Source organism: Balaenoptera borealis (genome assembly GCF_965194805.1).
Source record: "Balaenoptera borealis genome assembly, chromosome: 12".
Taxonomy (NCBI): domain Eukaryota; kingdom Metazoa; phylum Chordata; class Mammalia; order Artiodactyla; family Balaenopteridae; genus Balaenoptera; species Balaenoptera borealis.
This window is the reverse complement of record NC_138869.1, coordinates 84,661,124-84,805,302: the sequence shown is the minus strand read 5'-3', so window position 1 is coordinate 84,805,302 and position 144,179 is coordinate 84,661,124. Positions and strand designations below refer to the sequence as shown.

The following is a 144,179-nucleotide window of genomic DNA, read 5'->3' as shown; positions in this document are numbered from 1 at the left end:
ATAGATAAAAGAAACAGAAAAGATAAAAAATGGCATCATTATTATTAGTGTCTCTTATTATCAGAGAAGCTGTGGATTGTATGTTTTAGGTGGGCAGTGGGGGGGAACTTTCAAGTACTAAATATTTACTAAATATTAAATAACACCTAAAGGAAATTAGAAGAGGGCAATAAATATTTTAAAAATTCATCTTAGAGAGTACAGATTTTATATGTTCCATAGCCACCCAGCACTCATTTGCAGGCGGTCTTATAGTTCTATACTCCATCCCAAAAGAACTGGCATGACTCACAGGGTTTTCATGTTGGTCCCTGACGTTCTATTTGGGGGCCTGTCAATGGTGGCAAGTGCCTTCTTGGTGGCCCCCACCAGGGATCCCTCTTTTAGACATCTGACCTTTCCAAGGAAGAGAGAATCTGCTGCTCCTTCCTAAGGCCCTCTGTCTTGCTTTCGGTTTCAGGTCTGAAAAGCACACCACAACCAGGTAACTGATGCCAGAAGTGACATCAGCCTTCAGGTGAGAGAAGGGGAGTGATTGGCAGCGGCATCTGTCACCCCACTGATCACCAGGGTGATCCTGCTGATCTAGCTGATAAGATGCTATCATCTGGGATGGGGAGGGTGGGAGGGAGGGAGATGCAAGAGGGAAGAGATATGGGAACATATTGTATGTGTATAACTGATTCACTTTGTTATAAAGCAGAAGCTAACACACCATTGTAAGGCAATTATACTTCAATAAAGATGTTAAAAAAAAAAAAAAAAAGATGCTATCATCTTTCTCATGGCTGCTCACGAATCCTTCCAAAGCTGTGCACGAACCTAGATGCAAGGGCTTAACAGGGTAACCGTGTCTTAGCTGGAATCACAGATAACCCTGGTAGAGCAGTAATCTCATATCGTATGTTTCCCAAACTTGCTTGATAATAAGAATCACTTGGGACATTTGTTAAAAATCCAGCTCACCAGGCCCCTTCCCTGGAGATTCTGTTTTAGTAGGTCACAAAGGGTGAGCAGCGTGCCCAGGTCACGTGACTGGTTAAGTGGCAGGGGCAGGATGCCATGATTCCACTCTTACACACAATTACTAACTATCTACATTTGGGCAAGTCACTTAATAAAAATAATTGCCATTTACAGAAAGCTTCATAGCTTATGAAACAATTTCACACCGTTATTACTTAATTCTTACAACCCTATAAAATTGATAAAATTACTCTCATTTTATAGAGGCTCAGAATAGTCAAGTGATTGGCTGAGGCAGGGGGTCACACATTCAAATGCCTCTAGAGACCAGGCAGTTTCATCCGTTTTCTCAATCATTGATTCTTTCTTCATCCCTCTAGCAAGGAAGCATTCACTCGTTCATCCATTTAAAAAGTATTTACTGAGTACTGATGACCGGTGACACAGGGGTGAACTGTTTAAAATCCCTGCCCTCATGATGCTTGCATTTTAGGAAGGAAAACAAATAGTAAGCACATAAAGAACAAATAAATAAGATCATTTTAGATTATAGTAAGTGCTATGAAAGCAATAAAACAGGCCTTTTGAGCAGGGGCGGGGGCAGGGGCGGGGGCAGGGGCGGGGGCAGGGGCGGGGGCAGGGGCGGGGCAGGGGCGGGGGCAGGGGCGGGGGCAGGGGCGGGGCAGGGGCGGGGGCAGGGGCGGGTTGCCTAGGGTTTTCCAGTTCAGTCGCCATTAGCCTGCATGTGTCTATGGAGCATTTGAAATACGGCTCATCCACACTGAGATGAGTCATAAGTGGAAAATAGACACTGGATTTTGAAGACTTAGTACCAAAAAAAGAATGTAAAATATCCCAATCGTAATTTTTATATTGATTATATGTTGAAAGGATATTTTAGACATGTCGGATGAAATAAAACAGATTATTAAAATCAAATCAACTTCACCTGTGTCTTTTGACTTGTTTTTAATATGGCAAGAGAAAACTTAGAATTCCATTTGTGACTCCCGTCGTAGGTCTTTTGAATGGTGCTAATCTAGATTAACCAAGAGAAGCCTCTCAGAAGAAGTGATTATTTTTTTGGTTTTTTGGGTTTTTTTGTTTTTTGTTTTTTAAAGCTTCTTTCTTTCTTTATTCATATATTTTTGGCTGTGTTGGGTCTTCGTTTCTGCGCGAGGGCTTTCTCTAGTTGCGGCGAGCGGGGGCCACTCTTCATCGCGGTGTGCGGGCCTCTCACTGTCGTGGCCTCTCTTGTTGCGGAGCACAAGCTCCAGACGCGTAGGCTCAGTAGTTGTGGCTCACGGGCCCAGTTGCTCCGTGGCATGTGGGATCTTCCCAGACCAGGGCTCGAACCCATATTCCCTGCATTGGCAGGCAGATTCTCAACCACTGCGCCACCAGGGAAGCCCTTTGGGGTTTTCTTAAATAAATTTATTTATTTTATTTATTTATTTTTGGCTGTGTTGGGTCTCCATTTTTGCACGCGGGCTTTCTCTAGTTGCTACGAGCGGGGGCTACTCTTTGTTGCATTGCGCAGGCTTCTCACTGCAGTAGCTTCTCTTATTGCAGAGCACGGGCTCTAAGTGCTCGCGCTTCAGTAGTTGTGGCATGCGGGCTCGGTAGTTGTGGCTCATGGGCTCTAGAGCACAGGCTCAGTAGTTGTGGTGCATGGGCTTAGTTGCTCCGTGGCATGTGGGATCTTCCCAGACCAGGGCTTGAACCCATGTCCCCTGCATTGGCAGGTGGATTCTTAACCACTGCACCTCCAGGGAAGCCCAAGAAGTGATGTTTGAGCTGGGAGTTCCGTGACTAGGAGGCATCTGTGAGATCTGAGAGAGGAGTCTCCACAGGGGAAACTGGCAAAGTCCAGATGTGAATCTCTAACAACAGGGCGTGATGGAGTGTAGACAGAAGGAGAGAGTGTGTCCACCACAACCCTTCAAAGTGTGAGACACTGTGAAGGACACAAAGGGAGTGGCTGAGTTGTTTTCTACCTGGGTCAGCCTGGTCTAGGTCACACCGTTCCTCACCCTTAAGAGGAGGGAATGCCAGATCAGCCAGACCAACTCAGTCCACTTGCTGAGGAACCAGGCTGCAGCTAGCCACCAAGTCTCCCTCAACCCCATCACGCAGCTAGAAAAGACTTGGGTGATTTTCTTTTGATTCCAGGTCCCACATTCTTTCCACTTAGCCTGTTTTGGGCAATAGATCCTTTTGAGAATCTGATGAAACCATGGGCCACGTCTCCCACCATGACCACTACCACTGCATTGTGCCCACATTAATATTACATATAATATAAGGGGTCAGAGGTCCTCCCCTGAAGCCCACCCATGAACACAGATTAAGAAGCTCTGCAGGGCTTCCCTGGTGGCGCAGTGGCTAAGAATCCGCCTGCCAATGCAGGGGACATGGGTTCGAGCCCTGGTCCGGGAAGATCCCACATGCCGCGGAGCAACTACACCCATACGCCACAACTACTGAGCCTGCGCTCTAGAGCCCGCGTGTCACAACTACTGAGCCCATGTGCCACAACTACTGAAGCCCGCGTGCCACAACTACTGAAGCCCACGTGCCTAGAGCCCGAGCTCCGCAACAAGAGAAGCCACCGCAATGAGAAGCCCGCGCACCACAACGAAGAGTAGCCCCCGCTCGCTGCAAGTAGAGAAAGCCCGCGCGCAGCAACGAAGACCCAATGCAGCCAAACATAAATAAATAAAAACAAATAAAAAAAAAAAAAAAAAAAAAGAAGCTCTGCAGTATAGATAGTCAACTCCCTTCTCTACACCAAAACTGTAACATGGAGATGATAACATCAGCTTCCTTAGGTCATTGAAACACTGGGAGGATCAGACAAGGTGATGTTAGTGGAATTGCCGCCCAATGTAGGACATTACTACTACCTTCAGCCAGGAAGGATTTAAGGGCCTCTAACGGCAGTGCTGATGACTTGAAGGAATTTTTTTTTAACTAAAGACCTAAAAAAAAGAGAGAGAGAGAGATACCAAGAAACGGAAGAGCACAAATATTATAATTTTCAAGTGACATAAGAAATCTTTGGAAATCTATTCTAGACCAGTGGTTCTCAATACTGCCTGCCCATTAGAATTGCTTAGAAAATGTTTAAAAAATTCTGATGAAGTAGCACAACCCCTAAAGAAGGGAATAAGTAATATCTAGAAAATGTACACATGGCTTTTGACCCAGCAATTCCATGTCCAGGACTCTGTCTCAAAGATAAGAGGGTAAATTTCCAAAAGGAGTTTAGCACAAGGCTATTCGTCACTGCACTATTTCCAATAGCAAAAGCCTGGAAACAACCCAAATATCCAGAGATGAAAGGATTAGGTACCCAGGACTGATCCCCATCAGGCTAGTCTCCCAGAAAAGGAGTGGGCCTCCTGTGAGGCTCCCTGGAAGCTGCTGTGGCCCTGTGATCAATTCTGGTTGAGTTAGATCCTTGCATCCCCCTCATCCTGATGATGCCAGGGCTGAGGCTGGGACTGGAACTTCCTCAATCCTGAGCACTCACAGGGAAAATCCTGCCACCAGCATGCCATCTCCAAGAGCTGTCACTGCACAGCTTGGACCCCAGTCCCAGATCACACTGTGCTCTGAGGGCTGGTGATTCTCCCAACCTGAAAATTCGTCTGGCAGGATCAGACCAGAAACAGGGTGATGCCACACAGTATTGCTATGGGCCCATCCTGATGACAGGGGAGGGGCCTGTGCTTCCTCCATCTTTTAGCTTAAATGTCCCACAGCACAAGGAAGAGAGAGTCTGGGGCTCAGCTCCACCTGGGATGGATAAGGGGAGACCAATCCTGTGTCCATGAGCTTTCCCTAGAGAATACTGTGCTGATGGGCCTGATATACACGCTACTTGGCCATTTGTCCATTTTTACATTCAACTGGTGCAGTGAGCAGGGCACCTGGCCAGGCAGTCACCATAACTTTCTGGAAGATAATCAACAGATCAGGGATCAAAGTCCCACTGGAAGGTAGGATGGATCCTCTTGGGGTAGCATGGCCAGCTATGGGGATGGTTAATCACTAATTGCTCATGGGAATCCCATGAAGACCTCAGCATGGAGACACAGGGAGTAAGCCTCCTGAAATAGAATTCTTTTGTTGTTGTTAATGACCTGGCAGGAGAGTTTCCCAGGAAAGGGTGGCTCCATTGAAAGAAGGCTAAACCAGCACTCTTGATGCTAGTTCAGCCTCCCTGTGATCACTGAAGAATATACACTGTCGGCCTGACCATTTAGTACTCACAATGGAGGGGTGTTAGAGCAAGGCACAGACCACCCTAACGACTGGAACAAGGAGGATCCCCAAATTATACTTGATACCGAGCAGAGCCTTGTGGGGCTCCTGGGCATAAAGCCTTTCTGTGTCCCCCATTTCTTTGATTACAGGAAATAGCCTTCATTCAGCCTCCTTGACCTTCCCTGAGTTCCAATGGGCAGATTCAAGCAGTTGTTAATTGAGGAAGGGAGGGGATGAGAGACCAGGGAGAAACAGTCAAGACAAACAGTAGTGCAGCCTTGGGGCAAAGTCCTGGTTACCCATCAACTGATACACACAACAATATCTTTGAGTTGTTCTGCAGATATTGAAACCCCCTCCAGGTGGGAGAAGGTAACAAGTAAGGACGGTATGCTGCCCACAAGCATGTAGACCCCAGACCAGTTGGAAACTGAAGGTTGAGGATGCTGACTCCTACTTACCTCACCACCAACCCATCAGAAGAATGTGCACGAGCTGATCACGCCCTCGAACCATTACTATAAAGCTTCTCGCTATCCTCTCCAAGTTGGGACACATAGTTTTTCGAGGCAGGATCCCGCTGTGTCCCCCTTTGCCTGGCAAAGTAATAAAGCTACCCCTTTCTAATTCACCCAAAACTCTGTCTCCGAGGTTCAATTCGGTACCGGTGTACAGAGAAGCTGAGCTTTCGGCATCATACTCCCTCTCTCTTAGAATAAAATAGTAAACTGGGCAAGCTGAAACAAAATAATCTAACTTTGTACTTTGCCTAGGTCCATTATTTCATTGACAGTTGCAAGGTAGTGAAAGTCTAATTCTTTTATTCCTTTTTCATTTATTAGAATCTTTCCATAAAGAACTTTATTTACTCCTTGTGAAATGGAGCAGGACCCTGTGGGGCCCTCACGGGCTTCATTCAGCCTCCTTGACATTCCCTGAGTTCCAAAGGGCAGATTGAAACCTTTGCTAATCAGGGAAGGGAAGGAATGCAGAAACAAGAGAGGAGCAGCCAAGAAACTACAGTGCAGGCTTGGGTCGGCATCCTGGTTCCTCCCAAGGAATATACATAACAATACCTTTGAGTTTTTCTGCAGGAACTAAAGCCCCCACCCAAGTGGAGGATGGTAACTTCAGGCTGAGCGCAAGATTCCCGGAGCACCGCCCTTCGGAGCACCGCCCTTCTACCTCAGCACAGCCAATCAGAAGAAAGTCACACACCCTGTAGCCTTCACCCCAAATTTTGCCTTTAAAAACTCTTCTCCAAAAACCACGGGGGAATTTGGGGTTTGAGGGCACAAGCCACTCATTTTCCTTGCTTGGTCCTGCAATAAACCTTTCTCTGTCCCAAACTCTGACATTTCGGTTTGTTTGGCCTCACTGTGTGTCGGGCACGTGAACTTGTGTTCAGTAACACTTGTATATCTTGAGTTATACACAGGAAAGGCAAGAAAATTCCAGGCTTATTCCATATATTTCCTGCTCCAAACCTGGCCCATGCATTTCCCCAAGGAGTTTTTGGTACCTTTTAGTGAGAAATGATGTTTAGAGACTATAATATGGACTTAAGTGTGCCCATTGTTCCTGAGATGGTTTTTTAATAGGCATTTTCCATGAACAGAGTTAAGAAATTTGTATTTTTTTAAAAGAGAAAATATAATTTCATTCTGACCATCCAATCAAATTTAGGGTTAAAGGGGTTTTATTTACCTATCTTGATTTTATGTTTATATCTCTTTTTCTTCTGCTGAAATCTTAGTTCTTTATGATATTAGCATCATCATCAATCTGCTCTATCTTATCTATCCATCAGGATATATCCACTGATCACAAAGAAAGAGGCAACCAGACTTGGTGCCTTCTGATGTGATATAATAGGAAACACATCATCACCTAAGAAATATCCTTGCTAAATATTCCAACCTTAATATGAAGTAGATTTAATTATTGGTTTTCATGAAATACGGGAAACAAGGGAAAAGGAAAGGCCATATAGATGCAGTCAGCAAAACACAAAAGGCGGGAGACTCTCCAGGACAAATGACCAGATTTCTTTAAAAATAAGCTACAAAGAAGAGAAAAAAGAGTGAGGAGGAAACTATAGATTAAAATAAATGTAAGAGGTATATTAACCAAATCCTAATTCAAACAAACTGACTATAAAAGTTGTTTGTTAATGAGACAACTGGGAATTTGATAACTGACTGGATATTTGATGACATTAAGGAACTTTATTTATTGTTTTAGGCATGATAAAGATATTGTGTTTTACAAATAATTTTAGAGATATATATCAAAATAATCAAGGATGAGTTGATATACTTTGGGGCATTTTCTGTAAAACAATCCAATAGTGAGGAGAAGTGGGCCCAAAACAATAAAATCAGAAATGAAAGAGGAGATGTTTCAACTGACACCACAGAAATACAAAGGATCATAACAGATTACTATAAATAATTATACACCAATAAAATGGACAACCTAGAATAAATGAACAAATTCCTAGAAATAGTACAATCTCCAAAGACTGAATCAGGAAGAAATAGAAAATATGAATGGACTGTATACCAATAATGAACTTGAATTAGTAATTAAAAAAAAAAAAACAAAAAAAAACTCCCAACAAACAATAGTCCAGGACCAGATGGCTTCACAGGTGAATTCTACCAAACATTTAAAGAAGTGTTAACACCTATCCTTCTCAAACTATTCCAAAAAATTGAAGAGGAATAGTACCTCTGAATTCATTCTATGAGGTCAGCCTCACTCTGATACCAAATCAGATAAAGACGAAAGAAAGAAAGAAAGGAAGGAAGGAAGAAAGGAAGAAAGAAAGAAAAGGAAGAAAGAAAACTGCAGGCCAATATCACTGATAAATATGTATGCAAAAATCCTCAACAGAATATTAGCAAACCAAATTCAACAGTACATTAAAAATATCATACATAAAATTCAACATCCACTTATGATACAAACTCTCAACAAAGTGGGTTGAGAGGGAACATACTTCAACATAATAAAGGCCATATGACAAGCCTACAGCTAACATAGTACTCAACAGTGAAAAGCTGAAAGCATTTCCTCTAAGATGAGGAACAAGACAAGGATGCCCACTCTTGCCACTTTTATTCAACATAGTATTGGAAGTCCTAGCCACAACAATCAAACAAGAAAAAGAAATAAAAGGAATCCAAATTGGAAAGGAAGAAGTAAAACTGTCACTGTTTGCAGATGACATGATACCACATATAGAAAATCCTAAAGATGCCACCAAAAAACTGTTAGAACTAATAAATGAATTCAGTAAAGTTGTATGATACAAAATAATCTCAGAAATCTATTGCACTAACAATGAAATACTGAGAAGAGACATTAACATAATCCCATTTACAGTTACTTTAAAAAGAATAAAATACCTAAAAATAAATCTAACCAAGCAGTTAAAAGACCTGTACTTCATACCTATAAGACATTGATGAAAGAAAATGAAGACCACACACACAAATGGAAAGATACACTGTGCTCATGGATTAGAATTAATTTTGTTTAAATGACCATACTACCCAAGGCAATCTACAGATTCAGTGTAATCCCTATCAAAATACCAATGGCATTTTTCACAGAACTAGAACAAATAATTTTAAAATTTATATGGAAACACAAAAGACCCCAAATAGCCAAAACAAACTTGAGAAAGAACAGAGCTGGAGGAATACTGCTCCCTGACTTCAGACTGTATTACAAAGTTACAGTAATCAAAACAGTATGGTACTGGCACAGAAACAGACACATAGATCAATAGAACAGAATAGAGAGGCCAGAAATAAACCCACACTTATATCGTTAATTAATCTATAACAATATACAATGGGAAAAAAGACAGCCTCTTCAATAAATGGTGTTGGGAAAACTGGACAGCTACATGCAAAAGAATCCAATTGGACTACTTTCTCACACCATATATAAAAATTAAACTCAAAGTGGATTAAAAACTTAAATACAAGACCTGAAACCATAAAACTTCTGGAAGAAAACTTAGGCAGTACGCATTTCATATTGATCTTAGCAATATTTTTTGGATCTGTCTCAGGCATGGGGAAAAAAAGCAAAAATAAACAAATGGGACTACATCAAAGTAAAAAGCTTTTGCAGAGTAAAGGAAACTATCAAAAAAAATGAAAAGGCAGCCTACTGAATGAGAGAAGATATTCGCAAACTATATATCTGATAAGGGGTTAATATCCAAAATATACAGAGAACTCACAACTCAACATCAAAAAACAAACAACCCCATTAAAAAATAGGCAGAGGACTTGAATAGACATTTTTCCAAAGAAGACATACAGATGATCAACGGGCACATGAAAAGACGCTCAATATCACCAATCATCAGTGAAATGCAAATAAAAACCCACAATGAGATATCCCTTCACATCTGTCAGAATGGCCATTATCAAAAAAAACAACAAATAACAAGTTGTTAACAACTATATGATCCAACAATTCCACTTCTGGGTATTTATCCAAAGAAATCAAAAACATTAATTCAGAATGATATATGCACCCCTATGTTCATTGCAGCACTATTTACAATAACCAAGATATGGAAACAACCTAAGTGTCCATCAATAGATGAATGCATAAGAAAGACATGGTATACACACACACACACACACACACACACACACACACACACAATGGAATATTACTCTGCCATAAAAAAAGAATTAAATCTTGCCATTTGTGGCAACATGGATGAAACTGGAGAGTGCTATGCTAACTGAAATAAGTCAGACAGAGAAGGAGAAATACTGTATGATTTCACTTATATATAGAATCTAAAAAACAAAACAAGCAAATGAAACAAAACAAACAGACTCATAGAGAACAAACAGGTAGTTGTCAGAGGGAGGGGCATTGGGGGATGAGTGAAATAGTTGAGGAAGATTAAGAGATACAAACTTCCAGTTACAAAATAAATACAGTAAGTCATGGGAATGTAATGTACTGCATAGGGAATATAGTCAATAATATTGTAATAACTTCATATGGTGACAGATGGTAAGTAGACTTATCATGGTGATCATTTTGTAATGTATAAAAATATCAAGTCACTGTGTTGCACACCTAAACTAATATAATATTGTAAGTCAATTACACTTCAATAAAAAAAAGTAAATTAAATAAATTAAATTAAATAATAAAATTAATTTTTATAAAATAAAATTTCAGAACGTCCTAAAAAACAAACAGAAATGAAAACACATGTCCACCAAAGCCTTGTACAAGAATGGTCATAGCAGCTTTATTCACAACAGCCAAAAACTGGAAACAGCACATGTGTCCATCAGTGGACTAAACAAACTGGTATATTCATACAAAGGAATACTGTTCAGTAAAAAAAGTGACAAACTACTGACACATACAACAACTTGAATGAATCTCAGAAACTTTATATTGAGTGAAAAAGTCAGACCCAAGAGTATATACTGTGTAATTCCCCATATGTGATGCTCTGTAGCAGAAAAAAAAATTATGATGAAATCAGAACAGCGGTTACTTCTAGAAGTGGTGGGGATTGACTGGGAAAGGGTGTGAAGGAACATTCTGGTTGATGGAAATACAGTATACCTATATCTCAAGTGTCTTGATAGAGTATGTGAGTTATAAGGGTACATGCCTCTGTTAAAACTGGTTCAACTATACACTTAGATCTGTGTATTTCACTGCATGTGAATTACATCTAAACTAAAAAACAACTTATTTCCTGCAAACAACTGCATTGTGCATCTCTAGCCCTTTTATCCACTTTCGATAAAGAGCACATTAAGATTTGGAATCTGTTCCCACACATGTTCGCCTCATCTCTTAGCCTTGTGAACTGTGATGGAGGGAGTTATCATGAATATCATACAGGAAAATAGGGGTCACTATGTCACTAGTCATCAACTGCAACAGACCAGAATACCAAGTAAAATAAGTCACATTACCAGTTTCAAATAGAAACAGGCACAAAATAAAAAGGGAACATTTTACATTTACAAAAGGTACATAATAAAGGGTAATATTTAACCATTTTCAAGTGATAATGCTAGGTATTTGAAAGAGTCACATTCCTTTATTTCCAAGAGAGCAATGTGTTAAATAACAAGGCAATCTGCATTGCTATTTCTATGCTTCATTAGGAAGTAGTTAATAATGTCCAAGATATTTAAACTAAAATCCAACTCATAATATTAGTTTTTGTTTATCCTAATAGACCAGATATAGATGAAGTAAATAGTTCTTTGTTTGGACTTTAGGAGCACATTATATGGACAATATATCTAGTTTTTGGTGGTTGGAATTCAGCAGTCTTCTCAGTGGGCAGTGTATAAAATGATCCCTTACCTCATTGCCCTGTAATGTTCTTCTCCTTGTCTCAAAACCTTCCATTGAGATCAGAGTGGACATTTTCCCACCTGTTCTTGATTTTTCTTGACCTACAGGCATACCTCATAGATATTGCAGGTTTAGTTCCAGACCACAGCAATAAAGCAATTATCTCAATAACATGAGTTGCACGAATTTTTCTGGTTTCCCAGTGCATTTAAAACTTATGTTTACACTATACTGTATTCTAGTAAGTGTGAAATAGCATTGTGTCCAAAAAAACAAATGGACATACCTTAATTTTAAAATATTGCTAAAAATGCTAACCATCATCTGAGCCTTCACAAGTCGTGGTAGTAACATCAAAGATCACTGATCACAGATCACCACAACAAATATAATAATAATGAAAAATTTTGAAATATTGTGAGAATTACCAAAATGCAACACAGAGACACAAAGTGAGCAAATGCCATTGGAAAAATGGCTCCAATAGACTTGCTTGACACAGGGTTGCCACAAACCTTCAATTTGTAAAAAACACAAAGCCAGTACACCTGTACTGACAAAGGGTCTCTCCTTGACCACACTCCAGCCCGGCTCCTCTGAGCCTCTTCTCCACTAGGCCCCAACCCTGCCCTATAAAGACTGGAACAAACATCAACATAGTTTCTAACAGCTGAAGGCCGAATCCCTAGGAAGACCCATTCCCCCTTAAAAGGCCTGCCTGAGAAAACTCAAGGCTGTCAAAAGAATTTGCTGTGTGTTTCAGCCCCTGTCTCCCAGTTGCTATTGGAGGGTAGTGATGCTGAAAACTTGACCTCTGTGCACTGGTGAGTCGAATCTCGGAGACAGCGTTTTGGGTGAAGTAGGAAAGAATAGCTTTATTGCTTTGCCAGGCAAAGGGGGCCACAGAGGGCTTGTGCCCTTCACAAACTGTGTCCCAACCTGGGGGAAATTTGATGAGGAGTTTTATAGCAATGGTTCAAGGGCAGGATTGCTGATAAGGATCAGGGTGTGTGCAGGGCCTGCATTCCTTTAATCTGGCCTCAGGTGATCTCCTGATGAGCTTCTGTGGTTCCTTTAATCTGGCCTCAGAGGGTCTCCTGATATTCTCTGAAGAATGCTTCATCAAGTAGCTAACATCTTCCATTTGTTGGGAGTTTTAGTTCTGCAGAAGAGCTCAATGATACTGTTATGTGTATGCCTTGAGGCGGAACTAAGATCCTGCCCCAAGACTGCACTCTTGTTTCTTGGTTCCTTCCCTCCTTGTCTCTGCATCCCCTCCCTTCCCTGATTAGCCACTGTTTGAACCTGCCCTTTGGAGCTCAGAGAAGTTCATGGGGGCTAAAGCCTATTCCCTACAAACAAGAAACGGGGGACAGAGACAGGATTCTGTGCCCGGGAGCCCCACAGGGTCCTGCTTGGTTTCACTAGGAGCCAGTTAGCAAACCCAGATGGGTTTCACGTGGACCAACCCTTTTTTCCCCTCGTATTTTTATAAGTTTTCACCTCCCTGATTCTACGGAGCCCCCAGTCACCCTCTCCTGTATCCTCTCATTCTCTCTTTAAAATGCCCAGTCACCTCTGTTTAAGTCAAAGTTGAGTTCAGTTGACACTAGACCCTTTTCCCTATTGCAATAGTAGATTCCTAACTAAAATCTGCCCTGACCACTTTAGCTAGTGTCCAGCTTTGTCTATTAGCTGTCACCAAAAATGGGTTGAGCAGAGAAGAGCCTACAAGGGGCTAGCAATCAAATAACAGACAGGGCCCACATACAATAAATACAAACACAGCTACTAGAGTGACAAAAAAGGAGGTCAGAGATTTGCAGCAGAATGATAGTATTTGATCAATGAAGTCTTTTGGAAAGGAGAAATTTTGAGAAAGCAATGAAAGGGTATTTACAGTTTAGAAAAGAGCCAAAGGTCACATCCACCTGAAGTAGTCTTGTTAGGGTTGGAAATCAACGGTGGGTGTGGACATTGTTTGAGGGACAAGTGTAGTGAGAGTGGAGGGGTGAGGATCACAAAGGAACAAGGGAGCATCGGGGGTAATCTAGATGGTTAGAGAGTCTGTAACCCAGGGAAACACCTGCTTTGGGTTGTCACAGAGCATATCACAGTGGTCGCCATCTTTAGCTGCAATGGCCTCTTCTCCGACTTGGCCGAAGAAAGGCTCTCTCCAGCACAACAGGGTGACTGTGTGCAAACCAGAAAAGGCTTTTCTGCCTCAGGCAGAGGCTCTTACACGGAGTGAGGGGAAGGGAGGAGTTTTAAAACACTGAATTAGCATAACGGGGCTCATCCACGTGCAGCCTCTGTGCTGAGACCCTTTGAACACAAAGGACCTGAGTCACTTTGAGGATTGGGGTGGAGGTAGAGATTCACTTTGTTTTCTTTTAGCTTTCAGGGGGTTTTGTTATCTTTGTTTTGGATTTGGGGTTTTGTTGTTGTTGTTGTTGTTGTTTGCTCCTCTCCTAATTTGTCTGGCTAAGGCCACAGCCTGAAAACCTTGAGTTTCTCCCAGACGTGATAGCACAGTCTGCACTTATCTATAAACACTCCTCCAAGCACTTTCATAAGTCCCTGAGTCCTTCCAATCAATTTACTTCTGAAGTATCTCTAACCGCATTAAGAGGGTTACTTCATTTCTAGAGATTTCCTAATTCAAATCTCCAACAACTCTCACTGTAACCACCAACTGCAGAAGTTTCTTCATTGTTTCTAGCTGTCCTCTCCACCTCAATCCAATATGTCATGGACCTTTTGTCAGAATCACCTAAGACAGATCTGATCTTACCACATCCTCACTGAAAAACCCTCAGGGTCTCCCCATCTCTTAACTGATAAAGTCCAAACCCTCAGCACAGAGGCACAGTCTGTCCCAGGATCTTCTTCTGCCTCCTTCCCTCCCTGGCCAGAATCCCTCTCCGGGCTTTGAGATGTCAGAGAGTTGCCATTTTTCAATGGTGCCCAGCATTTTCGTTTCTCCATGCCTTTGTTTGTATGGTTCCCTCTGCTCTAATGCCTTCATCCTTATACCCCCATGTCTGACCAGCACTCTTTATATACCTTCAACTCCAGCTTAACTGTCCCTTCCTCTGGGAACCACGGCAACTTTTTCAGGCAAAATGAATCCTTCCCTCCAGTCTGCTCCCCAAACCCATCCCCCTACTGTAAATTCTCATTGCTTTGGTCTTTACTGAACACTGTAAAAATATCATTTGCTTAAATAGTCTTTTATGAGATTATCAAATCCTCAAAGGTAGAAATTAAGTTACACACATAATTTGACACATAATGATGTTCTGCCTCAAACTGTTTCCCTTTTTCTCATGTCTTCTCCTTCCATCTTAGATTGTAAACTTCTTGAGGAGTTAAATCCTTCTGTTCCTCCTTCACTTTTCCAACCCTTACTCTTGTGATGAACCTAATTTATCCTTTTATCTGTAAAAGCATGGATTAGGTCACCTGGTGGGTCCTGTATCTTGATGTAACATTTGGTAATTCTGAGAGCAAACAGGAGGAACCCAAGAAATACATCATACTGATTACACAAGGGCTGCTTAGGTGGTATTTATACTTAGGCATTGAATAGTAATTACCTTTTTTAAGTAGGAAAGAGGCATAGAATCAATGAAGATCCTCCTCCTGCATGCTCCTGGTTATTGATGACTTACTACGTGCCCGACACTAATCTAGACACCAGGGATACAGCAGAAAACGAAACAAAACCACACAAAGGCCTTGCCGTCTGTGGAGCTTGAAATCCAGGTGGGGAGACAGAAAACAAAGACGTTCATGGTACCGTCAAGTGGCAACGATTCTATGAACAAAAATACCACACTCCCACTGTTAACAATAACAAAGATGATATAAAGCTGGTGAGGAGCTACAGAGTGGTGAAAGGCAGTGATATTTAGGAATAACAATCAGAGAAGCCTCTCAAAGGGGCTGCTAACATGTGCAGGAAACACTGCTGTGGGTCCCCAAGACTATCCTCACCGCTGTCTTAGGAGGAAGACACTACAGTATGGTTACAGCCCAGAGCTTTGCCAAGAATGGGGCAGACGGGATTGTTTACCAGATAAAGGGAAAACACTTAAGAAGGTCAGTGGAGAAACACATAAATGAGTAAACAAATTATGGTATAGTCATCATCTGTTCCAAAATAGAATCTCTTATTTTATCTATCATCATAAATGGTGGTTTGAAGATGTTTTTTAAACCTGGAGAATCTCTGACTCAATAAAATATGAGCAACAAACTACACATAGGTATGATCTTATCTGAATTAAAGTTATAATTATGTACGTGTGTGCACAGAAAGTATACTAGAAGGAACATCACAAAATAGTAATAGTGTCTCTAGCTGGTAGAATTACAGGTGGATTTTATTTTCCTCCTTATACTTTTTAATGTTTTTAACAGTTTCTACCTCAAGCATGTCTCACTTACACTTTTTCACTTTACTTTTTTTTTTTACTTGTGCTAAGACGCTTGAGATATAACATTTTAACAAATAAGTGTACAACGCAATATTGTTAACTATAGGCACAATGTTTCATTTTACTTTTAATTTTCATTTTTAAAATGATATGTGTGCATTAAAAATACTTCAAATAAACCAAAAAAAATTAAAATAGCAGAGATGTGCAGAAGGTAAAAAGTAAACATCTCCCCTGCCCTTACCCACTGGTTTCTCTCCTCAGAGCTTTCACACTAACAGTATCTTTCAACAGGCTTTTCCGTAGCCTTAGAAAATATTTTATGCAGGTCCAAACATATACATATATTCTTTTCCCCCCACAACTGGAATTATAATATATATACCATTATATAAGCTATTCTTTTGTTATTGATTTAAAAAGACTTAAATACATTCCTATGTCAGAACATAAAGAGATGCCTCATTCTTTTTTCAACCACTGGGTAGAATTCTTTTTTTTGGTGTTCTATATTTTACCTAAATGGATTGTTGCCAATGTTTTGCTATTGCAGATAGAGCTGCAAACAGCAACTGCCTGCGGTTCAAGGGTGTCTCCAGCCAGCAGGGTTATCTGATGTTCGGGGCATCCGAAGAGAGACCAGCTCCGGAGCGGCACGCTGACCTGGCTTCGCGGAGGCTGAAGTGTCTTCTGCACTCATCTCTAGGTTAAGAGATTATTTCTCAGAGCCCTTCAGCTCTAGAGTCATTTCTGAGATGGGCTGGAGTGTCTGCTGCCATCAGGAGCAACACACACACACACACACACACACACACACACACACACACACACACACACATAACACCCCTGGCAGTACTCTCTCCTGGTTTGCCCTGGGCACAGGCACTGTCTTCTCTGAGTGCCCTGATTGCCTCCTTTCTTCCCATCTTTAGGCTGAAACCACCCACCAGGTTGGCCTTCACTTTCAGACTCGAAGACCCACACTCTGGGGTTTGGGGTCTGGCTTTTCGGGCAGCCATTGAGGAGCCAGATCACCCAACGCAGATGCATGGGGAGTCCTGATGGGGTGAACCTTAAGCAGTAAGAAAAGAGAGATGAGCAGACGGGGAAAAAAGACTCCCCCAACTTTGTCTCTTCTGCAGACAACTAGGAGGCCCAGTTCTTCCCTCAGCTCCTCCTGAGACGTCCTGCCTGAACTGCCCACCCAGCCAGCCACCAGCTGAGTCCCTTTGTACTTTGTTGGGAAACAGCAGCCAGTGAGGAACCACTGTGTTGCTTCACAATTTTCCTGGCCTTGCTTTCTCTTTATTCCTCAGCCACAAGTCCTGGGACCTGCCAAATAAAGTGTCAGCACTTTATTTTTGCCTCAGGCTGCTTTCTAGAGGACCTGGGCTAAGATATACATTAAAAGGAAAAACAAGCCTTTTTTTTTTTTTTTTTTAAATAAAACCTATAAGGTGGTTTTAGGAAGAATTCTCAGAAATAGATAAGGTCCCGTGTGTGTGTGTGTGTGTGTGTGTGTGCGCACATGTGTGCCCATGCACACACATATGAGTGTAAGACAAACTTTAATACCTCTTTTTCATTAAAAAGTAATAAATTCTGGTCATCACTGTTTAAGCAATAAAAGAATCAAGGCTGCAAAAAAAAAATCCTTGTACAAACATACATATCTTTTCTTATGCAGACATATGTGTTATTATATACATATTTAATTTGGTGCATGTTGTGAATTACCCAGAGGATAAATTTCTAAAAGTGAAAATATTGGGTCAAGAGATATATGCATTTTTTTATTGTGATAGGTGTTATTAAATTGCTCTTTTAAATTTTTACATAATTAGGGCTTCCCTGGTGGCACAGTGGTTAAGAATCCGCCTGCCAATGCAGGGGACACGGGTTCGAACCTTGCTCTGGGAAGATCCCACATGCCTCAGAGCAACTAAGCCTATGCACCACAACTACTGAGCCTGCACTCTAGAGCCCGCGAGCCACAACTACTGAGCCCACGCACTGCAACTACGGAAGCCCGCGCGCCTAGAGCCTGTGCGCCGCAACAAGAGAAGCCACCACAATAAGAAGCCCACACACCGCAAGGAAGAGTAGCCCCCGCTCGCCACAACTAGAGAAAGCCTGCGTGCAGCAACAAAGACCCAACGCAGCCAAAAATAAATGATAATAAATAAAATAAATATTTTTTAAAATGTTAAAAAAGAAAAATTTTCACATAATTAGCTCTTCACCATAGTGGATTACTCTTTCCCCAAATCCCTTGCCTATATTGAGTCTTATCAAAATTTTAATCAATTGGGTGGTTCGAACAATTCCTACTGGCATTTTTATTAGGTTTCTATTACTGTGTAGATTAATTTAGGATTGACGCTGTGATAATTGCTATCTAAGAGCAGAGTATGTACATTTTTAATATCTTCAGTAGAATTGTAAGGTTGTCTTCATATAGGATAGGTATTTTTTGTTATGGTAGTTAGTTCTGTTAGACTACAAGGGATCATTCCTTCCATTACACTTTCTAAATATTTTCTATTTTTACATATTAATTTGGAAACCAGCTACTATTCTGAATGTTCCTATTGCTTCTAGAAATGTTTCAGTTGATTCTCTTGGAATAAAGCTATATTATCTACTAATAATGATAATTTTGCCTCCTCTATTCCAAAACAGAACCTTATTTTATCAGTCATTAATTAATCAATTCAACAAATAATGGAGTTTCTATTGTATGCCCAGTGCTGGGCTAGGCTATGAATCTAAAATGTTTGGATACTATTTTCAGAACTGTGTTCACTATAGGGTGCAATAATACGCTTTCTGGTCTTTTTCATTTAATTTTCATAGAATAAGTAGTGTTTTTGTGCTTCACTATTAACTGTGAAATGGTATTTGCTTTGAAATATACACATTTTTATCAAGTGGAGGATATATTAATGTATACCTATTCTATTATGAGAATTTTTATTAAAAACACATGTTGAATTTTGTCAAGTGCCTTTTTAGCATTTATTAGAATGATCACAATACGTTTCTTAACCAACTAGTATGGCTGATTATATAATATTAATCCCATTTTACAACTATTTTTGCATTTCTTCTCTGTTGAAATGTGCTGCTAGATTCTACTTACCAATATTTCAAGTCCCGTTGTAATTTTAATGTAGTAATTTATTCTAAGTGCTAATATTTTGTGCAGGATCTTAGCATAAGCGAGATCTGTCTGTAGTTTTTAAAATGATTTAAATGATAAGAAAAGCATGCCCTCCCTGCGAGTAAAAAACACATCAGTTTCGTATTCTTGTGTCTGCAGAATCCCGATTTGAGAAGGAAACAAGAACAACAGCAGGAGAAGGCTCACACCCTCTACCTGAAGTCTTGGCTTGGTGTTGCTCTATGAGATTATCCATGAACCTGAATGCAGTAAAATAGCCTCACCTTTGATTTGCCAAGATGTAAGGGCTAATCACCAAGAAGTAATGCACACAGCATAAAGCTTGACAGCTTATGTTTGTAGTCAACCAGACCTGGGTTCAAGTCCTGGCTTTGTCATTTCAGGCTCTGTGACCTTGGAAAAGCCCTTAACGTTTCTTGTTCTACAAAATGGGAACTATCACTCCAGCCACTTTATAGGGCTGTGATGAAGATGAAATACGGTAAAGCACATTACAGTGGTTAACACAGCACTCGGTGTGTTGATATACTTGATTAATTTAGCTATTAATATCGCTTAATAAATGGTTATTGCTATTCTTCTACATAATCATCTAAAGTAAGTTTAAAGAGTTCTGAAATCCACATGCTATAGGTGCCCTTACACCGAAACACTTATCCCCTCATCCTCTGACCCACCTTGGTTAACCGTATCTCAAGGAGCAGGTCACAAATTCAGTACTAAGGCATTCTGACTCAGAAAGTTTCCAAATTTATAGAATATTGTCCTTTGCTATGCTCTACGATAACATCTTTCTCTGTCAGAAATTGAAGCGCTTTCGAGACAACACTACACAGAAAAACAAGGTGATTAAATCAAGAAATGTTTGAAACACACACACAGCTTTTCTGCCTAAATTAACTATGAGAGTACGTCATGCCTACAACTGGCAATTGAGTTGACATGGGGTATGGATTTGGCGACGGTCGTAGCTGACATCATAGTCAGTTTCAGCTAATCAGGCTGTTCTTCAAGGGACTAAAACAAAAATGGAGTCCTTTCTGAATTTTCAGATACTTGTCTTTAATCACTGACCCACCTTGCTTAGTGAATTCCACAGATGTCAGTAAAGCTTAGAAATGTTATTTCTCTCTTCCTAGCTGACCCTGAAAAGAACCTATCAGAGTGGCCACTTACATATGGTTTTCTAGAAACACAATTGAAGTTCTAGGTCTGGGCTCCACTGAAGTGGCCACAAGCAAGGTTTCAAAAAAGAAAGGAGGTGGAGGAGATGGTGGGTGATTCGCACTCTTAATTTCCTACTCCCTGAATGCACTAGTCTCTACCTGTAGCTGCAGCCAATCTTGAACCCTAGAGACCATCAGGTTTATATAAATATAGCTGCAGCAACTGGGGATTCTGAGCATCTGACCAAATGATGATAAATTCTCTGAAAATAATTTTTAAGGCCTGCATAGACCATTGCATTGGGTATGTTTAATGGGATGGCCCCAGGTCAATCCAAGTCTTTTATGAAACAGCTCCTGGCACGACTTAAGACTGCTCATTTCTATCCTGTCTTGCATTAGAATAATCAAATTATACACTAAGCTATTGAAATGAATGCATATGCACTAGGATACTCTAAACAGAATTGGTAAAGTGGCAAAATTCTCCCTCCTTATATTCATCTGCTGTGCTAAGAATGTGGCCAAAGGTCCTATGCTGACCAGACACAAGGGTTCTTTATCAAGTAAATGTGTAACAGAGGGAAACAAAGACAGCTCCAAAGTACAAAGGATTTCTTGTTTGAACATAAAAAACACAAAATTTTCTAAGCAAAATTACAGTGAAAAATTAAGTATGCTATATATATGTATATATATATATATATATATATATACATATATACACTAAACTATATTTGTATAAATGGTGTTTTTATAAACAAAAGACAAAAGACAGGAAGGCAATAAAATTAAACATTAATAGTGAATTGTGATATGATGGGTAGTTTGGGTTATTTTCCAAACTTTAGCATTCTACAATTCAAGTTTTCTACAAGGAATCTGTATTACTTTTATAAACAGAAACATATACAAAAAGAAAGTAGGAATTTTTTTAAACTCAGATTTGTAATGCAAACAGCTGGAACCAGCATATATTTAAAAGGAAACTCTTATACACTGTTGGTGGGAATGTAAATTGGTGCAGCCACTACGGAAGACGGTATGGAGCCTCCTCAAAAAATCAAAAATAGAACTACCATATGATCCAGCAATCCCACTTCTGGGTATTTATCCAAAGAATACAAAAACACTAATTTGAAAAGATACATGCACCCTTATATTCATAGCAGCATTATTTACAATAGCTAAGATAGGGAAAGAACCTAAGTGTCATCGACAGATGAATGGATAAAGAAGCTGTGGTATATATGTATCATGGAATACTACTCAGACATTAAAAAGATGAAATCTTGCCATTTGCACACAACATGGATGAAACCACAGGGCGTTATGCTAAGTGAAATAAGTCAGACAGAGAAAGACAAATACTGTATGATTTCACCCATATGTGGAATATAAACAAACAAACAAAAAACAAAATAAATGAACAAAGCAAACAAACACAAACACGTAGATACAGGAATAGAGTAGCGGTTACAAGATGGGAAGGGGTACAGTGGGGAGGAGGGCCAAGTGGGTAAAGTTGACCAGTGGTAATGGTGACAGATGGAAACTAAATTTTTGGTGGTAAGCACGCCAGAGGGTACACAGAAGTGGAAATACAATGGTGTACACATGAAACTTATGTAATGTTATAAACCAATGTTACTGCAATAAAAAAAATTAAAAATAAATAAAATTTAAAAATAAAAGCAGACTTAAAATTAACACTCCCTGCTGAGCAGATCTGACCCTGATCCTAGGCCATCTCTGCATCCTGTCTGGGTTGGGGCCGAGGCTTTGGCTGAGAGATGCTGGGAAGTCTGCTGCAGCTGGTGGTTCCAGCCACCCTCCTAGTCCTGGGACAAAAAACAGGAGAATACAGGTGTTCCTGTTTGGTGGTCAGAGAACATTCAAGTTGAAAGCGATGACATGTCAGCTCTATTGAAAGGACACAGAGTCACACCTCCTGAGCTGTCTCATTCTGCAACTAATGATGATGTGCCATTAGAAGCCAGCCTCACAATTATTAAATAAAGCAGAGATGCCGAAAACAAAACAAAGTTTATCACCTACAACAAAGAAAGAGAGCTGATAGAATCATGGACCATACTCTTAACTCTTCTGATACTAGAGATATGAAAACATACTGCCCAGCTGGAAGACAGGAAGCAGCCTGTTACTATGCAAAGAAAAGGGGAAACTGCAAAAAAAGGATGAGGAGAGAAGAAGGCACATGGATGAAAACTTATATTCGTGGTCAGAAAGCGCAGGAGCTGGTGTAATACTTGACATTCAGGGAAGCGTTTGCCTCCTCTGAGGCAATGGTTGGATATTCTAAGGAAATAGGAAAAACGCATTTTTTCATATTTGTAACTGTGCCAACGAAGGAAGGAATATTTGCATGTGGAAGGAGATGGATACTGACCAGCCTGCAGCATAGCCTGGCTCTCACGTACTGCTTACCAGAGAACTTACCACTGACAGTTGGGAAGAAAAGGCATATTCGTTTTTATCAATAAACTCAGAAAAATAGTACTGAAAAATCCAGGAGTTGCAAAAGAGGTTTGTCCAAGTGCTCATAGTGTCCACTGTAGTACTTAAAGAAGCTGCCCTCCACAGCCAAGTTGCCTGGGAACTGACCACCCCAGAGAAAGCCTACTGACTTGGTATTTCAGCCAAATCATCCGGGAGCAGAAACAAGAGCTCACCAAAGTGTGCACATCTCCATTCTATAAGTATAGTCTACAGTATGTCAAAATATTCCAAATTGTCTTTGCCAATCTCTTTTTCTTAGCTGTCTTTCGCATGAGTTTTCACCCACACAGCTCATGCCATTCCCTTGGAAGGAATTCACTAAGATTTTCGTTGTATATTCATTACACTTGGGTGCACACTGAGTCAACATTTATTAGATGTCTCTGCATTTGATGATTTCAATAGATATTTTTAGCATTTAAGAAACAAATGTCTTTTTTTTTTATAAATTTATTTCTTTTTGGCTGTGCTTGGTCTCCGCTGCTGCGCGTGGGCTTTCTCTAGTTGCGGCGAGCGGGGGCTACTCTTCGTTGCGGTGCGTGGGCTTCTCATTGCAGTGGCTTCTCTTGTTGCAGGGCACAGGCTCTAGGTGGGCGGGCTCCAGTAGTTGTGGCACGCGGGCTCCAGTAGTTGTGGCACACGGGCTCAGTAGTTGTGGCGCACGGGCTTAGTTGCTCCACGGCATGTGGGATCTTCCCGGACCAGGGCTCAAACCGGTGTCCCCTGCAGATTCTTAACCACTGCGCCACCAGGGAAGTCCCAACAAATGTCTTTTAATTAAAAACTTATTTTCCTAGTCTATCCTATTCTAGCCATTAGAGCTTGCCCCTAAAGGATTCTAGTCTTTTCCTTCTTCAGGTTTTGATGGCTTCTGTACCCCTCTTATGAAATATTGTATTTTACCTTTTATTATTGTTTGTAGTTATTTCCTTCATCTGGGAGAAAGCCATTTAAGGCAAGATTTGTCTTATTCATCTTTGTATGATCTCTAACACTTAAGCTGGTAGGAACTCTGGAAATATGTGTTGAGCTGAATTAAATATAATTACTTGGCATAAATGATAGGAGTTGTACTGTCCTAGATAATTGGTACAAAATATCCAAAATTGCATTCATTATATCACTCAAATTCATCACTCAAAAGCCTGCTTATTGCCCTGAATTTCAGATAATGAATGTCACCAACCATGTCCCAGATGCCTGTCACCTCATGAATTCTCTCCTTCTGCAGTCTCTCCCCTCTCTTCTCTGTCTGACTATAGGTCCATTATTTCATAACAGTCTCTGTGTAAGCCGCTCCTGATTTGTCTTATTCCCATTTGGCAAATCCTTCTCACCACTGCCAAGGTAACCTTCCTAACCCAGGTAAAATCTTATTTTTCTTCCTCAAAAACCTCAAAACACTCTCAGGTACCCAAAACCTAAATGGCTTCTCCCGACGTCCTCTACTCTGATCTCAAGCCAGGCCTAAATTTCCAGCTTTCAGTTCCACAAGGCCCACACTCTGGCCACATGGGTCAGTGACCTGCTCCCAAAATTTTACACACTTTCTTCACTCTCCCTAAAATTTCCCTAAATTTATTTCCCTAAAATTTCAAAAATTCTTCTGAAGCTCAGATTTATGCAGACTCAAGTTTAACAGAAACAGGTAAAAGGGAGGTACCTGAAACTTCTTTAGCTATTAGAGGTCACGCATTTCTTTTGCAATAAGAGGACAGAAGAACTGAAGCTATAGGCAGAGACACTCAACATCATCCCTGCAACATATACCATATGGGTGTCAAACCCCTGGAAAGCAAAAGGGTGATGATACATTTTGACTCTGGAAGGGCAGGGCTTTTTGTCTGTTTTGTTCCCTGATCTCCCAAGAGCCTCAGGCAGTGCCTACCACATAGTAGAAACTAAATAAATACCTGTTGAATGAGGAAATATATCAGGAGGCATATTCAGTATGGAAGAAATTGAGGACAAAGAGGCATTTCGTGTGTGCCCAGTCTGTACCTGGCAGTGCACGGACACTGGGGATGGAAATGGGCAAAGGAAGCCAGGCCCTGCCCATGAAGAGCTCGTAGCCCAGAGAAGGCGACCAGCACGGGGGGACTATTCGGAATAACTCAGGTGGGGAGTTTTAATGTTAGACTGTGGTCTCCCCAACCATCAGAGAAGAAAGTTGACTAAACCCTCTCCAGTCCCTGAGCCCTTCTTGTCTGAAACATGCCGTTGACATTTCCCACATGAAAGTTCCAAGAGGCGCAGGGCTGTGCCCTCTCACCTTTGTATTCCTTGCAGTAGCCAGTACCATTCCTTGCAACTAATTGTTGCTTATTATCTTTTTTTTTTAATTGAACTGATTGCAATTGTCTAATTTTAAAAACAGAAATAAAATTAGAGATAAAGAAGAAAACCTCTCTGCACATTATAGTAAAAATATATAAATTGGGAGATCGGGATTGACATATACACACTACTATATATAAAATAGATAACTAATAAGGACCTACTGTATAGCACAGGGAACTCTATTAATACTGTGTAATGGCCTATGTGGGAAAAGAATCTAAAAAAGAGTGGATATATGTATATGTATAACTGATTCACTTTGCTGAACATCTGAAACTAACACAACATTGTAAATCAACTATACTCCAATAAAAATTTTTAAAAAAAATCATCACACACACACAAAAAAGAATAGGATGTCACCAATAAATAGATCCCAGCGTATGAGGTGAGGCAGCACAGAACAGAAAAGGCAGAAAACCTTGCACATTCAGAAAATGACTAGCTTCTTTGGGGAAATTGCTTAGCAACTTTGTCTTGACCTCCTCAAAAATAATGAGAATAATCAACCTACTTCACAGGGTTGAGAGAAACTAATCAGATAATGGATGCGAACTTGCTCTCTAAGTATGAAAATGTTCACGAACATTAGTTAATACTGTTACCACTGATCAGTTCCCCGTGTGTGGCTGCAGCTCCCTCGCACCTCTGCTGCCTTCTTCCCTAACCTAGTTAGTCAACCAGGTAGAGTATGGAAGAATTTTATCTTATATCCACTAACCTCCTTAGATTTAAACTATTGGCTGTCTCACGTTTAGAATTCAACAGGTAGCTAAAATTGGGTTTACTGCTGTTGGAAATGTTTATTGATTAATTAATGTGGGGAAAGAATATAAGAAAGTCAGGAGAGAGAAAAAAAAAGTATGCATACTTTTGGTTCAATATGATATACCAAAAATAAGAGAATTATTCAAAGAAGGAAAAATATATGTTCACAAAGATATTTATTGCAACATTAATTTACAACAGTGGAAAAGAATGACTTTCCTCTCCAGCTGTAGCAGAGCTCTAAAGGCCCTGCTGTCCTCTAACCTCAGGATGACTGCTTTTGGTAAAGCAAACTGTATAATGAGGTTCTTGAGCTCACCCCCCAGTGCAGTTGACCCTCAAACAACACAGGTTTGAACTGCACGGGTCCGCTTATATGCAGATTTTTTTCAATAGTAAATACTATAGTACTACCGATCCGAGGTTGGTTGAATCCGAGGATGAAGAGGAAGCTCGGATACAGAGGGCCCACTGTAAAGTTACACTTGGATTTTGGACTACGGGGCATCAGTGCCCCTAACACGCCCGTTGTTCAAGGGTCAACTGTACCTTGAATTCAGTAGGTTTGGTTCAATGCCTAGAAATTTGCACTGAGCACCAATGGTGTAGGCAATGGCTGTGGTACCGTCATTTAATGGACATTTTATAAAAGATAATGTAGCAATAGAAGAACATTATAATTAACTAGGAGGTTAAGGAAAAGCAGAATCAGGGACTTCTCTGGTGGTCCAGTGGGTAAGACTCCACGCTCCCAATGCAGGGGACCCGGGTTCGATTCTTGGTCAGGGAACTAGATCCCGCAAGCATGATGCAACTAAGAGTCCGTGTGCTGCAACTAAGAGTCTGTGTGCCGCAACTAAGCCCCGGCGCAGCCTAAATAAATAAATATTAAAAAAAGAAAAAGCAGGGCTTCCCTGGTGGCACAGTGGTTGAGAATCTGCCTGCCAATGCAGGGGACACGGGTTCGAGCCCTGGTCTCGGAAGATCCCACATGCCGCGGAGCAACTGGGCCCGTAAGCCACAACTACTGAGCCTGCGCGTCTGGAGCCTGTGCTCCGCAACAAGAGAGGCCACGATAGTGAGAGGCCCGCGCACCGCGATGAAGAGTGGCCCCCGCTCGCTGCAACTAGAGAGAGCCCTCGCACAGAAATGAAGACCCAACACAGCCAAAAATAAATTAATTAATTAATTTTAAAAAAATGTATTTGCAAGGCAACTAAAAATAAAACACTTTAAAAAAAAAAAAAAGAAAAAGCAGAACCCAAATTGCACAACTGTGTAAAAGTTGTACGTTCAAGTTGACGAGGTACAAGATCAATTTCAAGGAACAATTTGATTTGTTAATCTAGAATACTGAGAGTGAATTATTGTCTTCCTTTTATTTTGAGGGCTGTTGCTTAGCTGATTTTAAAATCTGTACTCGTTAAAACCAATATGTGGATTTGGGAATTTATGAACACTTTAGAAAACAGAAACAGCCAAAAACGATGGCTTCTGCCTTTCCCATTAACGTTCTAATGAATGTTAGTATGTAAATACTTACATGACTTTAGGAAGATAGCTTAGACTTGTCAACAAACAAAGGCACAAGAAACACACAGAACCATAACCATTAACCTCTCATAAAAATCAACAACTACAGTAACTTCTACCACAAATTTAGAACCCAGAAATGTCCACACCAGGACGATTTAGTGTGCATACACTATAATCACACTACATATAATACCACTGGGGTTTTCTCAGAACCATCCAAAAGATTAAAGAACCTTGACATTTATATGACATAGTTATTGCTAGAATAAAAGGTTTAGATTATCTCTTAATCCCTTAGCATCTGTAGCTGAAATGCATTCTCTGGCATTACAGATAAGAAGAAATGAGTCAAGAAACTTGCTAAATTATAAAATAGTGATTTTTCATAGTCTCCTGTTTGGAGCCATATCTGTATAGTTAATCTCAGACAATCGAAGCATTTAATAGATCAGTACTTCTTCCCCATGCCTCTTCGTTTCCCTGGGAACCTGTGTTATGCTCACATTTCCCATTGAAGTGGGAATTGATGGATGCTAGAATCATTACCAAGTTAAGTTAAACCAATTGTTACTTAAGAGATTAAGGCCAAAGCAGATCCTCCTCTATTTTCAGATAACTACCTCGAATTCTTACTTGGTCAAGAGCAAACATAGCCATGGAATGTCTTAAATATAGTGGAGGACAGAAATAGAGCTTTCTTTTCAGAACTGACAAAAAGGAATAATTCACACTAGAAACTCAATTACTTATGATATCTAAAAACATAATGCAAAGTCCTAGCCATGATCTGGCCATTACAATAGGAGTTAAGGGTAAAGTCCCATCAAAGACACTATTTTCACTGGGGTTAGGATATGGGAGTTTGGATGGTATTAAAAATATACTCCTTCACCCCATACCAGCAACAATGCTGGAGACAGTTGGTCCAGGGACTGACTTTTGATAACTATTGGAATGGTCAGACCAGGATATAATCTTAGGTCTCACAGAGATCTTTAAAAAGAACTAAACTACACTAATCAAAAAACAGCAATAAACATAAATAGAAAGACAGGTTAAACACTTAGTTGGTACAAACTTTTTAGCAGTTCTATTATGCTTCTGATTTCATTTGGGCAGAGAATGACCCTGTATTGTTTTATAGAGTACTGAATTCATATTCTAGGTGTATAGATTTTTTTCCCCAGTGAGCTTGGGTTTTCCCCCCTGATATTCCCAGGGTCAGAGTCAGCTTCAGCCCAACCCAGGTGAAATTTTACTTCTGGAGATGCCTACCAGGCTGGACCTGGTGTCCAGCCTCAGTGATGGCCATTCTTAATCTGGGGTAAGCCCAAAGAGCTGGGCTGTTTCCTAAACTGTCTGGAAGGCTGTAAGGATGTGTTGGGGCCAGGCTCAAATCCCTGAGAATCCACAAGATCAGCCCTGCATCAGTTCTGGATCTTGTATCTCCCACTGGCTTCTCTGAGTGTCAGAAAACGTGGAACAGTTGAATTTGTCTCCGACCACTGTCTTGCCACCTTCTCCCATACCTTTTGTCCTTGGGCCCAGTGCACATTCTATGTTTGGGTCAGTACTTGCCTATCTTCTGGGTGGTTGAAAACCTCACAAATAGGACAATGTTGGACACATGAAGACAACCATTCTCCAAGAACAACATTCTTCAACTGGTGACAGTGCAACTTTGGAAGAGCGGGTTTCTATACTTGAGGTATCAGGGAGTCATAACAAATGAACCTTCTCACAGTTTTATATAAAAGATCAAATATGTGGCACTGGTAGAAATAGCCCCAAAGCTCGAGCTTCTCTGCAGAAGCCAGAGCAGATGGAAAGCATCACCCTGACTGCAATAAAAAAATCTCATACTTGTGATTAACTTTACCTGCGCCTCACCTGTGCCTCTCACCCCACCTGCGCCTCTCAGATTAGAAAGCTCTTCACACACAGTACTCATGTGATCCCACAGCAATTAAGGAACATCATGCTGGGCTTACTGCCAACTTATCCCATTACAGTAGAGATACCACTATCTCTAGAAGGTTCTCACTTCAGCCACAAAGAAAGCCCTTCCCAGATTAAATCCTACTGTGCATCCCTCCCCGCCCCAGGCTTTCCCTCATATGCCTTTTTATACAGAGCGTATTCCACCAAATCCTAAATTCTTGGGTTCATCATTATCTGCTACCCTCTTACCCTCCTTGTAAAGCAGAATTCCTGGTGCCACGGACATTAGTGAAACCTTCATCTCAGAAATTTACTCATCCACCCCCAGGGTTCCCAATTGTTTAACCCAGTGCCATCCAATAGAACATAATGAGAAAGCCACTTATGCAATTTTAAATTTTCTAGTAGCCGCATTTTTTTTTAATTCCATTTATCTTTTGGCTGCGCTGGGTCTTCATTGCTGTGCGCAGGCTTTCTCTAGTTGCTGCGAGCGGGGGCTACTCTTTGTTGCGGTGCGCGGGCTTCTTGTCGTGGTGGCTCCTCTTTGCTGTGGAGCACGGGCTCTAGGCATACGGGCCCAGTAGTTGTGGCACGCGGGCTCAGTAGTTGTGGCTCACGGGCTTAGTTGCTCCGCAGCATGTGGGATCTTCTGAGACCAGGGATCAAACCCATGTCCCCTGCATTGGCAGGCGGATTCTTAACCACTGCGCCACCAGGGAAGTCCTGGTAGCCACATTTTTTAAAAGTAAAAAGGAATAAGTGAAATCAATTTTTAAAAATGTATTGTGGTAAAAACTCACCATTTTAACCATTTTTAACTGTACAATTCAGTGGCATTAAAGTTCTTGCACAATGCTGTGCAACCATCAGCCCTATCCATTTCCAGAACTTTTGCATCATCCCAAACAGAAATTCTGTATTAATTAAACACTAACTCCCCATCCCCACTTGCCCTAGCATTCCGGTAATCTCTATTACACTTTCTGTCTCTATAAATTTGACTATTCATATAAGTGGAATCGTATACTATTTGTCCTTTTGTGGCTGGCTTGTTTCACTTAGCATAATGTTTTCAAGGTTCATCTCTGTAGTAGCGTGTGTCAGAATTTCATTCCTCTTTAAGGCTGAATAATATTTCATTATATATATCGCGTTTTGGTTATTGATTCCTCTCTTGATGGAAATTTGGGTGTGACCATCTTTGGGCTATTATGAATAATGCTGCTATGAACACTGGTATACAAGTATCTGTCTGAGTCCCCATTTTCAGTTCTTTGGGCATATCCCAGAATTAGTGAAACTAATTCTAAAAATATATTTTACTTAACCTAATATATCAAAAATATTACAATTTCAACATGTAATCAGTAGGAAAAAATGAGATACTTTACATTATTATTTTTTTTTTAATATTTATTTGGTTGCACCAGGTCTTATTTATTTATTTTTATATTTATTTTTGGCTGTGTTGGGTCTTCGTTTCTGTGCGAGGGCTTTCTCTAGTTGCGGCAAGCGGGGGCCACTCTTCATCGTGGTGCGCGGGCCTCTCACTATCGCGGCCTCTCTTGTTGCGGAGCACAGGCTCCAGACGCGCACGCTCAGTAGTTGTGGCTCACGGGCCCAGCTGCTCCGCGGCATGTGGGATCTTCCCAGACCAGGGCTCGAACCCGTGTCCCCTGCATTAGCAGGCAGATTCCCAACCACTGCGCCACCAGGGAAGCCCTACATTATTTTTATATTATTTTTTTGTATGGGGTTTTCAAAGTCCAGTGTATTTCTTCTCAATTCACATGATAAATTTTCAACAAAAAATTGATCTTTTAGATTTCATAAAATATATATTTGAAAAAGTAGATTCATATACCCACATTGTTCTAAATATACTTTAGAACATGTAAATTAATTAAAATTAAATAGAATTTAAAATTCAGTTCCTTAGTCACATTTCAAGTGCTAAATACCCACGTGTGGCCAGTGGCTCCCATACTGAAGAGTGCAGGTCTAACCGAGTAGAAACGCCTCTTTTTGGTACTATACAATCCACTCCATCCTACCTTACTCAGCCTGCCTCCCACTATTTCCCAACAACTGATCCTGATCATTAACTCGAGAAATATTTATTGAGCACTGACAACGTGCTAACCACTGGATATAATGGGAAACAAATCTATGTCTGCATGGAGCCCAAAACCAGGTGGGGCCAGCAGACATTAAAAACAAGTAATTGCATAAATACATACATATATATATATATATATATATATATATATATATATATATATATACACACACACACACACACACACACATATTTATAGTTATAAACCTTATGGAAAAATAGGGTGTGATGACAGGACAAGCAGATGTCAAACAGAATCACATGAATAACAATACCTTAAAATTTTTGATAGGGCTTCCTTGGTGGCGCAGTGGTTGAGAATCTGCCTGTCAATGCAGGGGACACGGGTTCGAGCCCTGGTCTGGGAAGATCCCACATGCTGCGGAGCAACTAGGCCCGTGAGCCGCAACTACTGAGCCTGCGCGTCTGGAGCCTGCGCTCCGCAACAAGAGAGGCCACGACAGTGAGAGGCCCGCGCATCGCGATGAAGAGTGGCCCCCGCTTGCCGCAACTAGAGAAAGCCCTCGCACAGAAACAAAGACCCAACACAGCCAAAAATAAATAATAAATGAATAATAAATTAATTTTAAAAAAACAGTACAAATAATTTTAAAAAAAATTTTTGATAAGTACCTGGAGAAAAAACAGATCTGATGGGAGTTATAATCGTGGGCTTTATGTAGAAGAGAAGCTTCTCAGAGGAAGCAACTTGAAGCTGAGAAGGAAGGAGAGATGAGCTGGGGAACGGGGTATAGAAGAGGGGTAGGGTAGTAAAGTGACAGGCAGAGGGTCAGCATGTGTGAAAGGCCTGGGGTGAGAAAAATTTCATCTCTGAGAAACAGAGATGAGTAGAATGGTGCAAGTGTAGACAGCAGGGCACCAAATGGGTACATAAGCAGGACTCAGTGTAGACAGTGGGGAGGATGGGCAGGTAAGCAGGACCCAGCTTATGCAGGTTTTTATATCATAGTAAGGATTTGGGATTTTGTACCAAACGCAACGGGAAAGCTATTAAAGAACATTTAAGAATGCTGGGCTGGCATTTCTTTTAAAGGCCACTTTGATGAAGAAAAGTCCTGACTCTGCAGCTTGGCTCTTAAAAGGGCCCTTCTTTCCTTCTTCAGCCTTTTGACCTATGCTGCTTGGTCAAAGCTGAACCATAATTCTTACCTTGTATTTATCTACTGTCATTGTATATCTTCCTTTACTGTTATTCATACACTCAGGTCACTAATGCACCTCACCCTAACTGTAATCTTTTCCAGCAGGTGGAAAAGCTTCTCACCCATCTTTGTGTGTCCACAGCCTGGAGTATGGAGCAGACAGACCCAGTCAATCTGTTAAATTGGATTGAGGTCAAAGTCTAATCATAGTTTGCTACTTTCTTCCTCCAAAAAGCATTCTGTGACCTAATTAACTCTTTGATCCAACTTTTCTGTACTCTGCTTGCCACAAAGAATGAAGTCCCTGAACAAGACCTGGGCAGCCCTCCAGCATCCCGGCAGGCAACACTTAATTACAAAAAGGGGTTTTGTTTCAGGTCAGGCTAGGGTTACAAAAGACATCAGCCCATATGTGACCTAGCATTTCAGAGCTTCAAGGAACTCTCCTTCTACCCTTCAAAGTTCTGGCACGAAAACTATGTACTTGACAGAGTTCTCAAGAAATACAAACCCATCTCCAAGAAGTGCTTGCACACTGGGCTAGATGCACCGTCCTTAGCTAAGGGTGCCAAAAGCATTAGATTCCTTTCTACCTTCCGTTTATTGTGGATTCCATGATCTGGGGGTAAGAAGTGTGGAAAGGGCCCAAACTCTGCGATACACAAACTGTGATCTTGGCCAGATTAATCTCTGAACCTGTTTTGACATCTAAAACAGGTGGTAATACCTATTACTACAGACTGGTTAGGGGGACTAGGTGAGAAGTGAAAATATCTAGTAGCAGTTTGTGGTCAAACTGTTTTCTGTGCCTTAAGGTTTTGGGAGGGGGCAGAAGGGAGGGGGAGGAAGAAGGGAGTGACCTTTGCCACCAGCAGAAAAGCCACTAGGTTTCCTCTTAATCCTTCCTGATGAATAAGACATTATGGTAGATAGCTCAGAAGAAAAAACAAAAGTCCATTTATGAAACACAGTAGGACAGATATTTTCAATATCACACAATTTTTGAAGATACAAAGAGTAAATATAATTTTATCTCTATAGAAGCAGCCTTTTGTTTTATCCCCACCCTCGGCAGCCTGGACAAGCATTAACAAAGTCTACCACTGCGGGCTAATTCCCGGATTATAAAAGATGACTGTGAGAGATGAGTAAGGACTTCAGGCTTCTCTCCACAGGCCTTCCCTATCACCGCACTTGGGCTGAGCTGTCCAGAGCCACATTTTCTTGCTGCTTCATCTTCCCCTTTTCTCCTGCCCCACCCAGTTCCACCCAGGGGCGCGGCTCGGGACTGGGAGCTTCCTACGTGCCAATCTGGATGCTCTGGGCTCTAGGTCCGAGGGGTGTGGAACCACTGCAGTCAAGACCACTTTCCATTCTTCCCGACCACCCTCAGATCCCAGGACTCCTCCGTCCGGCCCGCACAGCTCTCCGCCCCCTCGCCCGGCGTCTCCCCACCCTCACCCAAGTGCCCGCCGGGTCAGCGCGAGGCCGAGGCAGGTCATTGCCCGGGACTGACCCAGGCCGGGCCCGAGCCCGGGGCCGGGAAAGGATGAGCGTGTGCCCGGCGCGGCCCCGCCCCATCGCCAGATGCGGAGCTATGGGTGCGCGGTGATTGGCGGGCACGGCCGCTGGATGAATGGGGTGACCGCGGCGGGGGAGCGGGGCGGGGCCGCGGAGGGTGGCCGGGCGCGGGGCCGGGGTGGCACCGCCCTGCGCCGCAGGCGGTTAACGGTCCCCACGCCCTGAGAGTGGAGGAGGGGTCCGGGGGGCGGGCTGTGGTCCCAGGGCCCGGCGTGGCTGTAGGGCCCGGAAGTGATGGGGGCCCCGGAGGTGTTACGGTCCAGACTTGGGCGCGGGAGGTTGGACTGGGGGAGGAAAAGCCGCGCCCACCCCTCCGGCCGGCGCAAAGGGCGTCCCCGCCCCCTGAGGATCCCTCCTGGGCTCTCGGAGCCTGGTGGTGCAAAGATGGCCCGGAGCTCTTCGGAGGAAGAGCTATGACAGGAATCCATGTCCGGACACGCAGCTTTTTTCCATCCCTCGACCAGCACCCTTTTTTGACTTCGCATTTTACATTGGGTCATCCAGCAAATATCTATTGAGCGCATACTTTATGCCTGGCACACCCCAGTGAACAAGGCGGACTTGTTTCTGCCATCACGAAGTCTAAAGCCTAATTGGGAAGGTAGGGATAAAAATAGTAAGCAAAACAGTCGCAGATTGTGTGAAGTGCTGTGAATTGAGCGTAAACTAGTGGCTGAGGGAAAGGAGGTGAGGAACTGATTTTAGCCGGGGTAATAGGAGAGACCTATCTGTAAAGGTGACTTTTAAGTTGAGACCTGGAAAAGGGGAGGTGGGCAGTTTTAAGTGGAGGGTATAGCCTTTGCAAAGGCCCTGCTTCCTCAAAACTCTTTTCTCATCCTCTCCAATACCTGAATTCCTGTGGCACCTTTTTTTGCACTTCTTAAGGTACATCACTTTTTTACCAAGTATTGCAGTTTTATTATCTCAATTCCTGGCACACACCAGGTCCCCAAAGAAGATTCAGTAAATATCAACTTAGCATCAACTGACTTGCAGATACCCTGCTAGGTGCCCAGGTTAATTTAAGAAGTGAATAGACTATTCATGAATGTTTCCTGAATATTAATTTTGTCTTTTTTGTGCTTGTCTTATACACTCACTGTAGCACCCTTTATCCCTAGTCTTTGGGAATTTTTCTTGATTTATTTAACCAGAACGCAACTTCCCAGGCTTTCTCACTTTCAGAGCTTAGTGACTTCTTTTTTTTAATTAAGTTATTTATTTTTGGCTACGTTGGGTCTTCGTTGCTGTGCGCAGGGTTTTTCTCTAGTTGCGGCTAGCGGGGGCTACTCTTCATTGCGGTGCACGGGCTTCTCATTGCGGTGGCTTCCCTTGTTGTGGAGCACAGGCTCTAGAGCGCAGGCTCAGTAGTTGTGGCGCACGGGCTTAGGTGCTCCGCGGCGTGTGGGATCTTCCTGGACCAGGGCTCAAACCCGTGTCTCCTGCATTGACAGGAAGATTCTTAACCACTGCGCCACCAGGGAAGACCCTTTTTCTTATATAAATTTATTTTATTTTTTGGCTGCATTGGGCCTTCGCTGCTGTGCGCGGGCTTTTCTCTGGTTGCAGAGAGTGGGGGCCACTCTTCCTTGCAGTGCGCGGGCTTCTCATTGCGGTGGCTTCTCTTGTTGTGGAGCACAGGCTCTAGGCGCACAGGCTTCAGTAGTTGTGGCTCGCGGGCTCTAGAGCACAGGCTCAGTATTCGTGGCGCACAGGCTTAGTTGCTCCGCGGCATGTGGGATCTTCCTGGACCAGGGCTCAAAGCCGTGTCCCCTGCATTGGCAGGCGGATTCTTAACCACTGCGCCACCAGGGAAGTCCCCCACAACATTTTTAACTCAAAGCTTCTGTAGGTGAGGAATCGGGGCCTCACTTACTTAGGTGGGTTCTCTGCTCCAGGGTTTCTCACGGACTACAGTCAAGATGCCCACTGGGCCTGTAGTCATTTCAAGGCTGCACTGGGTAAGGATCCACTTTGTTGGCAGGATTCTGTTCCTTGTAGGCTGTCATACTGAGGACCTCAGTTCCTAGCAGTCTATTGGCTAGAGGCCACCCTTAGTTTCTTGTTATGTGAGCACCTCCAACATGGCACCTTGCTTCATCAAAGCATGCAAGTCAAGAAGCTATATGGAGAGAGCCAATAAGATAGAAGTCACTTCTTTTCTACCTAATCTTGTAAATGTCATTCCATCATTTTTGCCATGTTCTTTCTATCTATTAGGAGCAAGTTACTAGGTCTAATCCATGGACATGAATATCAGGTGCCAGAGATCATTGGTGGCACTTTCAGAAGCTGCCTACTGCATTATTAAATAACATTAAACTGTTGAAATAAACTTGGGGCTCCAAAAGTCTTTCATGCATATCCTGAAACAGCCTACTATGTTTTATTTGCTGTCTTTATCATGAAGAAAGTAAATGGTCTTTGAAAATCTGATTCAATAAACATTCATTGAATGCCTACTATGTATCTGGTATAGCATAATGCTAGAGGAACAAAGATAAATGACACATCTTCCAGCCTTGAGTTGTGGAAGAGAAGTAAAAGCAAATAATTACAATATTAATATCATAAGTGATAAAACAAAGGCCTGTACAGAGTGCTCTGGTTACAGGGAGAATAGGAAAGAAACATTCTGTTCTAGGTTACATTCAGAAAGTAAAAAGGGTGGGAGGAGGTGGAGAGAAAAATGAAAAGACAACATATAGATTAAGACTATGTAGAAGTTAATCTTCCTGATTAGCAAAATGCACAAGTAATAACATATTATTGTACTTTTAACTTGCTAGACTTTAAACAATTTTATGTGTATAGGGTATCTGACAGATTTTGTTTTTTGTTTATTTTGTTTTTCTGGCCGCACGTGCAGCATGTGGGATCCTAGTTCCTCGACCAGGGATCGAACCCATGTCCCCTGCAGTGGAAGCGTGGGGTATCTGACAGCTTTTTAAGTTGTATACCTGCGTCCATTCTGTTGAAATACATCTGATGGAGGGCAGTGCATCATTTAATCATTCAGATTAGAAGACAATACTATAAAGCTATTAAACCTGAAAGAGAATTGACTGAGTGAACCTGACATTAGGGAATATATGAATTTCAAAAAAAAAAAATGTGCTTCACCATCAGATGCCAAGCAATAGTTTGCAGAAATAATAGAACTGCAACATACACTTGTAGATTTCATTTGAGACTAAGATGCCACATTTACTCTCAGCAAAAAGGGAATTTGAGATTGTGAAAAGAAATGGCACCACCAGTTTTCGACATGTAAGAACATGTCTAATATTGCAGGTGTACAGGGCTTCCCTGGTGGCTCAGTGGTTAAGAATCCGCCTGCCAATGCAAGGGACACGGGTTCGAGCCCTAGTCTGGGAAGATCCCACATGCCGTGGAGCAACTAAGCCCGTGCACCACAACTACTGAGCCTGCGCTCTAGAGCCCGTGAGCCACAAGTACTGAAGCCCATGCACCTCGAGCCCGTGCTCCGCAACAAGAGAAGCCACCACAATGAGAGGCCTGCGCACCGCAACAAGAGAAGCCACCGCTCGTCTCGACTGGAGAAAGCCCGCGCACAGCAACGAAGACCCAACACAGCCAAACATAAATAAAATAAAATAAATTGCAGGTGTACAAAAGCAAGGCGTTTTATGACACGTTATGCATATAACTAATACATCACATAACCTAGAACAATTAAACCAATTATGGCTAATGTTTGGAAAACTTGTTTCATAAATAACAGAATTGGGGCAAAGCATATTCTGTACTGTATCACCAACTCCAAACTCATCTAGAGCACTTATAGAACACACTGCTCAGCCAGGACACAGTCCACACAAGCATGTTCTTAACAACAGAACCACGTCACTACTCTTTGCCCGTTGCACATAGTTTTTAGCCAGAAGTTTGGTTATCATCTGCTTTTGTCTACTTCCTAGAATTCTTTAGCTCCTTTGTATGTTATAGAATGAAAATATCAATTGAGAAATTTCTCTTTCGATAACCAGCAAAGTAAAGGACATATTGAAAAGCTCTCCTGATTTAAGATCTTACCTTTGACATAGCTCAGCCTGTAAAGATGTTGAGGACTGAGACCTGAATTCAATCTTAATTTTTCACTAACTGGCTTTGCAGCCTTGCGATGTCACTTAACCCTTCTGTGGCTCAATTTTCTCATCTCATTATGGTGCTGAAAGGATAAAAGGAGAGTGTATTGGGAAAGGCTTTAGAAATTTATAAGTAGTAAAAAGAAAAAGAACTGGTGCCAAATTTGACTTATCATCTAAATAAATATCATAACAGTCTCTATTTCAAGAGAAAGTGCTTGATATTCAAGATAACTGATGCGGGACTTCCCTGGTGGCGCAGTGGTTAAGAATCCGCCTGCCAGTTCAGGGGACATGGGCTCGAGCCCTGGTCCGGGAAGATCCCACATGCCACGGAGCAACCAAGTCCGTGCACCACAACTACTGAGCCTGCGCTCTAGAGCCCACAAGCCACAACTACTGAGCCCGCGTGCCACAACTACTGAAGGCTGCGTGCCTAGAGCCCGTGCTCCACAACAAGAGAAGCCACTGCAATGAGAAGCCCGAGAACCACAACGAAGAGTAGCCCCCACTCAACTAGAGAAAGCCCGCACGCAGCAACAAAGACCCAATGCAGCCAAAAACAAATTAATTAATTTTTAAAAAAGGTAAGTGATGCATTTATAGAAGAGTAAGACATCCCGAATTCATACCAATTTAAGACAATGGTATGTCTTTTTCATCGTAACCATAGTTATAGTCTTTCTTCTTTTATAGCACTTTAAAAAGGTTAAGTATTCTCTTGGGGTGTGTTACCTTTTCAGATTTTTTAAATTTATTTATTTATTTATTTATTTTTGGCTGTGTTGGGTCTTCGTTTCTGTGCGAGGGCTTTCTCTGGTTGCGGCAAGCGGGGGCCACTCTTCATCGTGGTGCGCGGGCCTCTCACCATCGCGGCCTCTCTTGCTGCAGAGCACAGGCTCCAGACGCGCAGGCTCAGTAGTTGTGGCTCACGGGCCCAGTTGCTCCGCGGCATGTGGGATCTTCCCAGACCAGAGCTCGAACCCGTGTCCCCTGCATTGGCAGGCGGATTCTCAACCACTGCACCACCAGGGAAGCCCCAACTTTTCAGATTTTAACATTTCAGAAAGGTGGCAGGAAAAACTTACTATCATTAATGGGGAACAGAAAGATATTACCCATCGATAGTAATTTTTTAAATTTTTGTAGTTGTTATTTTCTTTCTCTTAGACTTAATTTTTGGCCAAGGGGTTCCTAGTAAAAGCATATCTTACTGATCTGCATTTCAATTTTCCATTCATTTGTTCATTAATTTATCCATTGAATAAGTACTGACTGAGCTCCTACCAGGTACCAGACAATGTTCCAGGTGCTGGGGTTTCAAGTAGTGGTGAACAGAACAGTCTGTGCCCTCAGTGAGTTAACAGGGGGATGAGAATAAACAAATATTAAAAGTGAGCCTACAGGGACTTCCCTGGTGGTACAGTGGTTAAGACTCCATGCTCCCAAAGCAGGGGGCCTGGGTTTGATCCCTGGTCGGGGAACTAGATCCCACATGCCTGCCGCAACTAAGAGCTCTCATGCCCCAACTAAAGATCCCGCACGCGGCAACAAAGATCCCACGTGCCGCAACTAAGACCCAGAACAGCCAAATAAATAAATAAAAATTTTTAAAGTGAACCTATAGTATGTCTGACAGTGATAAGTGCTAAGGAGAAAAATAAAGCAGAGTAAAAGGGAGGCAAGGAGGGAGATGTTACAAATTTAGATAGTGATCAAGGAGAGCTCTCCAAAAGATAACATTTATAGAGATCAGAGTGAAACAAGGGTATAAGCCTTGGAGATTTCTGGGTTAGATTATTCTAGGCATAGGGGAGAGTAAGTGCAAAGGCCCTGAGGCAATTCTAGTGCTTAGTGTGCTCAAGGAATAAGGAGGAGGCCGTTGCAGGTGGAAGACAGAGTAGCTTTAGAAGGTCCAAGAAATGACAAAGGTCTTATAAGTTGTTTTAAGGGTTTTGACTTTTACTGAGTTAAGAGTTTGATAGATTGTTTTAAGCGACTTAATCTGAAGTTGGTTTTAAGAGGATTGCTCAGGCTGCTGGGTTGTGAATAGACCATAGGAGGAAAACACAGAAGTAGAGGTCAAGTTGGAGGCTATTGCAAAATTCTGGGAAACAGCTGATAATGACTTAAACCGGTGGCTGTCATAAGGAGGGTAAAAAGTAAACAGATTCTGGATATGTTCTGAAGATGGACTAGGCAGGATTTTGCTGATGCATGGAGATAGGATGTGAAAGAAAGAGGAGTTAAACATAACTCTAAGGTGTTTGTCTTGAGAACACCACAGAGGGAGCAGGTCTGGGGAAAAATCAAGAGTTCACTTTTTATTATTCTCAGTTTGAGATGCCTTGTAGACAGACACCCAAGAGGAGGAGTCACTAATAGGCTGTTAAGTATATAAGTCTGGAATTCAGGGGAAAGGTTTGGGCTGGAGAAATACATTTGGGAGTCAGCAGATTGTAGATGGAATCCAAAGCCATAAAAGGGGGATGATAATACACCTAGGAAGTAATATAGATAGAGGGAAGTGAGGACACAGATGCCTTTCATTGCCCAGTTGCTCCCAGATAGAGTACTAAAGACTATGAAAGGAAGTGGAGAAGAAAAGACCAGAGAATCCAGAAACAGTTCAAATTGTTCACTCATTCAGCAGATATTTATGAGCATCCGCTATTTGTCGGAGGTTCTGCTAGCCATTGGGAAAACAACATGGTAGACAGGAATGGGCAGTGCCTTCCAGTAGCGCACATCCATCAGGATGAACACTCAAGGACAGGAATAGAGATAAACCTGGTTACATGTTGACCAGCAACAAGGAAGAGTAGCAGCAAAGTAACAATGGAAGCATGGAACAAACCCCAAGGTCTGAGGAGGAAAGGAAACTGCCCTTTAATCTCTATCTCTCTCCAGCAAAGACAAGCCAGGCCAATGGGAGCCCCTGGCAACAAGATAACGGAAAACACAAATTAGAAAAGAAGAAAAAAGTAAGATCACGGGGAGGAAAAACAAAAGGCAGAGACTGAATAGTGTTACCCTTAGCATAAACTAGCTTATACTTGGTTTATATTTTAATCAACATTCAAATGTCCAGAGGCAAACATAGGCTTGTATTTTATCTCAAAAGAGAGTTTCATTGGGTTGTGCAAATACCTCCTAAGCACATGTAGTATTTCACCTTTAAATCAAACAACAGTCATTAGAACAGCATTCTAATGAAACTTTCAGTCATATTTCTTAATTCAACTTCAGATGCTACAACAATAGAACAAATCTCCCAATATTTCTCAATACTGAAGCAACCTTCTGATACACTTGGAAGTGTATGGTTGGAGGAGATCTGGGATCACAGAAGGGAAAATGCTGCCAGAATTTTAAAAATAAAGAAAGAAAAGCAGGAGGAAGAAGAGGAGAAGGAATAAAATAGTTAACTATTACACGAAGATAATTCAACAATCACTTCTCAGGGGACTACCATGGATGCTATAGGGCAGGGGTCCCCAACCCCCGGGCCACAGACTGGTACCGGTCTGTGGCCTGTTAGGAACTGGGCCACACAGAAGGAGGTTAGTGGTGGGTGAGTGAGAGAAGCTTCATCTGTATTTACAGCCGCTCCCCATCGCTCACATTACCGCCTGAGCTCCATCTCCTGTCAGATCAGCAGTGGCGTTAGATTGTCATAGGAGTGCAAATCCTACTGTGAACTGCACATGTGAGGGATCTAGGTTGTGCGCTCCTTATGAGAATCTAATGCCTGATGATCTGAGGTGGAGCTGAGGCGGTGATGCCAGCACTGGGGAGTGGCTGCAAATACAGATTATAATTAGCAGAGAGGTTTGACTGCACAGAGACCATAATAAATCAATTGCTTGCAGACTCATAGCAAAACCCTATCAGTGAGTGGCAAGTGAAAACCAGCTCAGGGCTCCCACTGATTCTGCATCATGGTGAGTTGTATAATTATTTCATTATATATTACAATGTAATAATAATAGAAATAAAGTGCACAATAGATGTAACGTGCTTGAATCATCCCAAAACCATCCCCACCCCACCCCCTACCCCAGTCTGTGGAAAAACTGTCTTCCATGAAACCGGTCCCTGGTGCCAAAAAGGTTGGGGACCGCTGCTATAGGGAAGCAAGCAAGAGTTACAGGGCTTTGTACTGCACCTACTTGGGTTCATTTTTGACAGGCTGGTTATAAGGATTGGGATGGCTCCAGCACAGGGTCTAGAACCCAACTGGTCAGGAATTTGATTCTGACACTCAGTAACACACTTTCCTTGAAACTTGGCATGGAGTCCTAGGCATTCTTTTGATCTATTTTGAAAAAAATACCCACAGTTAAGTTGAAGAGTCATTTCTTGCAACTTTATCCATGAATGCGATGGTGTTGCCATCTGGAGTAACTCATACTGAAGTCATGGTAGTCAGTTTACACTGCAGGGTTAAGATGAGTTGTCCGGGGGGGCAGAAATTTCTCCCTAAATTATACATGTATTGGGAACCCTAAGTCTCTGGATGGGTAAAGAATGAGAACATGACCTTACTAACTTAGGTTTGAGAGGAGTCAATAGTCTTGGGACATAACCATCTGACAGAGGGTTGGAGTTCTGGAGCAGAAAATGGAAGCACTAGTGTGATGATGGTGAGGGGGAGTAAGAGCTCACACACTTATTCAAAGCATATTTATTAAGCTCTTAGTATATACCAGGGGCTGTAGTAAGATCTGGTGATAAATAATGAGCAAAATTCAACATGGTTCCCTCTCCAATGGAGTTTACAATCTAACACAGGGCTCTTTAAAGTGGAGGTACAAGCACCCCATGGTTTTGAACAAGATGGGACAGTCAGGAAACTACAATGCAGAGTGAAAAATGCTCTAACGGAAACCAAGATACACAGACAATAACTAAGGCCTATCTGTCAAGGGCCTATGAAAAGGCATCCTTTGGGGGCTAGGAATAAAATAATAGAAATTTGTGTTTACTTTTCTCTTAAAATACAAAAAAATTATTTAATATTTAATGTATGACTTGACAGTTATATAAGTCCATAATTAAAAATAAATACAGATATTTTGGTAGTATGGCCGAAAACATTTTATTGATAGGTGAACACAACAAAAACAATTGTGTGTGGTGTAAAACTGGAGATTTTTGGAATATCAAGTTAAATTTGAAACTTTTAAAACCTGGAAAGATAGAACTTGTTAGGGTGATGAAGAGCTGAACCAGCTCTGGCCTTGAACTGCAGGCAGAAGAGTGAAGAATAAAGGAGATACATTTGCCCAACTCTTCTATGCCTCTGGCATATGCTTTTCACATGCCCCTTGACAGAAAGTTCTTCATTAATCTGCTTATCTTGGTTTCCATCGTAGCGTTTACCATTCTGCATGGTAGTTGTTTCCTGACTATATCATTTCACAGGGGGAGGGGATCCTTGCAGTTTTTTATTTCTAACACCTAGCATAGTATCTGTCAAACTGAAGTCAGTGTTTGTGGAGTTGAATGGCAATCGACTGTTAAAAATCTTGTTATTTGTTTATGTTTACATTATCTCATTTGTATATAGTTTGCACACCTGTATTCTTAAGGCAATGGGCAATGGCCAAGGGCCTGGAACGGCTGGCACATGATAAACATTGTAAATAGCTAAAAGAATAAACTTGGGCTTCCCTGGTGGCCCAGTGGTTAAGAACCCGCCTGCCAATGCAGGGGACACGGGTTCGAGCCCTGGTCCGGGAAGATCCCACATGCCACGCAGCAACTAAGCCCGTGTGCCACAACTACTGAGCCTGCGCTCTAGAGCCTGCGAGCCACAACTACTGAAGCCCGCGTGCCTAGAGCCTGTGCTCCGCAACAAGAGAAGCCACCACAATGAGAAGCCCACACATCGCAAAGAAGAGTAGCCCCTGCTCACCGCAACTAGAGAAAGCCCGCGCACAGCAACCGACCCAATGCAACCAAAAATAAATAATAAAATAAAATAAAAGAATAAACTTGCCTACATTAAACAGTTGACTATATTGGGTCCATGGGCATGGGGTAATAGAAATACAGCCAGAGGGCACTGGGAGAAAGGCTTAATTACTGGGGCTTGATATGGGGAAAGCATAGGATACTAGGATGATGAAGGCCTTAAGTTATCCAAATATCAATGAAAAACAGCAAGGATCTTCCACTTGTGCCCTGAGCACAAAGCACTTTGTCTTACGTGCTTAAACCTGTCTAGCTGAAAAGATGTCACTTACTCCACCACATTTTCTCCTTCTACAAAAAGTCTTGAGAAGAAAGGGAGTTGGTAGTGATCACTAAGGGAAAATCAGAATCCCTAAGAAAAATCACGGTAAATCTACCCACCGGGAGTTAAGCTATAGCATCAGTTTTGAGCGCTTTTTTGTTGTTGCCTTATCTTGTTCGCTCCGGTGATCTCCGCAGGCATTTAACCCTTTCATCCAAAACCAAGAGGAACTGGCTCCCTTCCAGAACCCGCGAGGAGACGGCACCAGAGTGGGCTTCTGCTGTCCAAACGCGGACACAACCTCACCACGCCCGGCACTAAGAGAATCAGAGTTCAGGGCATCGGGAACTTCACTGGTGCTATTGCGCAGGCTCTGCGTTCCACGCAGGCTTATTAGGAAGAAAGGGGATAAAATTGCCCAGAGACACGTGAACCGGAGGGGACCAACCCAGACCACGGTTCCCCACTGCGTCGGATTCTGGAATTTACAATCACGAAAGTTCTATTGTCTCGCGATTGGCTCCGGGGCCGCATGACATCATAGCGCTTGATTCGGCCTCCCGGCGGCGATTGGCTGGCCGCGCCATTGTGACGTCACGGTCAGCCCACGTTCAGATTGTAGATACCCGGTGCCTTCCTCTTCCCATCCCGGCGGCTGCTGCTGGCCCGTCACTCCCTCCCGCCTCTTCCTGGCTCGGCTGGCCCCGGGCGCTGCCGTCGCCGCCGCCTCGCCGCTTCTCGGAGCCGCAGCCACCCTCGGCCTAAGGGGTAAGCGGGCGGCTCCAGGAAACTTCGCCCGGCCGCCGCTCGGCCATGACACCCGCGCCGGCGCGCGGCTGGGACCGAGGGTTGCGACCCACCATTGGGTCCTGAGCCCGGTGCGCACGAGCGACTGCCGGCGCGGCCCGCGCTGCGCCCGCGTGGCGGAGGAGTTCGGCAGCTCCGGGGGCGCCGGCCCGCTCCCGGCCGCGATGGCGGGCGGGGGGAGAGCTGTGCGGACGTCTCGGGAGTTTCCACGCGATGCTGTCTCACCTGTTCGGCGGTGGAAGCCGCCGGCGGGCAGTGTGCACGCTGATGGGCGCGGCGGGAACGCACCCGGCGCTCCGACGGGAAGCAGGGCGGGTGGGCTGTTGCGCTCGGATCTGACCGCCCGGGCGGGATGAACGCGCGGCCAGAGGTCCGGGGAAGAGCCCCGAGAGCGATCGCGCTTCCTCAGGGGAGAACAAAACCCGAGGGAGCTGGGAGAGCTGCCACGGGGTCGCGACGCGGGTCGGTGCGCGGCGCCTCCGGTCTTTCCTTTTCTCTCTTACCCTCCCGCCTGTGCCCCTCGGAGTGGGAGCCCGCTAGCCTGGGAACGCTTCGGTTTTTATTAAAACCAGATAACTGTAGCCCGCGGATCCTCGGGGAGGCCGGCGGGGGAGGGGACTGGAGAGCCACCTGGGCGACCCTAGCGGGAGTCCGAGCGCGGGGGTGGCTGGGGAAGCCCTGGGGTCGCGTCTGCTGCGAGTGGCAAAGAAAAGGCTCTTTTACAGTTTACACGCAGTAAGACTCGGCCCCCACCCCACCCCCGCGTCCGCACGCCCGCCTCGGTGTGGAGGGAGTCGTGCCTGGAGCAAGGCTTGTTCTTTTAAACTGTGTCGTGCAACCGTTCCGTGCCCTTGCACTTTTAGGTTGATGGTTTCCCCTGCTCACGATTGTAGTTCAGCTCAGCTCCTGGCTTCTTGATTGCAAATTGGATAATGCATTTGGCCCACTTTGGGATGAGGGGTGAGGAGTCCCGTATGGAAGAATCCAGTGCATGACTTGTGAGCTGGGCTGCGGAACCTAGGCATGCGGCGGGAGAATAGTGGGGAGCGAGCAGCCTTAATTCTTTAATAGCGGGCCCCGTGGCAGGAAGTGCTTTCTTTATAGGGTAGTACGGAAGAGCTAACGTTGCTTGTTAGGTTTTGTAACTTGTTCGCCTAACCACTCCATAGATAACCTGTTGGTGTGCACTTGTTTTGCTTGCACCACCTCTCAGCCAACAGCGTTCGGTGCATAATCTCAGACAGGGACACAGCGGGTTTGGCTGTGGACGAACACTTTAACTTTCCATCTGCGGTTAGGGGACAAGCGGATCACTTTTTTAGTTCGTTCGGAAGCTGCGTGGGATTCTCCAAGGAAAGCTCCGTACTTGAAAGAGAAATGTCACTCATGTCCCTTTTAGATTCTTACCCCAGATTATAACTTCTCATTGCCAGGAATTTTTTCTGTACAGTTCCTCTTTTTTGTATTTCTTTTCTGTTTCTAACAGAAGACAAAAGGGAGAGTGTTATTGATGGTTACAGATGGTTAATTTTACAGAATACAGAACAGAACTGGGCTGAAAAGTGAAAGTAGAAAGTGTATTAAGATTTGATGGCCAGATTTTTTTCAAGAAAAGTACATCATAACTTCAGACACTGTCCTCACCCTCTTGACTCAATTTCCTCGTCTGTCCACAGGTTTCACGTTGCAGAATTGTTAGGGATTCCAAGAGATGACACAGTTGAAAGTGCCCAGCATGGGGCTTGTCAAATAGTGGTTTGATAAATGTTTCTTCTTCACTTATTTTTCTTCTTGGGGAAGGGGAAGTGAGGTTTAGGGGATGTGGCCAAGGATAAAGCTGGAGAATCTCAAGTAACTGGGAAAATATTTAAAACTAGGTTTTCACAGACAGTAATTCCATTATTCCTGCAAAGTCACTTTTGAAAATGAGGTGAGTTATCTCCTTCCCTGGGATCGACTGAGCTTCCTTTTTCTTTTTTGTGCGGGAGGGATGTCAGAATTCTTAATTTTTGGATGTTTGCAAGAATCTTTTTTCCACTGCCTCCTCTTTTCCTCTTAGCATAACTGTTGATTGCCCTCCTGTTTGTAGGAGTGAGTATCGGTACTTGGGTGTCTTATTTCCAACTTGAATTATACAAATCAAGGCAAAACTGTTTACCTTCCTTTAGGGTGACTTTGATGCCTAAGTAGATAGTAGAGAGTGTGAGTGATGGTTTTACTTCTTTCTTACTCGGGGCCACATCCTTCCCCTAAGAAAATTTGTAATTATGTTTAATACCTTCTTTGTGCCTACCAACTCTTCTGTTACTGATGGGATAATCTTTCCGTTAGTTACCCAAAATAGGTCTGTCTTTGCATGCATTCAGTTTCAGGTATTACAGATGTGAGCACCTTCCTATTAATAGTTGCTTTCCGTACGTAATTCTTTTTTTTTTTCTAATTCCTTTTTTTTTTTGTAATTTTATTTATTTATTTATTTGTTTGTTTATTTATTTATTTATTTATTTATTTATGGCTGTGTTGGGTCTTCGTTTCTGTGCGAGGGCTTTCTCTAGCTGCGGCGAGCGGGGGCCACTCCTTATCGCGGTGCGCGGGCCTCTCACTGTTGCGGCCTCTCCTGTTGCGGAGCACAGGCTCCAGACGCGCAGGCTCAGTAGTTGTGGCTCACGGGCCTAGTTGCTCCGCGGCATGTGGGATCTTCCCAGACCAGGGCTCGAACCCATGTCCCCTGCATTGGCAGGCAGATTCTCAACCACTGCGCCACCAGGGAAGCCCCCGGTACGTAATTCTTACAGCCTCCCTGTGAGAAGTGCTATCCCCTACCTCTTTTATAAAGAATTGAGAACTAAGGCCTAGAGATGCCAAGTGACTTGTGCAAATCACATAGCTCTGTCTCCTGTAACATACCTGCTCCTTCCTCTGTCCTTGCTGCTGGGAGGATTTGGTCAGTGGGCTCTGCCCTTTATTTAACTCTGTTACTCTGTAACTTAAAAATCTAACCTCATGATTAAAGGTCCATCTTCGAGCCATCCAAGATTAACAATTTGCCATTTTGAAATCTGTGTCAAGTCTATTCCTTCCTTTTAGCCCACATTTGATTTACTCTTTTTATTAATTTATTGACTTGTCAGTTACTGAGTGTGTACTGTGTGTGTGTGTGTCTTGGGGGAAGAGGTTGTATACAAAGCTGAACGACAGTTTCTGACTCCAAAGGGCTTCCTGAATGAGTTTACACTTTAATCCTTTTATACCCATACTTAATCTGTACCTTGGACTAGAAGGGTATCAGAAGCAGATTTCCAGGGGGCTTGTCTCACTGTTTCTGGGACAGCTTTGTGGCAGAACTCACCATGTTAGATGTATCAGTGCCTAGCACTGATAGGCCTGTTTTTCGTGCAAGAGACAGAAAGCCCAATGCAGATGGGCTTAAATGACCATCTGACCTGAAAAGTCCCATAGGCAGAACTTTTGCTCTGTTTCTCTGAAGTCTCCTCAGATGTTGGTTATGTCCATAGGCTGATCTTGCAAGATGACTGCCAGCTAGTCTGGACCCCTTGTTACCATATTCTCAAGTGGGAACTTCCCTTCCCACCACCTTCCAAAGAGGGTCCTTGGCCTTGAGGTGATTGATTTTGGCCATGGTTACTTGAAGTAATAACTAGAACAATGAAATCTGATAACCTGGGGCCCATCCCAAACTGAGGAAGTGGATTTAAATCTCATCTCACCTACCTGGCCGCTAACTACACTTTCAGGAAGGGCCTCTGTGGACATGGGGGTGTGTCGGCTATAAGGGCCTCCAAGGATGTCAGGCCCCATCAAAGAGATGATTGGATTAAATGAAAGAGAACTGAATCAATATTTGAATTTCACTTCACCTGTCATAGAGGAATCTTACGGGCGCACAGAGGTCAGAGGATGGGCATTCTAGGAGAGGGAGTTTGGAGAGCAAACAAGTGAATCATTGGGCATTAAAGCAAGTAGCCCAGTTGCCTGAAGCTAATAGGGCAGAAGTAGAAAGAAAGGTTAGGAAGGCAAGTTGTTGATAATAATAAGGGCTAACATTTATTAAACTTATTACGTATCAAACTATGCATTGAGCTCTTTTATGTGGATTTATCTCAAGTACTATTAATTGGTACTGTGAGCTTTCCCACTTTACAGATGAGGAAATGGAGACTCAGAAGTTTTAGACTTGCCCAAGATCACAAAGCATTCCGGCCTGGGTGGTCTTGACCCACTAGCCTGCTGTCTTTCCTGAGACGTTGGGTAACAGGACCGCTGAAGCTTTTGAACCAGAAGGAGTGCGTTGTGAATCCTGTGTTCCAAGAGTATGAGTGTGGTCTGAGTGCGTGGCGGGGATTGGCGAGGACGGACACCGGGGCTGTGTGGGGGTGGGCTGGGAGGCTGTTGGAGGCCAGGGCAGTGGTGAGGCCTCACCTGGAGCCACAGCCATGAGCACAGACTGAAGCGAGCTAATCACATGAGGATGTTTCTAGGACAGGATCTACGCAACTTGGAGACCAGCTGGATTGAGGGCCAGCAAGAGGAAGGGCGCTCTCAGGCCTGGGAGTTAGAAGAAATGCGGTGTCGTGGGGGAAGAGGGAGGAGGCTTTGTCCTCAGGTGGAAACATCTTAAGGGCCCACGTTCCATCCGGACAGGCCCTTTCTCCCCCTCTCGGGTCCCCGGTCCTGTTTGCAGCCGGTGTTTGTCCGCCACTTTACAGGTGTGTGTTTCCACCACATTTCATCCATTTTCAGGCAGTTTTTCACATTTTAACATATCTGGGTAGAGATGCAGCTTACAGTCAGTGGCATGGTAAAATCACACAAGCCCTCTTTCGCATTTTAATATTACTGAAATCAGGATGCTTCCCAGCTTTTAATGAAGTATTGTTGGTGAGAAAAGCAAAGTCTCAGTATTGCTGAAGCTCATGGAGCCAATTGCTGGCAGAGCCAGGAGTGAGAACCAAGGCCTCTGGGCTCCTCTCACCCACTGAGTTACCTCAGCTCATGTAAGAGATATTAAAATAAACATTGCCTCCTAATACAGGATTATGGTAAAGCACACGCATACTTCTTTGTTATTAAAACGGAAGTAATCTGAGAGGTTTGGAAGGCACAGTGGTTCAGGTAGAGTGCCTCATCCTTGTATAGAGCCCGGCTGCCCTGGTTCCCTATCCTAAACTTGCCATCAACCTTAAGAAAATCAACTCTGGGCATTGGTCCCTTTCTTTAAAAGTAAACAATTACACCAAGGTGATTTTCAAGTCTATCTCAGAACGAAAATTTTTTATTTTCACTTTTGCCGAGAGCAAATCCTTTGTTTCTGTTTGACTAGGGATAGAGAATGAAAGTTGAAATCATTTAGGTCTCAGTAAGGTAGATGTCAGAATCAGTGATGGAAATTAACAGTTTTCTCCTTAAGAGGTTAAACGTAACCGCTGGAGATGTTCCGGCCTAGCAAAGTGAGTTGTTCAGGAGGGTAGACTGGCCTCATTTTGAGTCTTTGTCATAGAATACCTCCTCCCATCCGATCCCGATTTCAACCCATAAATGTTATCATTACCAAGCTCTTTGATTCCCACTGGCACGTTTCCTCTATGGGAACACTTTTATTTGACTTGAATGCATTTGCTTTTAGAATTGTGTGGCCCCTGGATTGAAAATATTCATACTTGGTGAGTTTTTAGGAATACTGAATCCGTATCCTTCCTATTTAAGCACAGTTGTGTGCGATGTCTCAGTATTCCTTGTATCTTAAGTTAGACTTTGGCACCTTTTGTTTGATGTATGTTTTCTTGCTGACTGGGATTTAGGAAATAATTTTTCACTTAAGATTTTTAGTGCTGGGACTCTCATGCTTTCTGCAGTTAGAATAACCATTTTCTTGAAACACCTGCAGTTTCGAACGACAATCCTGACACTAGGTTCACGCCCTCCTGCTAGCACACGCCCTCTGCACTTTTCTTTCCCCATTGTCAACAGTTTTACTGTGTCAGAGCTAATCTCTGATAAGTGCATACTAAACAGACCTAATTAAAGCCACACTGGAGAATTGGCCACTCCGGTCCTTATTTTATCTGAGTTGTTCTGAACCCCAGAGTACCTGTTCCTTCTGTCTTGGGATAGCACACACTCCTACAGAGTAATTGTTGTGAATTTCTCCTTCCCCAAAGAATAGTTTCTTATGACACCGAACTCAATAATTATTCATTTGCTTCCCTGGGAAGTTTGGCCGTGCGCTGTACGTCCCTTGAGGGTAGCGTTCAGGGTACCTCTGCTTCAGGTTTTGGCAGAAGAAATACATTACCTTAATATCTACAGGAGTTGTTGACACCTCTGTCTGCCCTGTTTGTGAGCTGATATGTACCTCTGTGAAAATTTGAGTTTACTTCTTACAGAACTTCTGAATGTTTAGCTCTTCTGTGGATCTGAGGTGCATTTATTAAGAGTATCTACTGTGCTTTTTTTAAAGTTAGCAAAGCTATAGGAAGGGGATTGGAGAAGAGGCCTTTCAGGTTAGCAGCTGCACAGGAAAGGGATCCAGCTCTGCCCCACAAGGCTGGGCAGGCTCCGGCAGGCCAGTCACTCCACCTCTGAGACTTCGGTGTAGAACTTGCAGGTGATAATACCTGTGCCTCCTTTGGAGGGTGTCCAGACTATCGGTATTATACATAAACGTTAAGTAGGGGACTGACTTAATTTGATGAGCGTAGTTAAAAAATAATCCCTCTATTAGAGGATAGGATGTTCACTGAAGCATTGTTTACTCAGCTGACTCAATCTTCTGTTATCATGCTCTTCAGAAGAATAAATGATACTGCAGTTGGGCAATGTTTTCAACTTATGAAGAGAATGAGGCTGTTTTGTGGGTGCTAAATACACTACATGCCAGGTGCTTTTCTAAGGTGCTCTACATCTGTCAATTCATTTTGGCCTCACCAAATCCCCCCATGAGGTAGGTACCCCAGTTTTACAGATGAGAAACTAAGGCACAGAAAGGTTAAGTGACTTGTTCAAGGCCCCCAAGCTAGCAGGTGACAGAGGCCGGGTTCAAACCCAGACTGGTTGAGGGCATCCAGCGTCGGTTTCCTTGTCTGACCCCAGCGCCGCCACCTGGGTTTGATCTACAAGGTGTATAAGACCTGAGGGGTGTGGGTTGGGAGGGAAGGGCACCCACATCCCCCAGGGAGCCTCCATCTGCGGATTGTCTGGTCTCCCTTGAGTAGAGGTGTACATCCTGTGTGTTTTGAGAACATCTGGGTCATTCTGACACAGGCCTGGTTAAAGGCTGCTTGTTCGGGCTGTTCAGAATAACACCTTCCCCAGCCCTTCAGTTCTCTTGGGATTCTTACTCTTTTAGGACTTCCTCATTTTCTTTCTGGGTGTGGGTCACTAGGTCTGACAACATTATGATGGCTGTTAAGTACCATAATTCCTAAAATACGAGGATCACAAAATTCACAGAACAGTTTATATATTAACATGGAATGTAACCAGGTGATAAAATAACTGTTGGCTTTAGACACTCTGTAGAGGAGATGATAGATTGATTGCTGGGTTGTGTTTGCTTTTAAAAATGCCACATCGTACCAGGCTTTTTTCTTTCGGAAACACATTTTAACTCTGCCTGTTCCTCCCATTCCCACCGCCCCCCCACACACACACCTGAACAACAGTTATAAAATATGGAGGTTTAGATTGAGTTTTTAAAAAGAAATGTGTTTTCGTGTCACACCCTTATTTATGTTACACAGGTTTGAATTAATATCTAAGACATTTTCTCTCGAGGGGGGTGCATAACTTATCTTTGTTAATTATGTTTCTCCACCCTCTTTTAATTTCAACCAAAGCTGTAACGCTGCCTTTGTATATTTTGTATGAAGTAGCTTGGAGAACATGACAATTTATTTTGAATATTCAAGTAATCACGTCAGTTAATCAAGTGATCACATCAGGCTGCAATCAGATTTAGAATTATAAGTAGCTGCCCATAGCACAAAATGTTGCTTAAAAGCCTCTTAAATGTTTGTCTCCCAGCTATTTGCAATTGCATTCTGATTTGTGTGTTAGAAATGGGGTTGAAGTAGAGTTCGGCCTGTTTAAGCTGGGTCTTTAAGGGACCGGTTAGAGGCTTGCAGAGGATCTCATATCTAGATCTGTGCGGCCTTCCATTGTCTGCAAGTCTGTTTCAGCCAAGAAGGCAGTTGTCCTGTGAAACAGGTCGGAACTTCTCCAAATACCCCCTTAAAGACAGTGTTTCAGGACTTCGTGAACCCAGGAGAATGCTGTATGTACTGGGCTTGTTATGACAGATCCTTTTTGTTTTCTTTGCAAGGCGCGGTAGGTTTGGAAGAGGCTCAGCGACCCAGAGGAAGGTGGCTGCGAGTGCAGAGTGAGGTGGGTGCTCTACATTGAGCCCTGGTACAGAGCTCCATGCTTGAGTTCACCGTCTTTCAGGAAATGGGACTGGCATATTTTAAAGTGCTTCCCGAAATTCAAGATGTACGTGAATAGTTGCAAAGGACTGTTGGAAAACCAATCTCAGTGGGTGATTTAACCCATGGATTCAAGTATTCACCCACCCACCCAACCCATTGTCCATCTCAGACATTTTTTTTTTTCCTAAATTTTATTTAAGAATTCATATAAAATACTCCAGATAACTGAGTTTCAGTCCTCATCTTCCTCCTCTTATTCATCTTGATTAATCTAGAACTAACGTTAACTCATAACTTTCTTTGCTGTTAGCAACTACGCATAACCGATCATGTAGATAATTATTCTTCAAATATTTTTTGGTGAGATATTTCAAATACTTTTTGGAAAAAGGCACCTCGGAAGTTACAGTGATTTTGCTTTTGCTTCTTTCGGTTGTTATAACACCTCCTTTGAGGTTCTCAGCTTTTCCATGCACTTTCATTCTTTCCTGAAGGAACTGCTCAAAATTGGCAGCATCCATGATTCCATCTTCTACAGGACGGGTACAGTCAGGAGTAAACTTCTGGACCTGCTTTTTTTTACCCCCCTTCGCCACAAGCTTTTTCCACACTTGCACTTTATTTATTTATTTATTTTTAAATTTATTTATTTATCTTTGGCTGCGTTGGGTCTTCGTTGCTGCACGCGGGCTTTCTCTAGTTGTGGCGAGCGGGGGCCACTCTTTGTTGCGGTGGCTTCTCTTGTTGCGGAGCACAGGCTCTAGGCGCGCGGGCTTCAGTAGTTGTGGCATGTGGGTTCAGTAGTTGTGGTGCACGGGCTTAGTTGCTCTGCGGCATGTGGGACCTCCCGGACCAGAGCTCGAACCCGTGTCCCCTGCACTGGCAGGTGGATTCTTAACCACTGCGCCACCAGGGAAACCCCAACGCTTGCACTTTGAAAAGCCTTTCAGAATCTGAAAAGACCTTTCCAAGAACACATCCTCCCTCCCTTCATGTCTCAAAGAACTTCACCTAAAACTTGTATTAATTGGGTCAATTTTTCAAACATTTAGCTTTCGACAAAAGTCACTCTTTTTTTTTTCTTTCCCTAACGTGTCTTCCTAGTAACAACGAAAAGGGCTGCTTTAAAAATCTAGCCCCAGAAATATACAATCAGCAGGTAAAAGACCTGCCAGCAATGGGCTCTATACCTCCCACCATGGTTTTAAACCAAAAGCGTACAAACGCCTAGAAGCCTTAAAAGCCCACCCAGGCAGAAAGATGCAGGTGAGCCGAAAATGTTAACAAGGGCATCCCAACAAAGGAGGAGGGTAGGAAAACTTTCTCCCAGTGACCTGGGAGGAGAACGATCTGCAGCCAGAGTGACATGAGGGCACCGCACGGCCCAGGCCCAGCCTGGGTGAGAGCGAATGGAACTGGGCCCTCCCCCGACACCCAAAAGGGTCTGTAGAGCTGCACCCTGAAGATCTAACTTCCTCCACAGTGGCTAAAGGGTCCTCTAACCCGGGCCTCCCTCTGAAAACAGGCCGACCAGGTCCAACTTCCATGGACCTTCCCACTGGTCCCCGGGGGTGGCGGGTCCCCACTTTGCCCGCCCTCCGCCCAGGTAACCAGGCCCAGGCCTTGGCTGCCTCACGCCGGCCGGGCTCCAAGGGCCGCTGACCGACCCAGGCTGCAGTCGCTGCCCCCCGCTGGCCGCAGGCAGGGCCCCGAGCGCCAGCCACGGCCTCCGAGAGTCCCGGGTCTCCCCGTCACGTGGGGGCCCCGGCGGCCGCCCCAGCCCGGCCCCGGCAGGATGCTGCAGAGCGCCATGTGCTGCAAGCTGCCAGCCATGCAGGGGCCGGGCGGGCGAGGCCCTCGTGCCTCCCCCAGAGCCGTGCTCCCCCCTCACGCGGAGTCATACTCCCCACCCCAGACTTTTATTTCTAATCCACTGCTTTCTTTTGAGCTCCAGGTTCAGAACTTCTCATCAGCTGATTCACCTGGTTGCCCTCCAAACCTGTCTCCTGTTGGCCAGCATGGCCAGGAGCACCGCCATCACCTGTTTGCCCAGGCCGGCAGGCTGGCGGCACTGCCTGGGTCCTTCTCCTGTCAGCTGCGTCCTTCCCCCGCTCCCTCCAGCCGTCAGTCACCAGGTGTCCATTCGGGCTCTGCTCTGTCCGCTGCCCCCCAGCCTTCACAGCCCGCCAACCCTTCCTGGGTGCCTGGTTTCCCCCTGCTCCTTCCTGCCTCCCTGTGTTCTGCTCCCAGCTGTGCTGCCACAGAGGTCTTCTGACAGGTTAATGGGGTCATGCGCTCCACCCTAAAACCTTCGTTTACTCCCTGTTAGGGCCATCCTTGATCCAGCGTCGTTTCCTGCCTGCGCTCTTCACTCTGCACACACCACAGACTCACATCTCCCCAGATGTGCCTTGTAGGCTGTACTTGGATGCTTCCTCAATTGCTCCCCACCGACAGAAACACAAAAGTAAAGCAAACTAAATAACAGAAAAGTCCTGTTCTTTGTAAGTCAAACTCATACAGCCTAGAACCTTTGATGCTTTTGACTCAGTTAGATGTTCCCACCCCTTCCGGCTTGTGTAACCTTAGTTATACGTAACTAACTAACCTCTGTGTGCCTCAGTCTCCTCATTCGTCAAGTGAGGATGACTAGTGCTTTCCTTCTCTCTCTGCTCAGTGTCTGGCGTGCTCCCTACGTATCCCTGGTACCTGTGTACTGTCTGGCATGTAGTAGGTATCTGGCAATGATTTGCACGAATGTCTCTAAATATGTACCTTTCAAGTATGATCAGTTCTGTAATCTGTGCTTATGGCTGTGTGAAGGTGAGTATGCCTCAATAGCCAGAGAAGCCTGAGATTTCGTAACACTGCACAGGTGAGGGGCCCACCTGGGGAAGCGGGCTCTGGGGCACTGGCTTCCCTGTTTAGGGTTGCTGTTCCCCCAACCAGGCTGAGGGAGTAGAGCAAATTGCTAGACATCCCACCTGCCCAGGAGCAGAGGATGTTCTTTTAATGTCTGTGTTAAAGGACCTTGCTTATTTGCGTATTACCTTGTAGAGCTTTCAGGTGGAATAAGCCAGTGATAGAATACACTGGTGACCCTGTGCCCGAGGAGGGAAGAGAATGAACTCTGGTGTCTAGGCTTCTGAACTATTCCCTGACCAAATAATGGTAGACACTGACACTTTTTTTTTTTTTAATTGGAGTATAGTTGCTTTACACTGCTGTGTCAGTTTCTGCTGTACAGCAAAGTGAATCAGCCATATGTATACATATATTCCCTCTTTTTTGGAGTTCCTTTCCATTTAGGTCACCACAGAGCGAGTAGAGTTCCCTGTGCTATACAAGAGGTCCTCATTAGTTATCTATTTTACACATAGTAGTGCAGACACTCTTTTTTTAACTTTATTTTGGTTGGCCGCAGCAGTGAGCCAAGGTTAAGGTAGCCCGTGTAGCTTGGACTGAGCCTGTCTGCATCAGTAGCCACGTGGTCATCAATTCATTGACCATCTACACTTATTCACCGTTGAGGAGTTCTGTGTGCTGCCCTCTGCTCGGGTGCATGGATCCCACAGAGACACATGACAATACACCTACTGACAAATAGATTATAATCCAGTAGAAGAGGTGAGGTATGTACTTGATGCAACAGATAATTACTGGTGCTGTGGATATGACTGTGTGTGTTGCAGTTAAATTTGAATGCGGGTGACAGAGATTACAAAATAACAATGGTTCCAATAATGGCATCTCAAAACAAGGTATTGTATTTCCCATAAAGGGCTGGAGAAAGAGGTACAGGTATGACCCAACTGTAGGCTCCTAGCTCACTGTGTGTAAGGCTTAGAGGCAGCAGAATGGAGGAAGAGACAGAGGTAGAAAGGACAGAGGATTCATTCGTGCTTTCTCTTAGGGAAGTTACAAGAAACTGCCCCTAGACAATTTTGCTGTGTCTGCTTGGCCAGAACTTTAAACATGCAGCCACATGAAGCTGCAAGACAGACCGGGAAATCTCATCTTGATTCTGGGTGGTTGTGAGCAGCTAAAAGTCCTGCTGCTCTATCCAGAATTTGGGTGACCACCCCCAGTCTGTACCTAGGGTGGTGGATGAGGTTGACGGTGCTGCCCGTGTGGAAGTTGCAGTCTGGAGGATACTGATGGGGAACAGATACTAGTACCACGGTGATGAGAACGGAGAGCGTAGTGTGGGGTGCTATGGGCGCAGACAGGAAGGACCCGTAAATCAGACCAGGAGGGCTGGGGAAGGGTGCCTGGAGAACGAGCAGACATCTGCCTGGTGGAAAGAGGAAGTAGGCATTCAGGCAAAGGCTCTGAGGTGAGGAAGCAGGTAGCACATGAGGAACTGATAGTGAGGAAAATCGAAGGAGGAAGCAGGGGTCTGGGGCCACACTGAGGGGTTTGGACATTTTCCTAAGAGCCTTTAACTGGTTTTGAGGTGAGTAACCTAGAAAGATGCTTTTTGGGGGGCGGGGAGCAACGCAAGACTGGAGGCAGGGACCCTCTATCGGGAGGGAGTGCACTAATCCAGTTGATGTGATGGTGACCTTGATTGGACAGTGACTTTGGGGGTTGAGAGAAATGGATACAAACCCCCCCAGTTCGTAGAACTGGGAATGGATTTAGAATAATTTGGGCTGCTTTTCACTTGACAGATGATGAAAGCAAGGCTGTCAAGTGGCATGCCCGGGCCGCACAGCCGGCTCAGAGCAGCACCGGGTCATCCCTCTGCCTGAACCCTTTGTGTCACTGCTGAATGGCCAACTGGCGCAACAGGGCTTTGTGGGCATTCAGAGAAGGCAGAGGGAGGGCAGGTGGCGTGTGAGCTGGAGCGTGGTGTGCATGTGGCTGTGGAGCAGAAGCCGGTGTGTTGCTTGCTCCCAGCTGTGCAGGTGGAGGACAGCGCTAGGGTGCTTCAGGGAAGTAGTGTGAGATAATCCTGCAGGAGTGTTTCGAAATCATGGAAGGCTTTAATAGAAGATTAAGTGGTTTAGGCTCAATTCGCAGTGGGAGCCAATTAACATTTGGTATCAAAGGACTAACACAAGCTTGACAGCAAAGTCTGTGTTTATCGTTTGCCCCTCCCAGTGCCTTGTATCAGGTGCTTATGGTCAGCAGAATAAGGGCCCCCAGAGATGTCCGTGTCCTAATCCCCAGCACCTGTGAATATATGGGGTTACAGGCAAAGGAGCATTAAGGTTGCAGACGGAATTGAGGTAGCTAATCAGCTGACTGAAGTAGGGAGGGTCCTAGGTTATCCAGGTGGGCTCAGTGTAACCTCCAGGGTCCTTAAGTGTGGAACAGGGAGGCGGGAGAGAACTAGAAGGGTGGGGTGTGAGGAGACTTGGCCCAGTGTTGCTGGCCTTGAGATGGAGGAGGGGACTGTGAATGGAGTGGTACAGGCAGTCCCTAGAAGCTGGAAAAGGCGAGGAAAAGGATTCTCCCGTAGAGCCTCCAAAAAGGAACGCAGCCCTGCCCACACCTTGGTTTTAGTCCGTTGAGACCCGTTTTGGACTTCTGACCCCTAAGATGCATTTGTGTTGTTTCAAGCCACTAAGTTTGTGGTCCTTGGTTACCTGATAGAGCGGTCAGTTCTTGTTTGCTGAGTGAATGAGTTGTGCTTGAAGAGATCAATGTGACAGATTCATGCATTAGATGGACTGGATGAGGGGAGGTTCTGGAGGCCAGGGAGTTCATAGAAGATGGTTCTGGCAAAGGGGCGATGAGGATGAGGCAGGCCGCGGCGGGGGAGTGGGTGACTGGAATCTCAGGGCCTGTTGACAGGCCTGAAGCCCTGGTTGGCCTGGGATCCACTCTGGGGGGAAGTGTGCTTTCAGGGCTGGGTTCCTGGGAAGGTGATTGGGCAGGAAATCACCTGGAGGGAGTCAGGAGGAAGGGTGGCTTAGCTTGTTGGGTTTAAGGTTCAGAAGCACCACATGTATGTAGGTGGCGAGAGCAGATGGAAACTGGCCCTTGAGCGTGGAGTTGGGGATACAGGATTGGGTGTCACTGGTCATGATTTATGTGTACCCTTTCTTTAAATTTTTCTGGTGAAGAGACTCAGCAGCCCTTTTGAAGAATCCAGTATGTCACATTCCTTAAAATTAAGAAGTTTTTTGCCTAAATATTTTTGCGGCCATTTGAATTCTGTGAATCTTTCTTCCCCCCATTTATTTATTTATTTTTTTATTTATGACTGCATTGGGTCTTTGTTGCTGTGTGCGGGCTTTCCCTAGTTGCTGTGAGCGGGAGATACTCTCCATTGTGGGTTTCTCGTTGCGGTGGCTTCTCTTGTTGCGGAGCACGGGCTCCAGAGCGCAGGCTCAGTAGTTTTGGTGCACGGGCTTAGTTACTCTGCAGCATGTGGTATCTTCCCGGACCAGGGCTCTAACCCGTGTCCCCTGCATTGGCAGGAGGATTCTTAACCACTGCACCACCAGGGAAGTCCTATTCTGTGAAGCTTTAGAAATTTTTTTAGTAAATAAAAATGAGTTAATACTAAATAATTGTTTTAAAAAACTGAAAATAACATCATCCATGACCCCTTCCTTGCATATTTCACCCCGTGCTGCAGGTCGTCTTCCCAGAAGCCTCTCTGGCTCCGGTTGGTCTATCACCCAGCTGGTCACTCAGGGTCACACGCTTACCTACCCACCCCCAACCTGCCCCCGGGTCCTGACCCTATCAGATCTCACCCACTGAGCTGGGGAGGATAGAGCCCTAAACAAAACTTGGCTTGTGTTGGAAAAAGGGAAATGGATGGTACTTGCTAGAACATTTCCACATCTGTTTTTTAAAAATATCAATTTGCCACTGAACTATATATGGATACTTATTTTAGACTTGGTTACGCAAAGTCCTGAAAGTTCTTGGTTTCTGAATTCCTTTGTTCTTCATAATGAACTTGGTTGTAATGATTGAAGTTATAACCGATTTCCTGAGAAATGGGAGAGAGACCATTTCCGAGGAGCTGTGTAGAGTGTATTGACATTAGAGGTGTTTTCCTGTGGCACCACGTTGCCTTCCTACCTGTCTATTGCTGCCGTCTTAGCACTCTGATCGCTGTCCTTCTACTTGGTGGCAGTGTACCAAGTAATATAAGTCTAGAAGTTTTCAGTGAAGGTTGTACTGAATATAAGTAAAAAAAAAAATAAAGCCTGTGAAGATGAGTTATGACTGATAATGTCCATAAACCACACATGAAAATCAGTTTAATTTCAATGAGTTACTTACATTTCATTCTCCAGAAAAAATAAGATTAACACGAGATCTCATTCGTTCTAAGTTAACCAACTCAACTTTCTGTTCTCCCTTCCCTTTGCTCTTTGATTTGATTAAATAAGATTTGTGGATGCTACCTGGTGAGTTGTCTTTCACGTCAGTTGGTATCCCTGTAAGACAAAGGCCCCACAGTATCCGAGAACCAAGTGCAGCAGGGTTAAGCCGTGTTGAGCAGGAGGTGGGGGAGGAGGTGTTGGTCCAGACCCCGGTGCCCATTATTGACATTTCAACTGTGCTGTCCCCAGGAAACAGTCATGATTTTTTTCTTTCTTGAAATCAAGTTGTTTCCCCTGATGAGGCAGTCTGCTTGGCGTACAGGCATTTCTCTGTAATGTTTTCCAAACTAAGAAAGCAAACAGAGAAAACATTTTGTAGAGAGAAACCTGCAGATAGCTGCACTGTGGCCGTGACCTAAGGTGAACACCCTGAGCTCTTGTTTGAAAGCACTGGGTTTCTTCACAACCGATGGGAGGACATAATGCACCTTTATAGCAAGTGAGTGTTAAGCTTCACACAGGATTTGTTCTCCCATTGACACTGCTCTCTGTCAGAGGAATAAATGATGGGGGGTCATGCTTGGAGCTCTGAAATGTCACTCTCAGATTCTTATTTTGGAGAAGGGAGTGTCCTGTAATTTTCTCCCTCTTATTCGTATTCGTTCTGTCTGTCTCTGCTGACCTGCTTTTCTTCCTCCAGTGGGGACTCTGCTTTCCTGTTGGTAATTATATTCCTGTGTGATGTCAGGGACATACCTGCCACTGACACCCCATTTAGAGGGAGAAGGAGGTGAGCCCCTGAGCGGGAAGATGTGCTCCCCTGAGCAGGCTGCACTTTTAAGTTTGGGGAAACCTCCTGCCTGACACTCTCTTGGACTCAGTAGCAACATGAGTCAGAGAACGGAGGACCCAGTGACAATTGAACAACTGAGGCGATAGGCAAATGGAAAGTGTGGTGTTTTAAAAGATCTTTTGTAGTGGCCGGAAAATGAATTTTTGACTGATTCTGAGCTCTCTCTCTCTCTCTCACATGTATGTGTGTGTGTATGTATATATATATGTACATAAGCACTTCAGCATCTGTGTACTGGCTGGTGAGTTAATAACATTCTAGCTGCAGTACTACCTAATGTGACTTAGCCACAGGATACTTAGGTCTTATTACTTATGACTTAAAATTTTAGGTTTTGGTGAATAAGAGTTTCCACGAGGAGTATCTTCATTTGAAAGGGAAGTTAGTATCATGCTAAAGAAACGTTCAGAGTTTTTAGCCCACATACTAATGTGAAAATCAGCTCATCCTGCTGTATATAATTTGAGTTACTGGGAAACCGGTAAGAATGTAATTATTTCACAGAGTGCTTTAAATTAAAATATATTTATTGTACGTTTTATTCATTATTGCTAGCTGGCTCTTTTTTTAAAGATTGATTGATTGATTGATTGCTATGTTGGGTCTTCGTTTCTGTGCTAGGGCTTTCTCTAGTTGCGGCAAGCGGGGGCCACTCTTCATCGTGGTGCGCGGGCCTCTCACCATCGTGGCCTCTCCTGTTGCGGAGCACAGGCTCCAGACGCGCAGGCTCAGCAGTTGTGGCACACGGGCCTAGTTGCTCCACGGCATGTGGGATCTTCCCAGACCAGGGCTCGAACCCACGTCCCCTGCATTAGCAGGCAGATTCTCAACCACTGCGCCACCAGGGAAGCCCTAGCTGGCTCTTTTTGAGGTATATTTGGGAATTTTGCCTTTAAGTTGAGAAGCTAAATTTATGTCTTTTAAGAGATAAAACCTTACAGAGGGGAAAAAATTCTGTATGCAATTTTTTTTTTTCACGGTTAAAGATTTGATGAAAGTTCATAATAGTACAATTGACAAGGAAATTTAGTTATTTCTGAGATATACATTTTAAAGTAATAACTAGAATTATGACTTATAACATTATACCAGAACATATAAGATTTTTAGAAATTTCACGTAATGTCTGAAACATTTATATTAACATATTTCCATACAGATAACCCAATGAAAGTTTAGTATTAGTTGTTTTGTTTGTTTGTTTTTTTATACTGCAGGTTCTTATAATCATCAATTTTATACACATCAGTGTATACATGTCAATCCCAATCGCCCAATTCAGCACAACACCATCCCCACCCCACCGCAGTTTTCCCCCCTTAGTATCCATATGTCTGTTCTCTACATCTGTGTCTCAACTTCTGCCCTGCAAACCGGCTCATCTGTACCATTTTTCTAGGTTCCACATACATGCGTTAATATACGATATTTGTTTTTCTCTTTCTGACTTACTTCACTCTGTATGACAGTCTCTAGATCCATCCACGTCTCAACAAATGACTCAATTTCGTTCCTTTTTATGGCTGAGTAATATTCCATTGTATATATGTACCACAACTTCTTTATCCATTCGTCTGTCGATGGGCATTTAGGTTGCTTCCATGTCCTGGCTATTGTAAATAGTGCTGCAATGAACATTGGGGTGCATGTGTCTTTTTGAATTATGGTTTTCTCTGGGTATACGCCCAGTAGTGGGATTGTATGCAATTTTTAATACAGCAACTCTCAGACTTTTTGGTCTTAGGACCTGCACTTGTAAAAATTACTGAGAACCTCAGAGCTTTTGTTTATGTGGGTTATATCTATTGGTATTTATTCATTAGAAATTGATTTTAAATTATTTTTAAATAATTTTAAATAGTAATACATTTAAAAATGATAATTAGCCCATTACATGATAACATTATCTATATTTTTATGAAAAATATTTTTTTCCAAACAAAAAGAAATTAGTTAAACCAGACAACATTTGACTGTGTTTGCCCATCACTTTGGTATCTGGCTTAATGAAAGACAGCTGGCTCCTCTTCTCTGCTTCTGCATTCAATCTTTTGAGATATCACACATCATGTAGCCTCTGGGTCACTTAACAGTGAAGAGAGAGATGAGATTGAAAAAGTAATCTCTTAGTAACATTACAAAAATAGTTTTGATCTTATACAACCCCTGAAAAGGACCCAAGGACCCTCAGGTGTCTGGCCTGCACTTTGAGAACCCCTGTTCTAACTATAGCCTATTGTATTTTAAAATAAGGACCAACCTTCTGCTTGGCTATGAAAACATCCTTCACGGGGGTGCGAGGGGGTGTCTTATTTCATCAGCTATTGCCTCCTGAGTCCTTCTGCCTGAGTAAATTTCTTGATTTATGTCACAGGAGGATCTCTGAATGTCACCTTTGTACGTGAACTTCATCAGGTGGACTGGTTTTGGTCATTTTATCAAATAAATGTATCTGTAGGTCTGTAGGTACTATACTTCGGTAGGATAATATTTAAAAGTAAATTTATGTCCTCTGAATATGCTGGTTGCTTGCATAGATGCTGTACTGGAGAACTATAGTGTTCAGGGGTTTTTTGTTGGTTTTTTTTTAAATTAATTTATTTTATTTTATTTATTTTGGGCTGTGTTGAGTCTTTGTTGCTGCACATGGGCTTTCTCTAGTTGCGGCGAGCGGGGGCTACCCTTCGTTGCAGTGTGCGGGCTTCTCACTGCAGTGGCTTCTCCTGTTGCGGAGCACAGGCTCTAGGCGCGCGGGCTTCAGTAGTTGTGGCTCGCGGGCTTAGTTGCTCTGCGGCATGTGGGATCTTCCCGGACCAGGGCTCGAACCCTCGTCCCCTGCATTGGCAGGTGGATTCTTAACCACTGTGCCACCAGGGAAGCCCTAGTGGTCAGTTTTTAAAATAAAAATCCAGAGCAGAAAGGAGTTAATCAAGAGTAAGGTCTCAGTGTGGCATAAATACCTTTTTTAAAATTTTTATTTATTTATTTATTTATTTATTTACTTATGTATGTATGAATGCATGCATGCCACGTGGCGCGTCATGTGGGGATCTTAGTTCCCGGACCAGGGATCAAACCTGCGCCCCCCTGCAGTAGAACACGGAGTCTTAAGCACTGGACCACCAGGGAAATCCCGTAAATACCTTTTTAGATGTTCAAGATGTTCATTTCTTTTTTTTCCCCCCGCCCATTCTCTTTGCCATCTATACATTATTGTATTTGGGCCTTCAGATTGGCTGTCTTTTGGAATAGTTTTTAAAATAGCTAATTTCCTTTTTGTTCATGCCTGTTTGATAGATACTACTTAACTTCCTTTTTTTTAGTTACTGCTGATTTTGGACAGTGCTTTTGCTTTAATAAAAATTTGCTGCATCGCGTCCCCACATCTCCACCTTGTTCTCTTTAACCATTTAACCTTTATATTCTTGTGTTACAAAAAGGTTCTTCTGGCATTTTTCATATGTCTGATCATGTAGAGTTCTGCTCTGGGGACTCATCAACCCGGCATCTGCCTCCCCTTTCCTTTACTCTAGGGACTTCTTTCAGGATTCTTATAACCTCAGGTTCTGTGATGTCTGAATGAGGTGCCAGTGCACATTGAGCTGCTCGCTTCCAGATGCTGAGGTGTTTCTCTGGGATATATTTTGCGCTGTCCAGTATAGTTGTCACCAGTCACAGAGCACTTGCAGTGTGGCTAATGCAAGTGAGGAACTGAGTTTTTTCATTTACTTTTAATTAATTTACATTTAAATAGCCATGTGTGGCTCAGGTCTCTCTAGACTGTGCAACTCCCAGGGTGTCTGACAGCTTCCTTTTACTGACTCATGCCCTGCTCAGTCTTGACCTCAGTGTCTCTTGCAGGTTCGTCCATTCATTTTTATAAGTTTTGTGTATATTTTATCTGTCAATTTTAGAAGTAGCACATAGGTTTCAGCATCTGTAGACTGCCTTACTGCCGGAAACAGAACTAGAGGGAATACTGGAGCTAAAAAAGTGAAGGCTGTTTGATGTTGGCTGCTTTTTATGAGATCTTGAGGTGGTTCTAGGTGAGATTCAAGGGTAAATAGGGTTAAGGGGAAAGATTTTAAGTTGGGGAGACTTGAACAGATTTGTCAGCTGATAAAAGGATCCTACAGAGAGAGGAAATTGAAGGTAAAGGGGGAAGTGGAGTTGAATAGTCAATTCTTGAAGGAGGCAGGAAAGTAGGAGATGCTAAGCCTCCCTTTATGAATTGGGAGGGGAAAGAGTAGGTTGTTTTTTGGGGTTTTTTTTTAAGTATTTGAATTTTTTTTTTTTCAAGCAAAAGTCTGCGAAATCAACCTTTTTTTTTTTTTTTTTTTGTGGCCGTGCAGCATGCGGGATCTTAGTTCCCCGACCAGGGATCAAACCCGTGCCCGCTGCAGTAGAAGCGTGGACCCTTAGGGAAGTCCCTGAAATTAACCATTTTGAAGTGGACAGTTCAGTGGCATGTAGTTCACCCACACTGTGGTGCTCCAGCCACCTGTGTCTAATCTTGAAACATTTTCATCCCCCACAGGAGACCCTCTGCCCATCAGCCATTCTCTGCCCGCCCTTTCCCTGCAGCCTCTGGGCAACACTAATCTTTCTATCTTTATGGATTTGTTAATTCTGCATATTTCATATAAACAGAATCATACACTGTCGCCTTTTGTGTCTGGCTTCTTGGCATAATGTTTGGAGTTTCATCCACTTGTAGCATGTAACAAGTGCCTTGACATTTGAAGGCGAGGGAGTTTCAGGGAATTCATATTGACAGCCTGAATCTCAGCAAAACGAGTCAGTTCGGCCAGTTGGATTTATCGAGGATTAAGGCTCCACAGGGGCAGATGTGGTGTCAAGAGTATTTGTGGGGTGACCGACTGAGGTCCAGGCTGAGGGGAAACACACCCCAGGAGCCAGCGCTGGGGGCGGATGGGCATCGAAGTTCTAGATCAGGTGATGGTAATCACCACAGCGAATTGGCTGCCAGTGGGGGCAGGCGGGGGAGGACCCTCTTTTAAGAGGGGGAGGAGTGTCCTTTTTCCGAGTGGGGTAAATTTGGGGCCCTGAGTTAGAGCCTATCTGCAGCGGAGGGAGCCTCTTCTGCGCGCAGATCAGGGGCACCGTGCCGCCTGCTGCGTGAACCGACCGACCGCGCATCCGAGGCAGGTGAGGTGGAAGCCGTGTCCTCCTGCCCCGCTGGGTGGTGAGGCAGCCCTGCTGCTCTGGGGACTCCCTCAGAAGCGGGGGGCAGCGTGGGGTGGGGAGTGGGAAGCAGCCCCAGCCTTTCTTGCTGCTTCCTTTGATGAAGGTCATAAAGGGAGTCAGCCCGCCTGGTTGGTGCCGGGAGCAGTGATGGAGGCAGCGGCGTTGCTGGTGAGGCTGCCTGGGGCCCCAGCTGTTTTCACCGACTGCCCATGGAATGAAGGTCAGAGGACTTTCAAGGTCTTCCCTATCTCATCCCCAGCCTGCTCTCCAGCCTCTTGACCCTGCAGCACTCATCCCCCAGATATGCAGTGGGCACCCCCGTGTGCCCAGCACCGAGCTGATGGTCCCTGTGAAGCAGATACACACAGCCCTTGTCCTCGAGCACTTAGGTCCTCAGTGTTCGTTCATATCTGGGCTGTGATTTAGAGTGTAAACAGAGGGACCTCACCAAACCTGGGGCTTTGGGGAAGAGGAGTCAGGGAATGTTTGTCTGAGTGAAGGACCTTTATGCAGAGGTGAGGTCAGAGGGACCTTTATGCAGGAGGCTGAGGGAGCTTTCCCTGAATAGGACGTGCCTGCAGAAAGGAGAAGGTGGAGGGAGGTGGGTGTGGTCGGGGCAGTGGGCACGAGGGGAGGGCAGTCTTCGGCTGGAAGCAGCTGTGAGCCAGTGATGGAGGGGCTGTAAGCAAATGAGGGATTGTAGGTCGTATCCAAAGAACAAGGGACACCGTTGTTGAAAGGCTTCGGGCAGGAGTGGGCCTGTAACTTTTGGTGGCCCTGGTGCAGTGTGTGGAGGTGGATGGGAGGGGACAGGGCTGGGTGCCCGGGGCTCGCCAGCTGGGAGTCCACGTGGAAGAACACGGCCTGGGGTGGCGGTGCGGATGGGAGAGGTGGAGGTATGTAAGGTACAGGGGAGAGCATCAGCATGCTTAGAGATGATGTTGTTGCCCAGGTGCGCTGCCCCCTGCCTGCCGTATCCTTCCACGCCTCCACGCCTCCTTGCCTCCTTTCATGGTGTGCTTCGGCTTGAAACACCCATCAGCATTCTGCCTCCTAGGCCTTCCGCCTTGTAAAAACCCTTAATAACCTGGCCCCATGCCACTTGTGTGAAGTCTGCCCTGATCCACTGCCCGGAATCAATTCATTTAACATTTATGGAGCATTCACATGTTTTAATGTGTTTTGAATCATTGCCGACACTTTTCTGGTGAAGGCGGAATCATATCATGTGCCAGTCAATCATGTGACCGCTCCATTCTTCCCGAAGTGTGGCGGCCCCCTTCCCCCTCTGCTCCTTGGATGATGTCCTTCATTTGGAATACCCTTCCCAAATCCCTTGGCCTACCCATACCTACTGCTCTTTTAAGGGTTGGTCCAAGCCCCGCTCCCCTGGGGAGTCTCTCCCTCCTCCCCACAGTGCTCCCCGCTTTGGTGCTTCTTCTCTTCTACTGGGTGCTCTTGTGGTATTAACTTTCTGTGTGTATGTGCTTCCAGATAAGTTAGGCAGTTGTGGACTGTTTCCCGCCCACTCTATCAAGAAGAGTGCTTGTACATAGTTGGCACACATACGTATCCATAGCGGGCTCATAACCACCCTAAATTCCTGTAAGTGATAGATAAGATATGGGTACTGAAATAGATAAGATGTGACACTTGGCTGTAAGTATCATATGCTGGTTTATGACACAGTAATGGGTATCTTAACCTAGAGTTTGTTTTGGATTGAAGAGTAATACCCACATGATTCTCCTCTGCTGTAGCTTTCCATACATTGTTTTGTTCTTGGACAGGACATCCAACCCCGAGGAGGTTGGTTGGTGGTAAATGGAGTGTGAAGCAAATGGCATTTTGGAGGATGAGCTTGAGCACTGACCTTCCTGATGGAACTTAACCCCAGGATGGGATCCTCACCTTGGAACTGGGCCTAGGGGTGGGGCAGAGTCAGGAGACCCAGCGACCTTTGGCACAGTGCCTTTCTACCTTTTTCACTCTGTGTGGGAATGGGGTTATCAGCGTCCAAAAAAAGTCCTTGGCCTCAGGTTAATCTGTACTCCCAGCTGTTGGGTGGGGGGAGGTGCTTATTTATGCAATATACCCACAGGCCCTCTCTGGTGTTTGTACTCTCTGAAAGTTCTATGTCAAACCTCAAGCTAAGGCTTCTCCTTCTTGATACTCTTTGGAGATGGAGGCATTCTGATTTTATGATAGCCCATTCCTCAGCTTTCGGTCTTGGTTTAAGACTAGATCGTTATCCCAAACTCATTGCCATGGGTCTCTTTATTTTTTAAATCTTTTAACTGTATATCCAGGTTCTAAAAAAAAATTGTGTATTTTTAATTACATCAGTTGATGTAATATCTAGAGATAGAGATAGATCCATACTGATTTAATTATATGCTGCATATCCATATTTTAAAGGGATTTGGGAACTCATTTCATTACTCATCTTGGCCAGTGCTGCACGTGGTGGACACATTTCTCGTTCCGTATCATGTTATCCTCCAGGGCACTTAAACCAGAAGTTTCCACTTGAGATTTTTTTCAGCTTATAGCCTCACTGAAATTACATTATCACCATTATTTGCTTTTCTGTCATTTCTAAGCAGGCTTGCTACCTGAGATTTAATATGACCTCATGGATGCTGTGAGCAGGCCACCAACCTTCTTTCTGACTCATTTGAATGGGGAAGAAAAACCAAATCAAGTGTATGTCCCATAAACATTGTAACCAGTAGTAACCATGGGTCCAGTGACATTCTGATTTTGTACACCATTGTCTTGGTGTTAGGATGCCTTGGGCATAAATCGTTCCTTACAAAACCTTAGATTGTTACTTAGAACCCAGTAGTGTGTTACAGATATCTGTAGGTGGCCAGTTGGATGTACTTTAGTTTTTCCTAGCAGAGTTAAACTTAGTCAGATTTTAGCATGAGAGGCAGCTAAGAGCTTTGTTTGAATCCCCTGAACCAAGTACAGGCTCTGTCATCGTGTGCAGTACCTTCTAGTATGCGAGCCTCCATTTCCTTCTCTGTAAAGTAGGGAAAAGACCCTTTACAAGGTTACTGAGAAGATTGAATCCAGTGGTGCACGTGAGGGTGCCTGGAGTGACGCTTAGCACACACTGAGCGTTCAGTGTTAGTTACTATTCAGATAATCATCATTGTGTTCTCTATTTTTAATGATCTTACCACCCTGAAGCCAGGGATTCTCTAAAGGAAGAATATTATGATTTCATAACGAAGTCTTCTTAACTCATTCATGAGGCGTTACAGTCTGTAATGATCTGAGATTTGTTTGATGCTGGGATAAATTGGGCCAGAGTTAATGCCATTTCATCCTATTAGACCTTGTATAGCTTATCTCATTGCCTGCCTGACATTTTGCTGATCAGAATTTCCTTTCCCCCGATGGTGGACCACTTGTCGTTATGAGGATTTTTATGATCCAAATAGCAGTTGGTTTATTCTAAATTGAAGCTTTGGGTTCAACCTTTTTTGTTCTGGATGCAGGTGACTGAGCTGAAAAGTGCAGGCGAGAGGACACCTTGGGGTTTCTCATTTGTATCCTGTGAAATGCATATGAACTTTCTCTGTGAACAAGTCAAAATATTTTTCTAACTGCTCACTCAGTGCCTCCACATGGGATTGGAAAAATCAGGCTGTTTTATGATGCTTTATTGATAGTAATACTAATGACATAAACTGGATTTGGCTGACTTGGCTACTGAGGGGCAAACAATGCCCTGTCTTCTGCAAAATGTTACGTACACAGTTAAAAACCACCTGGAAGCATCATCTTAATTCAAGTTCTTAAATACAGAAAACATTTGGCTTTTTAAAAGCTAGTTTTATGAGCCTCTGTTACTAGAAGCGGATTTACTGTTGCTTTGCGGGACTCCTTTGTGGTTGGGTTTGTAGAGTCCACTTTTTAAAAACAGTCCATGTCCCTAGACAAAATAGATACTTAACAAATGCTTGGACTGTGCTTTTTAAATGCATGCTGTCCTCAAGGATCACTATTGTGTATGTAAGACGAATGCTTCTCTTAGAGGTTTAAAAATTGGTAACTAGACTGAGTTCCTGGGTTTGAGGGGGGATCTTTGTGGAATGCAGACAATTCCATTTACTAATAACCTGAGAGAAAGAAAAACTCTTAACATAAGTGACCAATTAAATTCCAGCTTATATTCACAAATCAATTCTTTTTTTTAAAATTATTTATTTATTATTTATTTATTATTTTTATTTTTGGCTGTGTTGGGTCTTCGTTTCTGTGCGAGGGCTTTCTCTAGTTGTGGCAAGCGGGGGCCGCTCTTCATCGCGGCGCGCGGGCCTCTCACTATCGCGGCCTCTCTTGTTGCGGAGCACAGGCTCCAGACGCTCAGGCTCAGTAGTTGTGGCTCACGGGCCCAGTTGCTCCGCGGCATGTGGGATCCTCCCAGACCAGGGCTCGAACCCGTGTCCCCTGCATTGGCAGGCAGACTCCCAACCACTGCGCCACCAGGGAAGCCCCCACAAATCAATTCTTAAGTAGAAGATACACAGAATTTATTATTCATTTTTCTTTTATGACCATTAGCCAGAAATGACTCTTTATACATATATTCAATGTTTATTCAGCTGTTGGGCTTTCTGTATGATTTATATTTCTAATATACACATAGAGCATTTTGTATTAGACTAAAAAATAAAATCTCTTTTTCCTTCATGACATTACCCAATCCTGGCCAGGGTGCAGTTTATATAGGCTGTTCACATAGTCCCTGCTGGTAGGAATGTTAGTAGGTGAAAATGTTTTGGAAAGAAATTTTGCAATATATGTTATATGAAGGCCCTTAGACATGATTGGCCAATTTCTGGGAATCTCATTCAAGGAAGTAATTTAATATACAGCTAAAGTTTTACGTGCAGAGATGGCCATCACAATATTATTTAAGAGTAGTAAAAACTTGGACGTCCCTGGTGGTGCAGTGGTTAACAATCCGCCTGCCAGTGCAGGGGACACGGGTTCAAGCCCTGGTTCTGGAAGATCCCACGTGCCGCGGAGCAACTAAGCCCGTGTGCCACAACTACTGAACCTGCACTCTAGAACCTGCAAGCCACAACTACTGAGCCCACGTGCTGCAACTACTGAAGCCCACATGCCTAGAGCCCATCCTCCGCAACAAGAGAAGCCACCACAGTGAGAAGCCCACACACCGCAACAGAGTAGCCCCCGCTTGCCGCAACTAGAGAAAGCCCGCGCACAGCAACAAAGCCCCAGTGTGGCCAAAAAATAAATAAATTTATTAAAAAGAATAGTAAAAACTTGGAAACAGACTAAATGACTAATAATGGGGGAATAATTAAAGCATTTGTATAAATATTGCTCCAAAACTCAGATTAGGTTCATGAAGATAGTAATTGCTGCAGTGTTGAAATGCAAGATTATACAAGTATATGCTTTTTTAAAGCATACAGAATAGTGGAATATATTTATATTTTATTTATATATTTATTATATAATACTAGGATAGCTCTGTGCTAAATGCTGTACACGAACCATTTCATCTGAGTACATAGGTATTATTTTTACTCCCATTTGAAGGGAATATTTCAGGTGAGGCAACTGAGGCTTTCAGAGGTTAACTTGCCCAGGATCACTCTGCTTGTAAATGGCAGAAGGAGGGACATGGATTCTACCACACTCTCAGAGGCTTTTTGTTTTTACCTTAAAATGAAACCAAAAAAAAAAAAAAACCTCTTCTATTTTTTCAAGTTCCTGCAATAAACATCCCTTTTTTATTTTTAGTGTAACATAGGAACTAGAGTGCAGTGGTTAAAAGAGCAGGCTGTGGAGTCACTCTGCCTGCTATTGGCATGACCTTGGATAAAGGACTTAGCTGCTCTCTGCCTCAGTGTGCTCACCTGTGAAAAGGGGATGTGGGAAAGGGCTGGTGTGAGGGGTCAAGTGAGATCATCCTTGTAAATTTATAGCAGAAAGACTGGCACGTAGTAAGGACTGAGTGTCAGTTGCTCTTGCTGTCATCATGATGCTCTTCAAAGAAAAGGACTTGAAAATAAGAAAAATCATTTGAAATGGTGGCCTGCGCTGTCCTAAGTGGTTTTCAGATTCTCGCAGAGAGATGTTGTGATGGGAGAGTGACTTTGGAAAGCTTTTTTGTGGCAGTCATTAGCAGACCATTTAGTGAAGGGAAATAGCAATTTGCTAAATAATTCAACCCCCTGAAGTGTGTAATTCATGTTGGAGTGTAGCTGGCTTAGTGTTTTCTTAGGACAAGAAGAGCATAAATCCCTAAACAAATGCGTGGCTTAGGTCCTAGCTTAAGCTTGAACTTCTTATACTTAACATTACTCACTCAGTGCACAGTTCATCTTGCAGATTTTTCCCTATAAGAGAACACATCACTACAGTGAATGTTCACTGATTTGCACTCCAGTAATTCACAACACATGGCCTGCCTGTTGACTCAGCAGGCACGATGCGTCTGTCATGAACAGAATCGGTGGCCGGGCGGTACATTTCTAGATGGTCAGAACCTTCCCTATTCCCTTCTTCCCTCCTACTTGTCCCTGTGCTCCCTGACTCATAGGATAGCACTGCGTGCAGGGTGAAGAGTCAGAACCAGAATTGGGGCTTCCTCCTCTCCCTCCCCTCGCCTTCCCGCCATCCCTCCTGTGGCCCCTGGTTCCCTGCCCTGCCGTGGCCTCATGGTGTCCTCCATCTCCTGTGTGGACTATTGTGGCCAATAGTCAAGTCTTCTGACTTGACCTTGATATCACTCTCTTTCCAGCCTCCCGCCCACCCTCACTCTCACCCCCCGCCCCCAGTTTAAAATCAACCAGTAGAGCCCTTAGCTGCTTCTCCAACATGGGTTTTCACTTTTCTCTCCCCTCCCCTTTGTCCCATCTCCCACTGGCAAGTCTTACACGTGACTGTGACCCACCGGTCCCTGCGTAGAATCAGTACGTGCTTTGTCAAGGCATCTCCCTCAGCTTGCTAGCTATCATTTCCCCCTAGTGGGACTGACTTCTCCGGAGGCAGGTGTGTGTCCTGTGGCTCTATGTCCCAGTGCGTCCCACGGTGCGGTGACTGTGTGCTCCAGGATCATAAAAGCAGCTGCCGCGAATTGAAGTGCCCCTGCATTGCCCCAGCGTTTCATATCATCTCATAACAACCCCATGGGGTGTACGCATCATTACACACGTGTTTAAAGTCCAGGGAACCGGGGTCTGTACAGCTTACCAAAGATCATATTACAGTGTTAAGTGTCAGAGCCCAGAGGGTAGTAACTCACATTATACATATTACATGAAATTATTTTCGTGTAGAAATAGTGAGAATCTATACTCATAGGCACCACTTCATTATGAGTTAAGTAGTTTAGGGCCCATCTGGAGATCTGTCAACTACTTATAGCTAGGGTTCTTAATTTGGGGATTGAGGGTCCCTAGGATTTTGGGGAGCCTGTCAGTTTTATCCAAATTCTCTGTCATCTGGGGATAGAGGGTCACCTTCACATTTTCTTTTTTTTTTTTTTAACCTTTGCTTTAATCATATTTTTACAATTGGGGTGGGATCCCCAAAAGGTCCAGAACTGCTAATTTCACATTATTTCTATGGAAATAGAATACAGAAAATAGAATTTTCCAGAGGCCAGATGACTAGTTTACAAAGTAACATCTGGAACACAACCCTTTTGTAAAGTAGAGATAATATGTTTTGATAACTTGAGGGAGTAAATGAATGAAAATGATTCACCTTAGAGACTAGGTTTTCTAAAAGTAGCAATTACGGTCATTCCCTTTCCCTCTCAAAACCACCCCTCTGTTATACACTGAACGTTTGTGTGCCCTCACCCCCCATTTCATATGCTGAAGCCTTAACTCTCTGTGTGATGATGTTTGGAGGTGAGGCCTTCGGGAAGGGTTAGATGAACCTTGACCTTGGTCTTGCCAGCCCGCAGAACTGTGAGAAATAAATGTCTGTTGTTTAAACCACCTGTCTATAGTATTCTGTTACAGCAGCCCAAGCTGACCAAGACACTCTTCCTTTCCTTCTCCAACCTGAGGGCATATATTAAATTGTTCATGTATATGAAGAAAATTATTGTGGAAAACCATAATACATTTTAAACATGTCACTGCTTCTGTAGTCCCGTTAGTTTTCTTCAAGTTAAGTGTGTTTATTTGGTTCTGTCTAGGAAAATGTGATAGCTTTTCCAAATCAAAGTAGGATATTATATATCCTTTTATATCTATCCCCCCCAATTAAATGTTCTTGTCTTGGAACATTTGTGGGGTTTTTTTTGGGGGTGGGGGGTTATTTATTTTTATCGGAGTATAATTGCTTTACAGTGTTGTTAGTTTCTGTTGTATAGCAAAGTGAATCAGCTATCTGTATACATATATCCCCTCTTTTTAGGATTTCCTTCCCATTTAGGTCACCACAGAGCATTAAGTAGAGTTCCCTGTGCTGTACAGTAGGTTCTCATTGGTTATCTATTTTATACGTAGTTTCGGAACATGTGTGTTTTTAAATGAGCTAAGAATGTGGATTCTAGCTGGATGATAGTTAGATTTCTTAGTTTAGGGGGAAGGACCACGTTCCCTATCTCTACCACCTACCGTGATGCCTTAAACACATTTGATGCTCACGAAAGGCATGTTGTTAAACAGTATATGCCGTTTTATATGCCTCAATTCTTTTCCTAAAATTTTCACCTGATTGACTTCTTCAGGAAAGATACCTTACAAGTTCTTTTTTTTTTTTCACACACACACACACACACACACACACACACACACACACACACACACACTGTATTTTATTTTTACAAGAGATAAATAGACTGACACCAAGCATTGTAAATGGATGACCAGAACAAAAGCAACAATGATTGCAATTACCAAACACGAAACACACTCATACTGTGTCATAATATTGACATTTAGTCCAGTAATCCTCCACTGTAACAGCTCCTTTACTTTGCAGTGCCTTACAAGTTCTATACATAAATATTTTTGCCCCTCCTAACTGTGTCCTTAATTTTTATTTTCAGATCTGTTAGTGTCGCTCCCTCGGTGTTCCAGCTGTAGGTGGGTACCTAATTTTCATGCTAATTTGATCACTGGCTTGCCTTTCTTCATTTTGTTACGGCAAAATGGCTTTTATGACAGCTTGGAGTTGGATATTGGTACTTGGGGAGAATTGAAATGAAAGGAAAATCTTGTTATTAGCCAGTCAGAATATTCATTTACATTAATGTGACTTGCTAAACTACTTGGAGTTCCACTAAAATGTAATCACTTTAGGGCCTAATTCTCAGTTATTTCACCTTTAATGGCTGTCAAGGGGGTTTTAAACACAGTGGCATGGTTGTTGAAAGTAGCACTAGGTGAAAAGGAGAAAAGCTTTGCTAGGAAGAGATCTAATCTTACTGGAGAATTTTGAGAGAGGGTTACAGAAGTCCCCACAGCCCTTGCTAGACAGTGTCTGTGCTCTGGGCAGCTGTGGGCATGGAAGGCTCCTTCCTGTCCTGAGGGCAGCAAGGCCCCCTGCAGGGCACAACTTGCGCCCACACTGCACACACCCAGGAAACCGGAATCACAGAATGGTAGGACTCCTCCACTTTATAAAAGTGCTTCTTCGCCACTTTCTGTTTTTCATTGGATTGATAAGAAAATGACCCAAAAGATGGAAGAAAGCAGTTTTTATTTTTCATAATGAAGTAAGCTTTTCTTCATATTTTTCATTTATCAAAAAACATCTAGAGGGCTTCCCTGGTGGCGCAGTGGTTGAGAATCTGCCTGCCAATGCAGGGGACATGGGTTCGAGCCCTGGTCTGGGAAGATCCCACATGCCGCGGAGCAACTAGGCCCGTGAGCCACAACTACTGAGCCTGCGCGTCTGGAGCCTATGCTCCGCAACAAGAGAGACCGCGATAGTGAGAGGCCCGCACACCGTGATGAAGAGTGGCCCCCGCTTGCCACAACTAGAGAAAGCCCTCGCACAGAAACGAAGACCCAACACAGCCATAAATAAATAAATAAATAAATAGAAATTTAAAAAACATCTAGAATCTGACAACTCAAAACTATTGATGATACCTAAAGTTTTCTATGTTCTGTGTAAAATAGAAAGCGGCACGGAAATAACGGATGGCAGGAACTTCTTATTTAAACCAGAGAGGCGTAATAGATTTACAGATTTATCCCAATTATCTATGCCTGCTCATCCATGGTTCTGTAAAATGGGATTGGGCGTTCATAGTTCAGCCCCTGGAACACTTCAAGATCACAGAATGCCCCCGAATCATCAAAGCTTTGATTTTATTCGGGAAGATTTTATTTGATACGTTTAATGATTTTCTTACTCTCTGAAAACTGGCCTATGTGAGAGGTATGGTCCCTTGAAGTCAATCAGAACATAAGGCTGGTCAAACAGTATTCCTGTCGCCTGAGTAGTCTGGGTAAATAAGCGTTTACTGGGAAGCTAAATCAGACAGCTCTGAAAATTAAAGTAGTGAAAACTCTAGCATTTAGGTGAAGGGTTAAGCTTTCATGAATGAGGTGATAGTTCACACTATTCCTTTCCAGCAGAACTCATTAACAGATGCCAAAAAGTCACAACTGTGTGTCAGTGGGAGGTGCAAGGGGGGCGTGAGGGGGTTGAATTTTTTAAAAAGTCAAATGCTTAGTCTTGTTTATTGGTTTGTTTTCCACTTTTGTGGATTTTTTTTTTTTAATGTAACTTGTTATTTTGAGGTAATTTCAGGTTCATAACTGAGAAATAACACAGAGATCCCAGATCCCAAGTACCCTTTACCCAGTTCCCCCTCCCTGGTAACATGGTGCAGAACTGTAGTTTGGTACCACAATGGGGTTGCTGACATTGTTACAGAAAAGATACAGGACGTTTCCATCAGCACATGTTGCCCTTTTATAGCCACATCTGCTTCCCTCCTGCCTTCACTCCATCTCTGACCCCTGGTAACTGCTCATCTCTTCTCCTTCTCTATAATTTTGTCATTTCAAAAGTGTTATATAAAGGGATTGGCTTTTTTCCACTAAGTCTAGAGATTCATCCAGGTTGTTACATGTATCAGAAGTGTGTTGCTTTTGTTGCGAGAAGTATTCCATGGTGTGGATGTACCACTATTTGTTTAATAATTCACCTGTTGAGGAGTATCTTGGTTGTTTCCAGTTTGGGGCTATAATAGATAAAGGTGCTGTGAATACTCACGTATAGGTTTTTGTGTGCATGTCAATCTTTTCTCTGGAATAAGTGCCCAGTAACTTTATTTTAATGATGGCATACTGTTTGTATGCCTGTACCATAATTTATGTAGCAAGTTACTTTTAAATGGGTATTTTTCTGCTGCTTATATCACTGATGACAATCTTATAATTAAATCTTAATGCACATCTGCTTTTATTTCCTTAGTATAAGGATTTCTACAAGTGAGCTTGAGCGTGCAGAATTTTAAAGCTTTTTGTTTTTAAGTATCTCTCATTTTTTAATGTTTATTTTTAATTTAGGTGCATCTGATTCCAGAGCATTTTCATTACCTCAAAAACCCCATACACGTCAGCAATTACTTCCCATCCTCCCCTTCCCCAGCCCCTGGCAACCACTAATGTACTTTGTGTCTGTATGGATTTGCCTATTTTGGACATTTCCTATAAAATAGAATCGTGTAATATGTGACCTTTTGTGTCTGACTTCTTTAACGTAGCATAATGTTTCCAAGGTTCATCTATGTTGTAACATGTATCAGTACTTCATTCCTTTTTATGGCTGGAAAACATTCCATTGTGTGGATGTACTACCTTTTATTTATTCATCAGTTGGTGGACATTTGGGTTTGTACCCCCCCCCCATTTTTTTGGCTAATATAAATAATGCTGCTGTGAATACTTGTGTACAGGTTTTTATTTCTTCTGGGCATATACCTAGGAATAGAATTGCTGGGTCATATGATAGCTCTGCGTTTCACTTTTTTAGGACCTACCAAACGATTTTCCACAGCAGATGTACCATTTGACAATCCCAAATGATGTATGAGTGTTCCAATTTCTCCATATCCTCACCAACAATTGTGTCTGTCTTTATGATGATAGCATTCCTAGTGGGTGTCATATGGATCTTTCTAAAAGAGAAAGGGCCAGAGCTGTTGGGGTAACACTACCTTGCTGATAGGTGGCCACTTGACCTACCAGCTACGGAAAGCTCATCCCGGAAGTGACACACCATCCCTTTTGCTGTGTTCTATTGGCCCTATACACAGCCCTGGTCCAATGCAGGAAAGGATCCCTGGGGACCACCTTAGAGGCTGCCTTCCACAGATGCCAAGTTCACATGAAGACACCTCTGTCCCCTAATCCAGGGAATGAAGCTGATAGGAAGTGGCTCAGTGTAGGACTGATAATAACGGGGCCTGAGCCAGAGCCCACCTCTTGGCCAGTGTCGGGATGCTTCCTTTTGTCCACCTTGCCTCCTTCCAAGCAGTACGTCCAGTTGGCTGTGGGCAGGTATGTGCTGTGAGTTCTGGCGTTGGCAGCCACTTGGTGGCACCTCACACGTCCCCAGCTCAGTGTGACCAAGCCCATGGTTACTAAATCCCTCTTGTGTCCCGAGAACAGCTGCTGGGGGTGACAGGGAGCAGGATAGACCCTCCCTCGCTGCGCTTCACAGGCCTGGCCTCCATTGACACCTGTCAGACTGGGAAATGCTGACAGAGGGTAAGGGGTCCCGCCTCCTGCCGGGGGCGGGGGGCGGGGAGGGGGGGTGGTATTCTTTATAACAACATTCCAGAGTGGACGAAGGGCTTACACTACTTCATGCCTGCTGGCTGTATGTTATATGTGCTGTGTAACACTGTGTTTAGAAGGTAGGAGAACTGATCTCTGACTTAATGAGGTTTATTTCAGCTTAAGAGATGATTCCCCCATCCCCCGCCCCAGCTGGTGGAGTTACAGCAAACAGGGAATTGTAACCTAATTTGTAGGAATGAAAAACATTTTCTCCTTGACCCCTGTCCTAGTCTAGACTCTGTCATTGTAATACAATACATGGATATTGTCTGCAACAGATTTCATTAGTCCCAAAGCCCAGTTTATATACACAGCAGTAGTTCCCCAAGAAGGCTGGCAGCTCATCAAAATTACCTGAGGAACTTTTCAAAAAAAAAAAAAAAACAAATTTCTCAGCCTCTTGACTACTGAATCAGTTTCTAGGGGTGGGTCCCAGAAATCTGTTTTTTAAAGCTTCTAGGTGATTGTGAGATGCGGACAGATTGGAAAACCCATTGATGTGAAACTGAAAGATGTGAAGGCATTCATTCATTCAGACTTTCAGCCAGTAGTCGGCAATCTGTCAGGCACAGATCCAGGCTCTGAAGGCACAGATGGGAACATCAGAGGTTCTGCCCTGAAGAGCTTGAAGCTTAATGGGGATTATGAACAAATGAGCAGATAATTGCAGTATAACTGACAATCACAACACTTTAAACATAAGCCTGTAATTTTATCACTGATTGAGATAGTGGAAGTGATGATGGGCATATGAAAATGAGGCCAAGGAGGACTGCCACCCTTTTCCCGCTGACTTCCCAAATAGGTCTTAATATGGAGATTTCTAAGGTCTCTTACCAAGCATCATGAGTGAATACAACTGGTTGTTTTGGGTTTTTGTGTTTTTTCATTTTGTTTGTTTTTGGCTGCGTTGGGTCTTTGTTGCTGCGCAGGGCTTTCTCTAGTTGCAGCAGGTGGGGGCTACTCTTCATTGTGGTGCACGGGCTTCTCATCACGGTGGCTTCCCTTGTTGCAGAGTGCGGGCTCTAGGCACATGGGCTTCAGTAGTTGCAGCACACGGGCTCAGTAGTTGTGGCACGCAGGCCCTCAAGCAAGCATGCTTCAGTAGTTGCAGCGTGTGGGCTCAGTAGTTGCGGTGTGCGGGCTCTAGGGCACGCGGGCTCAGTTGCTCCACGGCATGTGGGATCTTCCCGGGCCAGGGATCGAACCCGTGTCCCCTGCATTGGCAGGCGGATTCTTAACCACTGTGCCACCAGGGAAGTCCCTACAACTGATCTTTTAAAATTTTAATTGAAATATAGTTGATTTACAATATTGTATTAGTTTCAGGTGTACAGCAAAGTGATTCAGTTATATATTTTCAGATTATTTGCCATTATAGGTTATTATAAGATATTGAGTATTGTTTCCTGTACTATATAGTAAATCCTTGTTGCTTATCTATTTTACATATAGTAATTTGTATCCGTTAATCCCATAGTACTCCTAATTTATCCCTCCTCTGTCCCCCTTTCCCCTCTGGTGACCATAAGTTTGTTTTCTACGTGAGTCTGTTTCTGTTTTGTATATAAATTAATTGGTGGTATTTTTTAGATTCCACATATAAGCGATATCATATGATATTTGTCTTTCTCTGTCGGACTTACTTCACTCAGTATGGTAATCTCTGGATCCATCCATGTTGCTGCAAATGGCAATATTTCATTCTTTTTTTATGGCTGAGTAATATCCCACTGTGAATACAACTGGTTTTGTTTTTTAACTTGATAGTGTTATTTAAAATTAATTCTGCATTTATTCTCATGGATAAAGCCGTGTGAACTCAAAACCACTAATACATATTGTCACCATCCTCTTTACAATGATCTTATGAAGATGCCCCTTGAAAGGCCATACCGGGTTTTTTTTGTTTTTTATTTATTTATTTATTTATTTATTTTTGGCTGTGTTGGGTCTTCGTTTCTGTGCGAGGGCTTTCTCTAATTGCGGCAAGCGGGGGCCACTCCTCATCGCGGTGTGCGGGCCTCTCACTATCGCGGCCTCTCTTGTTGTGGAGCACAGGCTCCAGACGCGCAGGCTCAGTAATTGTGGCTCACGGGCCTAGTTGCTCCGCGGCATGTGGGATTTTCCCAGACCAGGGCTCGAACCCGTGTCCCCTGCATTGGCAGGCAGATTCTCAACCACTGCGCCACCAGGGAAGCCCCCATACCGGCTATTTTAAGAGCAGTAGGTTGTGGGGTGGGAGACTTGGCTTCAAACTTCGGCTCCACCCAAAGTCTGTGACCTTTGGCATCTCAGCCCCCTCTGCAGCTGTAGTAAATGAATGAACTCATTGGGCATCTACCATGTGCTAGTTGCTAGGAGTACAAAAGGCATGTCAGATACAGACTGACTTCTGCTCTGTGCTGATGGTATGAACACTGATCTTCTCTTCCACTCAGAAGTCAGTGACCAGTGTCCCCTTAACATTCCAGAGAATTTATCTAGAGACTCTTAAAAGTCTCCTGGATTTGCACATATTATGTCATCCCATCCAAAGTAGAGAATGAATGCCAGAGCTGTGAGGTGTGGATGTGGGATGGTTTCATTGCCCGTGGACTTTGCAGGGGACACCAGTCTATGGCTTAGCAAAAACTCTCATGAACATTGAATGTGAAATTGGTCAGTGCCAGAGGTCTTTGTAATGATGATAATAACACAGATAACGTTTGCATCTGTTGTGTGCATGCATGATTGTAAATATTTTACATATATTATTAACTCATTTAATCCCATGGAGAAGGCACTGTCAATGGCCCTTCTTTTACAGGTGAGGAAATTAAGTAACTGGCCCAAGATCACACAGCTAGTAAGTGGTGGAGCAGGGACCGGAACCCTGGCTATCGGGCTCCTGACCGGTGCTCCCCACAGGGTCTTTGCACACTGCTAACCACTTTGTTTCAGGAGGGCAGAGTGATGTCTGTCTCTGTCACTGTCGTTTTCCTAACGAGCAGTACTGTATACTGCTTGGCACATAGTAGGCGCTTGTTAAATATTCAGCTGCCTTTCCGATGACTGGTGGCATGAAGGGCAGTCACTCTCAGCATCACCAGGAGCGCAGAAGTAAAACCAGTCATGGGAAGGCCTGATCCCGGCCCTCGGATCTTTCACCTTGTCTCACCGCAGCCTCGTGTGCATTGATGAGTTACTGTCAGCAAAGCTCTTTGTGGGAGCAGAGCTCTCCACCCATCCGCAGCAGTCTGGCCTTCATCCACCGGCAAGGGGCTTTCTGTGTCTATATTCGCTTCGTCTTCTTCCAAATGACAGTGTGCTTCAGCCGAAGCCAAATGTCACTGGTTTTATTCTTCTGATTTCAAATGAGAATTGAGTCATCCAAGAGTAATTTTCTACAGTGAACCCCTCTCCAGATGCTTGTGGGGTAAGTGGGTTGGTGTGTGAGGTCTTTACTGGGGAAGAACTTTGATGATATGTTCTGTTCCTTAGCTCTGAATAAGAATTCCCCTAGAAGCTACTAGAGGCCAAGGGAGAGTCACTTGACACCTAACCTGGGACTTGGAGAAAAGGTGAAGACAGAATGAACAGAGAGGAAGGACCACAGATGATTCATTTACGAACAGAGTGGGTGTGACCCTCCACTGCTTTAGAAGAATAGAATGTCCTTCTCCGGCAATGGTTAGAATAGTGCTTTTCAGTTAACTGGTTGCAGCCAAGGAGTTGGAGGTGACGTGGGCTTCCCTTTCAACCTGTCTCATCTAACTTTTGTATAAGGGAGAACTTGAGTGTGGCAGCATTTACAGTCCCCTCCCCCGCCCCAGTTGTCCATTACACCAGAACGAGGGGCTCAGCCTTAAACCGCAGCGCTGACCTGTAGCAGGACTTGGTGGTGCCCCAGCTTTGCAGTGACTGGCCTGAAGCCCAGCTAGAGCTGTGTCCTCTCCCACGTGCTTGCTGTGCGGTAGGAGAAAATGACTCCATCAGAGTATTAACGAGAGTTGGATGTGCCCTTAGAATGAGGATAAGAGAGTATGAGAAGCCTATGGGGGAATGAGAGTAAGCATAGGTTCCTGGATTGTCGAAATGAGGGGACCACTGTTGATGTGGCAGATAATTTCTCCCGAGCCAAGATTTAATCCGGAGTTATCTTCTTTTTAAGTGCCAGCACTCTAAAGGGATTCTCTTGTCAACTTGATTTCATATCTGGAAGCTTGTTAGTGCTTAGATGTTTTTCCCCTTAGGGTCTTTATGACAGTTGTATATTTTAACATTTCTGAGCAGATGCGGTTATTTTCCTCCGCTCATTCCCAAGCTGATTTTCTCCAACCAAGAAAAACCTTTTTAAATGCAAGAAACGGTGTTGTGACTACCAAATTAAAGCACCATTTAATGTTTTGTGTTATTGGCAGCAACTTGGAATGTTCCCATGTCTGCTTAACAGGAGTTGACTGTTAAGGGGATGAATGGGTTGGAGAATAGAAAGTGGAGGGAGATTTCCTCCTGACCCCTGGGAGCTGGAAGCTCAGTTTAGCTGACTCATTTTTAGATGAACTGCGACAATTCTCAATGAATAAATAAATAAAACAGGACACGATGAGGAAGCTAACAGTAGTTAAATGTCTGCAGTAAACACATTTTTAAACCAAAAGCAATGTGACTTGACTGATTTCACAGGAAAGGGGGCTTTCAAAGCAAGCTGACTGCTCCCTGCCACCATTGCCTTGGCAGCAAGAAAAACCAGGGCTTGACCCTGAAAATAAATCGTCACTGCTAAGCTTTAGAGTCAGCAAACAGCCTGGTTGTGGGTTTAGGTAATTAACTTCCTTTACTATGATAATTTTTTAAAATCTTGCTATCCTTTAAAACAAATTTGCCTTAAGATCCCAGCACTTTTCACGTGCTTGGTAGCTTTCTCACTTTCTCCTGCTCCAGGTATAAATGGCCAATATTCTCAACATTTGCATTCTTACCAAGACCAGTAACTTCATCTTGAGAATCGCGGTGGGAGCAGCTCTCCTTAACCCCAGCGACCTTCCCTGTGGCCACCCCACCACCCCATTTGCTCACAGTTTGTTGTCTCTCTTGTGGGCCACGTGGAAAGGGGGGGGGGGCACTGGTTTGCCGTAAAGCTTGTTGTGTCTTATTTCAAACCTCCAGCAAATTCTGTGTGATACTAGATCACAGTGAAAACGAATGCTTGTTCAGCCTCACGCAGATGACTCACCTGGGCCTGCTCCTGCGGAGAGCTAACTCATGGACAGATGGATCTTCCACAGGAGCCCGGCTCTCTTTGGGGGATTCAGGTTTTGCCCTTTTGTGCCCTGTTTTCATCAGGTATTTCCGGGTTTGTGTATTCTGAGCTGTGGTAGTTTGAACGTTTCTCTTGAATTTAGGCCTGAGGCTCACCTCAACCCTAAAATATGTAGTGCACGTGCCAGGAACTTGCCACGGGTCACAGAACTAATCCTTGATTTAGATGAAGGTGTACTGAATGCTCTCTCATCCTCTTTTAATACAGGGTAATTGCTGGCCCTAGTTAATCATTTCTTTTCTTAGTGAGATACTTAGCATGAGGCGCAATTGTAATACAGCTGCATGGTTACCAAAAACACTCCAGAATTTGATAGTGGGAAGTGGCTTTCAACTAAGAGTGTCTTCTGGGAAATGTGCGTACAAGAGTTCTTTAAAATCTATTCTAATTTACCTGCCCATGTTTTCTGCCCTTATCCTGTTTTCACTGTTGTCATTTTCTGTGTGTGGCCCTTGAACTCGTGAAGAGCTTTTGGATGCTGTTGTGGTTGGAATTTTCCTTAATGTATCTGATTACTCCCTGTCGTGACCTGTCATTCTGGGAGGCCCCGCAGGTTGGGCAAGTGCCAGAGACTCCTGGTTAAAGAGGGTGGGGAGGGGATGCTTGGCTTGGTGTCAGCGTGATCTGGCCCCTGGGAGGTGCTGACTCTCCTTTTTCCTGTCTGAGTGTGGGGAACCAGTCACATCAAAGAATGGCTTATTCTTTTGCTGCGCTCAGGACCAGAGCTCCTCTTGCATGGGCCCAGCGCCTGGGCTTGGTCCCTGCTAGTACAATTGTCCAGAGCAGCTGTGTGCCTGCGTGGCCCAGCTCGCCCAAGCTGCCAGTAGGTTGGCTGGTTGTTAAGAAGTGACGTTCCCAGCCCACGTGCAGCTTGGAAGATGGGGATCTGCCGCAGTCAGGCAGGCCGCAGACCTGGCCGTGCGGTTGGACACCTTGTGTAAAGTGGGTCATGCCATTCCCGTGATCCCAGATCGCCAGGCAGAGTGTAAAGGGCTTTGCAGGGCCCCGTGCCTCTCCTGTTCCTTTAGAAAAGTACAAAAGAGCACAGCTCAGCCCACAGGCTGCTCAGCAAGTGCGCAGTTCGCCCAGCAGGGCGGGCCGGCCCGGTGGGAGGAGTTCACTTGCTGGGACCTTTTGTCCTGTTCCTGCCAGGCGGGCCAGCCCAGGAGCTGCGAAGGGGACGCGGGGATGGGTGTGAGTGCAGCTAAGGTGCCGCCTCCCCTGCCAGCCGGTGGCCACGAGCTCCCCGCACCGTGGGGTTGATTTCTGTGAACCCCAGTGGGCGGGGAGGGGAGGACAGAGGGGCGATGGCCCCAGGCCACTGCCCCCAGCTGGCCCTCAAACAGGAGTGCCCTTTCTCTCTGCTCTGTGGTCACCTTATCCGAGTGACGACCGCATTTTCCAAAGTAAATTTTTGCTCCATGATCCTATCCCCTTTACCCTGCTTTATTTTTTCTTGCTGACAGTCACATTACGTAACGTATTTTACGTGTGTGTTCCTGCCCAGCCTGGAATTTTGTTCCCTGCTGCACCCGTCAGGGCCGTCCTGCCTCTGCGCCTGGCACGGGGCAGGCGCTTGGTAAGCGTGTGGTGTGAATGAGAAATGAATCCATGGTATTAAGGGATCTGGACGTGTGGCCGGCTGGACAGGGACGCGGCACTGTGCTGCGATGATGAAAGCAAACCTTTGCTGGAGAAGCCTCCTGGTGACCGGTGTGAAAACAGCCCCTTCTGAGAAGGTCACTGGACGTGTCCAGTTGTGGGCATGGCCGGGGGAGAGGATGGGGAAAGCCATGAACGTGGCCACGTCCAGCCCACAACCAGGCCTCCGATTCCCCGGCCAAGGGCTCTGCTGGTTAGGGCCTCATGTTCCCCCTTTTCAACATAGACATTTCAGGAATTATGAGCAACTCTCTCTGAAAATTACTACTGTTGTGATTGTTTGGCTAGCTCTTTGACGTGTTCCTGAGTTTGATGGTGAAAAGTTCTGCAAGCCTGAGAGAATTCTCAAGCTGAGAAGAAATGTGGTCTAAGAACAGCTGGGCCGTTACTGACAGAAGCGTGTGGAGATGTTCCGTCTTAGAATGAGCCTCTGTGCTGCCGCCTCCTGCAGGGCTCAGGACGGGTTCAGATTCGGATTGTTCAGGACAGACGGCCTGTAACAGGCGTCTTCAGTATCACCACATACTAGATCCCATAGTCTCTTCTGGGGGCCTGCTGCTGGGTTCAGAGTGATTGGACTGAAATTTTACCTTGTGTTTAGCCAGGCGGCTTTTCTGTTGCCATGACGTCAGCGTTGTCATCTTTGTAACGATGGGTCATTTATACCCATTCCTGGGCCTCATTTTTTCCCTAAGTCCATGGATGTTCTCCCCCCACCTCCACCCCACAGGTCTGTTTCCTGTCATTTTTGAGCACTCCTTTACTTCTGTTTCCAGCTTTTCTACATCCTCCCTACATAGAAACCAAAACTGGTTACAGGCTCCTGTGAAAGGGCTCTTAGTTAAAAATGAGAATGATGTTCTTACTGTTTTCGTCAGGTGTGCTCCTGATGTTAGATCCCAGAATGCTGTTACTTGCTAGGACTTTTACAGCTTGTTGTTAATGCGTATATGCATCATTTCCAACATCTGCTTGTTGGCAGACTCGGTTGGTTTTGGTGTTCAGCACGTGCCTTCTCCCCCATCGTGAAAGTCTAATCTGTTCTAGGCCTCCAGGCGAGCTCTTTGTGTTTTTCCCTATTCGACAATCCTTTGTACACGGCAGGTTTAGTACGTTCATTTCAGCCTCATCTTTCATGCTCAGATAATGCTTCACGCTGACAGGTGCCTCTCTCCTGAGATGTTGTCAACTATCCCACCTTCCATCGCTGCCCCCTGGGGGTGTTAGGACTTGCATCGGACGTTGTGAGCTCACTGGTGGGAGTTTAGTGGGCAGGGCACACGGGCGCTGGCGGTATCCACTGTGGAGTGGACCCTGCGGCAGACACACAGCAGGAAGCCTTTATGGGAGGGCTTGCTGCGTGCCAAGCGCTGCTCTAAGGACCTTAGGGGTATTAGTGTATTAGATCATTTGCTCTTCTTAACAGCCTGAGGGGCAATTATTATTTCCCACGTGTTACAGGTAGGAGGCTAAATAACTTGTCCAAGGCCATATTACTATTAAGTGGAAAAAATGGGTTTCAAACCCAAATTGTCTGATAAGGAGCCCAACGTGGAACCTCTTAATCACCTGCCAGCCTGTCATGCTTTTCTGCCTGGTTGTGTAACTGTTGAATGACAAAGGTGGCATATCAAATGGTTGGCACTTGGGTGTGTGGGAGCTGGTGGCTTCCTGGCCGAGGGAGTCCGCGCCCTGCGAGTCTCCCCCCAGGGCAGGACAGATGCTGGAACGGAACCCTGGTCGCTGCTGCTTTCAAGGTGTCATGGATGGCAAATGATTAACTGCCTAGTTGATGAAACCAATTCTGCCTTTGCCCTTGGAAGCAAAAATATTTGTGGTTATTTCTATGAGAGTAAAAGACTCTGACAAGTACAGGTTTCTGGTAACTGACTGTACTGCTGAACTGAATGAATAAGCAGAACTGAATTTTCAGAACTCTAATGAAAAACTGATGAACTCATAAAAGTGAGTTTCTATGAGAGTAATGACTCTCATTATGAGAGTAATGACCAAGACAGTTAAACGTCTGCCTCCTAACTTTGAAAATCTAGTCAATACACAGATGAAAAGATGCTTCGCTACCCTGTAAATGTAAATCTTAAATGGGGGGAAGATAGGGAGTTATAAAGTCTTAAAGATGGAGGTAGGTCTGTAACCAGTGATAGGAGATCATCTCCAAGATGTTGTCAGTGAAACAAATCGGCGGTATTTTTCCAAGCCTTTTTTTTTTTTTTTTTTTTTTGCAGTTACCACAGTAAGAATATATTTCACATCACAGCTGAGTACATCATACTCATAAGTATGGTACAGTAACACTGAAGATTCACGACAGTATTCATTCTCACTAAGGGCAAAGCACTCTGATTATTATGATCAGTTTATTATTTCTAATGCGAAGTTGACTTGATCATCTATTAATGGGTTGTGACCAGCAATTGTAAAAACTCCCATTTGGCATGACTTCTTTTGTGCTCAAAAGAGAGAAATCTCTGGAAGTATACCAGTAGGCTCCTTCTAACAGTGGGGTGGAGGGATTGTGTTGGAGCAAAGTGATGAGATTTTTCTTACCTCCTCTTTTCATTTTAAATGTTTGAATTTTTTTTTACTATGGACGTGAGTACGTTAAGACAGTAATTAATAAAAGTACCCAGCAGGGGAACTGTCTTCTCCCTGTGGCGGTCCTGTTTGCCCCAGTGGGCTCTTCCCTGTCTGCCTCCTTTCTATCCAGCTCCATCCTTCTCCCCACTGAGATTTCAGCTTCACAGAGAGAGTTTTTACAGAGCTGAGAAAAGAAGCACAGAAAACTGGCGCTTCATTTATAAAGTGAATTCACGGGATTGTGTCTTTTCTTTTGATTTTCAAATTAGAACTTAGCCCATAGGTTACTTTTGTGAGTTTAAAAAGAAATTGTTTGAACATGAGGAACTTAACCTTGTCCAGAGCATGTTCCCTGAAAAGAATTTGTTCTTGTTGTTTTATGAAAAAATACAAAAAGCATTTTGAGTAGAGATTTAATCAATGTCTCTTTTTCTTAATAGGTTTTAAAATGGAACACTTTGATGCATCACTTAGTACCTATTTCCAGGCATTGCTCGGCCCCCGAGGTAAGGTGGTTTTGGGTTTTGCTCCCCCCTCCTTTCCCCCCGCTCCTTGTTACAGGCACATGTAAATATTGCACAAAGACATTCTAGAAAACATGAGCATTTTCCAATGATTAGACTAACGCTTTGTCCTGGATACCAGGGGCTTGGAGTCCTCTGAGGTCCCCTGGCTGCTGGGGCGGAGACACAGGTGCTGTGACCCTCTGCTGACTTTGGCTGGAGCTCAGGTTTGCTGTCAAGCTTGCAGCCTGAGAATGCCACAGATTTCACCACTGCTGGTGGCATGGTTTCCTCAGTTCTTGTTAGTCTCCAGCTGAAACTGACTTCCAAAATGCACTGCTGCAATAGGAGTTTAAAACTCTTCCCCTTTTACAATTCTCAGGGCTTTTTAATGTCCTTTTGTGTTGTGTCACGTCAATGGCTAGATATATACACCTGAGCTCTTTTGCTCATCTTTCATTACCTTTTAGGAAGTAGGTCAGCTCCATATTACACCTTCTTCTAATGTCATCTATAATGTCTTAGTTGTAAAGAAGGAACTTTGGGAGTTCCCAGGAAGATTCTTAGGAAAAGTGCAAGAGGCTTTTAAACAGATGAAAAGATTCTCAGTTTCACTTGTGTCTTTTAAAATACAAAAGAAAACAATAAAAGGAACTTCATCTGTTAGTAAGGCAGAGATGAAATAAGGCTGATACCATCTGTGGTAATAGTGAGGATGTGGAGAAAGAGTCTAACTTGGGGTAACCTCTCTGGAGGGCAGTTATGTTTTCTGTTGAAATTAAAATGCTCGTGTCCTTTGACTCAGCAAAGATACATATAAGGAAGGTGCTTAACAGCATCGCTTGTCAAAACTGGAAATAATCTAGAAGCCCATCCGTAGGGGACAAGTTAAATTAGTGTGCAGCCCTTGGAAAAGAACAAGCCAGATCTATCTCTCTGTGCTGGTGTTGGGACGATGCCTTCTTTGAGTGTTGCTGGATCAAAAATCCAATTTTAAATGGCTGAAACAATAATAAAAATTATTAGCTTACATTATGTGATCTGAGTTACTTCAGGGGCTCCGTGATGATACCCAAGAACCCCATTCTTGTCATTTCCTACCTTGCATCCTCGGTATGTCAGCAGCTCTGTCCTCAGGATAGGTTTCCCCACCTTTCGTGGTTGCAAGGTGGCTTCTACAGCTCTAGGCTGCACCTCCAGAGGAAGAGGGAGAAGTCTGATCATTTGCACGGTTTTAAGAACAAGTAAATTCTTCCCCAGAGCTCTTCACAAACTGTCATGTCCTCAAGAGTTCAGTGGCCACAGTTGCTCCACATGCTTATGTCTGAGCCAGTCCCCAGGGAGTGGGTTAGGTCTCCACAGTTGACTAGATCCCTAAGGATTTACCGCCTGGGGTTGGGGCCAGCCACCCAGGAAGTACTTGGATACTTGGTCATATAGAAGAATGAAGATCTGTGATAAAATTTAAAAAGCACAGTGCAAAACAGCTTTAAGTAAAAGGAAATGGGAGGTTTTTGTGGGCGCATTTATTGTGTTTGTGATTATGTACACATCAACGTTTGTAACAGTCTGATGTTAGTTGCTACAGAGGAACTTGTTTTCTCAGAATTGACGGCTTCCAGCCCAGAGCTGAGAACAGAAGGGGTTAGGAATCATCTTGTTAAGCTCACTGGGGCGGCCGCTCCCCTGAAGGGCTTCTGGGAAGCACAGTTCGGCAGAAGTGGCCACCACCTTAGCATCACTAGTGGGGAGAGGGTGGAGGGCGTCTCCCTCTAAAGCCAAGAGAAGAAACATGGGGAATTTAGGGTGTCGGCAAGAAAGGAGACTGACAGTGGCTTCCCAAGTGGATGTATGCTCCACTTAACCTATGCTTGTCCTACAAGGTCAAGAGAGAGAGTATTGGAGAGAGTAGCAAGATGGTCCAGCCAGGAGCTCAAAGAAGGGGCTGAGACACTGTCCCCACTTAGCTGCTGCTACGTAGAAGATACGGAGGTGAAACCAGCATGTGCCTCTGAGCTCCACAGTGGGGGGGCCGTGGAGGGTATGTAGAGTGAAGGGCTACAGGTTTGGGGGTTCACCGTAGCAGGATGCAGAGGGGGGGGCTGCAGAGATGGCTTCCTGGGAGTCAGCCAGAGGATGGAGTTGAGTCTTGCAGGGAACATATAACACCCAAGGGATCCGGCTGCCAGGGAGTTTGCTCCCAGCCACGGGAGGGCTGTCAGGTTGCCGCCGGCAGCGACTTGGAGTGAATTTTCCGTTTCCTCCTCCTTCCTGCCTAGGAGAGGGGAGGGGAGCCAGGGAGATCCCTCCTGTGCCAGTAATTTCCTTGAATCAGTATAGGTCTTCTCTCTCGAGCTTCTGTTCTTCACTTACCTGGTCATTGCTGCTTCACCCTCACTTCTTAAAATATCATCCCCGCTGCTGTTGCCCACGGCACTCGTGGCAGACGCTGCCTGTTGAATCAGAGACGATCACTGAGCTGGCTGAGTGGCACGTTTTCGGAGTCTGCGCAGACTGGCTGACACTGGGCTGAGATGGAGGGCTTTGGAGCTCAAAGACTGCCATTTCTAGGGTTTCCTTGTCCCATGCATAATTCAGCAAGCCTGGTTAATCAATCCAGTTAATGGAAAATTGAGCTTTCTCCTTGGTTTCTTTTTTTTTTTAATTTATTTTTGACTGTGTTGGGTCTTCGTTTCTGTGCGAGGGCTTTCTCCAGTTGCGGCAAGCGGGGGCCACTCTTCATCGCGGTGCGCGGGCCTCTCACTGTCGCGGCCTCTCCCGTTGCGGAGCACAGGCTCCAGACGCGCAGGCTCAGTAGTTGTGGCTCACGGGCCTAGTCGCTCCACGGCATGTGGGATCTTCCCAGACCAGGGCTCGAACCCTTCCTTGGCTTCTTTAAGATTCTTTGGAAAGGATTTTTAAAAATTATTTAGCAGAACCTGTGAATAATAACGCGTGTCGTTATTCAGAACAGGAATGTGAGCCTCACCTTGAGGCTGTATATTGAAGACAGTTCCTCTTCCAGTTGCTTTGTTGGCTTGGGAAGTTTTAATTAATGTTTGAATGTTTGAAAAACATTGTTTCTATTTTTGTATCTACTTTGTTAATCACTAAATGTTGTTTCTTTTAATATTTTCCAGATCTCAGAGTAAAAGGATGGTTTCTTCTGGACAATTATATCCCTACTTTGCTCTGCTCCATCCTATACTTGCTAATTGTGTGGCTGGGACCAAAATACATGAAGAATAGGCCGCCGTTTTCTTGTCGGGGGATTTTAGTGGTGTATAACCTTGGACTCACGCTGCTGTCTCTCTATATGTTCTGTGAGGTAGGTCAGAGGTTAACACAGCTTCCTCTCACTTAAATGTACTCGTGTCACTGTCCTGAATTGTGCTCCTAAGTGGAGAAAGGCAGCTGCATGGGGGGGAGAGAACAGGGAGGGCAGGTACGGTAATGCGTTTCGAGGATGTTATAAAATCGATGTTTCAAAACGCCAGAGTTATTTGTACAAATGTGCCTTCTGGGCACATCTATCTAAAATAGAAGGCTTTGCTATGGATTCTTTTGTTATTTATGTTCTGTATTATACTCAGAATTAAAATAAATATTTTCAGAAATACTCTTACGCAAGCAGAACACAGAGTAGAAAACGAACAGAACGCAAAAAACAGATCTGTGAGCCTTTTATTATGAAGCATTTAATAAATGCCTGGTTCTTGTTTGGAGGCAGCCGGGGAAGGAAGTGGGCAGAGTCTGCATTTGCTATGTTTGTGGTCGGTCAGCCTCTCCATCCTGATCTGATCACTGTAAACAGCTTGGAGCTTTGACAGGTTATTTTTTTCAAAGCTAAGAAGACTAGATAGTGAGGTCTGCGTTTAGGGTTGGAATGGTCTAAGTTCAGGCCAGATTATTTTTTCTATATAACAGGGATGTTGAAAACCAAATTTGATGATCTCGAAGGCTTAAGTAAGAGTGAAAGACACATCAGAATCAAAACTTAAGCCTCCTATTTTGACAGTAGAGTCACTTAGCCTTTAAAGCTAGAAGGGGAGGAAAGCTCCCTCCGTGATAAGTACGATTTGTATGCATTTTTAGGGGCAGAACTACACTGTTCAGGTTTACAGTACAAAACTACTGCTAAATCTCTGGGGCTGAGGCTTAAGCCATACATAAAACAAACACTTGCAAGACCTCCTGTTTGGATTTTTAACCTTTCATTGTGGCTTTAATTCTCCAAGGAGTAGTAAAGGAGAAGAAAAGAGGAGAAATCAATACGAATCTTGCAGTGAATTCCCCAGCAGCCTCGGGCTGTGACGGGGGTCTCCCCGTCTGCGTGTGGGCGTGTGCGGGGGTGTGCGTGTGATGCAGGAGCTGGTGGGAAGCAAGTGTCTGATCGTCAGAGGCACTGCCGCTGGGAGAGGTCTAGGTCTGGTCCCCCCAGTGTGTTTCATAAGCCAAGGTAAAGGTTTTATGACTAGGCTGGTAGATGCTACTATCATTGCTTTTATGCCTGACAGTATGTGAAATGCTCACAACTCCTTTTTTGCTTCCTTTCTGGCTAGAGCGAAAGCAGCTTAATTAGCCTCCGAGATGGAGATTGCGGGCCTGGAGGCAAGGGCAGTGCACAGGAGTGGGCCCAGTACTGTGCTCATCTCTGTGTTCCAGGGACAAAGCCGCAGCAAGCTGTCAGGTGTCTTAGAGCAAACCGTTTGCTTTCCCCTACTTGATAGATGGTAGAGCCATTTCCTTAAGAAGGCTCTTATAGAGTTTATTATTACGCCTAGCAATATTCTAGAGAAAAAGTACTTAAGACTATTAAATCTTCCAGAACTTAAGTATCTGCCTTATATGTTTCTCAAGCCCTAGAGATATAATTACAACTTCATAATTAACCTCTCAAACAGGTAATTCCCTGGTAAAGAGGGGAAGAAGAGTGCTGGGTAGATTGCTTCCAAGTGCATGTGGCTGAATTTGGGGGGTTCTAAAAGCATTATAATAGGAAGTACAGATTTCCCTCCAGCACAGCTTGGCGAAAACATTGGAAGATGTTGAGCAGTGTCACAGCCCTGAATAGAGAGATTCAGGAAATAGACAGAGGAGGAAAGTAACGTGCTTAACCCACAATGTAGAGTACATAGAGAAGTAATGGATAAGGGGGCAATAATCCTTAAATTAAACCAAGTTTATAAAAATAGGCCCAGATCAGATATTCCCGAGTTGAAAATAAACCCTAGTACCCACATTAGATGATATTTCTTTTTGATTTTGTCTGACTTTTTTTTTTCCTGTACTTACATAAACCCCTCAGGAATACCCTTATAACATACCTTTTGTCAAGTTTTAAATTTCATTTTAGCTACTGGTTTTTCCTCTTTTTTTTGCTTAGCATTTATAGTCCAATGAATACTGAAACACGGGGCAGTCATGGTGTTTTACAGCCGAACAAACTGAGGGGGCCACGGAGCCCAGCTGGGCCCTCATTTCAGGGAAACATCCCAAGAGTTGGAGCCACTGCCTGTGGTCACACCATTGGCATGGTCACAACGATTAGTCTTTATTTACCCTCCTGCTTATCTACATATTTGGGTCTGTAAAGAATCTTAAAAATAAATATGTAGCCATTGATATTTTTGTTTGTTTAATCCTGTGGTATGAATTCTCAGCTGCCTTGGCAAAGTTCTAGGTTAATATAAAGAAAATTAACTGTTGCAAGGAGAGAAGAGAAATCTTGAAAGAGAGAGATAAAAAGGAAATGAGAGAGGAGTCACAAAGTTTTAAAATGACTAGAAGAAAAGTAACCAAATGACTGTCTTATAACTGTGAAACTGAGTTTTAAGATATAGAAGGAACTTGGTCATAGCTTCTGCATTTGGTAGAAAGAAAATTAAAAAGAGAGACGTGGCTTTACTTCTGATTGCCTCATGAACTTGGTGTTTATTTCTGGGAAAGAGGTCATAATCCCTGAATAGAAGTATGTTTGAAAGTGGTATGTTTTAGATTAGGAGTAGAGGACTTCATGGCAAGCATTTTTTCATTTATTAAATTAGGTGTTGTCTAAGATCACAGTCAGTGGTAAAGGCTCAAATAAAATGTCAAGTTATAGAAGAGAAACAACTTAGTTTGCATTACTCACTCAGCTTTGTAAACCTGTGTCCTCATAGCAAACATAAAAATCTTGTGTGCCGTTCCACCCACACCCCTACTCCTCCAGCCCACCTCACCCCCTCCCCACCGACCTCCCAGGTCCAGGGCATGTTTCATCTGAATGGAAGCCCCACTGTGTTTTCAGACAGTGTATCCACACATCTTTCCCTTTGTCCCCAAGATTGAGAATCCCCACCCACCAGATGCCAGATTGTGGCTTTTCCCTCATTGTGCAGGGTGTACCTGGGCTGGACTCAGGTTTCCCCTGGCTCACCCAGTAGTATAACTCCTTAGTTAACATGTCAGACACTCAGGGGGCTGCTCTGTCCTGACCTGTAACTTTTTTGGTATATCCGCCCTGCTCCTGGCCTCTGGCCTCTCGTCAGCAAAGCAGGGAGGATCCAATGGCTTGGTTTGTCACGGTCCGGAGGGGAGCATCCCCGTGCAGGGATCGCGGGGCTCAGCAGTAGCAGCAGGAAGCAGGTTCAGCACGCACAGCACGTCAACCTTGAACTTGAATGGAGAGAACGGCTGGCTGCCCTCCTTAGCAGCCTGCCCCAGTGCCCCATCCACTCAAACCCCTAAGACCAGATCCTTCCTTTCTTTGGGTCTCTGCCCCCCTAGAAACTCCACTTCCTTCAAACCTAAGCCTGCCTCGGTTTGACAGTCCCCGTCTCGCTTCTGAGGACCCTTCTCAAGGTCAGTTCCTCTGTGACATCTTGAGAGGGCTTGGCTTTAGAGCAGTGATCCCAGCCTCTCCTGCCTCCCCGTGGTCCCGAGGAGCCTGACGCCTTCTCTCCCATCACGGTGCCCCCGGGGGTGCCCACGGTGCCTCCAGCCTTGGGTCTCTCTCACGCACCTCACTGGCTGTAGTAACAATGTTCCTTCCACATCTTTTCCGTCCCCTTGTTAGCATGGCTTCAGCATTAAGACATAAAAAAGCAAATGCCAGAATGACGTTTTACTTTATTTAACAAAGATAAATCACAGATTACAAACAAGATTATTTTGAGTGTTTGTTTATTCCCTTGCAGTTAGAACTGTGTGTTGTGAAGTAGTGTGAGAAAATTCAGTGAAATGAATCAAACATTCAGAACATTTAAAATGTAATTTTAGAGAATGATTGATAGCTAACTCGATAGGTGATCTGAATTGGCATAGATTCAAAACTTTTTTCTTTCCCTTTGCAATTTTTACTTAAAATTGTAAGTCCAAAACTACTTCAGAATATGGAAAATAAAATCATAGAAGTATTATATTTATCTATGCACCTAACAAATATTGACATTACTGGTTTGAATTTTTTGTTTAAAAAGGAAAACATGACAAAAATGCATCTAAAGCACAGCCCCTTCACAGATTTAACTTTCTTCTGAAGTTCGTTTCTTTTCTGAATATGCTTTTATACTTTTACTAAACATGTATGTATATGTGACAACTTACAGAATATTCTGAGACAATTTTTTTAACTTACATAAATGGTGTACAGTTTATACTCTTTATCAAATAGCTTTTTTCAGTCAGCATTATATTTTGAGAATATATGTTGAATCTTATGGATTTCATTTCATTAGTTTTAACTTCTCTGTATTATTTCAGTGTTAGAGTTTATTATGCCATTTTATCCATTTTTCTTTGGATGGACATGTACGTTATTTCCAATGTAACAATTTTGCATTGAGATCCTTGGAGAATTATCTCCCAACACTATCTTTCTCCTTTGCAGAAACTTCACTCTTGTTTTGCATTTTGCATTTTTTTAATGTATTACAGAAACAAAATTGTATTATTTTCCTAATTATTCTCCAAAGCAGCAATTCTCATGTGCTTTACTAGCTAGAAATAAATGTATATGTTGGCATTTGAGATAAAAGGCTTTTGCAGTTAAGAAGGAATTAAAAAGTAAGTTTTTTTCTTGATCAGAAACCTTCCTCCCCAAACAAACAAAAACAATGTTGCATTGAATGTTATTGGACATGTCCCTGCGTGCAAGTGTGATTTATTTATTTATTTATTTAGGCCAGGTATACACTTAGGAGTTAATGACTGAATCTTGACACTCTCTTGTCTTTTAGTGGGGAAATTTTAATCCATTTTTATTTAGTATAATCGTTATTTTGGAATAATTTCTATCACCTTTGTGTGTTTGTGTGTGTGTATGTTTTCTTTGCTCTTTTTTTATTCCTTTCCTGCTTTCTTTTGAATTTTTTTTTTCATTTTACTGATTTAAAAGTTATTCTAATTTTATTATTTAGTAATTACCTATAAGTTTTTAACATGCACCCTTGACTTAATAAAGTCTAAAGTGAATTACTGTTTCTACTCCTGAACAATACAAGGACCGTAGAAGATCTGGGCTCTGATCCCCCATCTTCCATGTTATTGTTGGCAAGTGTTTCATTCCACCTCTTTATGAGGTCCTAAACAGTCATCATTACAGTCTGTGCTTACTGATTTTCTTTGCACACTGTTCATCTGTGAAATCCATTCTTTCCTTTGAGGTTCAGTTTTCTTCTGAAGTAGTTCCTTTTCTGGGAAGGGTAAACTCAGTCTCTGTCTGAGCATCATTTATGTGACTTTATGCTTGAATAGTATTTTAGCAGGGCGTAGAATTCTAAATTAGCAGTTATTTTCCCCCAGCACTTTGCAGATTTATTTCAGAGAAGTCTGCCGCACTCCCATTTTTGTTCATTTTGTAGGTAATCTTTTTCTTTCCAGATATTTCTAAAATTGTTTAAGAATGAAACAGAGTATGCCTGGATAGTAATCCACTTTTATTTATCTCACTCAGGATTGTGCACATCCAAGCTGAGAATTTCTGTGTTTCTTAATTTGGGAAAGTCGTCAGGTATCATATCCTCGATGCTTTCTCCTCCTTCACCAGCTCTGGCTGGAGCTCGTAGTAGATGTGTGTTGGACATTCTCACCCCTATGTATTCTCGTATTTTTTGCATCTTTATTTCTCTCCTGCATTCCTCTAATTCACTCATATTTTCAGTTGTGTCTCATCTGCTCTTTCAGCCATTTTTAGTTTCAGTTACTATACATCTTTTATTTCTAAAAATTCACTGCTTGTTCTATTTTTCACTTCATAACATGGAAACATTGTCTTTTTTCCTACTTAGATACAACTGTGATCTCAAACTTAACCATTTGCTGTATTGCTATTTGAAAATATCCTTTAAAAAATTTTCTTTCAGCTATATCTGTGAGGTCATGCCTCTGGGAATAATTATTATATCAACGTTAATTTTTTTTTTTTTTTTTTTGGCCACACTGCACAGCATGTGGGATCTTAATTTCCCGACCAGGGATCGAACCCGCGCCCCCTGCGTTGGAAGCACAGAGTCTTAATCACTGGACCGCCAGGGAAGACCCTATGTTAAATTTCTTTACCTTTTTTAAAAACAAAAACAGGACAGTTTGTTGGGTGTCCCGTGTAAGCATCCCAAGCTAGTATTGCTGGGGTCATCTCAGGTAAAAGTGTCTGCCCCAAATAAAAGATTTTTTAAAAGAACTGGAATGTAAGCTCACTTCCTCTTTTCTGACTTATTTTTTTAGGGGAAGCCTCACCTTACAGTTAGGCATTAGTGGTGTTGGAGTTTTTTTTTTTTTTTTTTTTTTTTTTTTTTTTTTTTTTTGGCTGTGTTGGGTCTTCGTTTCTGTGCGAGGGCTTTCTCTAGTTGTGGCAAGCGGGGGCCACTCTTCATCGCGGTGCGCGGGCCTCTCACTATCGCGGCCTCTCTTGTTGCGGAGCACAGGCTCCAGACGCGCAGGCTCAGTGATTGTGGCACACGGGCTCAGCTGCTCCGTGGCATGTGGGATCTTCCCAGACCAGGGCTCGAACCCATATTCCCTGCATTGGCAGGCGGATTCTCAACCACTGTGCCACCAGGGAAGCCCGGTGTTGGGGTTTTTTTGGTGTTTCATGTAGCATTTCTGCCTTGTGTTAACGGGGGGGAGGTGGTTCAGCTTTCGCACAGTTTGCTGCGTTGCCAGGACCAGACGTCAGTGGTTTTTTTCTTTGAATCTTCTCTTGAAGATTTCCGATGCTGCTTTATGCGGAGGATGAGAGAAGTTGAGCATTTGACGGGGAGGGTGTGTTGCTTGTGCTTTCCGCCCCCTCTGTAATTGTGGCGTCGGTGCTGTCAGCACGTCTCCCCAGGCCCCCAACGGCACTGCCTCCCCGGCTCTGGCTTTGAAGGTCCTCGATAGAGCTGCAGAGCAGTTGCTCTGGAGACATTATATTCTAAATGGTCTTGTTTTTCCTTCCCTTCAGGCTTTCTTAAAATAGATATGTTATTGTGGAAAAAAATAGGATTTGGAAAAACATTTAAAAGACCTGGCAAGTAATTACTGACTTTTATTTAGAAATGATTTTGTTCCCCAAAATACTTTGAAAAAGACATTTAGTACTATTCTGCCTTTCCCCATTGAACAGAGGTTGAAACTCTGGTGAGATGAATACTTACAGGAAAGGCCCAACTATTGCCTAAAACACTTCTCACTCACAGTTCCCTTACCACTGAAACTCCTTGCTCAGAAAGAAGCTTCTCTCAGGGAGAAGCAGCGCCTCAGTTACCTGCCTGTCCATTTACCTGGCACTGCCCTGAGGGAATGCCTGCAGTGGACGGGTGGAGAGAAGGATTCAGCCTTCTGACAGACAGCCTTCCCCTCAGCCATACTCCCGGGGCACAGGGAAGGGATGCCTTCCAGTAGAGAGGAAGCTTTGGCTTTGGTCCAGAGCCAAGGCCTGACTCCTCTAAACTGACCCTACAGACCTGGGTAACTGAGCCTTACAGCTGGTGTAACAAGGAACCGGTCTACAAATCCTCCACTAAAGCAGACTCAGTTTGTAAAGCAGGAGTCAGTAGGTAAGCTGGAGGTCTCTCTTTAAAGTATGCAGAGGATGCTCTGGTGGGGCTTCTGTATACAGTCGGAGCAGCAGCAGTGCAGACCTAGTCACGAGCCTTCAAGCGCTGGGGCAGAAAGAGCAGACATTCGTGTAGAGTCATAGCAAAGACGTATATATACACAGTGCCTGCCTTATGCCAGGTACTGGCTTCACTCACTGTTCGTCACACTGCCACTGTCCCCTTTCTGCAGAGGCAAAGCCCCGGGTGGACCTGGGATTCGAGTCTGTGCTTCAGGCCATTGTGCGTCACTGCCTCAGAACACTGAGCCTCAGCTTGGGTTTTCTCTCCCAGCCAGTCCCGTAAAATATAAAATGAGTGTTTCTTGTGGGGTACGTGGAAGCAACTTACCAGAAACCACCTCTCAGGAGGCTGAATAGTGAGAGAAAAGGACTGCTAGCGTGAATGGACAGGGCCCAGGGTTGAGGGAAGAATGCCAGACATACCTGTGTCAGGCTAGGCTGAGGACAAGCTGTTTCTTTGTGCTTTGTTCTGAAGCCTTCTCTAGTGTACAGAGCCTGTACTTATGACGTAACCAAGAGTATTGCAGTCGGCTGTAACCCAACGGGTTCCTGGGCCTCAGTGGAAGAAAACACTTTTAGAGGTCACGGGTATGAAATTATCTTAATGGGCATCCTTCTGTTCTGGACAGGAAAGATTTGAAATTCAAAACCACATGCTTTGACTTGACCCTGTTCCATAATGGCACTGCCAGTATTGGCCAGCTAAACCTGGGAGAAAGAGGTACTTTTAGTTTGGGAGTAGCTGATGGTTCATTTGAAACCAAACATCTGCTAAAGATAAAGATGCAGCGAAAGGTCTGCTTTTCCATAGAATTCTTCATGAATAGAGTATCTTCGTTGTGTTCTTACTAAAGACACAAAAACAGACAAAGAAGGTCAGAGGAGCTTGGAAGTGCTGTTAGAGATTGCATTTGGACCGAGAGTCAGGATTCCTAGGTGCTGGTCCCAGCAGTGCCACCGAGAAGCTGTGTGACTTCGGACCAGCCACATCACTACTCGTCTCTGTTTCCCTTAATAAAAACATGAACTTGTACCGGGTCTAAAGAAGTACACACTTGTAGTAGATGCCCACAGGAACAGTCAAATCTGGGAAGATGTCAACCTCACACACTTCTGGTGGTGGTGCTTATTTTAGCAGAGTCCCTCGGGTCCCGGGATGGTGGTATTTCAGCATGCATAGTGTCTGTTCCCGTTACCTTTCATTCCATTTCTGCTTAGGGGGAAGTAACCACACAGCTCAGCAAACCCGCATCACTAAATCCATTAGCCCCTTTTGGAAAGGGGTCACCTTACTGCTCTTGGGTTGTTGGGGTGAGTGACTGATACGGGCCACACAGGAGGACATTTTTCTGCTTAAAGTGTTTCAAATGATCTTGTTTCTTGAGATGCTTTGGTGGCATTACAGAAAGTGCCATGGAAGTGGTTATCATGCTGTAGGGTATACATTTGTGGTTAAATTGTGGTGTTAGATGAGAAAAGTCAACTCTCACCTAGACAATCAACTAGAGATGAATCACTCCGTGAACTGCATCATCCAAGCCCAGCTGTGATTTTCACCTCAGTTGTCTTCTTTAAGTGAAAAGATGCACGAGACCACTTTTGGTTATTGAATTTGTCTCGTAAGGAGAGAAGGAAGCTTCTAGCTAGGCTTTAATTATAGCTCTGCACACGCCCATGGCCTAATTGAAGTTTGCTTTACTCCGGAGAAGGAGTGGTGGTTCACAGCAGTGCTGTGTGTGTCTCGGTTACTGGGGAAAAGCCAGGTGTAGGGTACTTAGTGCTCCGTCGGTTGCTCTTGGAGTGGCCGGGTGGCATCAGGAGCTGGGGAGGTGGTGGCCAGCTGCTCGCTGTGGCCTGCTTTTGCATTGGAGCACGGACCTGCCCTCTCGGGGTGACTTCCAGAAGTCAGGGTAGAGCCCTGTCCTCACTTCCAGTGCCTCCCCTTTGGTCCCACGTCCTGGGCCCTCCCTGGGGCTGCAGTGTGATGAATTTCCAGGGATGGCCCAGAGCAGCTCTTGGAGGGAAGCCAGGCCTGGCGAGAGCACTGTCTCCTCTGAGGCGCTCCTCTCAGGCTGGAGGGGAGGCCAGGCCTCGGCTGAGAGCCTCCGGGCTCTGTTACTCAGACATGCCGTTTCCTTCTGACGGGAATGGAGAGAGCGGGACCCTGATACTGGCCACCTGTACGGAGCGTGGCTGAGAAGCTTAGGTGAATAAACTTGAACTCGGGTGCTTGATCCTCATGTGTTAAATATCCTATCCCTTTTGAAGCCAAGGGTATTTAAGAATTAAACTCCATGTCACCAGTATGACATTTGATGAGGACTGGTTTTCGTCTTGTGAACAGAAACTTTTTTTTTCCCCCTGCAAGTAAAACGTTGGGCCTAGATTTAAGGGGCAAGAAGCAGCACCTTGAACACTTTGTTTGTTGTTATTGAGCAAATATTTGTTCAGCATCTCTTCTGTACGAGTCCCCGTTCCATCTCCCCCAACCCCCGTGATGAATTCTGTGGACGCAGATATGCAGCCGCAGCCTCTGAGAGCTTACAGAGGAGCTTCAGACAGAGCCAGTGACGGGTCTTAAAGGAGCATGTAAGCAAATAGGTGTAAGTCATGGCACCTAGGCTCGGAGGCAGGGGACTGGCTTCAGCTGGAGTGCTCAAGGGAGCAATCATGAAAAACAATAAAACTTTAGGTGACCTTTGAAGGATGAATAAGATTTTGAGAGCTGGCGATGGGGGTCCATGGGTGCAGAGAGCACTGCAGTTGAAAAGGATAAAGTAATGGTCATTTCTAACCGTTGCTGTGCTTATCCTCTATACCAGGTTGGGTGAGATAAGCATTACACACATCTTGTTAACTTCTCACGGCAGCCTGAACAGGCCCGAGTATTATTTTTATCCTGTTTGAAGAGTGAGGAAAATGAGGCCTAAAGAGCTGCCATCTGTTTTTATATATAAAGGAACAGGCATGGTTTGCTGTTTCATAGTATTTTTTGTGCTCCCTCCCTCCCATTGGTGATGTAAAAGAACTACAAGTTTCTGTTTTTAAGGAAAGGCTTCTGTGAACAAAGATTTTACATTCTCTTCTGGTGTTTTTGAAAGTTGTTTCCCCTTTTTTACTGCCAAGGGGCAAAAGCAGATGTGCTTAGAGGAGATGCCCAGAAGTGGTGACGAGTTTGCTTTGAAGTATTCACACTGTCTCTCCTAGTTGCTCCTGTGACCAGAAGCACGGAATCATGAAACATCCAGCTGGGCTCAAGGGGTGGGACTTTCTACAAGGGAAACAGATTTTGCACTTGGAGACTGTATCTCACCTGGGAGAGGCTCACACCTGTGATCTAGGCTTCTTTATCTCCATCCTTTAACCCAGCGGAGTTCCAAAAAGTTCTTTCTCTGTACCCTCCAGCCACAGAAGAAAATTTATCAGCTCCCTCATGGGGTAGAAGGAAGGGCAGCAAAGAACATTGTGCCAAGACGACACCTCTCTTCCCTCAGGTTTCCACCCCAGCGCGGGCACACACGCAGTCCACTTTAGACTCAGGCTTTGTATCTTGATTGTTGGGACTTCTGATAGGTCCACATGCGGTGTGCTTAACTGGCATGACTTTAGAAAGGGGAAGACCAGAAAGATAATATACCTTCCAATAAATTACCTATGGGTCTGGTTTTTCAAAGGTAGTATAGTGTAGTTTATGTGTGGTCTGTTTTCAAAAAAATCTTAACTTAGTAACTGTAGAAAATTAAAACAGAACCTTTGGCAATAATTTAATCCAGCCTCATCTGCTTACGGTAAAGAATGACCAAGGCCTAAGGGAATTAGCTGGCGTGCCCCAGGTTGCTAACTAGCCCTGGTACTTCTGCCCCTAATCCTGGGTTCTTTTCATCATAAAATGATGGGCTGGTCTTTGGCCACAAAAACCATGTTAGCTCTTAAAGAAGTTAGTAGAAGGAAAACTAGATTGAAGCAGGGTGTTGAGTGTGCTGGCTCTTGTCTCTGAGGGTGGAAGTTTAACCCTTTGTCTTCAGACCCTCGTGATCAGCTGATGTTCCCTGAGGGCATCTGTGTGCAGCCAAACTCTGTTGGAGGGCAGTGTGGGGGAAGGTGGTCAGTGCGAGGTTCTAAAGTCCTGTGTTTCGGTTACATCTTTCGTGCAGCACTGGTGAGTGAACCATTTCTTACATGAATCAGGTAGCATGAAACCAGTGGTTCCCACTCCTAGTTTCACACTGGAATTGCCTTGCAAGCTTCTGGTTTAATGGTCTGGGGGAGGCCAGGCATTAGCAATTTTTAGAAGCTCCCCTGGTGAGCCTGTCCTACAGCTGGAATGGGAGCCACAGCTTAACAGTTCTCAAACATCAGCTGCATCAGAAATCACCTGTGGAACAACCTGATTTCACACCGCGGAGCTTCACACCCAGAAATTTCTGATTCAGTGGGTCTGGGGTTGGGCCTGAGATTTTATATTTCTAGCTAACTCCTGGGTGATACTGCTGCTGCTGCATCAGGGCCACACTTTGTAAACCACAGGACTGGATTCTCTAGGGTTTTGGCTCTGAAGCTCCAGGCAGGGCTCAGGTATTTGCATGTCTTTTGAGTTCCCAACGTGATGCTGGCGCAGCTGGACTGGGAAACACATTGAGAACCACACTTGGGGGCCCAGTGGCCGGTTCCTCGTGTTGGCTCCCCAGATGAGCTCAAGCACGACAAGACAGACCACCTGAGGTTTCTCCTCCCATGGCCCCACTTGACCACCAGAGGGAGAGCCACCAGGAACAGTTGAGGATGCCGAGGCTTCAGGAGGAGGGGGTGAGCTGCGGTCTCCGTGGAGAAAGGCGCAGCTCGTGGGTGTCTGTCCGGCTGGAACATAGTGGACACGCACAGGGTAGTCAAATCACACCTTCCCTCTGGGCCGTTGGAGCAGGTCCTTAGGTCTCCCCCTAGCCGGGCGTCATCCTCATGTGTGGGTGAGGCAGCTGAGGCCCTCATGGAGAACTGGCGACCCTGCAGCTCTGCACCCGAAGTCCGGGGTCCTCGCTGTGCCACCACAGTGCCTACTCTGCTGCAGGTGAGTTCCGAGGCATGGGCACGGTTCCTCAGTTCGCAGAGGTCTCATTCATGGATCCGGAGATGACACAGCAACGGAACACAGTGAAGAGGCTCAGGCTGGACTCGGTGGCCCCAGGCTTGCAGCAGGGGGGCTCCAGACCAGCATCAGGATCACCTGGGAACCTGCTAGAAATAGGAATTCTTGGGCCCCACCCCAGACCTGCCAGACCAGAAACACTCCCCAGCAGTCTGCCTCTCACTGTGCCCTTGAGGTGATTCTGGTCCTACACCCTCAGGTTTGAGAAAGCCTGTGGTTTCCCCTGAGGCCGCGGCAGGGCAGGACCCAAGCCCATGATTGGATCGCTTGGGCCTCGGAATTGGCGAGGTGCCTGTGACGGGCCCAGGGGAACTGAGGGTTCTGGAGAGAGGCAGCCTGGCAAAGCAGGGCCTGCCCCTTGTGAAATTGAGTCCCTAGTCATTTAAACCCCCCTTAGTTCACAATCCCTTGTCATTATGGTTTTTTGCCCAGAGCAAACTTGCCTCAGCACAGCCCAAGGTCAGTCTGCACAGATTCTCAAATTAATGAACTTCAGTTGAATAGGGCTTTTCCTGGTTCTTATTTTGTTGGTGATTAGCTTTTTCCCTTTTTCTTTTTTTTCCAGTTAGTGACGGGAGTATGGGAAGGCCAGTACAACTTCTTCTGTCAGGGCACACGCAGTAGAGGAGAAGCAGACATGAAGGTATTGTCTTTTTTTTTTTTTTAATAACTAAATTGTTCAAAAGACAAGATGGCTGTCCAGATAATCCCTGTGGACATTTTTTAAAGAACTTTAAAAGCAGTATGTGCACATGGTATGAAAACTTAAGCAGCATGAAAAGTATAGAATGGAAACTAAAATCTCCCTCTCTGCAAAAGGTAAGTCCTGTTAACAGCTTCCAGGGGAAAAAAATGTGCATGCATTTATCAGTATTTGTGCTCTGTTTATATAAACAGGATCGGAAGGATGTCTTAAGTGTTTTAATCATTCCTCTAAGTGGCCTCTGAGTGTGGTCTGTCGATTCCAGCTTCCACTCTGGCGTGCTTTTTGGGTTTTGTTTTAACAAAACGCTGCAGTCTACCCTCAGCGTGGCAGTCATTTCCTTAGAGACCCCATGTGGCACATTTAATTGGGCAGAACCTGGCACTGGATACCCTGATTCCTTTCTTCCTCTGCCTCGTGTCTGTCACCTGCCCCATGCCAGCCCCTGAAAGCAGAAGTGCCTTTCATGTGGTTTTCTTCCTCCGATGGCTCTGTAGGCTCCTTCCAGAGGGAACAGGCGGCCTGCAGGGATCTGTTAGAGTCATGAAAGGGGTTGGTGGACCTTTGAGAGCTTTCCCTGCCTTCACTCCCCGCAGTCCCCCACCCAGCCCCCGGTGTTCTGGTTAAAGGCACTGCAGAGTGACTGGCTTTGGCGGGGCCAGTCGGTGGGGGCGGGGGGGGGGCGGTGCGGAGGGATCCTGGGGTTGAGCACAGAACCTGGAAGACGCTGATGGCCCCTTCCTCCTAGATCGTCCGCGTGCTCTGGTGGTACTACTTCTCCAAGCTCATTGAGTTCATGGACACCTTCTTCTTCATCCTGCGCAAGAACAACCACCAGGTCACAGTCCTGCATGTGTACCACCACGCCTCCATGCTCAACATCTGGTGGTTCGTGATGAACTGGGTCCCCTGTGGCCACTGTGAGTCTGGCATCTTTGGGGACAGGTGTGAGCGGAAAGGCTGAGTTGAAACTAAGGCTTTGAGAAAAGGTGTTGTTTCTGTAGACATCTAGGTCAAGCCTTTGAACGTGGTGTCCAGGTTGCCTTTAACGATAGTCTGTGGGGCCTGTGCACTCAGCAAGCTAACAGAACCTTTTTCTAGTTTGGTGCACATCCTGTGCTGATTTGGCGGGATGAGGGAAAGACCAGATTCCCAGCCTGGGGCACATGAAGAAATCAGGACAGAGTTCTCTATTCCAGATTGTTCCTGATCCTTGTTTTCCCTATAATTTGGAAGATGTGTGACTGACAGGGACAGACCAGGAAGATGGAATCACACCATGGAGTGGGCACCGGAGAACAAGCTTTAGCTGTAGTGCCTCAGGGAGTCTGCACATACTCTGATATAGTGACCCTCGCCTTCCTGAAGCGTGTTTAGCTGAGCAGCTTCTGTGACAAGCGCCAACATTTGAAGTAAATTCTCTAAGAAGGATGTGGACCGCTTGTAGTCTGAAGTGTCCTATAATTTCCAGGGATTTAAGTTGTCCCTGTCAGTTTCAGCCCAGGAGTTCTAACATGTCCCAGTCAAAATTCCTGTCATCCATCACCAACAGATTTGATCAGGACCCCTTGAGTCTATTCACATATGTTTTTCCCCAGGATAGCGCCACCCTTGATTAACTTGGCCCACCAGGATTCACATAGAGGATTTTCGAACCAGAAAGGACTTTCCAAGTACAGCCCCTTCCAGTTTGGGAGAACCCTGAGACAAAAGAAGGGTTGGTAGAGCTCACACCTCATGGCCATGGGTTACCTGACTTAACTTTCTAATAGAAACGGCACCTCCCCACATTAGAAGAGGACCTTAAATGTCAAAGATCCCACAGGATGACAGATCATCACCAGCCCCACCTGGCCGATGAGAAACAACCAGAGAATGGACGTGACTTGTCCAAGGTCACGCAACCAGTTACTATCATAGCCCAGCCTGGTGTGTCTGACCACACAACGGGGAATGCTGGTAGCTTTGCTTGATTGCTTACTGTGGGGGCAGAGGGCGGAGAGTCTGAAAAAAGACCTGCTGGTCCTACTGGAAATTATAAATTAAGACGTAAATAATGGGTCTCTCATCTCTAAGGAACGAGGCTCTGGACTCTATTATTGATAAGAATATATGGCCTCCGCACTGCAGTCCTGGGGAATAATTAGGAGGTGATTTCAAAGGCCTCTCCAGACCTCAGCAAATGTGTAGAGACAGCCAGCTTTGAACGTACTGCCCGTCGGCTGTCTTCCCCACGTCTTCAACGCAGCAGTCAGAGGCACTTGGGCAGCTGCCTCTGGGAGTCACTGGGGGCCTGGCAGCAAAACCTTTAGGTGCCAGAGTGGGGCAGGTGGTCTCCTGACTCCTGTGCTGGATGCCCACCTGGTAGCTGCAGCAGACCCTGGGCTTAAAGCATCATGACGACGGCCTTCCCCGGGTGGAAACTGAATTCTGATCGCATGCCCGTGCAGTGCCAGATTGCTGCCGCCGTGTCTGCCAGCCCCTGTTCAAAAACACTTTTTTTTTTTTTTTTTTTGATTTAGAAAGAATCTTGGATTTTATTTGTGACCTATTACATATAAAACATTGAGGCATCCTCCTCCCCAATTCCCTCTGTTCCTGCAGCTTATTTTGGTGCCACACTTAACAGCTTCATCCACGTCCTCATGTACTCGTACTACGGTCTGTCGTCCGTCCCTTCCATGAGGCCGTACCTCTGGTGGAAGAAGTACATCACGCAGGGGCAGCTGGTGAGTGACGTGGCCTCTTTGCCCCGGGACTTGCCACCTGGGGAACGCCGAGCTCTTCCTGGGGTGCTCTTGCTGCCCTCCTGGCTTCATTGTTGTTTACTAGCACCTAAGATGTGGCTTTCCCATCCTCTCTCTCTGGGTCCAGTTAAACTCCTTGAAGTGGGCAGAGCAGGGAATCGTGTTCATTTCAGTCGATGGAGAGACCGTGCCTGTGAGCGTGCAGCTAGTTGGATTGCGGAACAAGGACTAAATCTTAACCCTCTAACTTCAAGTTCAGCCATTTGTTCTGAGTTTGTGCACAGAGCATATGTGTGTGCACATGTTTTCTAATTAGAACCCAAATCCAAGGTGAAATCTGTGTATCTGTGTTTCCAGGATTTGCTGAGAGGAGCATGAGCCCAGGGCGCTAGCTTATTAGGCAGCAAGGATGCAGGTGCCGGGCCACCTCTCAGCCTGTGTGGTGGTGAGGATGGCACTGCTGTGCCTCAGGTGACAGCCCCCTTCCTGGGCCCACGTGCCAGGGCCACCCAGCAGCTGTTCGCACTTGGTGGTTATTTCCCACCGTCCTTTTTAAAGCTTTCCTCAGCTGTCAGTATATTATACATCCTATTCCTTTCCCTTCCTGATTTCTTTCATAAACTAATTATTAACTATTACTACTCACGTTAAAATCCTGACATTTGTTGAGTTTACTACGTGCCAGGCTCTCATGTCAAGTAAGCAGTTTTACATGGATTGTCCCACTAGCCTGATTTTGTGTTATTACCCCTATTTTATAGATGAGGACATGGCAATAGGCCAGAGCTAGCTAACCTGTCGATATTAGATATTAAACCCCTGGCCCTGGCCTTGCCTTATTGGTACATTTTTTTCTAAGGAAACCAAGCTGATTCAGATCCCTCCAAGCCAATTGCGATTTTTCGATATTGAAAGATAACCTTCTGGGAAAAAAAAATCTGAGGAGACCTTCTGAGCTGCTTATGTGTTTGGCGTTTCGTTATCATCTCTTTGCCAGCGGCTGGACAGTCCTTGTTAATTTTCTCCTTACCCACCTGTGAGGAAGGATAATTGTTCTTCAGCCTCCCTGTTACACTTGAGAAGTGACGCAGAGATCGATTTGCTCCACGCAGCGTGGCGCTGCAGAAGCAGAATTTGGAACAGCCTGGAGAGCTGGTCTCCCATTAGGCTCTGCCCTTTGAGGTAGAAGATTGCACCCAGTTCGCCTAGATTTATTCTACGCACCACTTACAGTTTCTTCTCAGTCTAGAATACTTAACCTTAAAAAAGGAAACAAACAAAAACAAAAAACAGTTCCCTACATAGAAGCACTGAAAGGTGGGCCCGAAATCCAGTGGGCAGAGCCCTGCCCTCCGCTGTTACTCCTTAAAGTAAGCAGCAACCATGCCTTATCTTAGCTCCTTCTCCCCATTTCCCCAGGCCCTTGCCCTGCTTCTCAAGATTGACTTGTCAGAAATAATCTAGGGAATTAGCATTGTATGCCAATCAGAGTATAAGTCTGTCTGCCAGCCTCAGCCTTCACCAAACCCAGAAGGTCCACGGATAAGGATGGGGAAAGTGTCCCGTGGGATTGCACGTCCTGCGGTGAGGTCCCTGGTCCCTCTAAACATACACCCCACACCCATCCTTCCTTTACAAAGAAAACAAAAAACAAAACTCTTCCATCTCCTATACTGTATTCCTGAAGTGTGTGTGTGTGTGTGTATTAGTTTTTTAAACACGTTTTCCATTTTTCCCTCCAGCTTCATTGAGATATAATTCACATACAGTATTGTGTAAGTTTAAGGTGTACAACGTAATGATTTGATATACATATCTGTTGTGAAATCTACCCTCAGCAACTTCCAAATATACAACGCAGTGTTGCTGGCTGTTCCCCAAGCTTTAGAGAAGATGGTTTCAGTAGTTGGAAGGGCAGGAGTGTACACATAGGACCCATTCAGATGTATAATGAGTTTGGGTACGCTTAGCACATGCACCGTGTTTTTGAAATGACCTCTGTACCTACAGAAAGGTTAATAAGTGTTCCTTCCGAAACTTGGGGGTGCGGGGTAGAGCGCCCATCTGGCGGATGCCTTGACCCTGGGCCGTGGCCGCGTGCTCAGCTGTGTCTCCTCCCCCACCAGCTACAGTTTGTGCTGACCATCATCCAGACCAGCTGCGGGGTCATCTGGCCGTGCGCCTTCCCTCTTGGTTGGTTGTATTTCCAGATCGGATACATGATTTCTCTGATTGCCCTCTTCACAAACTTCTATATTCAGGTAAATCTCACTCTTCTGTGGCGGTTGAGATTTGGGGTCCTTGCAGCCAAGGCCCTCATTCATTCCTTTAATGGGGAGCCCCTGCCTTGGTGGGGCTGGGGTGGGGGTCACTGCCAATGTAGGAGGAGGTACTGAAGTCTGTCCAGGCCTCTGGAGTTCCAGGTCTTCGATGAGGGAGGCTCGGGGTCCCTGTGGGAAAGCAGAGCTGTCCGGCAGGCCCCGTACCGCTTCCCTCGTGGCCACTGCAGACCCGCCATAGGTGAGTCTCAATCCCATGTCCCTCAGCCCCACTGCCCTAAACTTTGGGGCTTAATTAAATGTCTGAAGAGATTTCCATCACAGACCCCAGCTATAGACAGAACTCAGCCCAGCCTTTCGTCCTGGTTTTCTTACACTTTCTCTCCCCGCTGCTCAGGTTTGGGGGTGCGGGTCGTTCCCAAGTGCATGATGTGATGTAGGTTTTTGGTCCTGGAAGGGTCTGTTTAGGGCAGATTACCTACAGGGGAGCCTGACCTTTTGTGGCCACTGTTGGCTCCCCTGTGTCCCGTCACCCCTGGGGCTCGTGTGTTCGTGCTCCATGAGCAGGGCCTGGTTCTGGGCAGGCATACAGGGGGTGGTGAGGAGCAAGGACAGAGGGAGTAAAGCCGGGTCACATTGGGCATCCCTCCCCCCCCCCGGGGGGGGGGAGGGGGCAGAGCAGCATGTTTGCCCCTCCCTGCGCCCCATGCAGACGGACACCTTTCCCCAGACACTCCTGGGGTGGCGGCTTTGAGTTGCGTTCACATCTTGCCGGGCTGGTGGTTCATGCTACACTTTGGGGCAGTCACCAGGTATGAGGGAGGTTAAAGGATAGGGCCCGACGAAGCTGAAGCCACACCTGTTTTGACTGCCCTCGTGGCAGAGCACTTTGTACATAAAGGGCCGAAATAGTTGCTGAAGTCATGAGGCAGTTTTGAAGGCAGAGGATGTGAGTGACAGAAGGTACCGCAGTGGGAGCGTGGAAGGGCAGAGCTGAGTGAAGTGTAAATTGTGTTTTCTGTCCGACTCTCAAATCACATTGATACAGTGAGCCTGTGACTCACTGAACTTACCAGGCTGAGCCTCAAAAAATGGAAGAGTGATTGAAACCAGTGGCAAAAAAACATTTTCCTGGTCGCTTGACCACAGACGTTGCTTCTTGATATGATAGCACTGGTCCCCAAAGGCGCTAACGTTAGGGATGCAGCTGGGCCTCCGCCGTGGTTCCCATCTGCCCTTATGCCTTGCAGACCTACAACAAGAAGGGGGCCTCCCGGAGGAGAGAACACCAGAAGGATCACCAGAACGGCTCCGTGACGGCCGTGAACGGCCACACCAGCAGTTTTTCTTCCCTGGAAAACAATGTGAAGCCGAGGAAGCAGCGTAAGGACTGAGGCCCGAGGGTTGACAGCCTCTGAGCCACGTCGTCTGATTGTAAGCACATATGAATTGTGCCCAATGCTCGTTAACAGCTGCTGTAACTAGTCGGCCTACAATAGTGTGACTCACGTAGGACCTCTTCCATCAGTTCCAAACCCCTAGAAAATGTAGACAGATTACCCAAGTAGGCATAAGATTTTTAACATTTCTGGGCTCTCACCGACCCCTGCGCTAGACTGTGGAGGGCGTGTTGTTGTAGTACACGACACTGCTGTTGCCTTATTAGTTATAACATGATAGGTGCTGAATTGTGATTCACAATTTAATAACACTGTAATCCACACTTTTTTTTTTTTAACTGTAGATCATGCATGTGATTGTAAATTTGTATAATGGTGTTACAGTAGAGAAACACACATGCCTTAAAAGTTAAAAAACAGGGCCCAAAGCGTATTAGTTTAAATTAGGGTATGTTTCAAGTTTTTATTCATTTCTATTAACTCTGTTCAGAAAAATCAAAGACCGTGATTTATGAAACTATCGTGTGACACATAGTTTCAAGTGACTTGTACATGTGAAATCGGCACCTTCAGTTTTGTAATATTGGCTTTAAATCAGGCAGGTTCAAATCTAGTGGAACAGTCAGTTTAACTTTTTAACAGATCTTATTTTTTTATTTTGAGTGCCACTATTAATAATGTAAAAAGGGAGGGGGGGTTCTAAAGCAGTCTTGATGAAACTTAAAATATATATTCTTTGTCTTCAGGATTTTAGGAAGTGTGTAGGATGAGTAGGCCGTTTTAAATTTCAGAAGTGCTAAGTGTTTTTATACAGGAAACAAAGCCCATTTTGCTTTCCACTTGTGAGAGAAGATTTATACTTTTCAAGAGAGATGATTAAATGTTTACCATTTGACAGAGTCCCATAGATGAGCAGTGGGGAACTGGTTGCCAGGGTCCAAATTTGGGTTGATTTCTGGACTATTTGTTTTGACATAAACTTCCTTTGAAAATGTGCCTAGCTTACCAAAATGAATTAAAGGTGGGGAAAGGACCTTAGAAAAATTTAAGGTAAAATTAAACAGATAGCTGCAGCATGAGAGAACTGGGGAATTGGATAGAGATGGTTTGTTTAATGTAAATCTAATAGCACCTGTAATTTTTTTATCCTTCAAATCTAAAGATTTGTTTAGAAATACTTGTTTAAAAATAAGACTGCTTATCATAAAATCATGTCTCATACCCTAGAGGCAGTGGTCAAACAGATAAGGACTGTTGTGTGTGTCATTTTAAAGTGTTGGAATTTAGCCTCTGAATACCTTCTCCGTTGGAGGAAAAAAACATTCACTGAACCACTCATGACACATCTGAGAAGGTCATTGACAATGTGTGAACGAATTGTTGGTTTGATATTTATGTAAATATCAGTTTATCATGCTTTAATTTTGCACATTCATATTATAGGGAGCCAGTTGGTTCTCTTAATTAGTCTTGTGGGATTTCTGTTTGGAAGGAGTCACAGCATCTGTTTACATTTACCTTATCAAATCTAGAATGTGTATATTTGTAAATGTATGTCTTCCTAGGTACTAGTTTGCGAATGTCTTTACATATTTCAATACAGAAAGTATAACATTCAATAGTGTGCTGTCAAAGTGTGCTTTAGCTCATCTGGATATACCCACAATGTTAAATAATGTCTAAACATTAATCATTAAAATGTTTTTGATTACCTGTGCTTAGTTTTACATTGTTTATATGCTGCTAATTCTGAATGACTGGAGAAAAATCCGCTCTCTTCACCATCTAGGAACTCACCCAAACAGATGTAAATAATTCAGTTTGGAAGGTTATATTGTGGCTCAGCCTCAGGAGGAGGGATCCCCACATCGTAAGACATGGTGGTGGCTGAACCCCAATTCCTTCCTCTAAGCCTTTCCCAGTTTGCCCACTAAAGGCCCCAGCTCGAAGTCCACTCCTTTTTCCTTCCTCCCTCCCTACCCCAGGCTATTAGAGTTACTTTCCTAGATCTAGACCAGAGGTCTGCACATTCTTTCTGTAAAGAGCCAGATAGTACATGTTTTAGGCTTTGCAGTCCACACTGTCTGTGTCCGCACTGTTCAGCTGCCTTTGGTATAGAGCTCCAAAGCAGTCACAGGTAATATGTAAGTGGGTGGGCGTGGCTGTGTTCCAGTAGAACTTTATTTGCAAAACCGAAGGCCTGTGGCCATAGTTCCCTGACCCCTACTCTAGAGTAATGAGGGCCCACCTGTGTCACATTCTTTGCCAAAGACCATTTCACGTCCCAGGCCCTGCCCCCCCAAGCCTCCCCCATTCTGACTTACCAGGTCCGTCCACATCCACGATGGAAATGAGGATACGGACAGCCCCTCTTTCTTCCCTCCACTTCGTACCACAGAGTCCCCAGTGCAGGCATGATCCTGGCCTTGAGTGTGTACTGGTTTGTCAATATCACCTTAAAACTATCATCAGAAACTGAATTTAGTATTAGGGATATCATCTGAAAAATGCAGAGGACTTTGGGGTTTGGTGGTGATGATTACTTATATCCTTTCCTTCCCCTCTGGGTCCAGAACAAATTGAAAAGACGTCAAAAAACCAGACTGGTGGAAATCAGAATAGCTCATCTGTCACTGAGAAGACTGGTCGGTGATACGAAGACCGCAGTAGGGCTCTGTGAATACCCTGGTTGCGGACCCTGTTGACGTACCACAGTCGGCACTGGCACACCAGTGGTTTTTGGCTACCCCCAGTCTGTTGGTCTGGTGATGAACTGATTATTAAAATATTTTGAATGTCAGTCCTAGAATTTACCCACCTTCGACGACAAGCTCCCTTGCAGTGTCAGGTTCTGCCCTGATGACCTTACCTGCTCAGTAGTATCTCCCAATCCTGGCAACCAAAAAGACGCCCTCCTCCCCTCAGAGAGGTGAGTGGGTAAGAGGGCTGAGCAAGGCCAGACGTGTTCCCACCCTTTGCTCTCTCCTGTACGGAAGTGGAAGGGCAAGTTCACACACCCGTATGGAAAAGGGAGGATTCCAACTTCCCCTCTTGAGCAGCCTTGCCATTTATAGGAAAGGCAGAGTAGCCTAATGTGGGAAGCGCAGCTTGGGGGCCACATTGCCTGGTTGGAATCCTATCTGTATGATCTTTAGGCAAATTGCTTTAACTTTGCCTCAGTGTTCCCATCTGTCAAACTGGAAAAATGTTAGTACCTACATTACAGGGTCATTATGAGGATTAAATAGATTAATGTATACAAACCTCTTGGAACCACAAAGAGCACAGTGTGAACTCAATGTTAGCTGCTACCTCAGTCCGCCTAGCTGGTCCCTTTAAAGGAGCAGCTATTGTTTTACTGTTACTTCCTTGATTAGTTGCTCTAACGATCCTATCAAAAAGGAGAGGAAGTTACTTGGGTAGGATACTCTGTTAAATCAAGAGTTGAAAAGAAGGGGCTTCCCTGGTGGCACAGTGGTTAAGAATCCACCTGCCAATGCAGGGGACACGGGTTCGAGTCCTGGTCTGGGAAGATCCCACATGCCGCGGAGCAACTAAGCCTGTGCGCCACAATTACAGAGCCTGCGCTCTAAAGCCCGCGAGCCACAACTACTGAAGCCCGCGCGCCTAGAGCCCGTGCTCCGCAACAAGAGAAGCCACTGCAATGAGTAGACCCCACTCGCCGCAACTAGAGAAAGCCCGCACACAGCAGTGAAGACCCAACGCAGCCTAAATAAATGAATGCGTGAGTTGAAATGAAACCAGCAATTGTTGGGAGTCAAAACGTGTATGACTATATTATTCCAGATTTTGTCAGAGTTTCAGAATTTCTGGAATCTGCTTTATTTCCTCTTGGGAAAACAGGACAGGTTCATCAGTCTCTGGTCTGGTGCATTATTCCTCCAGATCCCTGACAGCAGTTCTGCGATTCCATCCGCAGACACAGTGTATTTCATGTGAACCGATTTTAAACAGGTGTCTCCCACTATCCCCACGTCAGTCTGAGATTTCAATACTAAGCAGCTTCTCTTCAATATTAATTTGGAGAATATTGTCTTCGATGGAGAAGATGGCAGCAAAATAGTGGTTGCCTTAGTTTGCTTTCTGCTTTCATAGCATTGAATCACCAGCCACTAAGTCTCATTCCAGACATAGATTTAAAACTCATCTTTGTCGTCCTTGACATTTTTATAAGCTTCGCTTTCTGTCCTTTCCAACATATTTATGGCACTCACCCAAAGCGAGAAAGTTCCCAGGCTGACTTTTGCTATAGTTTGCACCCAGCTTGTGGAAGACAGCTTGGGCTCCGGGGCAGAAGTTGTAGGAACAGGCAGAGTAGGACCCAGTAACTGGCGATGTAGTGGTGGCCGAGAGCCAATCATGGTGGTCAGTGTCTGTCCCCTTTCTCAGATCATTCAGACTCTCCTGAAGGGTGCTCACCATCCCTCTGTTGCCCGTATATGTTTTTTGTGTTGACCACCTGGTGCACTGGGAGAGCGCCTGGTGCAGAGGACTGAGTTAGGTGTATTGGGCAAACAGGGATCCATGAGAAAAGACTGCAGTCCCCAAAGGAGCCTTTGTTAGAGTGGCATCAAACATACACACAGATGACTCCCACACAGGGCGGTTTGTGGTGAGAGCGTGAGGTTGACACAAATCATAAGAGTCCAGGGAGAGAGAATTCTTCTAGCAAGGTGATTAAGGAGAGCTCCTTCAATCTGAGCCTTCAAAGATGACTTGGATTTCAATAGGTGGCGGCTGAAGGTTACCGGGGAGACAGCATTCCAAGTTCAGAAAACAAATACAGCAAACGAGTAGAAGGCTGGGACAGTGAGACACAACACGTTTCACTGAACTGTTGGGTGTGTGGGAGAAACTGCTTATTTTTAAAACAAGAGGTAAAGTGGAAAGAGGGTGTAATTTGGGTGTTCCTATTGATCAAGTGTGCAGAATGTTGCTCAGAGTTCCCAGGGCTCTTTCTCTGGAATTACGCCTTCCTGCCTTCCTTCCTCCCTCCCTCCCTCCCTTCCTTCCTTCCTTGTAATTAGCCTTGAAAGAATCATCTGTAGCTATGCCTCCTGCCCAGATGACCTCCTCCTCTTCTCCAAGGGTGACTGCAACAAGAATTGGCTCTCGTGTCTTAGTTATAAACTGATGGGAGTCATTTATCAGATGGGGCAGACTCAAAGGGGCCTCAGCCCTTCTGAAAATTCCTCCGAACCAAACTTGGGGCACCCAAGGGTATGGATCGTGGGTAGGATTCCATGTTGGCGTGTAAACAAAAAATTCTTAAGTGATTATATCAATACATATTACTACTGGCATTCTTTATTCAAATAATGGGTGTGTATGTGGATTTCCCTTGATGGATGAATTTCACAGTGTTTCAACCAAGCTAGCACTTTTTAGCAAGTTGTGTGCCTTCCCCTTGACAATCTTCCCAATGAAACAGCTACCTATTTGTAGCAAACCATCAACACCAGGCTCCAGCAACCTCGTGTCTCCTGTGCCCCCTCGTGAAGTGCCGAGGTGGTCCGTCCTTTGTAAGGCCACGTGACTTGGGGTGACCAAACCCCGCCTGCCTGCTCACCGTGCAGTGCCGCTCACGCAGAGCCAGCCCCCCTGGTAAAATGTATTTTAAGACCAAGGCCCAAAGTCAGGCCATGCCCACACAAGGGAGCAGAGGGGATCCAAGTCTAGCTTTCCTCAGGGCTCCAGAAGAGGAAAGTGATGGCCCCAAGCTAGGTCCTGAATCCCATCCTTATTTTAGAACTGGGTGTGATGGGATACAGGCACAGTGTCTTAGGCCGCAAGCAGTGCTCCTGTCTGCTGGAAGTGGTCCAGCACCAAGTACATGTTAGAATAAAGGCTTTGCTATTGACTGTGGGACCACAAACAAGTCACCTCACTTTCCGGAACCTCAGTTTCCTCAACTGTGAAGAGCGCTGTGGCTGTGTGACTGAGATGGCTGAGGTTAAAGGCAGAGATGAGATGTGGGGTGTTTGGCACAGGGCTTTACAGTAACAGCCACCTATTTATTAAGGATGAAAGACCAAATAGGTAAGGAAACGAGGAAATGTTGCACATTCATCAATTTTTCATCAGATTTTAAATTCTGTTGCTCAACACAAATTATTTCCACTAGGTTATCCTTGGTTGAAGCTCAGTTAATACTAGCTTTTGGTAAGGGAACTGAAATTTCTTTTTTTGATTTTTTTTTATACAATTTTTAAAGGTAACTTTCCATTTACAGTTTTTACAGAATACTGGCTATATTCCCCGTGTTGTAGCTTATTTTATACCTAATAGTTTGTACCTCTTAGTACCCTTACTCCTATATTGCACCCGCCCCACTGAGAACCACTAGTTCTCTGTATCTGTGAATCTGCTTCTTTTTTCGTTATATTCACTAGTTTGTTGTATTTTTTTCCACTTTTTTTTCCACTTTTTAAATCAACGTATAGTTGATTTACTGTATTTTTTAATCAGATTTCAAAAAAAGTAAATTGGATGTCTAAAATTTAGTTGTCTCACCAAATGATTTTAAGTAGGAGAATTGTTTAATCATAAGTGGTCACTCAAAACCAAAAATTATCCTTTATAGCACTAACTGCATGTAATTCTGGTAGGACACATCATAAGTCTCTGGGTCTCATCTATAAATGAGAGGGTTGTAGGAGTGTTCTAGGCCCTTCCATGGAACATTCTGTGATTCCAAAACAGAACTCAGACAGAGCCCCTTGCCTCTCCAGGACACTGACATGCTTCCTATGCATCTCTAAGGTGAGATGTTGAACACACAGTGTACAATGCAGAGAATCCTGCACACAGTCAACCTCTCCGGCTCTGTGGGACCCTGGGCTGCTTGGAAAATACAGCCCTGAAGAGGAATCGTGTGAAATTGAGACCTTCTTGTCTGGATTTAATACAGCATAATTTTATTTGGCCTGTTTTAGATTCATCCCTAATGTTTGGGGAATATGTTTGAGAAAGAACTTTATGTTTTTTACAGTATGTTTTAAATATATCTCAATACAGAAAAGAATGGGTGGGAGGTGATTGAAATAAGGCCCTTTATGAAAGGAGGTCAAGGAATTCAAGAACCTCTCAAGTGTCCACACTGGCCCAAGATCCAAGCATACACAGCCTGTGTCCCAGGACCTGTGGTGGGATTTGTGATGAAGTTTCTGAAGAAGCAGAGGCAGGAAAAGAGGGAAGTACCACGTTCAGATAAAAGGAAGAAGACAGGAACACTGATGGAATAAAAGCACCAGAGAAGGAGCGCTGTTCTAGAGGCTTCTCTTTTCCTTTCTATTTTATTGGAGTCTAGTTGATCTAGTGTTGTGTTAGTTTCTGCTGTACAGCAAAGTGACTCAGTTATACAATTATATACATTTTTAAAGTATTCTTTTCCATTATGGTTTAGAACAGGCTATTGAATATAGTTCTCTGTGCTATACAACAGGATGTTGTTTATCCATTCTATATATAATAGCTTACATCTGGCAGCAGCTTCTCTTATGATCTGAGCTGAACAGCTGCGGTGCCCTCACCAGCTTTACAAATCACTGAAGGGACTCAGCTTGGTTCAGGTGTTCCAGAAGGGAGTCAGGTGTGGAGCGCTGCGGTGGTCTGCATGTTTGTGTCCCTGTTAAGTTCATCTGTTGAAACGTAATGCCCAAGGCGATGGGATTTGGAGGTGGGGCCTTTGGGAGGTGATGAGGTCATGAGGGTGGAGCCCTTGTGATTGAGATTAGCGCCTTTAATAAAGGAAAGAGGCCCCAGAGAGCTAGCCCGTCCCTTCTGCCAGGTAAGGTTATAGGGCGAAGATGACCGTCTGTGAGGAAGCCGGGACTCACCAGTCACCGAATCTGCACCTTGATTTTGGACCTGCCAGCTTCCAGAACTGTGAGCAATAAATGTTCATTGTTTATAAGCCTCCCGGTCAATGGTGTTCTATCACAGTAGCCCCAACCGACTGAGACATGTGCCTTGTACCGAGCGCCCACTGAGCACGAGACACAGGTGCTTTCCTCCCCGCCTCAGGTATTAACGTCTGTCGTCTCCACGTTACAGATGAGAAAGCTGAGACCCAGAGAGCATCCGAGACCTGCCCAGGTGAGTGTGACACCAGAGTTCAAATGGGCCCACCTGTTCCAAGCTGATGAGCTCACCCTGCAGGGAGCCGCCCAGAAGGCAGCCCCTCAGACCAGCTCCTAAAGCACAGGGTTACAGCTCCATTATTCCCGTGCTGGCTGCTTCCCTTCCAACCAGCGTGATAATTCACCTCCACGCTTACATCAGTGTGGTTTTAAATTATTTGGAAAGTACACATTATCTAATGAGGAGTTTCAGGTAATGGATTAGAGGTGCTGGGAGAATTGTACAGAGATCCCCAAATATTAAACTATCTGATTTAGTGCTTTGTCATATTTAAAGGACTTTTACACTTGTGTACTATCTCTTCCTTCTGTGATGCCATTGAGTAAAAGAAACTACCAAGTCATAAAAGGTAACGCCAAATCATATCTGTAAATTTAATAAAAATTTTGGTCAGGGGACTTCCCTGGTGGTCCAGTGGTTAAGACTCCACCCCTCCAATGCAGGAGGTGCAGGTATGATCCCTGGTCAGCGAACTAAGATCCCACATGCCGTGCGACGCAGCCAAAAAAAAAAAATTGGTCAGAAAAATAATCACATTTTGCATTCATTGTTCTGTTTTTAAAGAACTGACAGTAGCATATATTTACTTAGATATCAATATATATAGCACTTATTACATCTGCATTGCAATAAAACTTTTGAGTCAGTTTCTCTCAGACACTGAAGACAGTTCCAAATTGCTTTGGTCACTGGTAAGTATATGGCGTCTCAGAAACTTGCTGTTTCCTCCAACTCCTGCTGATGCTCCTGCTGTGCTCTGGGCGTTTTGCCAGTTGCTGGGGAAACAGCAATGAAAAGATAACCTCATTCTGGAAGAAAGACAAAAACAAGCAAACCAAATAATTACAAATTATGATAACTGTTCTGAAGGACATAAGCAGGGTACTGACATTGAGAATAATCTCAGGCACTGTTATACTTGAGATGGTTTTGAGGCATATGAAGGGATATTGGAGTGTCTGTGTATGTGTTTAAATTGGTACTTATTTTCTTGAGCTGAATAAGATATCACTGGAAGTTTCCCGCCTTCTCTAGGAAGCCATCAGGAAGGTCTTGATAGAGCTGTCTGTTCTCCACCGGAACGGTGGCCCTTCACCAAGCATGAGTGAGCCCCATGCTGGGCTCTGACAGTTCTGTGAGTATCTGGGATTCCTGCTGCTCTCCACGTGACGGGAAGGCTTCTACACTGATATCTTGTCATTTCAGCCCTGCACCATAGGGTGATGTCTTTGAAGATTTTTTTAAGCAACAATTAAGGATTCAAATATAAGCAAAATCCAACTGTGAACGGTAGTACCAATGTCATCCGAGGACACAATGGGTCAACCACTGCTTTTCATGCCTGGCAGTGGCGCATCCTGCCTGGCAGTTGCCAAGGTCCTTTAATGAGAAGAATAAGACGGATCTCCATTTCAGAAAGACTAAAACTGTGTGGGTGGGTGGGTGGTGGAGGCTGTGTGTTATAATCTCACTCCATTCTGGAAGATGCCGTATGGATTATAAACAGCCCATTCGATTCTAAGACACTTGAGGGCAGGAACTGTCTCTTATTTGTGTCTAATCCCTAGTGTGTGCCCTGCACAGAACCAGACACAGCAGATGCTCAATAAATGTTTTGGTGAATGAATGGAGTAATCAGGAAGGACTGGACAACACGATGTACAGTAAGAAAAACAGGCTTTCCAGCCAATTAGATCCAAGTTTAAATCTCACCATGTGTCATGGACTGAATGTTTGTGCACCCCCAAAATTCATATATTGAAACCCTACCCCTCAGTGTGATGGTATTAGGAGATGGGCTTTGGGAGGTGATTAGGATTAGACGAGGTCATGAGGGTGGAGTCCTCGTGAATGGGATCAGCACCCTTCTAAGAGTGGCAGGAGAGCTTGCTTCTCTCTCTCCATCATACGAGGATGCAAGAAGTCGGCAGTCCGCAGCCCGAAGGAGGGTCTCACCAGAACCTGACCATGCTGGCCTCTAATCTCAGACTTCCAGCTTCCAGAACTGTGAGAAATACATTTGTTTATAAGCCACCTAGTCTATGGTGCTGTTACAGCAGCCTGAACTAAGACACAATGTGACCTTGTCAAATTACCTAACCTCCTATAACTCAGCGTGGCTGTCCAGGATTGGAGAAGACACACATAGATCACAGGGTCTGCAGGGGGGACTCGGATACAAATGAACTTCTTTACAAAACAGAAACAGACTCATAGACCTAGAAAACAAACTTACGGTTACCAGGGGGAAAGGGGGTAGGGGAAAGATAAATTAGGAGTTTGGGATTAGCAGATACACACTACTATATATAAAGGAGAAAACCCACAAGGACCTACTGTATAGCACAGGGAACTACATTCAATACCTTGTAATAACCTATAATGGAAAAGAATCTGAAAAAGAATAGATATATACATGTATAACTGGATCACTTTGCTGTACACCAGAAACCAACACAACATTGTAAATCAACTATACCTCAATTGAAAAAAAAAATCCCTAAATGTTCCCAGCTTGTTGGGACCCAAGGTGGGAAAACCTGCGTTCAGGGACTCGAGAGTCAGCTGTGAATTGGCATTTAAAATAGAGCATGGTAGAGCTGACCAAGGTCCCCTCGGGGTCACCAGCTTCCCCCACCTCAGGGCCACCTCCGGACAATTGCTCAGCAGCAAATAAAATCCTAGATCTTGGGCTTCCCTGGTGGCGCAGTGGTTGAGAATCTGCCTGCCAATGCAGGGGACACGGGTTCGAGCCCTGGTCTGGGAAGATCCCACATGCCGCGGAGCAACTAGGCCCGTGAGCCACAACTACTGAGCCTGCACGTCTGGAGCCTGTGCTCCGCAACAAGGCCGCGATAATGAGAGGCCTGTGCACCGCGATGAAGAATGGCCCCCACCTGCCGCAACTAGAGAAAGCCCTCGCACAGAAACGAAGACCCAACACAGCCATAAATAAGTAAATAAACCCAAAGTTTAAAAATCCTAGATCTTTCCATGGCCTGCAGGCTCTTCCGGAGCTGTCCCGGCCCCCTCAGACCTCCCCGCCCACCCCCTGACTCATGGCTTCAGCCACAATCCTCTTCGCTGGTTCCCTGTAGCCGAGCCCTGCCCATCTTGAGGCCTTGTCCGTGTGGCTCCTCCCCAGATAAGTTATTTCCTTGACTTGTTCTGCACTTAAATGCCACCTCCCTAAATTTAGAGGCCTCCCTAAGTAGCAGGTCTAAAATACCTCCCTACACCCTCCTCACACACTCCTTTCTCTTACTTGGCTTTATTTTCCTGTGTAAGAGTTTCATTCTCTTATGTATTTATTTATTTGTCTCCCGCCTAGAAGACAAGGGCTTTTTCTCTTGCCTGGCACATAGGAGAGTCTCAAATGTTTGAAAAAATGAATTTGTGAATGAATGGACAGGAGATGATTATCGTGGAGGTCGCTCACACCCTCTGGTGGGGGGGTGGAGAGCTGTGACCTTGTCTCTCATAAGAAGGGCACCCTGGTAGAAGAGAATGTAAAAAAAAATGTATATATTTATATTGATACGTATATGTATAACAGAATCACTTTACTGTATACCTGAAAGTAACACAACATTTTAAATCAACTATATTTCAATAAAAATTTTTTTAAAAAAGAAGGGCACCATGGTTATCAATAAGATATCTTAGTCATGTCAGCAAAGCGGGCCCAGATATATTTCGGAATCGAGCATATGATGGTGAAGAGTCATATCCCACCAATGTTAAGAATTAACGAGGGTTTCCCTGGTGGCGCAGTGGTTGAGAGTCTGCCTGCCAATGCAGGGGACATGGGTTCGAGCCCTGGTCTGGGAAGATCCCACATGCCGCGGAGCAACTAGGCCTGTGAGTCACAGCTACTGAGCCTGCGCGTCTGGAGCCTGTGCTCCGCAACAAGAGAGGCCGCAACAGTGAGAGGCCGGCGCACCACGATGAAGAGTGGCCCCCACTTGCTGCAACCAGAGAAAGCCCTCGCACAGAAACGAAGACCCAACACAGCCAAAAATAAATAAATTAATTAATTAATTAAAAGCCAACGTTTAAAAAAAAAAAAGAATTAACGAGCTATCTGTTCTCTTATGAACTTAATGTATAAATTCTGCTGCTCTGTGCCGTTCAGATTTAGAAGTGAAGACGAAAATAATTGTGAAGGTGAGGGACAGCGCTGGGAACTATTTTTAGAAGCCTGCAACCAACGAGATTTTCTTTAAAGGCGCCTCAGTTGGGCCTTATTTGATTTTATGACCTCTCTTCATCTGTTTTCTTGAATTACAGCTTGGAAATAATGATCATTCCAAATGTTCTACTTGTTATTAGAACTAACAAACTCATGGTGCCTGATGAGAAGAGAATGGAAGGATGTTAGCCGGGTCCAGTGAGGGAACGAGAGAAACCCACAGGTGGCCCCGTTGTTAATTACCCCTGAGCTTCCCGCCACTTGCGGGGGCAGCTCTGGCTGGCCGTGGGCTGCAACCACAGGAGAACCGTGCAGTGATTTGCCAAAGAGCTTTGTGGGCATGACTTCAGATACTGTGACAAGGATCCCTCAAGGACGTGCTGCCCTTAGAAATAATGTTTTGGGCACTGAGTCGAGACCCAGAAAACATTCATCAACAGCCAGGGAGACCAGAGGGGCTGTGATGAGAGCCACACCCACGAGGCGGGGACAGGAGGGGAGCAGAGGATGACAGCTGAAAGCAGTGGCAGCTGCAGCGGAGGCCGAGGTGATACACAGTGTGAAAGCCACGTTAGAGGAGCAGAACTGAGAGCACCGGGGAAGGAGGGGACCTTTATAGAGGAGACACCTGAAACCGGTGGCCTCACTTCTCTCCCTTCTCCAACTGACAAAAATCATAGCCTATTAACTATCTCTATGTCTGCCCTCATTTTAAATTTTTTGCAAACCAACGCCCAGACAAGATCACTGGGTCACTTTACATCAGTAAATTTTTATAAGACCAAGGATGCCCATTGTGGTGGTGTTTATAGTTAAAAAAAAAAAAAAAAAAAAAATTGTGGGGCTTCCCTGGCAGTCCAGTGGTTAAGACTCCATGCTTCCAATGCAGGGGGCAAGGGTTCAATCCTTGGCTGGGGAACTAAGATCCCACATGCCTTGCAGTGAGGCCAAAAAAAAAAAAAAGGTAACAACCTAAAAGTCCGCATGGGTTAAGTAAATTAGGTACATCATTCATAGGATAGTATGCAATGGATCAAACATGCTTTGAAGGGCATCCCTGGTGGCGCAGTGGTTAAGAATCTGCCTGCTAATGCAGGGGACACGGGTTCAAGCCCTGGTCCAGGAAGATCCCACATGCCACGCAGCAACTAAGCCCATGTGCCACAACTACTGAGCCTGCGCTCTTGAGCCTGCGTGCCACACTACTGGAGCCCACATGCCACACTACTGAAGCCCGCGCGCCTAGAGCCCATGCTCCGCAACAAGAGAAGCCACCGCAATGAGAAGCCTGCGCACCACAACAAAGAGTAGCCCCACTCTCAGCAACTAGAGAAAACCTGCGTGCAGCAGCGAAGACCCAATGCAGCCAAAAATTAAATAAATGAATGAATAAATTTATATTAAGAAAAACATGCTTTGAAAAAACTTGAATCATGTGAGAAAAATGGTCATGGAAGTATTAAATGAAAAAGTGAGTTATTAATCAGTTTATACCACACTTTTTCCAATTTGTTAAAATATGGTTCTATGTGTATGTAAAAAGACAGGAAGGATACATATCAAAATGTCAACAGCGATTGTGACCGAGTGGGAAGATTACAGGTGATTTTTATTTTCTCCTTTGTGTTTTTCTAAAATTTCCAAAGTTTCTGCAATAAATACTTATTATTTGTATAATGGGAGAGTCATTAAATTTTTTTGACAGAATCAGTCAGTCCATCACCCAGAGATTCAACCTATCTGAAATGAGTGCTTTGCAAAAAATGGAAGACACCCTCTTTCCCCTTGAGGATGCTGCTCTTGATGTCTAAACCGTGGTTTAATAGAAAAACAACATTTTGTTTTAGAGGCAGCAAGAAGTTATGCGATCTTGCATGAATCGTTAGATAATTTCCAGGTGAATTGACAGCCCCTACTGTGTTAGAAAAGACCCAAGTCCAAGGTCCAAGTTCCTGCTCGCCCCCTTGAAACCTGGGGCAAGACGGTCCGTTTGTAGTCAGTTTCCCCATGTATAAATGGAGAGCATGCTTGCTTTTCTGTTCACCTCACAAGATTATTTTTGAGTCCTAAACCCCTACATTACATGGAAAGTAAGGCAGGGCCATTCTCACAGAAATGCTGTCAGGACTCTTTTCGGCACAGGGCATCTTTTACTGGAAGGCCAGAGGGGAGGCTGGTTCAGATCGATAAATCCCTTTGGAGATGAGCCATGATTCACTCGGTGAGTCACGGAGGCCAATGGCAGAGGAGGCAGGAGCCCGCCAAGGTCTGCGGCAGGAATGCAAGTTCAGCCTTTTCCCAAACAATGTGGGCTTCACAGTAAATATTTTGACTGCTCTGCCATCTGGCAGTATCAGTTCACAGCCAGCTTCGTTCTTCCAAGAGATTCTTGGCCATCTCAACAGAGATGGAGGGGGGAATTGCTTTGTAGTTCTACTCAGCCAACACTCGGCTTCAGGGTCACAGCTAGGCGAACAGGTCAAGCCACCAGCGCTTGACATCAGCACCCTCAAATTTCCCTTCTTTATTCTTTCCCCATCTTCCCTTGACCTACATGCTCTCTCTGTCCTCACTTTCAAAACACTTTCTAGTAGTCATTTACACACTAGTAAGAATTTGAGCCCCCAAATCTCTTCTCCCAATAGCATTTTAAGCTCATTTCTTATGGTATAATAAAAGACTATCCAGTACTAGGAAAACTGAAGACAGTAGTGAATGGGTGGCAGGAGATGGGGGAGGTCAAGTGAATTTAGGGGAGATATTGCTCACTTTCCCTCAGGCCAGGGTCACCTATGTTACTGAACCCAACTTAAGTCCTCTTGCCTGATGTGCAGTAAAGCCAATCTACTGACACCGGGTTGTGATGAAGGAAAGTAGCACATTTATTGTAAAGCACCCAATGTGGGACCAAGAAAGGAGGACTGGCAGCTCATGCTAGAAAGACCTGAACACCCACATGGCTTTTGGAGAAGGGTTTTTTTGGTTGTTTTTTTTTTTAATTTTTTTATTTTGGCCACACCACACGGCATGTGGGATCTTAGTTCCCTGACCAGGGATTGAACCCATGCCCCCTGCAGTAGAAGCATGGAGTCCTAACCACTGGACTGCCAGGGAATTCCCTGGGGAAGAGTTTTTAAAGGTAACATTAGGGGTGAAGGTTGCCGGATCCCTGATCAGCTCGTGGGCATCCTTCTGACTGGTTGGTGGTGAGGTAACAGGGTGTTATTTCAGGAGTTAACATTATCAACCTTCTGGTTCCAACTGGTCTGGGGTCTACATGCTGGTGGTCAGCAATTGATTTCTTCCACCTGGTGAGGGTTTTAGTACCTGTAAAACAACTCAAGGATATGGCTCAAGATATTATCTATAACCCTTGAGGAGGAACTAAATGTCCTTGACTTTGTTTTATGGCTCAACTATTTTTATTTTGTCTTGCTTCATCGTTTTCTTTTGTTTCTGTGTTTTCTCATTTCTCTGATTAAATTTGCTCTTTGGAACTCAGGGAAGGACAAGGAGGCTAAAGCTTTTCTACAAACAAGAGGCAGGGGACATGGGGGTCTGTCCCCAAGAAAGCCCTGCAGAATCCTGCTCAGTTTCAACTACTCTCCAGTCCTAAAATCTGGTCTTAGAGCAAAGTGAGTGGCACCTATTTTGGAAAACACAATACTAAATTGGAGTATTCGTGAAAATGCATAATTGCAGTGCTGAGGGCTTTCCTCAAAGTTCCACAGATCAGAATAAAATGCGAACTTTTCACACTGGCCTGGGGCCCACGTGATCTGGCCCCTGCTCCCCTGCGTGAGGTCATCTCTACCACTGTCCTCCCTGCTCCCTCGAATCTGACCACGGAGGGCTTCCTGAGCAAGCCAAGCTCATTCCTGCCTGGGAATCTTTGCACTCCTTGTTTTCTATCCTGGAACACTCCTCCATGGGGCTTCCAGAGGAGGAGAGGTATTACAGGATAAAATGTAGGATACTCAGTTACAACTGAATTTCAGAATAATGACAAATACTTTTGTAGTACATGTATGCCCCCAAATATTGCATGGGACATACTTATACTGCAAAAGTTTTCCTCATCTATCTGAAACTCAGACTTAGCTGTCTGTCTTGTATTTTTATTTGCTAAATCCAGCCACCCTAAATAGAAGTCTCTCCTTACCCCTCATCTAGATAACCCTCCCCCGGGCAACTGCCCTTCAGCTCCAACACCCTTGCATCTCCTTACCTGTTTTATTTTTTTCAAAGCACTTACAACCACATGAAATTATGTTTATTGTTAGCCTCACCCACTAGTCGGAGAGAATGTTCCATGGTTCCATGTGTAGAGAGACCTCAAGTATCTTGTTTCTGGCTGCCTCTGATACATGGAACATAGTAAATACAATTTCATTTGGATGAGTGAATGGATGAAAGAGTAAATGAGTTGAGTTTTACATACACACTTGCTTTTCTTGAATGTTTTATTTGAAGGGAAAAGCAGATAACTTCCAACATGAGTTTTCAGTTCAAGGTGTTTGATGCTCACATCTCAGCTCCCATCACCTCCTTTATCTGCTGCTGGACCCCTTCTCCTGACTTCGCCTTCCTTTCTGAAAATGACGTCCTGCTTTCCCACTCATTTTCCTGCCCACCTTCCCCTGCTGCGCTGCCTGCCCCTAAGCAGGTCCCTCCCCTCTTACCTAATTTCTTTGACTCTGACATTGCACAGAGACCCATCACTTTTGCTTTAAGTCTTCACAATGCAAATGCACCCCAGAAGATAACATTTGTCCATTCTTCTTGGTGCAAATGAATTTATCAGATGCTTTCCTGGAAGCAGGTTTTGGTTTAGAGAAATGAAAGAGGAGGGAAGCTCCCGGAGCCAGTGATTGTGTACAGGAGCCTCGAACAGAAAAAAGTGGTTCAGAAAGGTGAGATCAGGGGTAAGTTTTCATTTTATTAAACCAGAGCCCTCTGTCTGCACTAACGCTTCTCAGCTCCCGGTTGCCTTAAGGATTGTGGACAGTCCCGGCTCTGTCCTTCTCTTTCACTATCAGCCCCCCAAAGGGGTCAAGAGGACATTTTGGTACTGGTTTCAAACCTCTATCAGCTGCTGTTGGTAGGCACAGGAGAGGTTAGAGGAGCATCTCTTTATGACTCTGGGTATCTGGCAGAGATAATGACCCAGGGTCAGTCCCGGGGCCTGGCACTGGACTGGGGTCCCCTCTGCACTGTCCCCCAGGCAGGGCCCTAACTGGATGCCACGTGAATCCCAAGGGATGGAGCCTTGCAGGGGCTGAGACACAAGGCTCACGTTCCTGTAATCAACCAAACTGCTCCTGTGGGGCCTCCAGACTGATTGTAGTTTCCTTTGTGTGCAACTTAGAATCCCTGCTTCATATTTGGGTCAGAGCAACGGGAGGGTCACATGACTTGCTTTAAAATTAGCCTCAAAACTCATTGTATAACAGCTCCCATTGTCACTAAACGGAAGGCTTCCTAGGAGGATAAGCCAGCATTTGTAATTAAGTCTGTCTGGCGGAGTTATCTCGGAGAAAACCCTTTCAGTTCACCAGGACTCAACGTTTCCACCTGTAAAACGGGGTAGCTTTGTGTGAAAGAAAAGAAATAAAGGGCAACAAAATAAGAGTAACCACTTCATCCAAACCCCCTTCCCCCAACCACCACCACCACATACACACACACACATATATATACACACACACACTCACACACACACACATATACGCTCACACACACATACACATATACACACTCACAATCACATATACACTCACACACACATACACATATACACACACAAACTCACACATATACACTCACACACATACACACACTCACATACAAACTCACACTCATACACACTCACACACACATATACACACACAAACTCACACTCACACTCACATATACACTCACACACACTCACATACACACACACATACACATACTCACAAACTCACACTCACATATACACTCACACACACATACACATGTACACACACGGTTATTAGGGTCATCAGCAGATAGAGAAAAACATCCCATCTAGTCCCCAAAAGATAGGACAAAAGCAGAGAAGGAAAGAAATGCTTACTTCCTAGATCATGCCATCAGCAGAGTCCAGTGTTGATGTTCTGATAGTTTAGTGAGCTTGGAGAATATATTTTAAGTCTTAAGAAAATAAACTTTTCTAACTATTTCTCCCGGGACAGGGAGATAGTCTTCACACAAATTCAAAATCAGCAAAAAGAAACTAACAAAAAAACATCCTGAAGGCTCTCTTTCTCCAGGGACAGATAGTTTCCCCAGATCTCTGATTCATCTTGGCAACATCTGCAAATAAACCCCAATGACCTAGAGGCTAAAGAGGTACAAAGAGCTATGTGTGATTGTGTGTGCCTAAAATGTTTCTTTATAACGGGAAAGGGTGTTCCCATGATCCACTGAGTTAGAAGAATAGGCAGTTGTAATTTATACCTCACTTCTGAGGGGGTGATAAGGAGCTGAGGGTTGGGGGAGAGGGCGCTGAAAGAATTGGGCCTCTTTTTAAGTGTGGGGGCAAAGAGCACGTGACACTCAGCCAGAAGCCACCCAGCTGGATGAATCAGGCAGGGAGGCTTCCGTGAGTGCTTAAAGGAGGTCTTTGTAGTCAGAAAGACCTGGGTCCAACCCCAGCTTACAAGACATGCAAGCTACTTTGCCTGTTTTAACCTCACTTTTCTCATCTGCAATATGGGGATAATAAAAGCACATATCTTGTGAGGCTTAAATGAGATAATGCTGGTAAAAAAAAAAAAAAAAAAGCGGGGAGAGCTTAGCAGAGTGCCTGGCACATAATCAGGCCTAATAGATGCTCAACATGTTAGTAATCATTGTAATGAGGCCTAATTTCCTAGGGCTGCCATAACAAATTACCACAAATGTGGTGACTAAAGACGATAGAAATTATTCTCTCACAGTTGTGGGGGCCAGAAGTCTGAAATCAGGTGTTGGCAGGGCAGTGCTCCCTCCGAAGGCTCCAGGGGAGACTCCTTTCTTGCTCCTCCAGCTCCGGATGGCTGCCAGCATTCCTTGGCTTGGGGCTGCATCACTCCAACCTCTGCCCCCTGGTCACATGGCCTCCCCCTCTCCTCCCTCTGTCTGTCCTCTGTTTGTCTTATAAGGACAGTTATCCTCTCTCACCCCAGGCCCTGCAAGTGTCGGCAGCTTGCCTGACTGTGCTTCTGGGTCTCCATCTATAACACAGGGAAACCTCTGCACTTAATGAGAGTTTTCTTGATTTAGAATGTCTTTTTCAGGATCTCACCGGTGGCTCAGTGGTTAAGACTCTGAGCTCACAATGGAGGGAGACCGGGTTCAATCCCTGGTCAGGGAACTAGATCCCACGTGCATGCTGCAACTAAGAGTTCGCATGCCACAACTAAGGAGCACGCCTGCCACAACTACGACCCAGCGCAACCAAATAAATAAATCAAATATTTTTTTAAAGAAAGTTTATAGAATGTCTTTCTCTGTCCCTTTGGCAGGATGACACCTTGCCCATCCAGGAAGAGGATTAGCACTGTTGGTCTTCCAGGGTCATCGAAGGAAGTTCACAGAAATGCATGCAGCAGACCATGTGTAGCTTTGGGGAACGGCATCTCCTAAACTAGCAGCCTTGGGCCATTGGTGCTTGAAACTCAGGAGAGCCCTCAGAGGTCTACCCTCACTCGTAAAAGTGCACAGCTTTTGTTCACCTCTGCGGCCCCCTCATCATCTAGGTCCTAAAGTTATAAATGAACAGGTTTGTCCAGCAAGATGCACAGAGGCAGCTAGGTACAGCCTCTTCTAACTGCCCATTTTACTCTTTCCTTTTCTCACTTAGAATATTTCTAAACTACCTTTCACTCATTCCTACAGAATCATTGCCTTTGTTTTCAACCATGTGTTGTATGAAATTCTAATTCTGCTGGTGTAAAGTTTAGGATCTCTTGGGACTCCCCTGGTGGTCCAGTGGCTAAGACTCCACGCTGCCAATGCAGGGGTCCCGGCTTTGATCCCTGGTCAGGGAACTAGATCCCACATGCCGCAATGAAGATCCTGCACACAGCAACGAAGATCCCACGTGCCGCAACTAAGACCCGGCACAGTCAAATAAATAAATAAATATTTTTTTAAAAATAAGAAAGTTTAGGATCTCTCATAGTTAGGGGCTCCCCAGTGTCGCATCTGAGTCCCAAGGTTTTCACATGCGAACGTCTGTCTCCTGGAGTACGTGGGATGCAGAGTGGGAGGTGGAGATTGGCCTCCCTGGGCTGGGCAGCTGCTCGCTGGGCTCCCTGCTGAGCGGGCCCAGGGCTGCAGATCACGTGCCATCTGCTCTCCCAGCCCTGCTCCTGACCCGCCCAGAGGGACTCGCTATTCTAATTCACCCACCAAAGATGCACTCTTTCCGATCTAAACAAACTAATCTGTGTCGGCTTGACGTGGCCCTGCTTGGGTCCCAGAATCTCCACCGTCCTCCTTTTCTCCCTCCTTTACAAACCAGGGGTCAGAAGAGCTGGCAGTTAACTTAGATGAAGTGAAATAAGACAATAGATCCTAAGCTGTTTATACTGCAAACAAGCCTGTCACCTGCCCAGGTGAATTGCCTTTTGAAGCCTGTGCTTGCAACCCCTGAACAAATGGACAATAGCCAGAGAGTGCAACCCCTGAACAAATGATCCTGAGCTCTCCTGACCTGGAGGCCAACTTAGAGACCAACATGCAAACCAGCTGGACTCTCCTGCTGGCTCCCTGATAGCCCGAAAGCTCCAGCCAAAGGACCAGGCAAAGGCTCCCTCACTGAGGGTCCTGGCAGGCTGAGAAACTCTGCAGGTTCTTGGGCTTCACCTACTGGCTCGCCGCTTCTCCTCGCTGGTTTCCAGTCTACACCAGTGGTTCTCAACTAGGGATGTTGCCCCTCAAGGGACATTTGGCAATGCCTGGGGACATTTTTGGTTGTGACAACCTGAGGAAGGGTGCTCCCAGCATCAGATGGGTAGAATGCAGGGATGCAGCTAATCTTCCTACGACACACAAGACAGCCGCCCACAACAAAGAGTTATCTGGTCCCAAACGCCAACAGTGCTGAGGCTGAGAGAGACTCCGTGTTTACCTGCACTTGGATCTGTTTACTGGAATTTGCTTCCTGCTGTCTTATTGAAACCAAGCAGGACCCTGTGGGGCTCCTGGGCATGGGAGCCTTTCTGTTCTCCATTTTCTTGTTTGTAGGGAACAGAATCCAGCCTCCACGACCTTCTCTGAGTTCCAAAGGGCAGATTCGAACAGTTGCTAATCACGGGAGGAACAGCCAAGAAACCACCTGAGGCCAGGAACCAGAGAAGCTCATCAAGAAGATTACCTGTGACCAGATTAGAGGAGTCAGGCCCTGCACACACCCTAATCTTGTCAGCAATCCCACCCTTGAACTATGCTATAAAACTCATCAAATCTTCCCACAGGAGCCCGCTGTGGCCCCCTTTGCCTGGAAAAGCAGTGAAGCTATTCTTTTCTACTTCACCCAAAACTCTGTCGAGATTCCATTCGGCACTGACGCACAGAGGTCGAGTTTTCGGCATCATTACTGACCCTTGGACTGATGCTTCAGCCACCCTTGGTCCCAAGCCCACTCTCACCTTGGATGTAAATACCAAGTACCTTTCCATTCCACAGCCCGAAACCACAAACAAAGGCAAGGCTGCCTTCACCTCACTGGGTTCCTGTAAATTCTTCCAAACGCTGTCTGGGGCTCTGTGATGATTTCAGACCATGCTTGGGGCTCCCCCTACAGCCTTCCACCCCTGAAAGCCAAGCAAGGCCCTGCAGCACTGACTTAGTTAATGCTAATACAGTCTTGCTTTTTAAATGATGTGAGTTTTAGATGTTTAGTTCTGTTTTGTGAAGGTCTGATACATAACAGAAAAAAGCAATCCCACACTAAGCCCTCCATTCTGCTCAGTGCTTCTAACACGGTTAACTAGTGTTGTCCTATTTCTGTTCATGTTGTCACTTATCTCCTTTCTTGGATTTTTTTTCGTATCAACTCTCACTACCCCTTTGTACCCAGAAAACTGTTAAGCCTAACTTCAATTTTTCGTAACATCCTTTAGTTTCTCAACCCCTGCACTTCTTTAAACAATAGATTTCATCCATGTGGTAGGCAGAATAATGCCCACCCCCACTCCCAAAGATGTCCACACCCTAATCCCCAGAACTTGTGATGTGTTACCTTACATGGCAAAGCAGCAGATGTGGTTAAGTTAGGGACCTTGGGGGGTGGGTGGTAATCCTGGATTATCTGGGTGGGCCCAACCCAATCACATGGTTCCTTAAAAAGGGAGACCTTCTCCCAGTTGTGATCAGAGAGGCAGATGTGACAGGGGAGGGTGGTCACTGAGATGCAGTGTTGCTGGTTTTGAAGATGGGCAGGGGGGCGGGGTGGGAGGGGGGCGGGGTGGGGGAGCCACGAGCCAAGGAATATGGGCAGCCCTTTAGAAACTGGAAGATGCATGGAAGTGCATTCTCTCCCAGGGCCTCCAGAAAGGGATACAGCCTTGCTGACACCTTGGTTGAGCCCAGTAAGACCCAAGTCAGAGCTCTGATCTCCAGGACTCAATTTATTGTTGTTTTAAGCCACCAAGTTTGTGGCAATTGTTAGGCAGCCATAGGAAACTAAGGCAATCCCACATTTTCCATCCTTCATATTCATTAAGGTATTCCTTTCCTCTTAAAACTATTCTTGACTTCTAAAAGACTTTTCTATCTTAAGCCTTTTTCTTTATTTCTTGTCTCCCATTAGCAAAGAGTTATCCAGACATTCCTTCCTGATGTTTCTAAGAGCTGTGAAGTTGCAGATTTTTCATTTGTTGGGATGCAGCCTGGTGATAGCCTACAGATCTCATTTTGCAAATAAGAGCAGGAACTTCAGAGAGGGCAAGCCCTTGTCAAGTTCACTCCATTATCAGACAGCAGACCAGAACCACACCCCATGTCCTGACTCACCAACTGCTCCTATTTTCATTTCCTTCCCCATAGGAAAAATAGGACTCTCTCACTGAGTCGAGAAGAGCACACTTACTTTTTCTGACTATGGGGGCTCTGAAAATATACTCCTGCTTGATACTGTATGGGTCAGGTTTCCTGGCAAAAGTCCCATGGAAATTAGTTCAGGGAGATACTCCAGGAAATTTCTTTAAAAGCTTCTGCTGTCAAATGACTTGGGAAACACAGCATGTTTAACCTTGTCTTGGAAAGTCATTATATACGTAAGCATAATAAAACTTCACAGAGGTCCCATAAAAAGAAACAAGTTCTAACCCAGAGTTTACCTTTTTCATATCATACCCATTTGCCTGCAACAAGAAATGCTGGTGTGGAAAGTCTCTCCATGTGCTTCCTTTGGCCCTTCAGCTATTGTGTAGTTGGTTTAGTTCAGGATGTGGACTTGGCCTGAGTACGCAGTGTGGGATCCTTTGGGAGTTGAACAGGTGAATGCTGAGACAGACTGCTGGTTACCACCCATTCTTCCTTTTTTCCTTATTAACTAAACCCCATTTTATTTGGGTCAACAAGCATTGAACTAAAACTATGATTTCTCTCAGACTCCTTTGAAGTTAAGTGTGGCCATAGACATAGTTCTGGCCAATGAGATGGGAACAGAAGTCTATAGAGGAGCTGCCAGAAAAGCTCCCACATGCATATCCTCTTCATCTTTCATCTTCTTCCTGCCTAGAGTACAGAGGCAATACCTGGAGGTGCAGCAGCCATATTGTGACTGTGAGGTCAATAGCCATTTACCAAGGGTGGCAGAGAAGAAAGCTAGCAAGACCCTGAGTCCCTGGTCGTGTGGAATCATCTCACCAGCTTTGGGCAGCTTCTGGTCTACTGGAGAATGTGAGAAAATAATAAACTGCTATCGGGTTAAGCTTCTGTGGTCAAGTTTCTGTTCCGTGCCATCGAACATCTTTCTAACTGAATCGTGGTTCAATATTTATTTCCGAGTCTCATAGAATTTTGCTCTGTGAGTATAGTCTTGGCTTTCTTTATGAAAGGCAATTACTGGGGAGAGTATAAGACATTTACAGAGCAGTCCAGCACCAGCGTCAAGTCACCCAAGTCAGTGGTTCTCTAAGTTTGGCCCCAGACTAGCAGCATCAGCCCGACTAGGCATCTTCCTAGAAATGCATATTCTTGGGACTTCCCTGGTGGTCCAGTGGTTAGGACTCCGCGCTCCCAATGCAGGGGGCCTGGGTTCAATCCCTGGTCAGGGAACTAGATCCCACATACCGCAACTAGAGCCTGCAAGTCGCAACTAAATATCCCGCACGCGGCAACGAAAATCCCGCATGCCGCAACTAAGACCCAGTGCAGCCAAATAAATAAATTAATTAATTAATTAATTTTTAAAAAAAAAAAGAAAAGAAAGAAATTCACATTCTCAGGCCCCACCCCAGATCTGCTGAATCTGAGACTCTGGGGGTGGAGTCCAGCAATCTGTGTTTTAGCAAGCCATCTTGGTGATTCTCAGGTACACTGAAGTCTGAGAGTCACTGACAAGTTAAATATGTTACCTTCAGTGAGTTCAAACCCAAGGCAGGAAACACTTTGAACAAAACAATTGCATCTGAACAGTAAGACCCATGCCAACAGCTAACAAATCACAGGCTCTCTGCGAAGAGGTGTCCTGCCTTGCCCTGACAACTCAAACTGAGATAGAAGTAAAGGTAATGACACAAAGAAGCACCACCACTTGACAGCAACGTTAATCGTGGCTCATGTCAGGGTACAAAGGGGCCGCGGTTGCAATTTTGACAGGAAACCTTCACTTTTCTTTTTTCAAAATTTTTATTGGAGTATAGTTGATTTACAATGTTGTGTTAGTTTCAGGTGTACAGCAAAGTGATTCAGTTATACATATATATATCCACTCTTTTTTTCTTTTTTAGATTCTTTTCCCATATAGGTCATTACAGAGAATTGAGTAGAGTTCCCTGTGCTATACAGTAGGTTCTTATTAGTTATCTATTTTATATACAGTAGTGTGTATATGTCAGTCCCAATCTCCCAATTTATCCCTCTCCCGTTCACTCTACTTTTCTTTGGTTACAGATTATTCTCTTGCCTCCAGCTCTGATTGCAACCAGATCAGAGCGGAGATAGGATTTACATAAAGCTCAGCAATTAAAAAAAAATTTTTTTTTTTTGGCCACGCCGCGCTGCATGTGGGATCCTAGTTCCCCGACCAAGGATGGAACCCTCATGCCCTGCAGTGGAAGCTCGGAGTCTTAACCACTGGACCGCCCGGGAATTCCCTAAAATGTGTATATACATTTAAGAGCAGGGTTGGAATGAGTGTGTGATTGGAAATGATCAGTGTGTCTGGAAATGTTATGAGGATGCTTCAGGGTCTAAGTGAGATCACTTTCAACTTGAGATCCCTAAACCCACTCTGTGCCGTCCCAAGGTGCCTACTTTCCTCCTTCAGTTAAACAACCAACAATACTGATCGCTCTCAGCTTTCCAAAGACTTATACTCTTGTTTAACGAGAGTCCCAGGAGGCTGGTCTTTGTAGTGGACATTTGTTGAATTCTTGGAAGCAGAGGGGACAGGAGGTCCCTGTGCTGTGGAACTTTCAGGGCACAGAAGCAGTTGAGAGTTACTCAGAGCGACAGCGCGGTGCTGAGAATTCAGCTCTGGCAACAATGCCCCGTGTCCAGCGGACGTGATGTCAATACCAGTTTCCCAACCAAACCCATCCTGAGGCTTCAACCTTGCGTGACCTTTCCTGCTCCCAGGCCTCCCTTGCTTCCTGCGCATCTTATGAGCCTCGGTATATGGCCCTCCTTTCTATTATGTGAGTTGCTCCAAATTCATCCAATAAGTTCCCCTTTTGCCTAAGTAAGCCAGAGTCATTTTCTATTGCTTGCAACCAAGAAGTGTGACTAACGCAATATTATTACCCTCTTTTTCAGATGAAGAAACCAAGACCTGGAGGTTAAGCAACTTCTGAAACATGTGGTAACCAGCCTCCAAGATGGTCCCCGATGATCCTTTCCTCTTGGGTGTTCACACCTTCGTGTAGTCTCCTCCCACACTGAATCAAGACTGGTGTGTAGATTATGACACAGGTAAGCCTGCTCACGCCACCTGCCTGTTCCTTCCTGTGGAAACCACAATAAAGGCTCTTTTTTTTTTTTTTTTTTTTGGCTGTGTTGGGTCTTCGTTTCTGTGCGAGGGCTTTCTCTAGTTGCGGCAAGTGGGGGCCACTCTTCATCGCGGTGCGCGGGCCTCTCACTGTCGCGGCCTCTCTTGTTGCGGAGCACAGGCTCCAGACGCGCAGGCTCAGTAGTTGTGGCGCACGGGCTTAGTTGCTCCGCGGCATGTGGGATCTTCCCAGACCAGGGCTCGAACCCATGTCCCCTGCATTGGCAGGCAGACTCTCAACCGCTGCGCCACCAGGGAAGCCCACAATAAAGGCTCTTGCCCACGTGTTTCCCTTATAACCTCTGCCTCCTGACTGACCCAGTGCTTTCCCATGTAGTGGAAGTACCCCTCCTCAGAATCTGTAAATATAACAAGCTATCTTTGCATTGGCAGTCATCTCCTGATCTGTTGGCCTTGCCATACCTAAGTAATAATAAAACCTTTATTTAAAACCAAGGCCACTCAAGCAGCCCCGAGAAGTAGCCCAGGTGAGAGGGGCTGAGGATTCCCTCCAGCCCCAGGTGAGCCTTCAGATGAACAGCAGCCCTGGTCAACACCTGTTTACAGTCTCAGAGGAAGAAATCTAAGCCAGGGCTACCCATCCAAGCCAATCACAAATTTGCAGCCCACAGAAACTGAGAGATAATACATGCTTGGTGTTTTTAAGTCACTAAGTTTTTGGGTTTTGTTTTCTTAAATATCTTTTTTTTTAAATTAATTTATTTATTTTTGGCTGCATTGGGTCTTCATTGCTGCACGGCTTTCTCTAGTTGCAGTGAGCAGGGGCTACACTTCATTGCAGTGCGTGGGCTTCTCATTGCGGTGGCTTCTTTTGTTGTGGAGCACAGTCTCTAGACACGCGGGCTTCAGTAGTTGTGGCACACGGGCTCAGTAGTTGTGGCTCACGGGCTCTAGAGCGCAAGCTCAGTAGTTGTGGTGCACGGGCTTAGTTGCTCCACAGCATGTGGGATCTTCCCAGACCAGGGCTCGAACCCGTGTCCCCTGCGTTGGCAGGCGGATTCTTAACCACTGCACCACCAGGGAATCCCTAAGAAGCCACTAAGTTTTAAGGTAATTTATTCCTCAGCAACAACTTACAGATGGAGGAAATAAGACTGGAAACCAGGTCCACGTGACTCTAAAGCCCTGGCTTTCCTCCTTGCCTCTCCAGTGGCCTGGCATGAGCTGCAGTAAGATGCTTTTGGTTTCTGATTCAAACCATAAGGAAAATTTGTTACTTCACATAGCAAGAATTCGAGAGGTAGAGGGGCTCCGAGGTTGATTAAGCAACTCAGCTATTAATACATCACCAAGGACCCAGGTGACTCTCTCTAGTTATCTACACAGCCACTCCACCCATCAGTTTATCTTTCTCATCTTCAAAAGATGTCACGGTGGGACTTCCCTGGCAGTCCAGCGGTTGAGACTCCACACTTCCTCTGCAGAGGGCACAGGCTCAATCCCTGATCAGGGAACTAAGATCCCTCATGCCACGTTGTTCAGACAAAACAAACAAACAAAAACAAAAAAAAAAACAGATGAAAAACAACAACAACAAAAAAGATACCACAGCATCCAGGGCATTGGATGCAGACATGACAGCACGTGCTTTCCCAGAAGTCCTTGGCAGACCTTCCACTGGTCAGAGCTGCAGTACCTGCCTGCACCTGAACCAATCACCAGTGAGGACAGTAGGAGATGGGAGCAATGATTGGCTGTCACCAGTCAGTGTTTCCCCCTGGGGCTGAGGCTTTGGAGACCTTCACTTAACCACCTGGGGCCGGGGACACCCTCGAACAAAATCAGGGTTCTGGCAACAAGGAAGACGTTGTAGAAAGGTTGAGGTGGTGGTGAATGACTTGGGTACATTATCTTCTATAACGAGCCAACAAGGAGCCAGCTGCACAGAGAGAAGGGAAATAAAGACCCCGAGAAGGTGTGTGGGAAGCAGAGGGAAGAGGTAGATGGGTCGAGGCCAGTTGAAGGGCCCTGGGCTCTACACACAGAACAGACAAACTGAACGGAGGTTGCCCTGGAACCATGTGCACTTGCCCCATTGTCCCTCCTGAGGATGGGTTACCTGACTGCTGGCACGTCTGGCTGCTCTCCCACTTTGCCAGTTTGGCAAAGCTGGCGGCTGCTAGCTGGGATCCGTCTGCATTCCCCAGGGTGAAGGGCAGCAAGGCATGTATATAACCTCCTCCTCCACTAAGATGAGAGAGGGTCATTTGTTTAAATGGTACTTGGTATGACCAGAAACATTTGGCCTCCTTTATCTGTATATGGAATATCGAACACAGATGGTCAGAGATGTAAGGAGACTAAAAGCCCAACTCCTTTATTTGGTAGCTGTGGAAATCCAAGTTCATGTTGAAGTGACTTGGCCAGGCAAAACTAAAACTAAAACTGAGTCTTTTTTTTTTTTTTTAATTTATTTATTTTATTTTTGGCTATGTTGGGTCTTCATCGCTGTGCAGGCTTTCTCTAGTTGCGGCAATCAGGGGCTACTTTTCGTTGTGGTTGGTGCACAGGTTTCTCATTGCGGGGGCTTCTCTTGTTGTGGAGCACGGGCTCTAGGTGCGCAGGCTTCAGTAGTTGTGGCTCGCAGGCTCAGTAGTTGCGGCTCACAGGCTTTAGAGCGCAGGCTCCAGACGCGCAGGCTCAGCAGTTGTGGCTCACGGGCCTAGTCACTCCGCAGCATGTGGGATCTTCCCAGACCAGGGCTCGAACCCGTGTCCCCTGCATTGACAGGCAGATTCTCAACCACTGCGCCACCAGTAAAGCCCCTAAAACTGAGTCAAGTCTCTTGGTTTAATGCTCTTTCTTATTATACCTTGTGGAAAAATTTTCTATGCCGAATTCTACGCCGCCATATCTATAACCTCATTTTCTGAAACACAGAATTGTTGGCTAAAATGTTCTAATAGTCCTTCATGTCCATTTGTAAATATGAACTATACTTGATATTGAGACATTTATTTTTAATGTTGTTTAATTAGGCTTTCAAGCTCCATCCTTAAAACGTTTTATCTGGTATTTAACAAAACAGGCCAAAAGTCCAGCTAATAATATTGTCAGCCACTTTTGTTGCTCTCCAATAAATTACACAGAAAATTATTGAGAGTAATTCTCAATTTTCCAAGTGACCGGAACAATTAGGGACTTCAAGTCTCCAGTTCAAGAGTTCATTGGACTCATTACTTCAAAGAGAGTAGAAATAAGCTTCCTGGGATTATCTTTCTAAAATAACTCTTCTAACAGCTGACTTGCAGAACTGACTTTGTACTCAGATCCACATGACTGGGTGTGATGGACTTAATGGTGCTGGGAGAATATTCCAAGTTTTGCCTTCTTAGAGGATTTTTCATTCTTGGTTTCTCGGTTTGTTTGAAGGGGTCAAAGGGGAGCCTCATATGCCAACTGAATGGGTCTCTTTATCATCATTTTCTGTAGCTTTACAAGATTCATTATGACTTTGGAAATGTGCTAGCATCTGTCTTAAGGGACTCTATTTAATAAAGATGAAATCTGGTAAGGTGGCTCTAGGGGAGTGTGTGTGTGTGTGTGTGTGTGTGTGTGTGTGTGTGTGTGGTGTGTTGGGGGTGGACACGGTGGCGGAAGAAGGTAAATTTTGGAGTTGCAATTGTAGCCCTTGGAACAAAAAAGGGTGTTTAGCATATACCCATAATAAATGTGGTCTTCATTATTTTAAGTTATTATTATCCCAAGAAAAATAATTCACAGGTTAAATAAATGATCCACAGAAGATAAACAAAGGCAGTCTGTTCAGTAACTATCATTACTTCCCCCACTAATTTTCAGGTTGCCAAATGACTATCAGGAAAATATTTTTAAGGACCTCCCTGGCAGTCTAGTGGTTAAGACTCTGCGCTTCCACTGCAGGGGGCACAGGTTCAATCCCTGGTCAGGGAACTAAGATCTCACGTGCCACGCAGTGCAACCAAAAACATATATATATACACATATATATATATTTTTTTTTTAGTCAAGCAAACTATTTAAGATTTA

General features: G+C 44.7%; 1 protein-coding gene, 1 long non-coding RNA gene and 1 pseudogene across 9 annotated transcripts; 2 read left to right on the top strand and 1 right to left on the bottom strand.

Moving 5' to 3' along the window:
- Positions 1 to 45,327: 45,327 nt before the first annotated feature.
- Positions 45,328 to 115,279, top strand: ELOVL5 (ELOVL fatty acid elongase 5). 7 transcript variants are annotated; one of them, XM_082346282.1, is made up of 10 exons: positions 45,355 to 45,494; positions 53,875 to 53,936; positions 76,395 to 76,431; positions 90,154 to 90,219; positions 93,357 to 93,544; positions 107,005 to 107,082; positions 107,891 to 108,062; positions 109,747 to 109,871; positions 112,016 to 112,150; positions 113,419 to 115,279. In XM_082346282.1, exons 4-10 carry the CDS (start codon positions 90,162 to 90,164, stop codon positions 113,560 to 113,562), a joined length of 900 nt encoding a protein of 299 aa, XP_082202408.1. In that variant the 5' UTR covers positions 45,355 to 45,494; positions 53,875 to 53,936; positions 76,395 to 76,431; positions 90,154 to 90,161; the 3' UTR covers positions 113,563 to 115,279. The 7 variants fall into 7 exon arrangements, with proteins under 7 accessions (XP_082202406.1, XP_082202408.1, XP_082202410.1 ...); XM_082346284.1 differs by lacking the exon at positions 76,395 to 76,431; XM_082346286.1 differs by lacking the exon at positions 53,875 to 53,936 and having other exon boundaries at positions 45,360 to 45,494; positions 76,395 to 76,433; positions 90,157 to 90,219.
- LOC309608031 (large ribosomal subunit protein eL22 pseudogene) lies at positions 53,943 to 55,789 on the bottom strand (annotated as a pseudogene). The gene is made up of 2 exons: positions 55,614 to 55,789; positions 53,943 to 54,604 (listed from the first exon to the last, which is right to left on the bottom strand). The product of its transcript is annotated as a large ribosomal subunit protein eL22 pseudogene (transcript).
- Positions 95,609 to 105,249, top strand: LOC309607605. The gene is made up of 2 exons (XR_014232460.1): positions 95,609 to 97,059; positions 99,645 to 105,249. It is a non-coding gene; the product is annotated as an uncharacterized lncRNA (long non-coding RNA).
- Positions 115,280 to 144,179: the final 28,900 nt, after the last annotated feature.

Bases quoted from the DNA above. Each gene is read 5' to 3' on its own strand.
- ELOVL5 (XM_082346280.1), top strand. From the start codon at position 90,162: ATGGAACACTTTGATGCATCACTTAGTACCTATTTCCAGGCATTGCTC. The intron at 90,220-93,356 runs GTAAGGTGGTTT...AATATTTTCCAG, and splicing joins GGCATTGCTCGGCCCCCGAG to ATCTCAGAGTAAAAGGATGG. The intron at 112,151-113,418 runs GTAAATCTCACT...TATGCCTTGCAG, and splicing joins TCACAAACTTCTATATTCAG to ACCTACAACAAGAAGGGGGC.